Source organism: Centropristis striata, chromosome 18 (genome assembly GCF_030273125.1).
Source record: "Centropristis striata isolate RG_2023a ecotype Rhode Island chromosome 18, C.striata_1.0, whole genome shotgun sequence".
Taxonomy (NCBI): domain Eukaryota; kingdom Metazoa; phylum Chordata; class Actinopteri; order Perciformes; family Serranidae; genus Centropristis; species Centropristis striata.
In genome coordinates, this window is record NC_081534.1 from 3,785,563 (window position 1) to 3,928,030 (window position 142,468).

The following is a 142,468-nucleotide window of genomic DNA, read 5'->3' on the forward strand; positions in this document are numbered from 1 at the left end:
GCTATAGTATGTCTGTTTTTGTCAAAAATTGTCAAGTTTTAAAATACCTAAAAATTCTAAGAAGCACTTTATTGTAGTCTGTTGATATATATTAGAGCACAGTTTGTCCATTAATCACAGAAAAATACCATATTATGGAATGTCCAAAAATTAGAAAAAATAAAAGTCAAACTATATAGTATGTTGATTTTTGTCAGAAATGGTTAAATTTTAAAATGTCTCAAAATGCTGATCATGACTTCTTTATGGTCTGTTGATAGATATTAGTTGTATAGTGTGTCTATAAATGACAGAGAAAACACTATATTATAGAATGTCCAATAATTGGACCAAAATAAAAGTCATGCTATATAGAATATTGATTTTTGTCAAAAATGGTCAAATTTTAAATGATTAAAATATGCTAAAAATTACTTTATTATAGCCTGTTGATACATATTACTTGTATAGTCTGTCCATAAATTACAGACCAATACCATATTATGGGACGTCCAAAAATGTGAAAAAATAAAAGTCATACTATAGTCTGTTGATTTTTGTTGAAAATTGTCAAATTTTAAAATGTCTAAAATTGCTTAAAATGACTTTATATTAGTCTGTTGATAGATTAGTTGTTTCCTGTGTCTATAAACAGACAGAAAACACCATGGGATGTCCAATAATTGGACAAAAAGTCATACTATACTATGTTAATTTTTGTCAAAAATTGTCAAATTTTAAAATGCCTCAAAATGCTAAAAGTGACTTTATTATGTATAATCTGTTGGTAGGTATTAGTTGTACAGTTTGTCTATAAATGACAGAAAAATACCATATTATGGGATGTCCAAGAATTAGAGAAAATAAAAGTCATGTCGATTTTTGTCAAAAATGGTCAAATTTTAAAATGCCTAAAAATTACATTTATAGTGTGTTGATACACATTAGTTGTAAAGTTTGTCCACAAATTCTAGACAAATACCTTATTATGGGTTGTCCAAAAATTGGACAAAAATAAAGTCATACTATGTTGATTTTTGTCAAACATGGTCAAGTTAAAAAAATGGCTGAAATGCTGAAATTACTTTCTTAGATTGTATTGATAGATATTTGTTGTATAGTGTGTCTATAAATGACAGAAAAACACCATATTATTGGATGTCCAATAATTGGACAAAAAAATGTCCCTTTAACAGGGGAAAATGGGAGAAAATGGGAGAGCAAAAGAGGAGGTTCCCCTTCCCAGGATGGACAGATGTTATTTGTAGAAAACCAATCAACATAGTAAATTACAATAGACAGAATGTGAGTGGGGAGAGGGAGGGTGGATAGAGAGGGCTGGTTAAGAGAGAGAGAGAGAGAGATACAAAGGTTAGTAATGGCAGCAATAAGAGACTAAAATTATAATGATGTCTGTGACTAATGATAATGGTTATGGTGCTGGTCAACAGGATCAAATAACAATAACAAAAATAACATCAGTGGTAGCAGTAATAGCAGCAGCAATATAACATGATAGCAGAAGTGCCTGTAGGAGTTGTGATGACAATAAGAAATTTGACTAATACTGATGCAGGACCACAGCAGGACCATAGTATGTATTAATAAAGGATGTAGTCATTGGTGGACTGCCCGTTTGAGGCACCGAGTTCAGAGTGACACTCGTCGCCATCTTGTGTCGCCATTTTGTTTCCGATACGGGGTGCAGACCATATTTGGACTGTGGAGGAGCGAGAGGGATCTGATCACTGACTACAGCCTCTCTACACCTCAACCCTAATTCATGCTAGCATTAACTGGGATGTTTGTTTTGGCTAGCAAAAAACAAAATGTTCGTTACTGACCTCAGAAAACTAAACAGCGACTCCTTGGAGTGTCTGTTAGTCCAACCAAACGCTGAACAAGACATTTTTACTGGACAAAACGTTCAAATAAACTGTCATTAAGTGAAAATACAGTGAAAGGGTCAAAGTTATGAGACCAAACCGCTAAACGTCCTTTTTTATATGTATATAACGTTATATATAACTTTATTGACACGTTGCCGTGGATACGCATTGTTCTGCTTCTCTCCTGATGACGGCTTGCCTTGTTAGTGACCTGTCAATCAAAGGTAGCCCCGCCCCAAATCATACGATTCTTTATCTTCTATTTTCTTCTAAACGGGGCCATTATTTACACTACTAACATCAAATTGTCTTGAAGAAGATTTTTTACTAGCGATTGAGACTATGATGTTGCACTAAAAAAAAATTCTGAGGTAATAAATCAAGTGAGAAGTTTTCTCATTTTGCACTGAAATTAATGGACAGAACTTTTTTGCAGCCAAACTTAGCGCTGCCTGCTGGAAATTTCGGTAGAATGCAGCTTAAGGCACTTCCTGGTTAGCCTCCCTCCTTAGACCCGGAGGTTGCCGCCTGGTCCGGACCCAACCACGATCCACTTTATCGATGATAGTATTAATAGTGGTAAGACAGGGTCTTGTGTGACCACATCGGCCAACAGGGACCACAGCCCCATGATGTATTCAAACCTGAAACAAGAAAGCATAGACATACTATATTATTGTATTTATTTATTTTACATTTTCAGATATACCATACTATTGCAGTCATCAACATAAAATGCCAAGGCTTTTTTTTTTGCCTTTTTGGACATACTACAATATGATCTTATTTTTTAAAAGATTTTTCAACATACTATACTGTGGTCTTTTTATGGTTTATTTCAACAAACAAGACAATCACCAGTCTTTGACTTTTTAATTTCGGCATACTATATTTTGGCATTTTTACAGAGTATACTATGCTATTTTTTGTAGTATTGGACATATTACACATGAATACAGGACAGTCCATGGCATAGAGGTTGGGAATAGGACTTGTAACCGGAGGGTCGCAGGTTTGAATCCTTAGGACTGACAGATCAAGGATCAAGGACTTAGGTGCCCTTGAGCAAGGCCCCCCCACTGCTCCCCGGGCACAGATATGTGCTGCCCACTGCTCCTAGGCATGGTGTGTTCACTGGTGTGTACAAAGGATGGGTTGAATGCAGAGGACAAATTCACTGCTCACTGCTCGCTGTGTGTGTGTGTGTGTGTGTGTGTGTTTGTGTGTGTGTGTGTGTGTGTGTGTGCAAAGCTGTGAGCTCTTTTTACATTTTTGGACATACTGTACCATAACATTCATCAACATACCATAACATATTTTTTGCCATACTACAGTATGACTTTTTAAATTTCCATATATACTGTTTTTTATTTTTATTTTTGGACATACTAAATTGTTGTTTATTTTACACATCTTTGGACATACTATACCTTCACCCATCAACATACCTACTGTGGCTTTCTTTTTATTGCTGTCTGGACAATACTTTGCCATTTTTTCAATCCACAATCATAATCCTAGTCAAGTTTAATGAAACCTATGTGGTAATAATCATGTTTTGTTGAATATATATATAGTTTCCAAATAGCAGCTCCTACTGTATTGGTCCAATAACTCATTTAAGGGGTAAAATATTTGTAAAGACGGGGCTTTGAATGCTGTACATACTATCTGGTGCTGATTTGCAGGGAGAAAAAACGTTGCTCGCACATTGCAAGTACTGAGTGAAAGTGAGCGCATGCATGCAGGGCGGGTGGACGCTGCTCTCTGTGCGCGCACTGCGAAGCGTATCGGACTCTCCTCCTCTCTCCAACCGCGCCTGCCTCTCTGAACCTCCCCGCGCCAGGATCCATCTCTCTCCCTCTCCCACAGAAGGGGTTTTAACTTTCCGACATTCCAGTCGGCTCTCAAGGTAAACGCTTTATTGGAAAGGGAGACCTTCATCTCACTAGAGGAAAGAAATAGAGAGAGAGAGCGATAACGAGACTGTGACGGCGGCGTTTTTTTTGCCGAGCGGAGACCTGTTCAGCCCAGAAATGATTGGCTATTTCTTTCAAATGAGAAAGTCTGAGAAATGTCTTTTTCCTTGGGCGACACCGTCAGCACCCCAGCCATAATGTACAGGCGGAAACAAGCGAGTGTTTGCATCCTCCAAACAATATTTGGATTGTCAAGAACTCAAAGGTAAGGACATTAATTCATCAAAACTGGTCAGATTTTTTAGTTTGCTTTAAATAGCACACGTTATGATCTGTTTCAAAGCCAAAAAACGTGTCATTATATTTGTCTAATGCTGGTGAGTAAATTGTCTTTACGCAAATTATGGTTTCACATTTACGCACATGTTCTTCTGTCAGTGTTTTTATTAGAAATAAGTGTCGCAGCGCAGTGTGTGTTGTGATGGAAGATGTTGATAAAGAACTCTGCACACACTTTCCACCTGCGCCTGCTGGAGCATAAATACCATCATCTTGTCTTTGGATGTGTTATGATATGAGATATGCTTTTGGCATGAAGTCATCAAGTCACTCTGTGGCTCTGTACTGTAATAAAGCCTCGTGTGGAGATTAGTGAGAGTTCTTGGTCAGAGAGTGCGTTTAAGAATATTCTCACCCTGTAAACAAAGACAGCCAAGAAAAAAAAGCCAAGAGTGTGAAAAGGAGTGGTTCAGTGTGTACATGCAGGATGATATTATTATTATTTCCCTGTAATATTTTTTTATTATTATCATCTTCATGTTATGCATGCAGTAAGTTGTTGTGTAAGGTGATAAAAGGGATAAATGTTGCAGCCAAGATTTAGCAGCTTGGGCAAAAATAAAGAGGCACGCAGCAAGGAGCTTATGCCCTTTCTCTATCTCTAACACACACACACACACACACACACACACAGAGCTATCAATTCCGAACCTTCTCCCTCTGATCTACCCCTGGTGTCTGCAACAATTGGGACGGCAAAGGCGATGTCAGGTCTGATCACTGCTTGAACTGCAGTCCTAACCGATTGTAAAGCCTGAGCCAGAAAGTAACTGGTTTTCTACTAATGGCTTCAGCTTTTCTTTTCTTTCAGACTCAATCGACTACTCATTCATTTTGTCCGACAGCATAATATGTAACCTTTCTGCATTAAAATGTCTAAAATTGATCAGACCTATCATACATTTTGTTGAGTTGTGTACTTAAATTATCCCAATGTCCCCAACAATGTTCAGGTCTGTAATTGGAATCAAGGACATGATCTGTCATGCGTCATTATTTTAATTGTCTGCCGGAAGCTGTCAGAAATTGACTTTCAATCCAGTTCAAAGCCACACTTTAATGACACACTTGGTAATTTTTAACAATATAATTTAAACAGATGAATGATTTCAGTCATCGGATGATTGGATGTTAAATTATCAGAGAAACAAGCTGAGCAAACGTTAGTGGCAGCTTGGCCTGCAGTCCCTCTGCAGGTTTACCAAAGAGACTGGTAGAAACACAGATTTTTAAGGTGAAACTGCTTTTTTGAGCGTTTTTACCAAGTTTAATCACTTGGTCAGTTTGTCTTGGAGAGGAAGAGACCCCTGCTGATAGTTTGGCTCCAGGTAAAAACATCCTGAACTAGATCTTGAGGTATCAGAGAAAAAGCTGAGAAAACATTGGCAGGCCATCTGCTGATGTGTCAAATAGCATCAGAGAAACATAGATTTTTAACATGAAACTGCTTTATTCAGTGTTTAACCCCACCTGGTCAGTTTTTTACCAAGTTTAATCACCTGGTCAGTTTGTTTTGGAGAGAGAACTCCGCTGATAATTGGGCTCCTGCTAAAAAACCTCCAAAAACAATGAAAAGTGAAGGAATTCAAACATCTATCCATCTATCCATCCATCCATCCATCCATCTATCTATCTATCTATCTATCTATCTATCTATCTATCTATCTATCTATCTATCTATCTATCTATCTATCTATCTATCTATCTATCTATCTATCTATCTATCTATCTATCTATCTATCTATCTGTCTATCTATCTCTCTGTCTATCTGTCTGTCTCTGTCTGTCTGTCTGTCTGTCACAAATAATCCACTTTATAGCTAGTCTACATACAAAACAATAACCACATTTTGCGAAATAATGGGAATAATGTGCAAGTATTTTCCTAGCATTATGGAAAGCATAATCTATAACCAAATGTAGATTTATTTACCATTATACATTACACACTGTGCAGCATATTGGTGGTTTGGATGCTAAATTTGACAGCATTAAGTTAAGTTTTGAATTGAGCTCTATCTATCTATCTATCTCCATCCATCCATCCATCATCCATCCGTCCGTCCATCCATCCATCTATAAACAGAAACAGAAATAGAAACAACTTGCTCGTCCTCCATCAGCTCATGGAGAACATGATCAATAGGCAACGAAGACAACCTATCAGAGCCTGCATCTCACTAACAACAAACCACTGGAGCAACAGTGTACGTGGCTGCTATTGACTGCAAAAGTCCCATTTAATTATTCAAACACATGTGGCTGAGATTTTCAAAGGAGGATTTACACATCAAGGAACGCTTTTAATCATCTGATGGAGGTGTGTAAAAAAACACTAAGCCAAGTGATAAGAGTGTGGCGGTGCACAACAGGAGACAAGGGTCCAGAGGAGTCCTCTGTAGAGGGTTCCTTGCTAAGGGTTTAATGTTTTATCAGCTCTGCAGATAGATGTGTAGACGGAGGGGACAGACTATCAGCAGTGGCTGCTGACACAGGAATAGGATTCAGATTAATTTCAAGTGGATTATGACATTTTACACAGTCTCCTTTGATGATAATAGTTCGTAAAAGGATCAGTCAACACGGTTATAAGCCCATTACTCACTTCATCCCTTTCTGTTGCTTAATCTGTCGGTTGGACTTTCATGTGCTGAGGCCAGAGAGTAAGGTTCACTGATGAATGTGCTCTGGGATGTATTTTCCGCAATGAGCTCTCCCGATGTGCGATCATCAATAACTACCTGGCGTTACCTTATTATGCACATTATACGCCAGCCACAGCTTCCAAAATGAAATTACAGAAAGATGAAGTTGTTGTTGTCGAGTGCAGTGAGCAGATCTCAACATGCGGTATCCAGGAAAAAAGCTGTTAGAGACACAGGCTGGATGGAATGGCTTGGTAAACATGGCCGGCAGATAAGACACATTGGTATTCAGCTGCATCTCGCCACGCTGGCCTCCAGGCCCGTCTGATAAAACCCACTCCCCGCTTCAGGGTCAGAGGTCTGGGGTTGATTGGCAACGGGGCTGACACAGGGAAATAAAGTGTGCTGACTGGAGTCTAATGGGGTTGAAGCGCAGCGGACGTATCAGCGTGGCTGGCATGTTAGCAATGCCACGGTCTCATTCACCTGGATGCTTACAGGTTGTTCTCTAATCTATTAGCCCCTTGTCAGACACCTCTGGGCTCGCTCACACACAGCAGCACTGCAGCACACAGGCCCGTGCCTGTGCCATCTCTGTCATGCTGGATTGTTTTCCTCGCACACAGCGTTTGCTCTGCCTCATTCGCTTTCAGCTGTACCTCCCAGCTCTTTATACCCCCCAGCTGCTGCTGTCTACCAACATTCCCAAAAGCACTCAGCCAGAGAATCGCATATAAGTATGATCTCTCTCTTCTCTCTCTGTCTCTTTTGTTTCTCTCTCAAACACCTCCACCCACTCGTACGCACGTATATTTACTCACAGCCGTCCATGCACAAAACACAAACGCCCACAAACAAAATGTGCGCGCACATAAACACGCAGATTATTTCTATGACTCTCCACTGATTCGGAGGTGTCCTACATTGCTCACTAAAATAGCTTATTCACACTTAAATTCCCATTTGCTCAAGCCCCTCTCTGCACTAACAACGCGGCAGTATTTGGAAGCATGGCAACACCAAAAAAGATTTCTCAGAGCACCCCTAAGTAATGACACGAGAAGTAATCCGCTGTCAGCTTGTAGTCTTTGTGCAGAGCAGAAGTGTTACAGTGGCAGAAACTGGGAAGTACTTGGAAGAACACTTATTATGGCTCTATGCATGACAGCCATTGGATCTGGTTCCACGTCAGAGAGAGTGAGTTCATTAGCATTGATCTGTTTGTGATGCCCTTCACTTGCTGGAGAGAAAACAAAATGGTCATTTTTGTCTCTGCCGTCTGCCATTGTGAAGAACTCTGAAATATTTATCCGTTTTTTGGAAGAGCAACATCCTGTTTTGTGCTGCTGAGGCAATATGTCTGAGCTGCAAAATCCCACCATCAACACTAAACCGTGTGGAAGTAGCTTGTCCTCTCGCAGGCTGTCTCATTTCATTATAGTAATCGCAGCGGAGCCTCAGTATTAATGCTGTAGTGTTTTATTGATGTTAAAACGCTATTTGTAGCCCCTTCAACTAAAGTGGCTATCCTCTGATTTGAAAAATATGCTTTCTGACATCCTAAAAACTCACAAGGGTGTGTTATATAAAAGCTGCCTTTGACACAGAGTTGGAACCAATGAGTAGAAAGCAGTACAAATTAAAAATGTGGTTCAGTTTTGATTATTCGTAAAGCCCAACCAGGGCTGTGGTCAAAGGGAGGTTGAGTGAAATGACCCGGAAGTATCTAAGTGACAGCTGGTCGAATTCTCTAAATGGTAAGCAAATGTGCTTCATTGCTTCCTGTCATATCTCCTTTAGCGTAGTGTACAATGGGCCATTCTTTTCCAAAGGAAAGGAGATAATGCAACAATTTATTGCATCAGCAACATTTAAAGTTACGCACCATTGACTTGCATATTTTGCATACATTTGACATTTATCAGGGCTGCCAAATGTTTTAGTTAATTTGGAATTGGCTTTATCAGTGAAGTTGGTGCATTTTTTCAATCAGGCTATTACTATTATCTGAAGGCAGCAGTAACTGGAGTGATGTTGCGCACTATGAAGCAACATACAGCAGATCCACTGGTTACATTTTGTGCAACTAGCACCAGAATGTGGTAAAATCAACAACAGATCAGTGCTAAAATACACATTAAACATGTTGGTTTGATTAATTTTTCTACACAGTTTCTTACACACATCAACAGGTGTGTTGCAGACACTTTGACATATTGAGTCAAAATAACCTAAAGTAAGTTTGGCATGTTCCAGATATACTTAAATAGATTCACCTGACTGCAATCTTCCTGCATCACTGGGTTCATATAAATAGAGCACAATGTGTCCTGTTGTGGGCCACAGACTGTATAAAGAATGGACGAAGCATCACCATAACATCCCACTGTATGAAAGTGAAGTCAAAATATTGCAGATTCAGAGTTGCCATCATGCACATTTGGAGTCTCTGCAGTTGTAGTAGAGCTGCAGTGTCGAGATCCCGCCCATTCAACCGCCCAACACATTGTAAACCAATTACACCTGTCAATCATGATGTTACACTCTCATTTTATAGCATCAAATAAGTAATTAAAAGCAAAATCATCCAACAAATACAAAAACAACTGTAACCATTGTTGGGATGAATACATTATTACATTTACAGTTTTTAACCTGTCTCATGTGGCATCTGTCTGTACTGCAGCCAGCCACCAGGGGGCGATCCAGATGTATTGGCTTCACTTTTAGGAAGCTGTCATGCTTTGAGGTCAAGAAAAATAATTAGGAAAATACATAGGACATTACCAGCCAACTCAGCCAATACAGCAGCATATCATGGGTAATTTAAGGACACATTAACAAGGCAGATGCCACCACGGGGCGTGAACCTGCATGCAGAGTATGCAACCTCAGCAAATGCTCATCTTTAATTTTTTTATGAGAACTTCTTCATAACATTCATACAGTACACGTACTTTCACTCAACTGACTCAAGAACTGCATGAGTGTGCGATCCCTGGAGCTATATGTGGACCAAAGGGCGCACTGGTGTGGAACAACAATGTCAGCACATTCAGACGCAGGAGGTCCAACAGGGAGGAACCATGAAAACTTTGTCGGTTGTCCGGTGCTTACTGAGCTTCAGGAAGCCTGGGAGCATGGGGCTTGTGTTTTATTCATGGGGCAGAAAACATGAAAAGTACACCAAACAAAAAAACCTGACGTTTGGGGAAATGTGGGGGCGAAAGAGAGATTTAGAGAGAATAAAAGAACTGCAACATAAATCTGAAATGCAATCTAAGAAGAGGTGATGATTACACTGTAAGTGATAGATTAAAAGAGGGTTAATCTTTGTATGACAGACAGTGCTGCATACAAAAAAAGAGTGGGATTGAAACACATTGCAGGTTATCGCAGTCAGTATCTTTCATCTGCCTGCTGGGAGGCTATACAAGGGTACAGTTCCATTACATCCCATAATATGAAGCATAATAAGTTGAAATAAGGAGGACAGATCTTGATATTTTCATTACTTGTCCCAACCCTCTTGTGGAAAACCACATATATTGGTTGTCGGTTCTTTTTAAATTAATATATGACACAGAATGTAAAGGTTAAACAAAATAAAGATGAATATTTTGTTCGCTGAATATAAATCAGCAGAGGTTTCAGACCATGATTAACCAAAAGGATAAAGGAAATATATGATCGTCCACGAAACGATTAATGTATAAGTTATTAACCTGTGCACCAACAAGCTATTATCCATATCCACAATGCTATTTGGCATTATGTGTAATCTTGTTGTGTTCAATTGGAAATACCCTCTCTTTAAGCATTTAGAAATAGTGCAGTGAGCCAGAAATGCTCGATTGGGGTCAGGACCCCAAGAAATAATCTGCTTTTGGCATTTCTATTTTAAACGCAGATTAATCAGACAAAGGTTAAGGGTGACAGCTGAGAAGCAGAGAACTCTGGGTTATTTTTTTGCAGCGTGGAAAAAAAGCAGGGAGGGGAATATAATTTACTTTTTATACTTGTGATAGTTAAATATAGAAATACATTGTTTTAGAGCTGATTTAAGGCTATTAATAAGGTGGCAAGCACCACAGGGTGTCCTCTGTGGCCCAGACACCCAGAGCAAACATTAGCATTCTGCTGTATAGTTGGCATTAGTATTAAAAAGATCAGTGGTGGCTTACTTATGAACTCTGAAAGGGTGTCAACATCTTTTTGTAATGTTCTGACATTATATTGAAACATTTAAGACCCTGAGCTCATCAGCTTAGTGGTTAACAGACAAAATTTTTTATTGATAATTTAATCTTAGCAAGGCGATGTATCAGAGTGGGAATGTATGGAAGCAAATAACCGCCAGAAAGATGTTAATCCTATCAGCAACAGAAAATTAATCACTACTGCTGTGGAAAACTTTTGGATAATCTCCACTGTACTATACACTATAGTATAATTTTTCAATAATTTAATGTAATTTTGGAACATAGCAGTCCAGTAGAGACCTGCGTTTGAGCTTCAGAAATTTAAACTAAAGACGTTTAGTTAAACTAGCAGAAATAAAGATCACGTCGATGTTCCTTTTCGTTTTCTTTATTATTAGACATCAATTTGCCTAGATTCAGCGGGGAGAACACTTGTCCAATCTTAAGGGCTGCTGAAAAAAGGTGTCCCGTCTCCAATAAAGCCCTGTGTCCGCTCTGAGTTTTTCTCTCTGTGTCAGGGCGTATTTAACTATTCTGTAAATCAGAATTGTGACAGCCCACAGTTAACATATGGGGCACGCTTTCCGTGCATGCGCACTCTGCTACTACTCATACTGTTTAAATTATGCTCCCAAACACCTCTAATATCTGACAAATCCCAGAGCCTTATAGCACGTTATTCCTGGTTTAAACTGGACAGGAGGTCAGACTGGAGCCTTTAACTAAAGCAGAAGAATTACGTTAAAAGTAACAATAGAATATACCACTTGTAACATAAAATATACTACACAACACTACTTATCATCATGCAAAACAAGTTGGATTTAGCGCCATGACACAGTCGGCACAGGTTGCTAATGTAGGCTTCTTTGTTTTTCGCCATAATGTGTCATAATGACAAAAGCGAGTTTGCATTGATTGAGAGACCACTAGCAGCAGAACGTACTCACTGTGCATTTAAAGTAACATCATATTTATTCAGCTTATACACTATGTCCCAACATCACATAGAATCTGTAACCCTTGGGCTGAATTATTCACCGTGGGAGTCAAGAACATCATCAAGGTCCTCATTTCATCTGAACCTACAGACACCCGGAGCTTTCTTACATAAAGCATGCCTAGTGTGCTAAAATGTTTAAGTGTTAAAGTTAAGTGTTAAAATACCAATCTGTGACAATGCAGTGCAATCATTTTCTACCACAACTACTGAATACTGAAGGTTGACAATAATTTGAGTTGATGGACCTGAAAAATTTTACTTTGAAAACCATTTATCTCAACTACTGTGGTCTGGATTTCCCTCACTGAAATTTCCAATAGTTGAGCTCAAACTCAATAACTTTCAAGTGGAAAAAATGATTTTGCTCAGTCTCACTTGGTGAAATTCAGACACTAGAATTGACCCAGTAATGAGTCAGTTTCACAGTTGTGTGTTTAGCTGCTGAAAAGATTCACATCTGTACGGCCATTAGGGATTTTTCCCTAAAAAACTGGCCATCTTACTGCCAACTGTGTTTTTGATGCTTTTGATTTTCAACCTTTTTCTTGACTTTTATCATCTTTATAAATTTGCAACCAATGCCAAACTAATTGCAGCAAAATGTTAGCCATAGATTTATACAAATGTGGAAGATTACATTATGCTGAGCGTTCGAGTAAAGGAAGGCTTCAACTGATTCACATCAGAAAGTGAGGCTGATGACACCTAATAGGGCCCAAACAATGGTGCGATAACAATCAAATTATACTATATTAGATGGCAACACTTTGATGTCTCGCGGTTGTACTCTGGTATGTGTATGTGTGTGTGAGTTTATGTGTCTGGAGCTAGGGAGCAAATTAAACTTAATTGAATCATCTGCAGGGTGCTGCGTTTGACAGGCGGGATGCTGTAAAAGTTGTTGCTGCTGAAGGAATGACAGCTAAACTTTGATCTAATGTGAGCAAGTGTTTGGTAAAGTGTTACTTGCTGCTGGATGTCAAATAAAATTGTCCTTCCAGTTTTTATTTTGCATCTAAAAAATCTCCCTGTCGCTGTTTGTTTCCTTTCTAGATCGCAGATTGCTGAATGTTGAATGCCATTTACACCTTTGCTGACATCAACCCACGCTATTGAGGAGCGTCTTATTTCACCTGTTACTTTCCAATCTCCTTGCAAGAGCTAACGTCACTGAGAAACTCCACCTGATCAACTTTCACCCGTCGCCATGGAGAATCTGAGTGAGCTCCAGAACCCGCTGTTGGACAAAAACAGTAAGCACATGGTCAACGGTTATGGCGGCGACTTCCCTAACAACCAGTATCAGGAAAACATTATCAATTACTTTGCTGGAGGAGGAGGTGGAGGAGAGGGAGGAGGAGGAGGAAAGGTGAATAACGGCAACGTAGTGAGCGGAGGTAGTTATAATACCAACGGGAAGATGAAATCTCAGCAGCTTTTGGACGCCACCTCGCTGCATCTGGCGGTAGAGGCCTTCTACAGACCCAACTTCATCCTGTACAAGGAGGACAGCGGCAGCATCAAGGCTAAGGAATACAAAAGCGAGTGCTGTGAGACCACGTTCACAGAGAAGAAGGCCAAGGAGGCGTCCAACACGACGGGGACGGAGACGCCCGGCACCGAGGACCCCCAGGCAAAGCTGCTGGAAGACGGCGAGCACATCAAGATCCAAACGGTTTCCTATGAGGTGGAGGAGGAGGAGTATGTGGAGTATGAGGTAAGAGAGAACATGCATGAGTGAAATAAAAGAGGAAAGCACAGATATAGAATAGGACTACACTGTAAAAAATAATCTGTTAAATTAACGGTAAATTACCGGCAGCTGTGGTTGCCAGAACTTCACCGTGAAAAATACAGTGAGTGAGTTTTCTACTGTAAATTTAAATGTGAATATCAGCAAAAACTGTAATTTAGACTGAATATTCTCGTTATTTTTAGGGTAGTTGTGACATTGTGACATCATGGCATTTCTCCATTAACTTTACATGAAACTGTTACATTTTTACAGCAAAACTGTGTGGTTCCTACAGTTCATGACAGTAAAAGTAAAAATTGTGCTATTCCTTGATTTACGGTAATTAAAAGTGTCTACTACAGTGATACACAATTCTTAATTTTACGCCCCATTTCTGATGCAATTTTACAGTGTTTTACTGTCATTTCTACAAACATTTTTTACAGTGTAGAGTGGATAAGTGTTTTGACAGCTTTGAAGAGGGACTGCTGGCTAGTTAGCTAGCTCGCGCTGTCATCCACCAGAATAACGGTTAGACCAAGTAATGCTGCTGGCCACCAGTGACAGAAGTGTGCATGGATTGATCCAGAGACGTAACTGTCTGTGGATTGGTAGTACAAGGAAAATGAAGCACCAGCAACCATTTTTTGAAAAGCTGATGGCCGTGTAAACCAGTAGTTCTCAACCTTTTTGAGTCGCGACCCCCAATTAAACATGCCCGACCCCCGCTCACTGAACAGAATCTCACACGCACAGTTCAGATCATACAAACTCAGTTGATACGACGAATTCTGGACAAATAATAAAGCAGACAACAACTAAAACATCTATCTGACCAAAATGACCAAAAAATGACATCAAATTAAGCAAAAAGGGACTCAAATTGACCACAAGATGATAAAAAATGACCACAAAAAGACACAAATTGACACAAAAAAGACACAAAATGGCCCTAAAAGGAAACAAAATGACCAAAAAAAAGACACAAAATGACCAAAAAAAGGAAACAAAATGACCAAAAAAACACACAAAATGACCCCCAGAAATCATCTCGCGACCCCAATTGGGGTCGGGACCCCAAGGTTGAGAATAGCTGGTGTAAACAATTGAACCAATGGGCAGACAGTGAAATCCAGCCTTTACTGAGCACATAACTTTAACATTTATAACTTTTATTTTAGAAATAATTCAAACCTGTTCATGAGAATATGTTATGATTTAAATGGAAATGCCAGTGCTATTTTTATTCTATTGCTGTGGAAGAAATTAACAAAGTTTGGATTTTTTTTTTAAAACAAAACGTTTTTTATAGCTAGTTTTGTAATATTCAGTGTCAAATTTGATCATTTTAATGTCAAAAACTTGTGTGTAGCACCTAACCTAGAGTTTTGTTTCGCTATAAAAGTTAAAAGGTCTGCACTTTTATAGTCTTTGTGACCACTCAAAATGCTTTACATTACAGAAGGCGTTCATTCATCCATTCATACACATGTTCATACACTTCGACACGAAGGGACCAAACCGACAACCTTCCGACCAATGGGTGACCGCTTTACAAACTGATCACCTAAACAAAACAGTACATACACCATCAAGGACGCTAAAACTCTCCAAAGAGATCCATACAGATGAATGATATTGCAGTTTAGAAAGAGATTTTAAGGCAGCTAAGGTAGAAATTTGTATTATCTCAGTGTTTTTAATGAAAAGCCCATTTCTGGCTCATGTGTCCTTCTACCTGTAGACCTGTGTGTGTTTGTGCTGAATGAGAGAAAGAGCGAGCACGCTTGTGTCCCTGTGGTATTTGTACACTTGTATCATCACATGATTGGGCTCCACGCCTGAATCAGACTGACATTTTACTAACCACAAATCCCATTTGATCCACTGACCTTGGCCTCAATTCCCAACTCTAGTAAAATTTCAGCGTCAGATAATAATAAATCACCAATGCCTGGCTCACCAAGGGATATTAGGTACTACAGTACTACAGCATTAGCCACAGTATTTTCACTCTCAACTGGTGCTGCCAATGGCACAAAGCACTCTAAAGGATTTAGGGGATTGGACAGGCGAAAGAGGGTGTTGAGTTCGACCAGTGTCTTGCAAGAGCTAATAGACTGAATGGACTGACTGCCACACACCCATAAGTCTGCTAGAATTAACCTGGATTGCTGTGATAAACATGTAGCTGCTGAAATGCAACGTGACATGGGTACATATAGCCCCGGAGGCTCTGCAGAGAGAGTGCATTTCACATCATGAATAAAGAAAAAAAAACAGTTCCTCACTAACTTCACTCACAAACAGAGATAAGGATTGATATGCAGATGACAAAGAGGAAATAGCCTAAATAAATTATTACTTCTATCACAGAGGCTATGTGTTCAGTGTGGTTTGTCCGTTTTTTGTCCGTCTGTCAGCAGGATTATAAAAAAACTACTGGTCCAATTTTCATTACATTTGTTAGAGGGTTGTAGCATAGGCCAAGGAAGAACATATTACATTTTGGAATGTACACAATAAACTGCCCTTAGAGTGCGTAACTACACTGTAAAAAAGGTTTGTAGAAATAACAGTAAAACTCTGTCAAATACATCAGAAATAGGGCATAAAATGAAAAATTGTATATCACCATATTAGACACTTTTAATTACCGTAAATCAAAGAATAGCGCAAAACTTTTACTTTTTTCTGTCATAAACTGGAAGAAACACACAGGTTTTAGGTAAAATATAACATTTGCATGCAAAATTTATGGAGGAATACCATGATGTGTGAATGAATGACACAATTACCCTAAAAATAACAGGATTATTCAGACTAAATTACAGTTTTTGCTGATATTTACATTTAAATTTAGAATAGAAAATCCACTCACTGTCATTTTTACGGTGAAGTTCTGGCAACCACAGCTGCCGGTATTTTACTGTAAATTAAACAGATTATTTTTTACAGTGTAGGCAAAGCTAGACAGATTAGATTGAAACACTTATTAACATACTCCTATGAGAGGACAGAACACACAAATTGTTTTTCATGGGTGTTTGTGCTGCATTCATGTGATCTCATGTGAAAATTTGTTTCTCGATTATATATCATGGCTCACCTACACATTGTTTAAACATTCATTCATTTATTCATGCATTCATTATCCTTAACCGATTATCTGCGCTCCGATCCCAGCCGACACTGGGTGAGAGGCGGGGTTCACCCTGGACAGGTCTCCAGACTATCACAGGGCTGACACATAGAGACAGACAACCATTCACGATCTCATTCACACCTACGGGCAATTAAAAGTCACCAATTAAACCTAAGCTGCATGTCTTTGGACTGTGGGAGGAAGACAGAGTACCCGCTGACGTGCAGAGAACATGCAAACTCCACAGAAGAGCCGCAGGCCGGAGTCGACCCTCTAGCTGTGAGGCATGAATTTCACATCTACTCAGGTCTTGGATTGACTTTATATGTACTAGGGCCATATGAAAAATTCACTTTGTGTCTCGTGTGAACACGTCATTAAAGTTCATGAACACACTGATGTTGAAAGTACAACTTTGCAACTTGGGAAATGATGCATGATGAAAATGCACCCTTGCCCTTGGCGGAGGTCTGTGCTCTCTGAGTGCAATTCTAATGAAATCATCAGCTGGAAGAAGCCCTTGTGGATAGCGGTTAACTTAGAGTTTTATGCTACAAAACAGTGTATACAAGGACGCTAAAACATTCCTATCGAAAAATTGAATGGGTTTTTCCTTGGCCTATGCTACACCCTTCCACCAAGTTTAATGAAAATTGTGCCAGTATTTTTTCCCATAATCCTGCTGACAAACAAACAAAAGATTACATCTCTCCAAAAACATAAAGTCCTTGGTAAAGGTAAATACTTTTTTTGATACGATAAAGTTCTTCCTGCTCACATTAGTGAATGTAGGTGGATTCGCACAGAAAGAGACCAGATAAGTTAGATACAATGTTATGCAGCAACTGGAGGCTCCTCTTAGCTGTTCAAAGGTTAAGTGAACACATTACCATATTGTTCATATGTTTCCACATGCTTCCTGGTCACAAATGAACAAGCACATAAAAAAAGCATAATCAGCCCCCTCAGCTAGAGTGGAGATACAGAGAGGAAAATTCACAGTGGGACTTATTATGTAGCCTCCCAGCAGTAGACCATTGACACCACAAAGAGCAGGGTGTCTCCACCATCCTGCCCACAGTTTGACACAATGCAAAGACCTCAGCAGAAGAAAGCCCCTCAGCTGACATGTTGCCGTTCTTCCTGTTCAACACTTAACAAGACATTTCTGCAAATCTGAATTGCATGTTAGCAAATGCAGAACAATTCACCTTCCCATCGTTTTGTTATTCAAACATCACGTTTCTCTCCTGAGAGGTTGCACTTAACACACTGAGGGCAGAATATAGTTTTGTGGGTTTGTTTGGTAATAATATTAATCAGCTCAAAGACACCCTGTGGAGTTTTCTTGTAAACAAACAAAGGTTATGTGTACAAATGCATTGTGTTTATCCTTGAGCCCAAACAAACGTGTTGTATGCTTTTCCTCCTTCATAAAACATGAGGCATGAGTATCTTCATTTGTGTAATATTTAGATACATATTTGCTTGCTTGCAGCGTTTTTACTGCCTATGCTTTGCACATTTCTGTCAATAACTGCTTATTAGCAAAATAGCGTGAAACCCATATCAGGAATATGGATTGTGTTGCGCACAAAAACCAACAGAATCGGGCTTGTAGCCGGTCTGACAGCTCAAGGACTGATATGCTGATATATATAAACTGAATCTTAAAAAAGTTGACTTTTTATTTTTATTTTAAGGCAGTTTTTTTTTTTACAGAATGCTACAAATCAACAGGACTGTACTTTATAATAGAGTTACAAATTTGCAGGAGCATCTGGTTCTGGAAGTAAAAGTCCCACACAGACAATGTTATGTGACTATAGAAAAAGAATAACAATATAATTAAGATTCCCAGTCAAATCAACATAGCAGGACAGTCAGGGCAGCGGCCATTTTTATGTGTAATGTTGCTATGGTAAAGAACTTTTGTTCTTTTAACCCTTTGATGCACAACATGGGTCTAAAGTGACCCGACTAAGTTTTTATATTCTATATCTTTGCAATAAATTAATTTAATCATTCAGTATTCCAGGTTTTCCTCAATTAACTTGTTTTTGATCATCATACGTCCTAATTTTTTGTTTTAATTTCTTACTTTTTGAATAAAAACTCTTTTGTGTTACTACACTTCTAATGCACAAGGTCATTTTAATATTTTTTAATAATAGAAATCTATTTTTCTTCATAAAGTATGAAAGGAAAAATGGATATAATGATCTGTTGTAATAAAAAAAAAGATATTCAAACACCCAGCCAGCATGAAATAACATGGGAAATGAATGAGGGTCATTTTTGACTCATGTTGTGCATTAGAAGGTGTTTATATGTTGAGCATCAAAGGGTTAAAGCGAGCTAACTCATACTATTTCTATGGACAATGCAGTGCTAAAACCCATTCTGTTAAAGAAATGTCTATATCTTGTCATAGGCACTCTCCTCAATTCAGAGTGACCTCTGACCTATTTAGAACTATTGGACACTGACTCAACCTTTAGTAGCTCTAATCTTTTCAGTTTATCAGACAATAACAGCCAGCCTCCAGGGTCGACCTGTTGCATTCGTCTCTTCCCATCTGTGTTCTGTGCAGACAGATCGGAGCTTCTTGGTTTATGCAAAGCCAACGTACGCATAGATTTAGGAGCCATATTTGGCAATATTTTGATGAATCTGACCCCCAACAAAAGCATAATATTAAACCATATCTACCACGGCTGAGGGACTGGGGGTCTGGCAGGACTGGCTCTCACTGTACTGTGATACTCAGTTGATTATTAATGTAATTTCTTCTTCTTTTCACCTTTCACCACAGCAAACAGTTCAATGCCCGCTCTACTCTCATTCTGCAGCTTATTCTATAGCCTTATTATAACTCTATACTAGCCTCATTCTAAAGCTTGGATGGGCATGAAACTCTCAAGGTTAAATCATCAAAAAGAATAAGAACTGTGTTACAAAACACATGTTTTTTTGATTAAAGGTCAAGTCAAGTTTATTTAAATAGCAATTTTCATACGACGGGCGTAAACTCAATGTGCTTTAACAAAAAATCATACATGACAGAAATATACAACACATACACTAAACATTGCATTAACATTATATATAAAACAGATTAAATAACTCATAAAATAATGTGACATAAATATAAAACATAAAAACATAAAATACAGAATAAAAAACGAGGGTAGAGTAGGGTAAGAGGTAGTGGTATTATCATTGTTGCAGAAACAACAATAGTACTGCTTTTAAAATAGTCTTTTACCCTTTACCTAACTAAAAGCTTGAGAAAAAAGATGTTTTTAGTCTGCTTTTAAAGGAAGACACTGTTGTAACAGACCTGAGTTCATGTGGTAAAGAATTCCAGAGAGTAGGACCAGAATGACTGAAGGCACCATGAGCTGCATTAGTGTAATGTAAAACCATGATCAACACCATAACATCAAGGAACATTTAGGCAACATTTTAGATAGATTAGATAGACAGATAACATTTTTAGATAGATTATGGTGTTGAGAAAACAAAAAAATCACAATGTAGAGACTTAATCACTTCATTTTTTAATTCTGATCCCACTATGGCACTATTTATGACAGTATTTTTTTCTCAACTGTAATGCCAAAGTGTTTTGAATTCAACACATACACTGTAAAAAATGTTTGTAGAAATAACAGTAAAACACTGTCAAATACACCAGAAATAGGGCGTAAAATTAAAAATTGTATATCACCGTATTAGACACTTTTAATTACCGTAAATCAAAGAATAGCACAAAACTTTTACTTTTTTCTGTAATAAAGTGAAAGAAACACACAGTTTTGCTGTAAAAATATATCATTTTCATGCAAAAATTATGGAGAAATACCATGATGTGTGAATGAATGACACAATTACCCTAAAAATAACGGGAATATTCAGTCTAAATTACAGTTTTTGCTGATATTTACATTTAAATTTAGAATAGAAAATCCACTCGCTGTAATTTTTACGGTGAAGTTCTGGCAACCACAGCTGCTGGTATTTTACCGTTAATTAAACAGATTTTTTTTTTACAGTGTACTCATACCTAAATGACAGAATAGCTAATTTGCCATCACTCACAAAATGACATATATGACCATTGTCTTTAACGTTGTGAAACAGTTGCACAGTTGTAGTTTTGAATGCCTGGTTAACATTGTAAAATCTTTGGAGTATGTTCCAAAACTACTTGGTTTGTTGTAGACAACGAACATGGTTTGGTTTAAATGTGTAGACAGTTAAATTACCTAGTGACCTGCTGTTGTTTTTTGTTGGTCCATTTGAATTCAACATACAGTACAGGCCAAAAGTTTGGACAAACCTTCTCATTCAATGTTTTTCCTTTATTTTCATGACTATTGACATTGTAAATTCATCAAAACTATTAATGAACACATGTGGAATTATGTACTTAACAAAAAAGTGTGAAATAACTGAAAACATGTCTTATATTCTAGTAAGCAAAGGGTGGTTACTTTGAGGAATCTAAAATACAAGACATGTTTTCAGTTATTTCACACTTTTTTTGTTAAGTACATAATTCCATATGTGTTTATTCATAGTTTTGATGCCTTCAGTGAGAATCTACAATGTAAATAGTCATGAAAATAAAGAAAAACGCATTGAATGAGAAGGTGTGTCCAAACTTTTGGCCTGTACTGTAGCTCCAAATTGCCTCTTCTCCATATCAGTCATGAGCGAGGCTCATGGGTATTATTATTATTATAGCTCAACTTTTGTCCAATTTGATTTGATTGAATTTACCTCCAGCAGTTCAGTATATGCCCGGTGTAATGTGGGTGAGTATGTGCGTTTGTTTCCAACCGTATATTCCCCATTTTAGTTCAAGTGCAGTGTTTCAGATAAATGACAGCAGAACACTGAGTTCACCTTCTAAAAATCTTCACTTGAAAACTCTTCTATTGCAGTTTAGTTGTTCTTCAATCTCTTTTTCTCTTCACGAAGGAGGTACAAAGAAAAACAAGTGTTTAGGAGTGTAGGCTTCGTCTGAGGAGGGTAGGATTGTCACACACTGCTTTTATTTCCAGGCAATTCAGCTATAATCTAAACTGTTCAGTTCTTCATAGTTACACAGCAGTTTTACGTGTCTGCATCGATGGATGGGGGAATTTTAGGAAGCTTTCTCTTTGAGGAAAAGATGGTGTTGCACAGCATGATTTTTATTTTGATTATGGGTGCCATGTGACAGTGGGGGGCCTGGTGCAGCAGCACTGTCAGCTCAGGAGCAATGAGACATGAGAAGGCAACATTTGCTCTTATTGTAGGTGTGATGGCAGTAAAAAAGAACAAAATGTCTTTTGAAGGTGTTGCTGATTATTACGTCCTTCGACAGTGCTTATGTTTTAGGTGGGTTTCTCCTCAGCTGAAGTATGACCTGCCACGCAAAAATGATGTGATTTACAGACATTAGGTTATGAAACAAGAGGCATTTGTCTTTTTTGGTCAATTTGTGTCTTTTTTTGATCATTTTGTGGTCCATTTGTGACTTTTTTGGTCATTTTGTTTCTTTTTTGTGTCATTTTGTGTCATTTTGTGTCTTTTTTATCATTTTGTGGTCCATTTGTGACTTTTTGGTCATTTTGTTTCCTTTTTTTAGGTCATTTTGTTTCTTTTTTGGAAGATCTGAACTGTGCATGTGAGATTCTGTTCAGTGAGTGGGGGTCGCGGACAACATGCATGTTAAATTGGGGGTCGCGTCTCAAAAAGGTTGAGAACTAGTCTACAGATTTGTCATGTTTCCACTGCTTTACTCAACTCACCAGGTCCTTTAATGCCAGTTTTGTTGGCTGCCATTTTTTTTTTTTAATTTGGGGCAAGTGAATAATATAAAAAATCACTATTAACTGTAGCTTGGCCATTTAAAATGGCTTTGTCACAACCAACAATTAACCAGTGTCTGATATCAACACGCAAGGCACCTTTTAACAACGCCCATCCGGGTCTCAACTAACATAATATAAATCTATCTGCATCAATATGAGACGCTCTGGTGACATAATGTAGTATAGTGCTGGTGGCACGTTATGTGTGAAAATTACGGAAGACTTTCACCCAGAATAACAGGGTTCGTGTCCCATGTGAGAACAAAAGTAACAAAATATAAAGCGCAAGGACAGGGTGGTTGGATGTGTCAAATATAACTTTTAGTCAGGAAAATCACTGTTCATGACTACTGAACTCATAAAGGTTAACTTCATTTATGTAACAAACTTAGTTATTTTAAAGCAAAAACCAAACCATGATATTTTTTCTAAACTTAACCAATAATTTTGTTGAATTTACGACCTAAACCACAAGTTCCAGAGATTTAAACACTGTAATGGAGCCTCACATTTGTATGCCTGGACACCCTGTACATTGAAAAGTGACACCAAGGGAAGCTGACCAAGAATCCATATGTGACGAGTTGGGAATGAGAACTGATTTTGTACTTTGCTGAGAGAGTAGTCTTAGAGGATTGGATGGTAAGGTTTTTGATAGTAGAATAGTGTGAGGGATTAACATGAAAAAGTAGGTGATGATCGTAAGAAATTATTTTAAAAAATGAACTCAAGCCATTATAAAATCAAAGTTTGGTTGAAATCCAAATAATGATCTTTTCCTAAACTTTACCAAGTTATTGTTTTGCCTAAACATACCTAAATGTTTAATTCACAACTTTCATGTCATATTGTATGTGTGTTTTATACGTTTTGGACGGGTTGATGGCTAATTTCGTTTAACTAGTACTTGTTACTCTGTGCAATGACAATAAAGGTTTCTGATGATTCTGATGGTTTGAATATTTTGGATGTTAGTAGTTAGTATGTTTTTGTCCCTTTAATACAAACAAGTAATTGCATGCTTAATGACATAATTAACCCCTCATCCGTCATTCGGGCGTCTCATGGATCAAATAGGATTCTATTAAATATCTCAGTCTCCACTGAGGAGGTTTTTTACACGTCAAGCTTATTTTGGGGGGTTATTCCTGCACAGACAGCTGTTTAAATCACATAGACATCCCACTGTCTATGTGTTTTAAACATATTTACCACTGCCACCACAATGAGTGAGAAGATACTCACAGACAGACCGGGAGCCTTGATTAATCAACTAACATTGTAGAACTTTCCAGCAGGTGTCTCACTTTTTGGTTTTGGTTTCATTTACTTACTAGTCAGGACTGGTACGCCTTGCCAGTACCATTAGCATGGTTGATGTTTAAGTATCATATGAATGAGTGTATAATTTCATTCATTAATTCTGGGTTTTGTGTTTATGTTTGCATTACAGGTTTACAACCTAATCAACGCCACTGTTTACTTTTCTAATTAACGTCGCCACTAATAAGCTAACTAGCGGTAGGCTATCATAGTGTAACAGCTACCCAGTGTGTGGATGCTTATTGTGTATGTTGAGATAATAAAAATCATAAAAGTGACCGGAGTTGTATCCGCCGTACCTGTCCCGATAACCCTTCCAGAGGGGAGTCTATTAAACTATAGGAGATAGATTAGTAAAAATCTGGACAAACATGTGGTTAATAAGTTCAAAACACATATAGAGCAGAATATTTGTGTGATTTAAACAGCTATGTCTATGCAGAGAAGAAGAGCCATGCAGTATTATGCAGTGAAAGTGCGGCTGTAGATAAAAATATATACCACTTTTGAATAAACTTTGTGAAGTGATTTGCTAACTCAACAGTTTTTGGTGTGACCAGGCCTATAGGGACATCTGTCAGGGAACTGCTGCTACTTTTTCACACTCCACATCTCAACTGTGACTTTAAAGTTTTTAAATCCCTCTTCATCTTGTCTGTGTCTCTTTATATGCAACTCCTCCTTAGTGAGCTGTATTGATTTAATAAAGGAATCACTAAGGTGTAATGGCTTTTGCCTGATTCAGCTGAAAAGCATTCAGCAAGAAAGTTTGTGTCCCTAAAAATTATGTTTTTCACCAATCATGTAGCTTAACTGAATCGGCTTCTTATACGATGCCTAATCCATAATCATCATAATCCTCTGATGTGGACTGATACAGCCATTACAAATGCATATTACACAATATCTGAAATGCTTTTGTCAGCAGTTTTTAACTAGATGGGACAAAAATAGTGACAATGCCAGAAAGTTGATTTATAGCTTCTTAAAGATTAGCAAACTTCCCTTACTGCAAACCAAAACACCTTCTTCAAATAGTGATATGGCAGCAAATTTGTCAAATAAAGTTCAATATTTAACCTGCTTTATTAGAAGGATTATGGTGATTAGAGTTATTATTGTCAACTGCAGCTAAGAATTGTGGGAAGACTTGGCTTTAGGAAGTGACAGAAGGATTTTAAGGAGGTGCTGGCTGTTATGGAAGAAAGCCACTGCTCACCAGGTGTTGCACACAATATGGGAAACAGTGTAAAATAATAAGCTCTAAATCCTCACCAATTTATAAAAGGTCATTAACTCCAGGCAGTACAAGATGTGCTTGTTCTCTCCCTTTAACTTGAACATATTAAGAGGCTGCTGTTTTTAGAATACCATCATCATAAAATAAAAAAACTACTGCAGTGGAACTCAGCATTCTATTTTTTTGAACAGATTTCTTTAACACAGCACAAACTCTCCAATTACCAAAGTACACTAGTCAATTACAGATAGCCCCTGAGGAGGATCAGTACAATAGAAGAGAAATTTCATCAAGGTGATTTAAACTTCATCTCACTACCTGTCAAACCTGAAATGCACTTAGAAAATCTAGTGGGAGCTTTTAATTGTATCACTTGAGAAATATGCAGTGTGCCTCCTGTGATTTGAACCTCTTGTTCTTACTTTAGAGTTCAGTAATAGCTTGCAGAGGGCCAACCTTTTATTCCAGCACAAAAAACAGCCAATTATCAATTCAAGATTTCCTGAAAGTGCTTCTACAAAGTGTATCGTCTTTGTTTAGAACCTTGCCAAGTCTTACATCTCTGAATAACAATTCTTTTCATTACTTTTAAATCATCCGGAGACATATCTGTTTGTATATCCTCAAGTGACACCACTATGTCTTCTACCTTTTTTAATATTAACAATGCAATTTTTCAGGTGCAATATCAGAAAACAACAGTGCATTTGGTAAACAGAGGGTCCGTGATAATAAGTACTGGCCCTGCTGGTGCCCCTTTGCAAGGGGCTGGATCCCTCACAGCTGCAAGGTCACAGTCATGCACTCCATGTTGAAGATTAAAGCTAAGAGAATTTTGCCCTCAGAGGCCGATAACCCTAACACAGAGCTGAAGTCCCTCCGTGTTAGAGGCCTCTGTGCCGGACAACCAAGACAATCTCATCTGTCTTCTTTATCAGCTGCTGCTTTAACAAGTGTACAGTAAGCTCTGCCATACGGACCCCCGCTCCGTCTCTGCGTCCCTCTTTAGGCTGATACATACTCCACAAAAACTGAGAAGTTTGTTCTCTCTCCCAGGGCTGCAAGAACAGAATGATGTCATTTTGTTCTTGCAGCCCTGGAAGAGAGAACAGATTTCTCTGTTCTTGACACATCAACTTTGTTCTTGTGTGGTGTCCAAGAACTAGTGGTCTACAGCAGCTATTCTCAACCTTGGGGTCGGGAGATGATTTCTGGGGGTCGCCAAATCATTTTGGAAGTCAGCTCTGTCTCCACTGTGTTAAAGTGTTCATGTGTTAATGTGTTTTAGTCTTTTTGGCCATTTTATGTGTTTTTTTTGTCGTTTTGTGTCTTTTTTGGTCATTTTGTGTCTTTTTTGATCATTTTGTGGTCAATTTGTGTCTTTTTTGGTCATTTTGTGTCTTTTTTGATCATTTTGTGGTCCATTTGTGACTTTTTTAGTCATTTTGTGTCTTTTTTTGGGGTTATTTTGTTTCTTTTTTGGGTCATTTTGTGTCTTTTTTTGTCATTTTGTGTCTTTTTTATCCTTTTGTGGTCAATTTGTGTCTTTTTGGTCATTTTGTTTCCTTTTTTGGGATTGGGGGGTCGCGACTCAAAAAGGTTGAGAACTACTGGTCTACAGATACAGGTTTTTTAAGGCCGATGCCGATAACGATTATTTTGACATCAGTCTAACTGGGGACTTCCACCGGACGCCGAACAGCAGCGTAGCGAGCCAGCCGTCTACACGCGAGATAATGAGAACACGCGATAATCCTGAACGCGCGGGAGACCGCGAGATCCCGCGAGATCCCGCGATAAACTGTGTGTATAAAGTAAACAACAACCAAAAGCTTACTTTGCTTCTCTGAAGTAGGAAGAACTGTTGGTCTGACCATCTATCCTTATAAAAAGAATATGTTGTGTCATAAATGATTGTATGATGTTCCACTTCAACAATCAGTCTCTTGTCGTTCGTGTCTACAATAAACACTTTATCAGTCAAGAATAAATCACAGGTAAAAAATATTTTATTCCAACTTCATCAGCCACCATGTACGTTCATTGAACTTGAAAAAGCTGAAAAATAAATTTCAAATGTTTTTTAAAAATTAATAAAATAAAATAAATTAAATATAAACATGTATATTAATTTTAAAAATATGTTTATACAAATAAAATAAAAAAATAAATGTATTTATTTATTACTCACTCAATTAGAGTAAATATGTTAAAGGTGCAACACAAAACAAAGCATCATTGTGTAACAGTACAATAATAATTTCATCTCAATTATCTTGTTTTCAAATTCCTCGGAAGCCAGAATTGTATTGAAAATAAAAAATAAAATAAATTAGCCAGCCCTAAAGCAAACCTGTATCCATGTTTATTCTGTCAGATTTTCCAAGCATGAAACAATCATTTTATCAATGCTGTCAGTGCTGCAGTGCCTAAATTATTACAGGTAGCGTTCATGAGTTATGGGCAGACTGCTTCATTTCATGTTGTCTAGCAACAGAATCAGAAAACTGTCGAAGACAACAACTAAATAATGTGTATTGATATAAAATTAAAGTGGCCATCGGGAGGAGGAGGAGGTGGAAGAACTGAGATTTTGTTTGTCAAAAAGCATCAATGTGTCAGATAGCTGACCTGAAGAAGCTGGTCTTGCTGTGTTTTATATTTTTCTGACATTGTGAGATGCAGTGACAGTCCAGGCTGACAGAAGACAGAATACTGCTGCTCTTGGTAAACAATAATAAGCTGAGAGGCTCGTCACTGTGAGTTGTGTCAGGTAGATCTTCTTTATTCTATATCTGGACACTCCTGGCAAGGTTAGAACATCTAACAGCAGAGTATAGTTCCAGGAAGAAGGAGGTGGTTCAACAAGACAGGCCAAGGTCCAGGCATCAGTCTCAAGCCCTCAGCCCTGTGAACGCTGCTGCTAGCCTCTGATCGAGGAGCTGACTGGAGTTAATGAACCAGCAGGAATTGATCGATTTAAGATCCCATTGCCGCACGTCTTCCTCAGGAGTGTCTGGGTTTGCAGACCGCAACTTCTTCAGTATCATGCATTTTTAAGTTATAATCCTTAGGATTACATTTCTAACTGATTTGGCCACCTGTTGAACACCTGTGATTACTGTTGGTAAATCTGACAACATAATTGATAATACGAGACCCAGAGCATCTGAGATGATATGTCTATTCATCATTTGGTGCAGGAAACATGCTTGTTAATATTAATACCGATGCAAATGCATTTATAATTCGCAGATAACCCACACTGTAAAAAAAATCTGTTTAATTTATGGTAAAATACCGGCAGCTGTGGTTGCCAGAATTTCACCGTAAAAAATACAGGGAGTTTTCTACTGTAAATTTAAATGTAAAAATCAGCAAAAACTGTAATTTAGACTGAGTAGTGCCTTTATTTTTAGGGTGATTGTGTCCTTGTAACATTATGGTATTTCTCCATTCATTTTACATGAAAAGACTGTGTTTTCTACAGTCAAAAAGTTTTGCATTATTCGTTGATTTACTGTAATTACAAGCATCTACTACGGTGATATTACATTTTTAATTTTACGCCCTATTTCTGATGCAATTTGACAGTGTTTTACTGTAATTTTTACAAACATTTTTTACAGTGCACGTTACCAGTAGGCTTTTTAAAACCATGTAGAACCTGATAATGTAATAAATTCTCGATAATGTAATAAAAATCTGCACTTGAGTCCAGTGAAAATGTAATAAAACCTGATAATGTAATAACTTCCCGATAATGTAATAAAGTGCATTTCCCAATTATGTAATACACTTTTTACCAATAATGTAATAAAGTATAACACAAAGCACCTTTAGATTTCAAGAAGCTGTTGAATGCATTCGTGTTGTCATGGATACCTCGTTTGTGAAAAACGGATGAACGGGTTAAAAGTTAATAAACATTCAACTTTGACCTGTTGGTGGCGCTAGAGCTCTTGAGCTAGAGTTGATACACAGTATCACCACTTGAACCCAAGTAATGGGTGGTCTGTTGTTAAATTATTACAATATTGGGGAATTATTACATCATCAGGACTTGCGGAATGAAGGCTAACCTGATAATGTAATAACCTCCCATTAATGTTATACTTTATTACATTATTGGTAAAAAAAAAAAAAAAAAGTATATCATTATTGGGAAATGCACTTTATTACATTATCGGGAAGTTATTACATTATCAGGTTTTATTACATTTTTAATGGACTCAAGTGCAGATTTTTATTACATTATTGGGGTTATTACATTATCAGGTTCTACAAACCCGTATTGACATTTGGTGTCAGACAGCAGTAGTGGCTGTAGTAATCATGACGGGAGCAAAGGAGGAAGTCAGACGACATAGTATGAAGAGTGAGAAAGTCCGCAAAAAAAGAAAGTTGGGTAAATGGACTGATCAAACAACACATTTTAGGTCAACTTCCGAACATAATGTTATGTTACATGCTATGTCACCTTTATAAATGCATCCAGTAGTCACAACAGAAGTAGTGACTGTTTTACAATGTTAAATAGAAGTGTCATACTTGTAAGATATTATGCGAATCGTTGAGCATGGATGGATTAATGGGCCGACTGAGGGACCCTCTGGCCTTCACCTACAAAATGTCACACATACCAGCCTCGGAAAATGACCACAAAGAAGGATACAATTACTACAAAGACACACAAACAGACGACAAAGAGACTAAAGATGCTACAAAAAGAACAAAACACCAACAAAAAGAGGCTATAAATTTGGTGTTTCTTGCTCCTAGCTAGTAGAAGTCTGTGCCTAGGGGCCTATTTTCTCATAATCCGCCCATGGCATAATGCATAAGCTTTTGTATGAGTCACTCAAGATGTTTACACGCCTGAATGTGCTTCTTTAAAATGACAGGATTTTACATTACTGGAATGGCGGACTCCGCCACGGACAATACAAGCTAAGATATATAGAGGTAACTAATGAGTGGAAATACATTTAATGGCTGTGGTGAAATAAATACCTTCTAAAATCGCATCAAAAGTTGTAAGGAGTGCACCTTTAATGGTAATGCACCCCATCTGAGGTGATCCTGGATATCTTTGATCTTGCAGTCATGCATTCAGTGCATTAAAATGGAAAAATGTATTTTCACCTGCATAAGAAATAGCACTTGAGCAAGGGATGAAACTCGCCATTTCTATTTGTCTGCCATCTGTTACACTGTCTCTAGTGCATGAAATTTGCATTTATCAGTCCATTTCATATTCACAAAATAATCTGAACATGTGGTAGTCTTGCCCCTGTGCAACATTTCAATAAAAATTGCCTCCACTCAGCAGCTCTGATTGAACATTTTTTTTCCAGCAAAGGCATTGAAGCACTAAAATCATGGGTGTGGGTGTGAAATCAATAGTTAGTTAGTTTTTAAAATAAATATATTTCTACCTGCCCTCAGCCTCCCCTCTGCCTCATTTTAAATAGGTTTGATTAGAGGGGTTATCAGTTTTTCCTAAATCTGAAGGGACATGAGCGCTAACGCCTTCATTAAATCTAAAATGTAGTCATGCTGCAGTTCAGTGCACACATATTGTTCCTTTCCTGAAGGGTCCAGCACCCAATATGAGCCAGTGTCATGTATTCTATAGTGAAATCTTTGAGATATCCCATTTCTCATTTAGCAGTAAATGACAAACCAATCTCTTGGATCATTTCAATTCAGCAGCAGGCGAGTCTGTCTATTGGATTTTAAAGCTTTCTCTCTTCTGCACACTGGAGATATTTATCCCATGGTTTGGTGCCTCTTTCTGAGCTATAGCAATCGTAAGCAGATAAAGTATTGTGACGCGGCAAAAGAGTAAAACTTAATCACTGAATTACATCGATGAACGTAAGAAAAATATCCCTTATTCTCATCACCAGATTCCATAAATTACAGGATTAACATGGGCTGATTAAAAAATAAAGTAGTGTTGCAAAACAGTGTTTTGTCCAATTCTGTTGAAGCTGAATAGTCAGCCATCCAGTCAGACATATCAAGCATTTCAAAAAGTCTTTTGAAAGAAACTCTTAGATGATCATTCAAAGGAGAAACCTTGATGAGAATTCCACATTAAATTACTTTTTATTCTCATTTGCATCAAAAGTTAAATAACAATTTTTAAAAGTCTCTCCTCCTGAAACTGTCTTTTCACATAGACAGATGTCCAATCTCATGGTTCAAATAATCACATTTTAAAAACTGATGCTTATAGAAAGAGTAGAGAAATTAGAATTACTCAGACACCCAAAGAAATAGTCATCAATCAAGATGGTGTTTTTTCACGAAGAAGGTACTGTTTGATTTTTAATTATTACTTACACTTACTGTGCTCTAGGCATTGTGCAAATGATGAAAGCGCACAATGACCAGCACTTTCTCCTATATAATAATAAAATAAATAATAAATAATTCTGACATGTGTCACGATTTCCAATCCAAATTGAAAATCCATAAAAATGACCTCTTGATTCTGACCTTCGAAATCAGGGGCAGGATTGGCAATTTTCCCAGTACATTTCTCTCTCCACCCCCAGCTCAGTTCCCGCATTTGAAGGAGAATACAAAAAACACTTTAAAAGCGATGCACTGTAGCCGACTGGCAGTCTACAGCTGTACTTTTTGAACCACAGTGGCCACTGCTGGAGTCAGAGATGATGGAGAAGCAACAGAATGGGAGAATCCTCCTGAGGCCTGTTCCATAAAGTACCCCAAAAAACGGAAAAAATGAGTCATATGAACCAAAATAAGCATGACTCATTTGGTAATCTCAATTTAAGGAACAGGTCCCTGCTTCTCCAACGTCACTGGTGTGGCAACACTTTGTCTTCCCCGTTTATTATGTATTTATTTATTTTATTTTTTATTATATTTATTATGTAAACAACAAACACGTCATGGACAGAGAAACTACAGCTTGTAGGCTAAGCAACATACAGGTTCATATGGAAGCGAGCAGCTCTTCTTTTTTCAGTTTGTTCCCAATGGACTTGTAAAATAATGTATTATTATTATTAAACATGTATAAAAGATATTGCTTATATCTCAATTGCCACCATGTAGGCTATCTTTACAAATACAAATCTGAAAAGCTAAATGACAGTTGTCAGAACATAAATCCATGATCTGTTGACTCAATAGTCTAACGATGCCATTGCCACCAGAAGTGAAACTTTTAAATGAATATCGAATGAAATCATAGGTTTAAAATCAAAATTCAAATCAAATGGGATCTGAAGAATCTTGACGCCCCTAGTATATACTGTATGCACTACAATTTTGTTGGAAAGAAGCCCTGGCCTAGCACTGCAGAGATCTTGAATTAAACACCAGCAGCAGTTGTTAAACTGTGGACCGTAGGGCTGGGCGAGATGGCCAATATATTCCTGAATCTCAACAACCATATATCACAATATTGCTTGTTTTTCTGCTAATTGAAAAAATAAATTGTGTATATGAAATTGCTCCATAGAAAAGCCTATATTTGTATACTTAGCAAACAGCACCTCTATGGTTCGCTCCAGATTCATTCCTATGTGAAAGGGTCAGTATGAAAGTATTATCCAAAAGACAAATATTGCTGTAACGCAGTTCGGCTGCTGGTTTTATGACATTGTGGTTAAAAAAAATCCACAAAAAAAGATGCAATCAACATTTTAATACATAATTTCAACAAAATATTCTGTCATATTGCCCAGCCCTAGTGGAACACAGTTGGCAACGTTTCCAGGTGGGAAACAGGTGAGAAGTTTGTTTCACAAATACAGTGACTGGTGCAAGATGATTGGTTATCAACAATTAACAAAGGGGGAGTTAGCGGCACAAAAATCTGGGCCCCGTACATAATGTGCAGCCTCAGTCGTTCCCCCATTAATACATTAATACATTGTAACACCTGTACAAATTACAGAACAAACAAATAAAGACTTGTGTGTGTAATGAGGTGTTTCTAACTCATTTAATAAAGTCTGCACAATCTGAAATCTCAGCACAATTCTCCTCAATTCTCGAAATACTGTACAACATTACAGAACTTTATTTTTGTTATAGATTTTATGTCGTAATTATATCCTGACTATAAGCCAACTAACACTGGTCTTTGCAATAATAAATAATTACTGTAATATGTCATAAAAAAATAACTGCATAAAGACTGGAGTGTGTTTCATAGTTGTCCTGAATAGCCAACCATCAAAGAGAGTAGGAAGCTGTGATATTGTCTAAATATGAGGAATATTAGGGCACATTTTCAAACTTTGTAGGAAAATATTCATAATGTAGCACTTGATTGTTCACATTAAAAAGTGACAATGAAAAAAACGAGGTAAAGAGAGGAGTTCAAACTCATCAGTATTCTTTTAGCCATAAGTAAACACTCGCTTTAAGTTTAAAAATGTGAAATTGAATGTCTAAATGGATGGTCTGAATTACTTAGCACACAGTTCAAGCAAAAGCAATATGTGAGTCCTGTGGTTATAACAATTAATTCCTAAATAAGAAAGAAATGATTGTCCTCATTCTTGGTCTTCAATTAAGTTCCTGAAAAAGAACTAAAGCAGCACAGCAATGTCTTTCTTTGCCAAACTTCACTGGAGCTTCCTTAATCCTCGCCTGAACGGCAGCTCAGAGTATTAAAAAGTAAATAATGAGAGATGCTTCTGCAATGCATGAGTTTTGAGTAATATCAGCCCTTCAGGGATGATTACATGTTACAAATCTGAGCAGTTTTTTGGGATGACAGTCATGTAATGATTGTGCATCAGTCTGTTGGATTTAGATGGATTTAGATTTGTTTTTATTCCAGGCAGATAAGACTCTTTTTGAGATGTAATTGGTGAACATACCTTGCTTTTCAGCCCTTATATCCACTCTGCTGCTCTCCATTACTCTGGCAGGTCACCTTCTCATTGGGTGTGAAGATGTAATACAGCCTTTTCATATGCCATATTAAACGGCTATATGCACAGGGTAATCGATTACCCTCTGCATTATGGATGCTGGCTGCTTCACTGTAATGCAGCACGCTCAGTCAGAGAAGCACTCGTCTCAACATGCAGGAAGCTGCTGGTTTGGGTTGTGCTGTAGCTGAAATCTTTGGGGTCTGGATCTGGTTTTTGTTGTGTGATATGATGAGTGCATGTGCATATAGTCCAAAAGCTGATATTTAGATTGTTATATCCAGTCCCATCTGCTGCTTTTGGTTCAAATTGTAGGAAATGACTCATATTTATTCAAAACAGGCACATATTGTGCTTCTGCTTGTTGAAACCCTATCGTTGTTCATATACTGACATGCATCTCCCTGCTTTTTTTTTATTTTTTTAGCTGTGTTTGTATGTGATCTCTAAGTTGACCTATGGGTTACAACATTTTAACCCTTCATTTTGTCTACAAAATACTGTGGCTCCATTTGGTAGGGCAGTAGCCTACTGATCTGAAGGTTGGTGGTTCGATCCCCGACCATGGCAGCCTACATGTCGAAGTATCCTTGAGCAAGATACTGAACCCCAGATTGCTCTCGATGCTGTGTTCATCATTGTGTGAATTAATTCCCAATGGTGGCAGGTGGCACCAGTGTGCTCTGGCCACCAGTATGAATGTGTGTGTGAATGGGTGAATGAGCGTAGTGTGTAGTGTAAAGCATTTTGGATAAAAAAAGCACAATATAAGTGCACTCCATTTGCTTTTTGAGTTAAAATGGTTTCAGAGCATTTTTATGCTGATAAAAGATACACAGAAGGTTTGGGAGTGACACTAAATCCAGGCCAGTTCATGAACTAACATTTTTCAAGATTTCTGCAAGAAACTGCTTAGAAACCCTCTTACTGTCGTTATATACCTAGGATCTTAAAGGGATTGGGAGTTTTTTGAGGTGGTGTTGTCCATAAAACGACTCCCCAATCCTCTATCCAACAACGATATCATCACCCATTGTGATGTTTCACTGTGGACATCATCATATACCAACTCAGCAGACATCGCCCCAATTCAATTTTGGTGAATCTGAAGTTTTAGAACAGTTCCGAAACACCAAAGTCACACAAAAACAATAACTAGCGGATCGAGACAGTGGTAGACCAGCAACTCCTGTATTCTGTGAGGTAAAATGACTGTTTGTCAATGGAGTCTGGTGGCTTTGAAGAGAGTGTAGATTAATATAACAGCTCCAGTTTCCTGTTGGAAAGGGTTATCTTATGACAAGGTAAATGTTCTCAATAGCACACTCTTAAACTGATTTTGATACTTTAAGATAAATTTTACTGTTGCCCTTATCCACAGCAGTAAATTGCTTAGCTTCCACTCCTGCCTGCTTCTTCAAACTGGGGGTGCACCAGTTAATACACTGTCTATGGATAAGTACCTCATACAACCCCACTTCAATAAATCCAAACTATCCTTTAAAACCCCAAGGCCACAAGGCGCCTTAACAAATGTTTTTGTAACGAACATGAAATAAACAAGAGGTATTCTAGTTTCTTAGGACAAGCGTCTCTTATTTTTGTCAGATCTAATCTCTGAATTCTTCCCAACACAGTTTTGCTCTTGCATTTTAACCTGTTTGCAGAGCACAATGTGAATACCAAGCTTGATGCGCAGTGTTTCCCTGTTGTAGTCTCATTAAACCATCCTAAATTGCGCACCTGTCAACAAGGGGCCACGGGGCAATGGAGAGAGAGAAATAACAAATATTGTGTTTGTTAATTCACCGCAGGTACTACAACCTGCCTCCTCCAGATGACTGTAATACATGTTTGAGAGGGCAGCATCATGACGAGGCTCTGATCATTGTGATCACACACTGTGACTGAGTGTCCCTCTGAGGTTCCTGAGTGTGGTGGACCTCACAGGGCTGCTGAGACCAAGCACTCTATAAATCACAAGGTCTTATTAATGACGCTGTAAAAGCTTGTATTTCTTTTTACCAGCCGGCCCCCTTTAGTAGCACTCATTCACATTGCATGATAAATTAGAAACCCTTAAGAGAACACCCTGGTCACATCTCAGGGCATGGGCTCCCACGCTGGAATAACTTAACATGATCATGTGGAACATGTTGCTCTGATGCTGCATTAGGATGCAAAGGGTGCGACAGACTAGCGTTTCGGCTACAGACAGGGAGGACGGATGACCTGCAGATGATCTTATGCACAATCTTTTCTAATTTAAATGACAGGGGACTCTTCTTGTGCCTTTTCAAATAGTGCATTTTGTTGCAATCGTAGGACGACATCATACATAGTTTTTGTGATTGTAAATGTGCTGAAAATGTCATTTTGCCATATTGCATCTTTAATGGCATTCGCTCATTAACTTAGCTTATGCATTCAGCCAAGTAATTGAAATCCCTTTGGTTGTGGAGTAGTTTCTTTCTCCATCTCTCTCTCTATACCTCTACCTTTGTGCTGCTGCACAGTAAAGCAATTAATTCATGTAATCTCACCCGCTGGTTTTTGCTTCATAAAATGGTTCAAAAGGCAATATTAATTTCTTCGGGTGCTTTAATTTGAGTCAGTGTGTTCAGTAATTTGTTTATGTGATGTGTAGTTTCTTTTTTTTCTCTTATAAGTTCAGAGAAGCTAGCTGCTTTGTTCAGAGCCAAAAGATGTATTTTTTCAGCATACGACCTTTAGTTGTATGGTTGCTATGGATTCACTGGATATGTGGGATTAATTGTATAGCACGGTGAAAGGAAATTATATATATATATATATATATATATATGTTTTCCCTATGGAGGCCATCAAACTTAACCCTGTACCATCCTTCTCCTCCCCCTTTGATTGAAGTATGGGAGTGGGTCACAGAGGATGTTCGGGGGTTCAGTAGGTCAATAGCAGATGTTACATACAATTATCGTACATCATCTGAAAGCTGGGAACTGAAAATGAATTACACGGGCAGCTGAGAATGGTGTCTTGTTGTTCTGGCCATAAATATCCGTGTTTCCTTTAGGGGGAAGAGCGGCCACCAGGAAAGTCTCAGGCCACGCCCTCTCAAAAGTCCGTTCACTCTGCCTGTCTCCACTACAAAAAGACCCCCAGAGGGATTTAGAGACTCTGGAGGTGAGGTATGGTTTTGATCGTTGCGACGGATTAAACACGGGAGACGCAACTGTTGCCGCCGTCGCTAACTGTGCACAAAGTCAGCAGCTGATCATAAACAAAGCAGCATGGCTAATTATGCACAGCGTTTCCGCTGATCATAAACATAGTGAACGTGAATTAACCGGCATCGCTAACTGTGTACAGAGTGTCCGGTGCTTGAAGCACATACACACTGTACTGCTACAGAGCTAACTGTTAGCCGGCTCTGTGACTGCAGCTGGGAGAGACTGCTGCAGGAGGAATGGACCGATTCGACTCGTTCTTACTCCTCTTAACGAGCAGCCGACCCCCCTGCAGCTCGTTAAGAAGAGCTGAAAAGTTGCTAATTATAGCATCAAAGTTGCTAAATTGGCTTTTACAAATGCCGTGTGTTGTTGTGGCGTCGAGTACTACGTCACATCCTGCTTGGAGATCTATCCAATCAGGCTCCAAACCAGGCTTTTTCAGGGGGGAAAAAAGACCCTGCTCTTCAACAGAGACGAAAAAAGTCCCGACAAAAGTTCGCTCCGGGCTGCTCGTATTCAAATTAGGACCGTTTCAGCGAGTGAGACCCGCCTCATTCAGGGTATTGCCCGGTAGTGGAAACAGCCCTAATTAAGAATAAAAATATATGCTTTAAGATAAAGTGTGAAAGTGTATAAGGGTTTGAAACATTATCATAAGAGCATTTTAAGGTGATGCTATATTTGGATTGATACTATTTGTTAAACAGATTTTTAGTCCAGAATTTATTTTAACAAAATGGTTGAGAATTCCACAATAAGACACCAAGACCCTGAGGAAGACTATAGAAAAAATGCTGTAAAAACTGCAAGAACTGCATGTTTTCTGCGTTTGGATGGTGAGCACTTCTATTCTGGAAACTGCTGAGAAACCCTCTTACTGTCATTCTACCTAGAAGAAGCCATCCGTCCTCTGAATGCTCTAGGTCTCTAGTTTGAGGTTGTAAAATTTAATGAGGCTGTGATTATCCTAGAGGTCACAGCAGCTCATTTTATACAGTGAGGTCAAGTTTAAAAAATGCTCTCACTACAGTGACGCTATCGGGACTAACATCTTCACACAATTTATGCAATTCCAAGAGTGTTTCGGGACATCACTATGCAGAAATATGCATAAAATCTGAACTTGAAGTGTTCAACTTGATTTTGGGGAGGAAAATGAATAATTTGGAGTGATTGACTAATCAAAATAATAGTGAATAGATTAATCGATATACAAATAAAAAAATTCACAGTTAAATATGGCAGTAAAAAAGATTAAAAAACAAAAATATGCATGTGTATAACAAAAAAAATAAAATTCAATTTTGAATTCAAATAATCTCAGATGAGGAAAACTGTTTGACTTTGATATATTTCAAGATTGATCTATTTAAATAGCAAAAAAACAAGGCAACAAATGAACAATAACAGTGCTTCAGGTGCTCCAGCCAGATTCACTGTGTGTCATTTTGCAGTCGCAACATGTAGACTGTGCACAAAGCATCCATTTATTTATTTATTTTACTGTCATGAGTAAATCATGAACAGGGATCATCGCTGTCGTGCTCAGTTTGAATCTGTAAACACGCGAATGCATCACAAATAAAAATAAAATAAAATGAATGTGACATCCTGTGAGACATTTGGTACACAGTGGAGAGGTTCAATTCAAAGTTGCATTAAAATTCATGGTGGCCCTCATGCCATCTTCACATGATTACCTGTCTCCCTCACTGCAGCTATGCTACAGGACATTCACTTGACATCGGGACAAAGGAATAAAAGGTACACAGACAAATCTCCAGGAGGATGGAGAGCAGGGGGTGAAAAAAAGAGTGGACAGAGACACATTTCCTGTATTTTGTGGAGGCAATTTGGCAACAAATAAATTACACAAGCCCTCCTCTTGGTTATGCTGTCACGGCAGAGTGGTGAAACCATCCATTAGTTCTTCATTACCTGTCAGCCTGTTGCCACATGTTGACAGGATTTACGCCCCACAAGACATATCTGAGCGCAGCCAGCAGCACCGGCATGCATAGTCATTAGGACTTTCTGGTATAGGGGAGGAGGAGAAGGGATGTCAACACACACACACACACACGCTCATTAAAAGTCAGGTAGGATATTGGTAAACAAAATTCTGTTTACTTTAAATCAAACAGCGTCTCGGTAAATCCAAAGCCTGACAGCGTGACCTGAAACTTGTGCTTTGCACAGGTTCTTCAGAGTGGGATTTGAATTCATAGATGACATGAATTTGAGGAAAAATAAAAGATAATGGTGTGAATGATCCATGACACAGTTGGTGGTGAGATTTGTCAATGCTCCATCTTAATTTGCATGGTTCTGTTTTCTTTTGATACTATGTTCGTTGACAGTTTGACATTTTCTCACTGGTAGAGTACCACTAAAGGTTGAGTCCTTGTCACAGCAGACCCAGGTTTGAATCCGGCCTGAAGTCCCTTTGTCGCAAGACTCCCCCTGTCTCGTGCTTCCATTCCCACCGTCACTAGGGCCGCAGTCAGACTGCCAGCCAAAATCAGATTTTTAGCCCATCCAGATTGGAACTGGATGGCTCTTTTGAAGTCTGAACAGTCGCAAATCACATGAAATCTGATTTTTGCAAACCGGATCAAACCACCTTCGGGAGGTAGTTTCAGATCGCATTTGGACAGATGCGTCTCAGTCTGAACCTCCAAACACTCAGATCGGTTTGGACTGTCCGTGACGTCACTCTACGCGGTGTAGCGCGGGCATCGCTGAGACGAGGTGTCGACCAGCAGCCGCGCCCGACTCATGCGGCCCGACGGGGCGTCCATCCGCCCGGTTTCTCCCCTGGTGCGTCTGAGATGTTCTGCACCTCTACTGGACAGTGATGAGGCCAATATACTGAGGTGACCTGCCTCCATCATGTTTGTTGTTGTTGTTCTTTCAGAGGCTCTGACGCTGTTACTACAGCAACCTGTCAGATCAGTCAATAATGTGGCCCAGTCTGAACAGAGACGTATCCGATTTGGACACTTGCTAAAAACAGTGTGGACAGTCAGCTCTAAAAATCGAATTCGAGTAGGAATCTGATTTGAATCAGATTCGCCTGCAGTCTGAACGCGGCCTATGTAGTATATTTTATGGCACAAATGGCACAATACATGTTACATGTGATATAGGAGATTTGCTTCTGTAAGAGGGGCCTCACCCTGACCCTTGGGGCCACACCCCGACCCTTGGGGCCAAACCCTGACCCTTGGTCAGAACAGAGTCTCCAGTCTATTCGGGGGCTCTGGGGACAGGTGCATATCTGACAGAAGAGATGTTGGAATGTGGACAAAAACAAGGCTATATATCAGATAGGTAATGTCGACCTAAATAAGGTTAAAAAGTAAATTTAGTCGTGTATCTGTGCCCAGGATGACACGCCCATGCGTGGCATATGGGCTTAAATGCCCTCACACATAGAAAGAAATTTCAGGGAGAACAAGGACTACATTGGGCATGGGACACCTTTCATTCAGCAGCCTTGAAATTGACAACGTTCTCCTCCGCTGTGTATTTTTGATGAGTGATAATAAAGAAAACTAAAAGGAACTTCAACTTGGTCTTCAATCTATTTTTCTCACTCAGAGAGGTAGTAAAATTTATTCTACAACTATCTAATAAAAGCTGAAAATGATAAATGGACTGCACTTGTATAGGTCTTTTCTCGTCTTCGTGGCCACTCAAAGAACTTCAACACTAAAGATGGCGCTCATTCATTCACACATTCATACTGGTGGTCCGGGCTACCCTATATATGGTGCTACCCGCTACCATCAGGAATTAATTCATATTCCGATGAGCAATTTGGGGTTCAGTATCTTGCCCAAGGATCTTGACCAAGACTTCTTAAATGTTAGTACACATATTAAGTATTTAACACATAGTAAGAGATTTGCAGTGATTGTTTCTTGGATACCGGAGACCAGAGAATGTACGTGATATGATAATGTAGTTATTTTAATTTTTTTTAAATGCTTCAACTTGATCTGTCATTTCAAAATCGTTGATGTCCAGAATCGTTTTTCAGACCAGACGGGCACAATTTGCAAAACATTTTTAAGATTTAACAACGATGTTAACTGGTGACTTTGAGCCAATGTCTGCTTGTAATAACTCACATTAATTATAATTTATTATAATAACTATAAATGAATATATATTTACAGTTGATAAAAGTAAATTAATTTACATGGACACTAATACAGTCGTGGAAAAAAAATATTTGACCACCCTTTTTTCTTCAATTTCTTGTTAATTCTAATGCCTGGTACAACTAAAGGTACCAGGCACTAAAGGTACCATGATTTTGGTAACAACCAAAATCATTATCAAGAAAACCATGGAAAATGTCTAGATACCAGCTCTTAAATTTAACTCTTATGAGCTATTTCTGTTGTTATCATCATATTTGTCCAAACTATTCTGTAGTCATTTCATTTTACTTAATATATTTGATAAAATGTATTAAATATAAATGTGTCCTTGATTTTGAGGCAGTTGTTTAAGTAACTTTAATATAAAAATGTTTGATATAGAATCTACTTATTTTGATCACATTAAATATAATCTTTATGTGTATGTAATTCTAAATCAAGAGAATTTTGAATGAATCCAACACAATAGAATTAATCCGTTATTAATTGATAGGCACTTCCTGTTAAGTTGTTATTAACTCAACTTGTAATGTAGTTTTAAGTAATAATATTGCGTGCAATCTGTTGCCTCAATTTTATTGAGTAGCTATTGTTGATCTTTTTTTACAGTGTACCTTTAGTTGTACCAGGCATTAAAATGAACAAGAAATTGAAGAAAACAAAAGTGGTCATATATTTATTTCCTGTTTGTGTTTTCAACATCTGCAGTAACCACGAGCAGGCGTGACACATTTTGCTGAATCAGCAGTTAACACAGTCACTCGTTACACCAGGCATCATTTTAACTGGAGAAAACTATAGCAGGGAAACTCTATTCAACTGGGGGGAACAAACTTCCACACTGCACTGGCATGCTGGGTGCTGTCAATCCAACATGATCTCACAGAAATCCGTGAAATAGCCACGGATTTCGCTTAACTCCAAATCCGTGGAATAGTCACGGAATCGCTCAAATTTCCGTGAAACTGACACGGATTTTGCTACAATGCAAGTTAATGACATAGTCATATCCCGTGGCTATTCCAACATACAAAGTGATTATGTACATTCACTGAGTGAATATTTAGAAAATAAAACATATATTTCTCGCTAGAAATGTGATCAAAATCCATTTTTATGCAGAAACTAAGTCAAAATATTGATTTTTCACTAAAAATGAGAGAACTGTCCGCCATGTTTTTTTGTTCTGAGCGCTGGGACCTTGAAAGTCACGTGACTTGGAACAAACCAATAGCCACGGGATATGACTGTCATTAACTTGCATTGTAGCGAAATCCGTGTCAGTTTCATGGAAATTTGAGCGATTCCGTGGCTATTCCACGGATTTTGAGTTAAGCAAAATCCGTGGCTATTTCACGGATTTCTGTGAGACCAGGTTGTGTCAATCACAGTGTGGCTGTTGTTGACCTTTGCTCACGTTCACTGTTTAAAAAACGATGCGTTCAGTTCACTGTTGACTAAAGATTTGCACCTTCATGCACAGCACTTCATATCTTGAAACCAAAATCTGGTTACAATCCTAGCGGGCTGTTTTTCATCTGCTCTGGATCTCCTGCGACCATTTTGAGAGCTTCATGATGAACGACCTCCCCGTTCATGCAGACGCGTAGCTTCCTGTGCAGCACACACACAGTCCTGTCTGCAGGTCTGCACTGACTCCTGCTGACCTCATTGTTCTCATGCTTGACTGACTCCCTCTGCTTCTTTAACTTCTCTCTCCATCTTCCCTGGTAGCCTAAGCCAACCAAACAGCTAGCATCTCTGGATGATGTATGTGTTCATTCTCCAAACAGCCAGGAGGCTGTGCAGATATTGTCAGTGAGCTCTGAGGCACACGGGGCAGAGCAGGGCTGGCTCTGCAGAGATTGTGCTATAGCGCTTGCTTAAGGCCATGAAAGCAGAATGACATTATGCAGAATGCTGGCTGCATTATGCTCATGTATTATGACCTTTTTTCCCCTCTGTATTGCATTAAGAAAAATATGAATATATATCGATGATGTCTGCAGGGGTCTCAGCTTTTAACTGAATCAGAAGCTTGACAACACGGAGTGGCAGTGTCTGAGGCTACCGAGACACATTAGGAAGCTTTTGCTTGCTCAGTCACTTTTGGAGTTTAATATACTTGTTTTGTCCTCCAGGATTTCTAATTTCGGATTAAATGAGTGTGTGTGTTTTCCCTACCATTAGTGGGCACATTTTAACCACCCACCCATTTAATCCCCACCATCAATCAGGAAACATGACTATAAGGGCTGCATGTTATTAAAACTAATTGAAAACTGTTTCACACCTCAAAGCAAATTAATTCCCCCAACTCCCACCCAGTTATAGTAATTTAACTTTTAATACAAGCAAACAGCACCACACTCAAGTCCTGTGTATTGATATGAAATGCTCTCACTGTACACAGCATAATTACATAAGTTTGAAAGAGTGGTGCCCTTGTTCATTCAAATTATTCATAGACAAAAAGGCACCTTTGTATAAAGCTGTGCTGATTTTTAATGTTGTTTTTGTCAGATAAAAAATCTGAGAAAAACAACATTAAATTTGTAGGTTTTTTTTAAGATAAAAGTGTCACTCAAAATTCAGTACACAGGGGGTGCCCTTGTGGTTGAGTTCTCTTTTGTTTTCTTAAACCTTTTTTAAAATTTGGTTTGTAATAAAGGAATAAAAAACAGAACAAACATCAGACTTTCACCCAGGAGAATGCGATTCGTGTCCAATGTGAAAACAAAAGTAACAATGTTTTGTGCATCATGTTTTTACGTTAATATGTCACTTCCGGTAGTCACGTCGTCCACGTAACTACTACTTCACATCTGGCATTTACATACAATTATTTACGGTTTAAACTGTCTTTTTTAACGCCTAACAAGGACGTTTTTTTCCCCTAAACCTAGATCTGTTGTTTGTAGCCTAAAATTCAACAAAACGGAAGCCTTTTTTTGTTTGTATAATGACATATGATGGCTATTTTAAAAACTCTCCGCTCTGTACCGCAAACCACGAAACACTCAGTTGGGTTGTTATGGGAGTCTATATAGTCTATTTTCATGACTTGCTTCTAATAGTTGATGCTAATAAGATAACAATTAATTTTACATTTTCATATTTTAAAAGGAAATATCATTGGTATATCTTATCTGTGTTTGGATCCGCTTCAAAATGTAATGTTGTACTCTTCAGCCCATGCTGCACCCTTCCACCAAGTTTCATGAAAATATAGCCTGTAGTTTTTCCATAACCCTGCTGACAAACAAACAAGCAAACCTTCTCAGCGGAGGTAACAATTCCTATGCCCTGTGCTGTTTGGAGCCAGTTAACCCAGAGAGGCCTGATGCAGCTCAGGATTACAGTGTGATTTTTAGAGCAACACCACCAGACTCAGAAAAACCAACAACTCTGTCCAACATTGACACAGGCAACCCCGGCTCAGGCCTGAGGCTGAAACAACACATCAGAATAGGCCGAAGACTCGAAATCCTGTACACAGTGCCTTCTATGGTCAAATTTCAATCTGTGGAATCAACATGTAATCTAAAAAAATTCATTAGGTGCACCACAACCAGAAAAACACATGCAGGGATTAAGAAAATACTTACAAAAATTGGGATTACATAGCAACAAGATGTGAGATTGCTCAATGAAAACAAAGGAAAAGCATTTCCCTCATCAGATTGCTGTCTTAAATGCGATGATTGGACTTTTGATAACGTCCCCATGGTTCGACCTGATCCCCTCCCATCTCTGATTGAAATATTCTGTGTCATATTGAACTCAATTTTTTTTGACATAGCAGCGTATTGTTAGCTTTGATTTCTTTTCATTTATTTCCCATGTCCCACCCTCACTCAGGATCATCCTTCAAACAGGATGATGTGTGAAGGATGCAGCTTAATGGCTCATATAGAAACCGTGGCCTCAATCTGCGATTCCTTTTCATTACAGGCACTGTGGAAAATAAGCCTCCATTCTTAGCGTTGCCATTGTTGTGAGGGGAAAATGCACTTTATGTTTACGTTAAAGCTTGTATGGCAAAATGTGGTCATAAAAAACTAACTTTGAAATTGTAATACACTGATATCTGCTGCTGTGGATAAGGATCGAGAGCCTCTAAACAGTATGCAGATGTGTGAGCGTATTCTTTTTTGCTGAAGGCATTTCAGTTTGATGTGAGGAATGTTGCATGGAGCGTGAAATAGTTTCATAAAGCTTTAGGGAGGAGGTGTGTTTGATTCATAACTATTTCACATTTGAAATGAAGTGTACTTTCAACCGTAGCTCTTTTTTTAAGCCATCTGTTGTTTAGATGCCAAAATGTAGGAATCTGCATATCTCAAAACTAATGAGAAACTAATGGCCCATCACAAAAAGTCCATGAATACGAGCTGTGACATTACGTGGAAGGAAATGATCCGGCATGCAGTGACTCGTCTATGTTTTGTTTCCCATTACACAAATGGCTTTTTACTTTTCCAATGAATGCAAATTCTTTCTCTTCCCAGTCGACTTAGAAATCACCTCTACCTGTACACAGAGAGAAGAAACTTTTTCTTTCATTGGGTTCAGTGAAATCTGCTTCAAACCACCCGTCTGTCTGCACTTCACCACTGATCAAACCAGTCGAAAGAGGGCGCTACAACTTTATTTTACTTATTTGTATTGACCCAAAAGAGTGGTGCAAATATTTGTGGGGATATGACATGTTAGGGATGGAGAGAAAATTAAAATTGCCAAACTATGTGTGTATTATGTGTGTAGTTATAAAACGTTCACTATATATCAGTAGATAATTCTACATTTGATTGTAGGCTGATTCATTTTCTTGCCAAGACCTAAATGTGAAAATTGATAGCACTGTTTGTATGCTAAATATGAAGCTTCAGTTATTGAAAATCTGTAAAGAAGAGAAAACATCTGACCTGGCTCTGTTCTGTTCGTGTTTGTTTCATCCAGAAAAAACAAGAGTAAAAACGGCAAGTCATGTTTTTACAGGGGATTATGTCGGACTATTTCCAGTAACATGGCGTGACTTTTCACTCGGGGCCCTTTAGAAGAGATAGCTATGTGTATTTTGAACATTTCTGTATTTTTAGCATCAATATTTTGAAAGTATTTCTCATGTCACAGAAACCACTGAGTGGTATTTTGTGTTATCAGATCGTCGCATTTTGGGTGTTTTCGTTTGACACGTGCCCTTTCGCTTTCTAAGCTCTTTTCTAGCTACTGCAGTGTTGCCAGGTTGGTTCAAAAACGTAATCATTAGCCAGAAAAGAAGATGAATATTGGAGGCAAACAAAATAAGAAAATCATCGCCACTATGACAAAGCAGACCAAAACTGTGTCAAACCACCCAAGGTCATTTTTACCTTATAATCCATTCTAAAGCTGCACAATGTAGAAAACTGGAATTGCAGCAGGGGCAACACCCCAGGGAAAACTTTCTTGGCTGTGAGGTTGCCACTGCTGCACATAAGTTTCCCTGCAACCCGGTCTCACAGAAATCCGTGAAATAGCCACGGATTTCGCTTAACTCAAAATCCGTGGAATAGCCACGGAATCGCTCAAATTTCCGTGAAACTGACACGGATTTCGCTACAATGCAAGTTAATGACAGTCATATCCCGTGGCTATTCCAACATACAAAGTGATTATGTACATTCATTGAGTGAATATTTAGAAAATAAAACATATATTTCTCGCTAGAAATGTGATCAAAATCCATTTTTATGCAGAAACTCAAGTCAAAATATAGATTTTTCACTAAAAATGAGAGAACTGTCCGCCATGTTTTTTGTTCTGACCGATGGGACCTTGAAAGTCACGTGACTTTGAACAAACCAATAGCCACGGGATATGACTGTCATTAACTTGCATTGTAGCGAAATCCGTGTCAGTTTCACGGAAATTTGAGCGATTCCGTGGCTATTCCACGGATTTTGAGTTCAGCGAAATCCGTGGCTATTTCACGGATTTCTGTGAGACCAGGTTGTTTCCCTGTTAAGGCACAACTTGTCATTTTCACACTCTTGTAAAGAAAAAACAAAAAGAAGAAACACATCAATATATAATCCTACTTAGTAAACTGTAAAGGTGCTGAAAGGTTTTGTTACCTTTGGACAGAGCTAGCTAGGCTAGCTGATACCCTGTTTACAGTCTGTATGCTAAGCTAGGTTAAGCTAACTGGCTTCTGGCTTAAGCCTTAAATTTCCCATACAAACATATTGGACCCGCCTGTTTGTTAACTGCTTCATCCATGAACTGTAACATATGTGTGTGTTGACCTGAGCTGCTGTTCTCTGTGCTCTCAGACGGACTGCTCCAGCGACAGCGAGAGTGAGGACAACTTCATTGTCGTCCCTCCACGAGACCACCTGGGCCTGGCCATCTTCTCCATGCTCTGCTGCTTCTGGCCTCTGGGGATCGCAGCATTTTACTTCTCACAGGGGGTGAGGACACACACATATACACATATATATATATACACATGTGCAGTACTGTGCAAATGTCTGAGGCAGGTGTGAAAAAATGCCTAGACGAATGGATGCTGGTTTGAAGACAGAGGTTATCACACCAACTATTTACTACACTGTAAAAAATGTTTGTAGAAATTACAGTAAAACACTGTCAATTTGCATCAGAAATAGGTTGTAAAATTAAACATTGTACATCACTACATTACATTACATTACATGTAATTTAGCAGACGCTTTTGTCCAAAGCGACTTACAATAAGGGCATCACCGTAGCAGATACTTTTAATTACTGTCAATCAAAGAATAGTAAAAAACTTTCAATTCTACCGCCATAAACTGTAGAAAACACACAGTTTTGCTGTAAAAATATACATTTTTCATGTAAAGTTAATGGAGAAATACCACGATGATACAATTATCCTAAAAGTAATGGGATTATTCAGTATAAATTACAGTTTTTGCTGATATTTACATTTACATACGCTCACTGTATTTTTTTACGGTGATGTTCTGGCAACCACAGCTGCCGGAATTTTACCGTAAATTAAACAGATTCTTTTTACACTGTAGATTTACACTGTAAAATATTTCTGTAGATTTTATGGTGAAAAACTGATAACCACGACAGTAAAATAAGAAATGGGTTAATTCAGTTTCAGTAACAATGAAACACTGTAAATGTATAGCCAAAACTGTATTTTTTACAGTTTAAAAAAAAAATACATTACTCCACTGTAAAATAACAAAAATATACTGTTTTATATATATACAAGCCATCCCTGTCATTTTAGCATTTATTTTTTGTAAAAATTCTTTTTCTCACTGTTAAATGTACTAAACACCATATCTCTAACAAAAATATACTTTAATATTTAATGGTAAAATCTTTAATTTATGCAGCATTTATGAAGTATTTTCTTGTCAATTACATGGCAGAACAGCATTTCTTTTGACTGAAAAACTTTTTATTTTTTATGGTAAAATATGGAATAAAATGGCAATTTTAAACGTCAAATCAACAGTGCCAATATCTTTTTACCGTAATATTAAAAAAAGGTTCTACCGTATTTATAACGGTAAAGTTCTGGCAACCACAGCTGCCGTTTTTACCGTATAAACAAAATAAACAATTTTTCTTCTGATCACTCACTTTCATTTTGTTAATTGATAAAAATAAACTATTTAATTTCTATTTTTGAAAGCATTATTAATTTTACAGCATTTTATGTCAACGTGGACAACTCACACATCAAGCATCTGCTTTTCGAGGTCTAACATAAAACAGGTGCATCCTCCCACACACAAGTCCTCATGAATTCATAGACAAGCAAGCACGTAAATACACATGCGCATACTCAGGCCTATGTATGACTCACCAGCAGAAGATGAAGGCCTATCACACATAAAACAGGACTGACAGCTGACTCTCTTACTGCCAATGCAAGGCCACTTTTCCTTTCTTTTTTTTTTACTGGGCAACTCATCAATAACTCAAGGCCAATCTGTAATGGCTGCTTGATGCTCTGTAAACAGGCTGAAAGACGCCTTTAGGAAGAGTATATAAATCTCTTTCAAGGCTCCATCTGCAAACTCGAAAAAAAGGAGTTGATGAAAAAACTGAGATGAGGGACAGACTTTGAACTAGTGGCGTTTTCAAGAGGATTGGAGATGAACCCAATTAAAGGAGTGCCAACAGATTAAAGGTGATGTTCTCTCAGACACATTAAACCGCTTGTTAGAGCGGTTGGAAGGAAAGCAGTGTTTGTGGGAAGAAATGCATGAAAACACACTAAAAACATAGCAGGGAGTGACAGAGGAACACATTTATTTTTTTACTTGTGCCCACAGTTTGTCCTTATTTTGTGAGCACCCACATATTTTGGTAAGAGAAAGTTATATGACTTGTCTTGAGCACTCTTATGAAAAGATTTTTTAAAAAACATCTCGTTTTCACAATCCACAAAATGTTAAAGTAACCAGGACTGCTTGAGTATCGCAAAAATCAGACTTGATTAGTTTGGTCAGTATTGAGATCACCATTATTTGCAACGATTACTCATTGACTTTGGTAATATTTTCTTAAAATTTTCATAAAATCTTTAAACCTTCTTGAACTTTTGCTACAGTTAAACAAACAAAAAAAATAATTCAAAATTATAAATATAAAGAAATAAATATAATAAAAAGTAAAATAAAATATGTTCTTAATTATATATCAAATATTCAATAAATAAATATAATAAACATTTTATAAACATATATACATTTTTAAATAAATAATGTAAAAATAACACATGCAAATCAATTTGATCGACTACGTAATAAAACTTCAACAAACTACTAGAAAACTACTAATATAATATACTATATATAAATTAGATCAAATTTGTCACCTAGTGAAAACTACAATATATGTATATATATATATATAAATACAGAAAATATAATGAAAATAGTCTAGTTAGCATCAGTAGCCATGTTTCCATCAACAAATTTCGATGCATATTTTATAGATTCACATGAGAAAAGCTTGATGGAAACTCCCAGTTTTGAAAAAAAAATCAGATGGAAAAGTTGGAAATGCATTTTGCAAATAAGTTCTGATAAGTTCTAACTCACATGATTGATCAGTTGTTTCCGCTCTGCTGGTCAAGACGAGCTGACATGAAAGAACAATTATAAGTTGCCCAATTGAACCTAGTTCCTGAAGACATATTTTCTCTCGTGGGTGGCCAAAGTTGTCCAATTGTCTCTCTTGCTCAGCCTCTTCTTCTAATTTTAAATCTATCTGACGAATTAGCCTACAGCAACACATTACACTGCCATATTTTGACCAAAGTACGTTTATGCAGCTTTGTTTATTCAAACTGAACCAGTTGATGGAAAGATCTAGCCTGGGTATACTCTCGCTGCCTTTTGTTTCAAACTGCAAGGCAGCATGGTGTCCATGGCCCATTCTTAGCCCTGCTTTTGGTATCCAATCACAGAACGGGGAGGACGATGACGCGTACTACTGGACAGACAGAAGGAAGCTTGTAGTTTTCTTACGGATCCAACATGGCTGCAGCAGACGTGAAGCTCTCTTTGGATCTAGCTGTAGACAGTGTTCTAGATAGTTTAGAAAGTTTATTTTAATAGACGAAACAACGTTTGGCTTTACAATCCTTTATCACCACCAAAAAGGATGTTTTAGCCTTGCACCCAACAGGATTTGGCAAAAGCCTAATCTACCAACTAGCCTCGTTAGTGGCTAAGCTAATGGGGTTTAGCGAGAACCCGGTCGTTGTGGTCGCCTCATACGTCATCTGGTATAATTGATACGATTGGCTAAGAGCTACGTACAGACGCTGATGATAGACATTCGTATCGCCCAATAAACGCCTCTGGACAATCGTAAGCCACGCCTCCTCTACAGAAAAATGAATAGGTGGTCTCCAGACTAGATCTCATTTGTGATATAGTCTGGCGTTAGCCAGGCTAGGAAAGATCCCTAATTCGAATTTTTGAAGCGAAATTTTGAAATGTCAAATGTTCGATAAGACTTCAATAGAAGCACGGCTAGTGTTTTATATTTTCACTTTCTTACTAAATTCATGCTTTTTTTATTTGCCTATACCAGTGTCAACAGACTCCTGAAAAACATGGTAAATCTAGAATGATAACCAGATACTTAACCACGGAGGCAGTTCACTGAGGAGTGATGGTTAGAAACTGTGATTACGTAATTGTAAATACGCCAGAACGCATTTTGTTCTCCTCACGTTTCTGAATTCATTAAGTGATTATTCTGTGGGTTGGGGACCACCAGTTGATCTCTACTTTACATCTTCCTGTCTTTCATGCACAAATATGTGCGTGGATGTTAACTGGAATCAAACCAAAGGCATGCTTTTACAGTTAAAATATCAGGACCATAAACAGAGCTTGGGTGTTAAATACCTTAATGGATCAAATAATATAGCCTTGGCAGATAGATTTACTTTGATGGAGAGATAAAGCCACATTAATATGAACTGTAGAGCCGGCAGTTATTTCCAAAGAGAACAAGCGCTTGTGATTTTAGAGTACAATCTGTCACAACATGAGGCAACGCTGCTCATTTAAAAGCTTAGCCCTGACATCGACAAACTGCACATAATAGTTGTCTAATGGATCTGAACTGGACTTTCTCCTTTTTTACAGCTCTGCAGGAAACAACTCCAACGCTTGTGTCAGTCAAACAAAGAGCAGAAAGATCACTTCTTGTCTTGTCACAAATCAATTATGTCTCTCCTACGTACCACGACAACATGAAAACCACCATGTGTTTAAAAGCCGCCACACACATGCAGCGTATGTTTAAAGGCACATGTAAACACACACACACACACTGTACACACACACAAGAGACGGCTGAGCTTTTCAGTAAATTGCTCTGCCTTTGACTATAATTCTTATCAAAAGCTTGAGCATTTAGTGGACTTAATCTGCGGGGGCGAGTAGTCCGAGGCAGATGAAGGCAGTCAGTGAATTATCTTGTCAGGAGCTAATTTGATTCTTCCTGGGTAATTATGGGGAAGTGATGGCTGTGTTTAGGGATGGATGGCTTTTCTGCCAATCTGCCTCCTTTCTAAGGTGCCGTCCAGAAGAGCTGTCAGGAAAAGATATGGTGGGAGTCTGGGATCGCTTCATTTTATAGCTCAATAACCCACTTCACTGGTCTTCATTTCATTCAATCGTTCAGGGAGCCCCCCCGACTAAATGAATTAATTCTGTAGGATTTAGAGCGAGGATATTTTAAGTTCTTGATTTGTAGAGAGAAGTGTAAAGATCTGTATTGACAAAGTGCAAAAACTGCTTTTTTCCTAATTATTTTTACACTAACACATTCTGAAAGTGCTAGAATTATTAAAATAATTTATTTTAAAAAACTGGTGGTGCACAAGACTTCACCACACAACTGACTGGGGGTTGTTGCTGCTGCTGCAGTGCTCGTTTGTTGTAGTAAATCAAAGAAGCCTTTATGTGATTGGCTGTGAGAAAAAACAAACGACTTGTCATTTGTTTTCTAGAGCTGGGTAGAAAAAGGATCAAATGCAACTATCATTTGAGTGGAGAAGTTTTTATACTTGGTACTGGGTTATTTTGAGGCAACTTAAAGCAGTTTCAGGGTGTTTTTTTGCTCCTGTCACATTTTACTCACTGTTGCTTTGATTTTCAAGTCTTGCACTTCCACTCTATGCAAGTGGCACAATCATTGCTAGAAGTAGGGGGAAATGTTTTTTGAGCAGAATAACACACTTCGAATGCCATGAATACAACATTTTTTTGCTGATTTATTTTACAGAAAAATAGAAAATGTGCAGTACATATTTAACTATTTCCACTTTTACAACATCTCGTCCTCTCCTCTCTGGTCTGTGTTAACAGCCTGCACCTAAGTTGAACTTTCATTGAATTTTTTTCAAGTGACATGAAAAAATCAGTTGGTCAGTTTATTGTTTTTTTTTACAGGATCTGGTTAGTGCAAACAGTTTATTTTTTGGTAAAATTCTTCACATAGAATAAAACAATTTGGGTGAAATGTCACTACTTTAAGCTTCAATCTGGTTCATTTTTCTAATGTAAACCTTAATTTGTAATTCATTCAAGGCCCATTAGATATTTGAATACTTGTTGATATATACACATATATATCCATAAATATATATACATTAAATATGCCGGTGGGTTGTGGGGTTCAGAGGGTTAAAGGTATCGAGCACTGATAACCAGCTGTAGTGACAATGATTTTTAGAGGGTAAATAAAAAATCTAACTAGCTCATAAACATCAAACCTTGTTTTTCTCATCTTTAATGATTTTTATAAGCAGATGCATTATGGGATTAGATGAGGGCAGCAGAACGAGCCGAGGCGAAAAGTTTAAAATTGATAGCACATCAGCTGCGTCACTTACTCCGAGGACATTTTACAAACAAACAGCTTAGCGACTGTAATAGAGTCTGTGGATGGCGGATCAATAATGTTTTTGTCCCAATAGAAGGTCAGACCTTGTCAGACAGACAGCTGCTGCATGGCTTCCCAAGGAGACGGGTTTGACTGAGGGCATCACTGAACAGAAGTGCTAATTTAAAGACGCTCATATCCTCTTTGCTAAGGACTACATCTTTAATTCTGTGTAACGTCTTTATGGTGCTTTCCTGTTTTAGGATTCAGCGTTAACTCCCACACAAACACACACAGCTGATAATGACTAAAATACCATGGATATCTGGGGAGAATTAGCTCGGAGCATTTGATTGGGAAGCCGAATTGAGTTTCAATTATTGCCGCTAATAGGGTGAGTGTTTTTGTTTGGAGATGCTGATAAATGTTCCTCTCTGCTCTGTGACATCTGTGCTGGAGAGCTCAGAGTTGAGGAGCCGCAGCGATTCCTTCCCTCGATTATGCAAATAAGACTCCCCTGAAGTTATCCTACAGCATACAAGTCATCATAATGGATGGAAATGAATGAGCTAATTATTGCAAAACACTTTATGTGTTTGCGTGTGTCTGTGCGGTGGGAGGTCGAGAGACAGACACAGAGAGCAGGAGAGAGAGAGAGAGAGAGAGGGAGATTTGTTGGCTTTATGTGTTGTTTATTTAGAGAAAACCGGTTAAGGGTGCTGAATTGACTCCCGAGAGCCCAACGCTATATGAGTCTCCATGCTGCTAAGTCTGAGATGTTATCTTTTTTTCTATGACACCACATTTCAATCATTTTGTCAAGGTTGTGGAGATAAAGCCTTAATGCTTCTAACCATTTCCCTCTCAAGGGGATTCAAGGAAAAATCCTCCTCAATGACATATACGGTACATTATACAGAGCTGATGCTAACGGAGAAAAGAGAATAGGCACATGCACTTTTAACCTACTGTACGCATTAGTATATGTCGTCTTTTACGAGGCATGTCCCTCAGGAAGAGCCACAACATGTTTGTATTTTATTATTTATCTGAGGGGGAGGAAAAGATTGATAAATCAATTACAGTGTTTGAAAAATGCTTTTACTGGCGAATGAAATAACAACAATGTGCCCTTCAACTGTGTTTCCTGTGTGATGCGGACAATTAAACTGTCCACTTTCACAATGCGTCTCTCGCTGTGGGGGGCGTGAAACATATAGTCAAAGGCAGAATGTGCTCTGTCTCATTTGGAAGGCACACTCTGACCTTATTTCGATAAAGCCTCATAACGGTGCTTTTGTTTCAATGATTACTGTATTGACAATTGAGAAGCTAAAGGCTCGGCCTCGACACGTCCTTTGTCTACATTTACTTCCTGACCTTTCCAGGCGCTTGTCTAAAGAGTCTTTCTCTCCAGCTCTCTTCTGGCTGTCTTTGTCTCGGACTATTAGGCTTTGCCCTCTTAAACCTTTTTGGCACTAATGATGCATTTTGTGCACAGTAGGAAAGACCACATGTGTAGTGTTTTTCAAAAGTAACATCAACATCACTGAAGAATGGCAATATTACTATTTTATGCAGCGGAAACCACTTCAAATTGATCACAATAAGCTGATGATTAGTGTACCGGGAATGTTTTTCTTTATTTGTTATGCAGATTACCATCTAAATTATATTTGTATATTTATTTCATGAAGTAATGAAAGAGGCAGCATCCCTATTGACTGGCTCGCTGGTCCGGGTGCCATAGTATAATTCCTTTTTCTGTCCAAACGAAAATAGGAAAAAACGAAAACAGTGCCCCCTTTTCCTTTTTTCGTTTTAAACCAAAAACGGAAAAACGGATTTTGCTATCAGCATCAAAAAACGAAATAACTAAAAAAACAAACTGAAACAACGGCCGTTATTTGTTTTTTGCAAATTCATTTTTTAGTTTCTCATTTGTTGATATGACGTCGGACACACCCGAATTAATAAGTACTTATTATCGAGCATAAAAAAGAAAAAAAAAAAGGATCATCATACACTAGTAGGCTATATGCTACTGTTCTCTGAACCATGCATGGTTCACATTTATCAACATAATTATTATTGATTATTAATTATAATCATAACTAATGCCTTTGGGAAGCCTATATGACCACATGTTATACAGCCCGGTCGCCAGTGCTGCTGGTCGCTTCTGAAGTAAGCTACTTTTACGTTGTTTATCTCATCACCATGGCAACGCAGCAGCTGCATCATAATAAATCCCTGGAATATGGGGGATGATTACATGACAGGGCATTATTAATCCACCTGACGAGGGCGGCGTCACCCAAAGGCGCTTTCCATGTTGTTTAAGTGCACTACATGAGGTATTGAAGGAACACTGAGGGAAACTTCTAGGAGCTTCTAAGAGACTGAGAGAGTTTTTCACTGAGTCATGATTTCAATGTGCACGCAGCACCAGCCTCCAGACTGCACACAGGTTACTGCAAGGCAAAGTATTAGGGGAGTAAAGAAATAAACAAATATAATTACTGTATTTGTATGTTTTTGCCGACACATTTTGTTATGAAAAGACCCCAAATTAACACTATAAGTGGACTATTTAAACAGTGTTCGTATAGAAGTTATTCTGTTCCAAGGATTTGATCCATATAAGCAGTTGATCACTACGGTGATCAATAGCAGCAATTTCCACTATTTTTTAATTAATTAATTTATTATTCTGCTGTGCTATAAGATGCTGTGAGATACAAAGCTGGCTGCTTCCTTCATGTAGAAATACATATTGGTCCTATAACCAAGATGTTCTTGTTGTCGTGATACAATCTGTTTTATGGTTCATGTTCTGTTCTTTGTCATCTACTGGCTGGAACTTTGCAAGTTGATTTTGTGAAGCACGGCGAAGAAAGTGACACAAAGCAGGGCTCAATTCAACAATGTTCTAAAGTTAGATGGAACAGTAGAACAGATGGAAGAGCGTATATTGCCAGTAACATAATAAGACTGATAAGAAAGATGCACTGGAGGAAAGGATTGGTTCTCTCAGATAAATTGGGCCAGTGAGTCAAACAGATGCTACAAATACTAAGAAGACAAGGTCTGATGACAAAGGTTACGTTCAGAGTTTTAACAGAATGGAACCGATTCACAACAGGTCTTAATCACTGTTGTACTTGTATCTGCAAACATGATGCACTATTTTTATATAAATAAAGTGATCATGAGCCAAGAGGTGCAGCTTATTATGACATATACCGACCTATTCCATAGTTATTATGATGGGAAAAAAGGAGGAAGTGAAGTGATGTAGTATAAAGAGCGAGAAAGACCTTGAAGGGAGGGAAAAACATAGTTTTTCTCTAGTTAACTGACGTACATAACTACATCACATTCTGCGTCACTTTCTATGTCACCTATGTGACTGGTAATATTATGTAGGTGAGTTATTTTAAACCCAAACGTGATCTTTGTTCTGAACTTAACCAAGTTTTTTTCTTTTGTGCCAAAACCAAGTAGTTCCGTTTCACAACATTAACCATGTGCTTAGAAAAAGTATTGTTTCACTCATTGATGAAGTACAGAACTGGATACATTACTGAAAAATAAAACTGTAGACATGTCTCCTCGAACTGCAAACAAGCTCAATTATGACTCTTTCTATTATGAATTTTTGATCCATTAAGATTTTCTATTTGTCAAGAAAAAACGATTTAAAAACCTGTTAGGTCATCACAATGTAATGTAAAGTCAAGCAGCTAATAATTTCACTGTAACTGCGTGTGGCAAATATCGCTGCTCTTTGTGAATTGAACTGACTCATTTGCATAGAAAGGGGAAAATTGTGCACAAATGTATGCACATTACTTCATTTAAATATGTGCAAATGGCACAGGAACACCATAGTCAAGCAGCCATCTGGTCCTGCAGCCATTTGAGGCGCTGTCACAGACCTGCTTGTCTCACTGGGGGTACGAAGCGTCCAAGGCGTGGGTTGGGTTGGTGGGTAGGGGGGATGTATGCATATCTGTATATGTGGGAGTTCGAGTGTGTAAGCCTGACCGCCTTCACCCAGTACCTTATCAGTCCTGTCTCAAATAGCACAGGAACACAGAGACGCTATTTGCTTGGCAATTGCTTGAGAATTAGATTGTTCCTTTTTGTCATATTTGCACACATTTAGCAGTGGCAAAAGTTGCCCCACAATGTGATATATTGCCAACTACTAGTCCAACTAGTAGTCCCCCATAAAACAGGCCTTCGTCTTCAGCTGTTGTATGAGGAAACATTTTAGGTTTTAGTTTTATTTATTTGCACAGTTAGAATGACATAAAATGACAAAGATAACATATAATGTAAAGTGCAGGGAGAGGCAGAAAACCCAGATGGGCTTATTTAAAGCCTCCACCTAAAATTCCGTAGTTATTAGAAAGTAATAAACTGATAATAGAAAAAACACATGTATAACATCAACAAGTTATAATGACAATAACAAAAACAATTAAAAACAAAAATGAACATGTGAACATTGCTTTAACAGTGCAAGCAGTCTGTGCCTGGGCTGCCTAAAGAGTCAATTGCTTATTTCTGTTGTCCATATAATTGTTAGCCTGGCTAACACCAGACTAATAACAAATGAGATTAGTCTGGAAACCAGCCATTCATTTCTCCGTAGAGGAGGCGTGGTTTACGATCCTCCAGAGCCGTTTATTGGGCGAAAAGAATGTCTATCAAAAGTGTCTGTAGGTAGCTCTTAGCCAATCGTATCAGTTAAACCAGATGACGTATGTAGAGCGACAGAAACTGATGTTTACATAGCCAGACTAGCCCATCTCTACTTTGAGACTAAAATGCTCAATTCTGCTTCTGCAGCGTTTTTCTGCAGCATGTTGTGACTCTGACTGCTCACAGTCTACCGACAGTGTTGGTGTGTGTGTGTGTGTGTGTGTGTGTGAGAGAGAGTGTTGCTTGCTGCTTTGCTTCTCCAGTTCTCACTTTCTGCAAGATTCTTTATTTTTACGCCTTATCCCCCCTCATGTCATTCAGCCACACACATCCACAAATTTTATGCCCAATAGAGGTCTCTGGGTGGCTCCGCTGTCCCCCGGCTCGTAGCAGATCTCCAGTGTTACAGCAGCGAGCGGTAGCGGGGCTAGTAGCGGGGCTAGTTGGTAGATTAGGCTTTGGCCAAATCCTGTCGGAAGCAAGGCTAAAACATCCTTTTTGGTGGTGAAATAGGAGTTTAAAGTCAAACGTTGTTCTTCTTTTAAACTCAACTTTCGCTCTAAACTATTTAAAACGGCGTCTACAGCTAGATCGAAAGAGAGTTTCGCGTCTGCTGCAGCCATGTTGGATCCGTAAGAAAACTACAAAACTACAAGCTTCCATCTGTCGAGTAGTACGTGTCATCGTCTTGCCGTCCCTCCCCCTCTGTGATTGGATCCCTAAAACCCGGCTAAGAAACGACCGTAGTTTCCAGACCCTTTCGCAGTTCGAAATGAAATCAAGCATGCAAGGCAGTATGGGTATACCCAGGCTATATAACTGTAGGATTAAGTTTAAACATGTTGACATGCAACGTTACAATCAAGAACTCCCAACTCATTCTACTAGAGCAAACAAAACAAACCACTTGAAATGAGTGAGCAGCCATTATACAGTAGGAGAGATCTCTCTGCATGTGCCACTTAGCAGTATAATGCAGTCATGTACAGTATATGTCATTTCTGTCTGATTCTAGTACTAGAGACTAAACCCAAGCTTAACACATCACATTTTGTGTCAAAAATAATTTGCTTCTGTCTCACTGAATATACTAGCTACAGAATTGCAGACACAAAGATCCAGAATGGGAAATAGTAAAGTCTAGATTGGAGTTCGCTGTCTGGGGCGGCTGCTCTGGTTCTGTATGCATGACTGTAGTGCAAATGGGCAGAGGCAATAAATAATACAGTATTTTTTAAATAATTCTAGGTACAATGTACAGATGAAAAGGCATCAGTAAGTATTAAATATTCATACTAAGCAAAAAACCACATCTTTTTAGTTAAGAAAAAACTGGCACATAAAAAGAATTTGGACATGTAGCCTTTGTGGGCTGTTTGTTATTACCTTTTTTAAATTGGTTTGAATAATTGAAGATTGATTTTTTTTTTTGTTTAGTTCTTAAAAGGTTTACTCCCTTACCGCGGGCTCTACCTTCAGTTAGCCATGCTGAGCATACCTAAAAATAAAAAGAAGCACAGGGTCAGGTACCTGAACCAGCTGGCTCCACTAAATGAGGAAAAGCAGTGGCTCTATTCCAAAGCCCTCCCAGATTTCTGAGCTTCTCATTCTGTTCTGATGAGCAAGGTTATGCATCCTGTAAAAAAAACCTCATTTAAGCCACTTCTATCTGCAGTCTGAGAGCTTGTGAGCTAAATCGAAGGTCAAAACAAAGATTTTTTTTTATAGAACCTCGCTTTGGTGTTTATTTTTCCCTTCACTGCCAGATACAAAATCAACATCACCGCAGACTCTTCATCTAACTGGCAGTCTGAGTCCCTCTTAACCTCAGGAGTGAATAAGAAACAGAACCTTGTGTACCTGGAGCTCCACTTCCGAAATGAATAGGGACAGATTTTTTAAAGAGATGACTGTGGCCTCGGAGTCGGAGGTCTGGTGCCAGATTCATCACATTCCCTCTCCACACACACACACACACACACACACACACAGGCTCCATTATCATTAGAAAGAATTCAATAGAAGAATGGAGGTCACACATTATTATTTCAAACTGTTCTGGCATACATTCAGCGCAATAGAGGGACCAATTTCTCGTGTTATAGGTGCAATAAATTACGCTTCTGTATTGGCTCCAGTGAAAAAACTGTATTAGATTAATATGTGATGGCATTTGCAGCAAAATAGAACATAAATTAGTTTAGGGAATGACAATGGAAATGGAAAAATATAACAAAGTCCAAACAAAGCCACCGCAACAGTTTCCAATCCATCAGTTTGTGTAATTTAGCTCCACTGCTGACCTCTGTTCAATTATATGAACGAAAGGAACAAATCAAAACTCAAAATTCTCTTTTCTCCATTTCCTCTGGCAAGCGAATTCATTCAGATAGTAAGATAGCTAGAGAATAGCTATCATAAGCAGCAACAATAGGCAGGAAGTGCACTGTTCACTGTTTATTTTTTTAAGCAAAGTATTCATATTCAGATCGTAACAAATGATATATGAAGCAAGAAGCATTTCAGTTACATAGCCAATGTTTCCTATGTGGCTAATTAGGTGGGCTCAGTAGGACTTGTCTCACTCATTAACAGACTCCCAGTGCTGCTTTTTGACTGGTTTAATAGTATTAAATGCTAGAAAAAAGAGACTGTTAACATAAATACTCCCTAACAGGGCACCTTTACATTTTAACATAAGACAGAAATTGTTTAAATCTGCTGTAATTAATGTTTTTTTGTGTGCAATGAATCAAAAGATTGTGAATGGGGACCCTGAACTCAGAGAGAACCATCACTGCACTAATATATTTCAGTTGTTTAATACTGCAGTTACTTGGAGTTACTTGGAGTAAGTATGCTGTTATTTATGCAAAATGGCGAACACAACACCACACAGAGGACCCATATGTGCCTATAGTGGGTTGTAAAAATGCACTATAACCTTAAATACTTGGTAACTGGGTAATGCTGACAGGGACGGTTATCTGGGAAAATAAAAAACCCACAAGCAACAAATCTCATGAGGAACCTGGTTTTTAAAGGGGACCTTTTATGCTCATTTTCAAATTTTCACCTGTATTTTGGGGTTCTATTAGAACATGTTTATAATGTTTAAGGTAAACACACAAAAAAAACATTATTTTCTCATAAAGCCCAGAGCACCTGCACCTCTTTCCACCCTCTGTCTCAAACACTTGGTTTATCCCTTTAACACTCCCACTCGTGTCGTGTTTACATCTGTGCTCTGTCGTAAAAAAAAAAAAAAAATCACCAACAAAAGCTTTTAAACCAAAAAGTACACAATTGAACAATAAGACAAGCAAGAATCAGATCCGAAATTGGGGGGAAATTAACATCTGCAGCCAAGATTACAGGTTTGATGTTAGCATCTAGCTACATGTAGCATGTAGACTGTAAAAGTATGAGACAGAAAGTAAGGAAAGGAGTAATAGGTCCACTTTCATAACTTGTTTCAATAGACATTACAACGTTTAGCTTTCACCTTTCAGTGTTATTTTCAGAATGTTTTCAACCAAACAATAGTGGAGCTGTACTCTTCATATTTTTGGTTTGTCTGTAAGATGTTGTCTCAGCTTAATCTCTGCTGCTACTTGTCAAGGGTTTTTTCCACTGATGAGAAATTATGATAAATCTGCTTTCCTTATATGTCATTTATCATTCAGTGCTAGCAGCCGATATGACCATATCCTCCAGTCCTTGACATTTTCACACTAATTGCCATTTTTTAGTCCTGCCATGCATGATGAGCTCTCCTGGGTGACGCCGAGCTGCTCATTCAATGGGCCAATCCACCAATTGCATTTTTTCTTCACACCGCCACAGAAATAACAGACAGTTTCTGTAATTACGGCTCTTTTGAAAAATGGGTCACCCTTTCTCTTGAGGTACCTCCAAACCGTGTCTGACTTTCTTCTTCTCTTATATATTCTTCTTTCCAGACCACCAAGGCAGTGAATAAAGGTGACTTCCCACTGGCCAACATCGCCTCCAGACGCGCTTTGTTCCTCGCTGCCCTCTCCATCACTATAGGCACCGGTGTGTATGTGGGGGTGGTGGTAGCTCTCATTGCCTACCTTTCTAAACCAGGACACATATAGCAGGCGCACCTTCCCTCCAACACACCTCCGGGGAGCCCAGGAAGAGAACAACCCCCCTCATGGGAACGACATTGCTCCTGCAGACTTCGAGGAAAAGTTTTTCGGGGATGTACAGTTTTTTCCCTCCGCCTTCCTTTCTTTCCAGCTTTCTCTCCCTACAGGCCCTCTGTCAGCCAAGATTAGCCACAGTGACTGGAGAGAGGTCAAGCTGGAGGGTGAGAAGAGGGGGAATTGGGGATAGACAGTTTTTTTTCTTTTGTTTTTTGAGACAGGGTTTGAGTAATGGAAGTATTCCATGTTGGAGTCCAGTTTGCATCCCATTGACTTAAACCCCTCGTCTTCATCCTCTTTTGGCTGGTTTTTAACTTCTGAGAACCCTACAGACACATTAAGGAGACAATAATGTTGTGCACTTAAACAATTGTTAAAGGAGGGTTAGAAATCAACACAAAATAACTCTTAAACCAACTCGATGTTGTTGTTATTTGAGCTGCTTTTAAAATCGGATCGTCTCTGTGGAAGTCCCATCTCCTGTCATCTCAGTTCTCCACCCTGAACTGTCTAATAGACCGTGAGCTGCCCTCATCGACTCAAAACTACCAAGACTGCATTTGTCTCTGGGCTGATTGCCTCAAGGCAGATGACCATGCTCACGCTTTTTGTTTTTTTTCAATCATGACAAAGGAGGGGCTTTTATTTCCGGATAAACTTCAGAAAAAAAAAACCAGAACTACTGATTGTTATTTCAATCAAAGAAGAAGAAAGCTCTGAGCGTGAGGGAGAGAAGAAAAAAAAACAGATCAAACACGATCAGAGGCTGTTTGTGAACAATATGCACTGGCATGAATTACAAGAATCTCAATGGAGCCTCAGGCCTGTATTTTACCTTTGGGAAGGTGTCCATCCATCAAAGATATGCCCTAAAATGTAACTAAATCTGTTCACGCCAGATATGTTTTTTGCCTACGTACATGCAAATGTGCTTTGTTTTTATGTTTGTCTTTTTTGTGTTCCCTGCTGTCTGGAAGGCACCTTGATTAATCTCGCTTTAAGGAATGTTCATTTATAGCCTTTGAAGTAAAGCACACATGCGAGGCGGCCAGATGGTCAGAAATTCAGGGGAAACGGTGCACAGTGTCTCCCCCAAAAACGCTGCATCTGCTACGGCAACACCAGCCATTCACAATGGGCGAGGAGGTTGTAAATCAGGTAGATAATATCATTAAAAGGCAGGCTTAACTTCTCCTCCAGGGCTGCAAAAACAAACAAAGAGTCGCAATCTGGCAGCGTTGAATTTAACTGTGATCAATTATTTGTTGCATGACCTTAGGTATGCCAGCAGTGTACTGCTACGCATGATTGATTGGATTTAGAACTTGTTTTTGTCGGATCATAAAAAAAGCTCAAATTAAAATTGATCAGACTGCAATGGAGCTCGTATTTTGTGCAATGCTTAAACCAACATTCCCCAATTCCATTAAAACAGAGGACATTTCATAGTAATAAAGCACTGAGACAAGTTCAAAGACAGACGCTCGACAGACAAATTCACTGATTCTCGATCTACGAAGGGCTTATTAATTACAGACATTTCACTTTGTGTTTTTATGTTGTAGATGCAGGCAGATGGTAGTTGGAGCCTCGAGAGGTGACATTATACACTTAGTTTCCCTGCACAGGTCCTGCATTAGTCATACCTGACATTTATGGTGCACAATTAGCTCCATGTAATGGCTTTTTCTGAAGGAATGTGTACTCTCTGGAGCACAGGCCTAAAATAGCACAACCACATTAATTTCACTAATAAGCCACTTTTGGCGTCGCTGGTTGCTGTCAAACCCTGCAAGTAAACAATCCATTTACACATCCTCAGCTCTGTGAACATTTTAAAATAACCATGTAAGTCAGTTCTGCTGTGTTAATGAAGAGTGAAAATTGCCCATATTCTCTGCGAGGGGAGGTTTTCAATGTGCTTTGCTTAAATAAAAACTGCAGCTAAGACTCAAAGCTTTTTATTTTTGGCTGAATGAATGAATCGGAGGATGATAAGACGAATGCTGATTGTTTGGGGCTGTAAGATTCACCTCATTGAGTTTTCTGGTGATCTGAAACGCTGGTCATTAAACTGTATATGTTTGGCCTTATAACCCCTTCGGACCACTTGTTCCAGTGGTAACTCATGAGCTGCTGATTCCACGTCAGTGCACGCACACATCATGACCATCACTGTAACTATACTGAAAGACTCTGTACGTCTGCTTTCATCTCTTGGAGAAAGTTTTATTGCTGATAATGATGAACATGCTTTGTGTTATGTAGCGTGTCATTCAAGATGATGTGTTTTTATCTGGCTTCTTTGGCAACCTGGTATTGTGCAATGTGTTACAACAGTACGTGGGTTTCAGTGCTGTTGTTATTTCCTCCTCATCGTGATGAGTTACTGTACACATCCATGCAACTAAGACCTTTGCAGAATGCATTCTTCAATGCCAGGGTGATAGTGCTCTCTTCGTGTCGTGCTCTTAAGCCGAATTAAGATGACATTTTTTTTTTATTATTATGTTCTGGGGATTTTTTTTCCTATCTTGTGTGAAGGCAACATGTACATAGTGCAAATAAAGACATGTTCAAATGTAATGACAAATAAACCAGAAAGGAAGGATGTCCTTTCTTAAAAGCAAATCACTGTTTTTTTTTTACTGTGGTTTATATAACTCCGTGGTCGGATTCATATCCGAAAAAACCCTTTCACGACCTGAGAGTACTGGCCCAGTAATTGAGATGCTCGAGTTGTCCTTAAAGCAAAATCAAACACAGACTGAGTCATGGAGTGTAGGTGGTTTTGCCAGAAAGAGACGGAGGAGCAGCTGTGAAATTTGTAGCTGCAGTGTTCTCATAGCTGCGTGCGGGAAAGTACACCTTTCTTTGTGCTGTCACCAGAACGGTTATTGAACATAAATGCAGAGCTACGCTCGTCTCAAAATTTCACACACTGAACAATACAGGTACAGGACGAACTGACATTTCACACTGGGCTTTTATTTTATTTTGATAGTCGCATTCATGCAGTCTGGCAGAGCTTGGTGGGTGGAGGTTTTCAGGTATGTGCGGTGTTTTCTACAACAGTGGTGGTATCAGATATGTTTATGAGAACCTGGTCTCACAGGAATCCGTGAATTAGCCACAGATTCGCTTAACTCAAAATCCGTGGAATAGCCACGGAATCACTGAAACTGACACGGATTTCGCTACAATGCAAGTTAATGACAGTCATATCCCGTGGCTATTGGTTTGTTCCAAGTCACGTGACTTTCAAGGTCCCGGCGGTCAGAACAAATAACATGGCGGACAGTTCTCTCATTTTTTGTGAAAAAAATCAATATTTTGACTTAGTTTCTGCATAAAAATGGATTTTGATCACATTTCTAGCAAGAAATAAATGTTTTATTTTATAAATATTCACTCAGTGAATGTACATAATCACTTCGTATGTTGGAATAGCCACGGGATATGAACATTATGATATGAGGGATATGTCATTAACTTGCATTGTAGCGAAATCCGTGTCAGTTTCACGGAAATTTGAGTGATTCCGTGGCTATTCCACGGATTTGGAGTTAAGCAAATCCGTGGCTATTTCACGGATTCCTGTGAGACCATGTTGGTTTATGAATGCATGTAGATGAACTATTTAAACACGTTCTCATAACTTAATGACAGAACAGCTTGATTGCCACTGACGAGAACAAACGGTGGACTTTCAACCAGGAGAATTGGGTTACCAAAGTAAATGACTTTTTATGCAACTTAGGTTTTTTTACGTAACTTTCGTGGCTCAAGGTTTGCGAATCAATTGTTTTTTTTACATACTTCACTTCCAGCATTTTACTGTTAAAACTGTCTTTTATAACACCTAACCTGGAGTTTTTTTCCCCTAGTGGATTTGTAACATAAATTCAACGAAACTGCAGCCATTTTAATACAACCACGAACTGTATGTGTATTTATGATGACATGTGCGCTGTTTTTAGAACGCTCCTCTCTACCATGAGCCACAAAAAACCTGCTCATTTTGAACGCTAATATGTCATGTTAGGGTGGTACTGACAAACGGTCTATTCTGTCGTTTAGGTTGGAGATCTTGTTGGTTTTACACAGGACACAAATGGAGTCCTACATGGACTTTATACGTTGCTTCACTTCCTCCTTTGCTCCTGTCATAATTACCACAGCCACTAGAGGCCACCGCAAAATATATGTCAAAATAAAGTGTTTACACAGACTAGATGCAACCTTTTTTGGGTCAGGTCTGGTCTATTACAGTCTGGATTAATATTACTTTTAACAAACTATTTCAAAACTGTATCCATACTTATTACTTCAACCCATTGCTTTTTGCTGTTTTAACCATTTATCCATTACTTGTAGCTGACTATTTGACGATTTATTTTTACTTTAATACTTATATTTAAAAAAAAATTCATGATTTTTTAGTACTATTTCAACAGTGTTATGGATTAGCCTTCTTTTAACTATTTCAACGTTTTTTTATTGCTTAACATATATCGAACTAATTCAACAGCTTATCCGTTACTTTTAGCTAATACAACAGTTCAGCCGTTAGCGTTTGTTCATTACTTTAAGCCAACCATTTCAACAAATTCTCAATTAGTTTTAGCTATTTTAGTTTCTTCATTATTTTTAGCAAACTATTTCAACTTTTCTGCTCACAGATAACGTTCACATGTTACAGTTCAAACTGATGTGCAACTTATTGGTTATTCTAAATCTAATAGAGTTCATTTTTTTTTGTCCTATTAACTGGTATTTGTCTCTGTTACACAAATATGCAGATATACTTTTCTAATCACATCTTAGTTTCTACTTTGTAGCTGAGTTAGCTTAGAGTTTGCTATCCCCTGGGGTACAATACCCTGTACAATACGTTAAATAACTCATCCCATGTAGGTAGGAACTAAACTGTACATGCTGCTGAATGGTTCTATCGGAGCTGATTGTGAGGTGTTTCAGGTCTTACATAGCACACCGGTGTAAATGCAACAACAGTGGGTGTGACTGCAGCACCAGCTGGGGAAGAGCTCTCGTTACAGGAGTGAGTAAGGAGTGAGTCACAAGCTGATGTCTTTGTCAGAGAACACGCTGCAGCACAATAGACGATGTTGAGATGCTTGCCTAGTCATAAGGGGTAAAAAATGTTCATATAAAACAAAACAAAAAAGCATGCTCCACTTTTTTTCCTCTCTTCACTGGGATATGCTAAACAGACTATGCTGAACACCAGACACACAGGCAGATTGAATTAATAAGCACTATAGATCAAAAGAAGACTGTTGTGTTTCCCAGCGTTCAGTGACTCTGGCTCAGCAAACAAGAGCGAGCAGGAAAATATTTTGCTTGTCCTCCGGTGTTCCGTCTGATTTGTGCAAGAGGGATTTCACATGTTCGCTTTAAAAATAATTTGTGAAGTTTGAAGTTTTTCAGGAAATGGGCCTGTTATTATAGAGCTACAAATAGAATCATCACAAGCTCTCAATCATTATTGAATAGATTTGGCAAAAAAAAAAAGGCAGCGCTGGGCGTCTGACTCCCCCAGTTCCTTTCCGATGTGGATGAGTCAGTTTTCATCATTTCAACAGCTTCTTGCTCATGTTAGTGGATCACGCCGAAGATTATCGTGGGAGAGAAATGAGCCTGGTTTTATTTGTTCTTCTCGTGTTTCTAACTGGAAGCTACAACGTTAAACTGCAGTCTTTTTCTGCGAGTGCAGTTCTTGAGATTGGTTATTGTATTTCACTCAAGGATGGTGCAATACCCTGGAAACCTCCACTTTATGAGCTCTCACACTTGCCCACACATGACAAGGAGTCAGTGGAGTTTCACAGCTTTTCCACTTACGATGTTCACAGGTGGATTAGGCAAGAAGAGTCTTGGAAGAGCTTCCACACTTTAATTACAGTTCGCATGGCACATGTCCCTCACTCAGTCTTTTCTTACCTAGCGTTGTTTTTCTTGCAGTAAACACATTTTTTTCCCTACAGAGGTGGAGTTGACAGCCTTTGTAAACCAGAAGACGGGAATGGAACGAGCTGGATGTGATTGCAAACGTTATAGTCTTCTTTTTTTTAAGCTATCATATTGTTTTCCCATCCTGCCAGACGGCTGGGGTGTAATACACAGTAATCCTGAGGTTCCAAACTTCTCTTAAATCTTTTTGAGGTTTGTTTGGAGAGATAAAGCACCTTCAAGGCTCACCTATAAGGATTTAAAGCGACAAGGAAGCTGAGGAAAATGGAAAAAAAGAAAAGCAAGTCTACAGTCGCCTCCCCTCACTGAGGTCATAATTCCCTCATACAGCTGTATAGAAAGGAAATAATGCAAATCATTTTTCAGATATCAGTACTTGTTTAATCTATTGAATTTGGGGTGGTTCACCTCTATTGGATTTGGGGTGGTTGGGGTTGCTGCTGCCTGTTTTTCATTGACTCGATAAAAAAAAAATAGAAAAGATATGCTAATTTTAGTTTTTTAATGGAATTGCTTTGGGCATTAAAAGGGTTTTTGGACAGATTGCAACCTCAGATAAAGAGGCTCATTTAGCTTATGCGACTCAGGCACGTTATAAAAATAGCAGAATGAACAGGTGCAGGTTTTGAACACACCTTATGAATTTGTAATGTGAGACTATTTAGGAAAAAAGCAGTTTAGAGGACTGCGCATCGCCTTTTCTGCTGAGGGGAAACTGAATGTCTCAAAAGCCCCAAACCATACAAAACAAAAAGACACGCAGATGTTGCGTTCTCTAAATGTTCTCATCTTGGATGACAGGAGTAGCCGGGCCTCAGGCTGCTTCAGCTTCATTTCCATAGCAATCCCTAAGGCTACGGCTATAGATCACAAAAGCATTCTGGTCATGTAAAAACCCTTTGGTACAAACTTATTCCTATTTCCAAACTGAACGCTGCTGTAGAGCTCTTCCTATCCTTCCATATCCAGTCTCTATATTTAGACTGGATATTCTTTGTGGATATATTTGCTTTTACTTATCTCTTTCAATAAGGAAGCCTCGGTGGAGAGAAGAAAATTGTGTCCCTGCTGAATAACACTGATTAGAAGACTGTGCTGTATTTGTCAGTTATTCATGAGAAATAGTTCGAAATATCTACACTACACTGAGAGATGTGCATCAGAATCCTCGCTATTTAGTTTAGAAGCATAGAAGCAAATACGGATTTAGGGCTGCTTTTTGTTCTTTGTTTTCTGTCAGCCAACGCTAAGACACTGCACACACACACAAAGACAAGTTAAATCACTGGAAGAAAAAGAATAAAAAAATGTGGCAAAAGTGCCCTCTTAGATGCCTCTATGCTAGATAAAACATGATAGAGTGCCCCTTGTAGTACCCTGTCAATGCACAACACATGCTGAGGTGCCCTCTTTGGTTTTCTTAGCTGGATAACATATGATAACGTGCACTATAGGGAGCCCTAAAATGGAGAAAACATGATAAAGTGCCCATCACAGTGTCTTTAAATGGAGAAAACCTGATAAAGTGCCCTCCGCAGTGTCTTTAAATGGAGAAAACATAATAAAAAGCCCTCTTGGGTATCCTTAAATGGAGAAAATATTTTTTAAAGTGCTCTCTTGGGTGTCCTTAAATGGAGAAAACATCACAAAGTGCTCTACATGGGGTCCCTAAATGGAGAAAACATAATAAAGTGCCCACTTGGGTGTCTTTAAATTTAAAAAGCATGTTAAAGTGCCCTAAGGGATGCCCTTAAATGGAGAAAACGTGATAAAGTGCTCTCCACAGTGTCCTTAAATGGAGAAAACATAATGAAAAGCCCTCTTGGGTATCCTTAAATGGAGAAAACATAAAAAGGTGCTCTCTTGGGTATCCTTAAATGGAGAAAACATCACAAAGTGCTCTACATGGGGTCCCTAAATGGAGAAAACATAATAAAGTGCCCACTTGGGTGTCTTTAAATTTAAAAAGCATGTTAAAGTGCCCTAAGGGATGCCCTTAAATGGAGAAAACATGATAAAGTGCTCTCCACAGTGTCCTTAAATGGAGAAAACATAATAAAAAGCCCTCTTGGGTATCCTTAAATGGAGAAAACATAAAAATGTGCTCTCTTGGGTGTCCTTAAATGGAGAAAACATCACAAAGTGCTCTACATGGGGTCCCTAAATGGAGAAAACATAATAAAGTGTCCACTTGTGTGTCCTTAAATGAAAAAGCATCATAAAGTGACCTATAGAGTGCCTTTAAATGGAAAAAGCATGTTAAAGCGCCCTAAGGGATGTCATTAAATGGAGAAAACGTGATAAAGTGCCCTCCACAGTGTCCTTAAATGGAGAAAACATAATGAAAAGCCCTCTTGGGTATCCTTAAATGGAGAAAACGTAAAAAGGTGGTCTCTTGGGTGTCCTTAAATGGAGAAAACATCACAAAGTGATCTATATGGTGTCCCTAAATGAAGAAAACATAATAAAGTGCCCACGTATGTGTCCTTAAATGAAAAAGCATCATAAAGTGACCTATAGAGTGCCTTTAAATGGAAAAAGCATGTTAAAGCGCCCTAAGGGATGTCATTAAATGGAGAAAACGTGATAAAGTGCCCTCCACAGTGTCCTTAAATGGAGAAAACATAATAAAAAGCCCTCTTGGCTAACCTTAAATAGAGAAAACATTAAAAGGTGATCTCTTGGGTGACTTTAAATCGAAAAAGCATCATAAAGTGACCTATAGGATCCCTTTAAATGGAAAAAGCATGATAAAGTGCCTCTGGGATGCCCTTAAATGGAGAAAAAAATAAATAAAGTGCCCAATGGGGAATAATAAATGGAACAAAACATTATAGTGTGCCGTCTATGTTGTCCTACAAATGAAGAAGACCTGATGCAGCACCCTGCAGCCTGCCCTAAATGCTAGAAAACTTTTCTGCGCACTGGTTTCTCACTGCACACAGCTGTTGGCCTCTATTATTTTTTCATCCCTCGTCCCTCAGACGACCTGAGTGATCCACTGAATCTAGTTATGATTGGAGTAATAAAACCATACATTGCACCTATACATTTGATTTCAGGCATCATAAGCAATAATGTGGAAGCAAGTTTATTGTGAGGGTTTTCTATTACAGCATGTCTGCGCAGTAATGAACTTTGAGTCAAGGGGACATGCATGAAAGAGCTCTTGAATTAAATTGTGCAGTTATTTGCACATGTATAGTGTCTTTGTCTCAGTACACATGAGGATCATTGTTTTCCGTGCAGCAGCAGTTTCTGTCTGCGTGCACATGCCCAGGCTGTTACTGCTGCTGAAGAGCGAGTGAATAATGCAGGTCTGCCTGAGAACCTCTTATACAGAGAAAAAACACTCTCTCTCATCCATGACTCTGCACACCTCTCAGAGTATAGGCTGCGAGTTTCCAGGAAAGCCCATTCAAATGCAATGAAAGCGTTTTCACATAATAATGTTTTCACATAACTCCGGCTTTTATCTTGCTTCCGCACTTGTCAGTTTGTCTGTAAGCAAGGGGAAAGAAGGGGGTGAGATGGAACTAATTTTATGGATTTTGAAGCCCTCAGGAGAGAGCCAGATACCTCTGTAAAGATTTATTTATCAACTCAAACGTTAGCAGAGGAAAGCGGAGTCAGAGAGGGGGAAACATGAGATTGTGCATAGAAATCTATGTATGTACAGCTATTCAAAGTCGGTCAGAGGGAGCAGCTGGGCGGCTGAGGAGAACATATCCTTTTTTTGAAGATAAGATTAAGTAAAAAGCCGACAAAGCAGTTATCAATGTGGATAACAGATTCATACTAGGAGTTATATTATTCAGCTCTACAGGCCTGTGGACTGTTAGAGTGAAACACTTGTGAATCCTTTGCTTCGCTTAGGTACAGTTTAATATTTTTGGAAAATATGCTTATTCTAAATGAAGCTACTGCAAGCAGCTACTTCAGTTTAGTCTTTTTGTAGTCTATCTCTGGTTTTGTGTGGTCATTTTGTGTCAAATCAAATCAAATCAAATCAAACTTTATTTATATAGCGCTTTTCATACATAAAAATGCAACACAAAGTGCTTTACAAAAAAAAAAAAGAATAAAAACAAACAATAAAAATGACAAAACCCACCCCTCCCTCCCCCACATACACATTTGTAAGTATACATACACAAACATGCACATGCACGCACACAAACACACACTCAGACTCACACACAGCACATATTGATTGACAGTGTAGAGACATGACAAGGCACCGAGGATCCAGATGAGATCTGCATCTTATATGTCTGCATCTTATCGGATAATTATCCAACATTTACAGTGTAAGACTTCTTATGTGCAGATGTAATGAATCAGTACATCGTTGCTAAAACATTTATGCCAGCAGTCATGTCTCTTTTCCCTTAAAATGAATACATCTGCAATTATTGCTTATCACCAAGAGTGCTGACAAACAGAGACAGAGATCTATGAAATTGTACCATAAAAAAAATTAAATACGTGTTAATTAGTGAGCTTTAGAGCTGCTGGCCTGCTAATTTTGTTAGCTTCGGCTAGCCTTTTGCTCCGTTTCCAGTTGCACTTGTACTAAGCTTGGATAACCTGCTGCTAACTGTTGCTTTTATGAGACATGAAAGTTGAATTGATCTTCTCCTCAAACTCTCAACAAGGAATCGAAACATTTTAAACTATTCCCTTTGGCGTTCCAATGAGAGCATTTCTAGAAACTTGTATAAAATGAGCTGCTGTGTCCTCTAGGATAATCACAGTCTCATCAAACTTTACAGCCACAAACTAGAGACCTAGAGCATTCAGAAGATGTATAGCTCTCCTTGCTATATTTACAATAAGGGGGTTTCTTAGCAGAAGGCCAAAAATTCTGCATAATGTTCTGAAACCTTATACACCTTAAAAGGGTTAATTCAATTATAAATTAAGTCATTTCTATTAGAGACTTATGACCAGAACAATTTGACACATGGTGCTGAGCTTCATCCTAAATTAATCTTAAAATTCCCAGCATCCAGATGATGTCCCTCACTTCTATGTGACATTCATTGTTGACCTTCTATCTCCCCCTAAAAATCCACTGCCCACAACCCTCAGTTCTGGGGACAGAATGATAAAAGGGAATTAATTCAGACATGAAGGGAATTAATAAACCAGTAATAAACACATTTATCAATCAGCATCACTAACAATAAGCCTAAACATGCTACAAGATATAGTTAAGACTTGGTAATTTATGACTCAAATACAACTGATCAGCGGTCTGACACCACCGTGCAGACACATTGCCAAAAAAAACCACACAATGCCATTTAAATCTTTTGCCCGTGGCTAAAGCACATCATTTCATGTTTTAGCTGAAGTGAAAACTAATCTGTTTTTCCCTCCATATTGGCTTTTGTGTCGTTCAGGTTCGCCTGCCTCATAAACATTTCCAAGCAGTCACGACTGTCTATGAAATTTAAAAGCTATTTTCCTCAGGACAAAGAGGAGCAGGGCGCGGATGAAACGTAATAAAATGGACAACTCAAAGCGACCTGCTCAGAGTAGTGCTGCGGGTGTCTGGTGACAGATGCCGGTCCTGAGGAAGTCCCTTCAAAAGCATCCATTTTTCTCCCACTTTGGTGATAAAAAGGACACAATGTAGACTCTTCCCTCTGTTCACAAAATTAATGCTTTTCATGCCAGCGCAGGAGACAGACGGACCAGTCTCCATGTGTCACATATTGGATTAAAATGCTATTTCATTAACCGAAACATTAAAAAGGAATCAGCACAGCAGTTAGAGGGGCTGAGACCTTTCACATCGGCAGAGGCATGCCAGAGTTGCTGCTAATCAAAACCAGCGGTTTGCCTCAAGCAGTGATACACTGCAGGGGAAATATGGGCATCCATTGCTTTTACGACTGTATAGTGCCAATTTCCACGTGTTAATTGAGAGCAATGGAATGTCTACAAGGCAAAACTGACTTTCGAATGTCAAGGTTGCAAGAATACCACTACCAAATGGGGAAAGACAAGTCAATTATTTAGTCCCTTTTCTTTTTCTCACATGACTTTCGCAGATATATGTAGTCATTAAATGCCACCGTGGTGTGTGTGAGCCAATTAGATAAGTGATCGTACTAGATAGACTCATCTCTGCAATAAAGTAGTCATAAAATGTCACTAAATGATAAGAATGATGATACGCAAAGCTCCCAAGTAATAAATCTGTCCACTTCCTTTAACTTCTTCAACTCAGTGGGGACGCCACAGTCCTCGGCTCTAGCGGGCTCAATTAAATGCTATAATGAAGAGTGGTACTGGTATCATAGGGAACTAAAAGATTTGAGGAATCTAAGGATCTGGTACCAACAGTGTCATGATATCTTGTTGGAAAGGGGGTGAAATAATGGAAAACATGACAGGGTTTCTTGACCTCTGACCTCAAAAAAGCTTAAGAAAAAAGGGCTTTATGTTTACCCGAAGTCTTATCTTTACAGCCACTTTATACTAATCCCAAAAAGTTTGTGGCAAACACTGACATTTTATTGTGTTATTTCCACATATTGAATTTGAGGTTTTCTGCATACTGGGGCCTCTAAACAGTCTTAGAATTGCATAAATTGACTGGAGAGTTGAGACTCTTGTGGTTTTAAGGAGACCTATTTTATTCACTTCTGATGACGTTAGTCCCCATAGTAGCCAGTTCTTTAAGCATTCAGATGATGTATTTTCCTGGTATGTTGACAATAAGGGGTTCTTTACAATTTCCTCAACAAAAGTCTTTGCCATCCAATCATCCTGCAATTCTTACAGAAATCTCCAAATGTCAAAGGAGGGATTTTTGATCATTTTGGCCAAAAATTTCAACATGTCAACATCTGAATAAGTGTCAAACCCAAACTCCAGAACCCAACGTTCTAAGCTGCATCTCTTCAGGTTCCCAGCTTTCTGATGATGTACACAACCTCTATGTGGCATCTACTGTTGACCTTCTATCTCCCCCTAAAAAAAACCCTCCCCCTCCCCAAAGAAGACAAAGGCAGCTGGTTGGAAAGTGTAGAATGGGATATCATGTTAAACAGACTTTTATCTTTAATATGATAGTGATAAAATGTCACTTCATGATAAGAATTACGACACTCAAAGCTCTCAAGTAATAAATATGTCCACTTTCTTTAACTCCAGCCAGACAAATGTCACATTAATGATTCCTAAAAGATTACAGCGATTCAAATGACATCTGGACCTCCTCGTCTTCAAGTGTGCTCATGCTTGATTGAGTTAACAGCATCTCAGTGGGAGGTTTACTACAGTTTCTCTCTGCAGACTAGACGAGAACTACAGTGGCATGCAGCTATAGGCAACACGAAATGGAACCAGTAACGCTTTGAATAATGGATCAGCCACCCACACAAACACACTCTGTCATTATCTTTAACAATACATCCAGCTTTGTGGAAACACCCCCTGCAGCCACCACTCGCATCTTCTCCCGTCCCCTCTGCACTCGACTCATAATGTCTGCTTTCAAACTCAGATCTCCCTGTAGTGCTGGCAAGTTTCAGATAGCCGACTCCATTATCTCAGCCTCAGCTGGTGAACAAACACACAGTCAAGTTCCTTCAGATTAGTTTCAGGTGATGTTTTTATTCTTTATTAATATGGAAGCACGCTTGTCGTTCTCCCAGCTTATAGCTCAAGAAACGAGAGATTGTTTGCAGGAGGCTGCACTCAACACCCTCAATTTTTCCAGCTGGAATCAACAGTCTTATTATGAGCCTGGCTAATTGCTTCAGCGCTGGAGCCTCTTTGATTAGCAGCAGTGCTCCGTTTTAAACAAATTAGGACCCAAACGAGACACAAAATTGAAGAATTTGCTTCCTCGTGCGCAAAAACAAACTTAATATCTGGGAGACATACTGTACTGTATGTTTGTTCCAGCTGAAGCACATAAACTGGTCTATTTGAATAGCTCTTAAACTTATTGACTGCTTCACTGCACTGGGTTTGTGCTTGTAAGCACGGACAAAAACAAACAACTCAATAGAGCTTACCAGGATAAATGGAGCTTCAGTGCCACAAGCATACATGTCAGAATGACGACACAAAGGGGGTCGGCTTCATACATGAGTAAATGTGTGTAACCTGGGGGACGTTACTGAGACTCTTTGGCCTTTAAGCAAAGGAAGACGTCAGTGGCAACAATCAGCTGGTGGCAGTGGGAGACCTTTAAAATTGGGACCACTCACTCAGTTGTCTTGACACGGCAAATGGAGCGATCACTCCTCAGAAAAGGTCGCGAGGACATATTAAAATGGTGCTGTAGGTACTGTAAATATCACCAGGAGAAGCAGCAGGAGACAATATGGGAGGGACACTTTAGAGACAACCACGTGTAAGAGAGGAATAGAGATGGAGAGTGAAGGGAATAAAGACGAGACCGGGGCAGCCGGGGCCGCCTGACAGACAGGTAGTGATTTACTGCCTTCCTGCTGACTCTCACGTTGTTGTCTCTGTCCCTAATTGACAGTCAATTATCTCCCGATGACAGCACCATCCAATGGTGAGCTGGTGTGTTTGTTGACATCCCGGGGTAGGGCCAAGTTTACGAGGCTCGACTCCGGTGACAAATCAATCCTGTTTGTAGACATTTTTCCTTTTTTCCCTGGAGAATCAGGAGAAAGGCCAATTGTAGACGTGTTTGAGTGATGGAAGGGGACAAACCTACACCGCAGGAAATGAAATAGGTGCTTTGAAATTTTTAAAAGAGGCTGATTGCAGGGTGGGTGATTGAGCATTATTATTATGTTTCAAAAGAATGGATAATTATAATAAGCAGCAGAATGGATTCGCTCTTTGAAGAAAATGTCAGGTCATGACATGTTTGGAGGCGGACCATCGAGCGGTGCTGCGTGGGACTCCAGGATGGACGTTATGGATGTGGATCCAACTGTAGCATCTCTAAATAAGACACATGAGTATTCATTCAACATATAGATACATCATATATTTTGTATGTTTTTGCTTTGTTTTTGGTCATATCTTACTACAATGCGCTATTAAGACAAATGGGTCATACCTGCATTATTCTGACTCCTAATGGCCAAAATAATTCCCATTGGACTGAATTCCAATTAGTCCAATAGCTGGTTATTCAGAGAACAAAACCCCATTTCTCCGAAGGACCAATAGTCCAAAAAATACACACTTGAGTTGTTGATGTGCAGTGACTGCTAACTTTGATAGGCTATATTCCAACATATTTCTCACTTTAACAGAAAAAATACATAGCTCTACATTCTACACAGACATTGACTTGGTTAGGTTAGGTTAGGTTAAGTTAGGCACAAAGACCACATGATTAGGGTTAGCGTAAGATCAAGGTTTGGGTTGAAATTATCACTTCACTTATACCTCCAAATGCACTAATATATTAAGGATGCATGTGATTATTTGGAGCATTTGGTTTTTGATTTTTGGATAACTGGCCATTCAGTAGGATATCAAAGCAATGGCCTTTATTTCTACTCTGTCACTTCTGCCTTGGCAACCTTCAGAATTACTACACTCACTAATGGGCGCCTCGAACTAAAAATATGAACCGTAATAAGCTGCTGTGCAAATGACCCATGGGCTCGTTGTTTGCTGTTGGAGGACAGTCATTAAATTTAAGTTTCCTCCAGTAAGCAGTGGTGCTGTGTACTTGTCCAGGGCTTTTATTGTGAAAGGTAAGAGAATAGAAGCTGCTGCTGTGGTGTTGGGAGACAATAAGTTTGTAATATAAGTTTGTGTTTTTATTTAAGCCTACGTTATTATTTATTAACCTTTATAAGTACAGTATTTTTGTGTGTGAGAAATCTATATTTTCATGCAAGTGCTTGAATATGGATATGCCTGAAATAAAAGACTCTCTAGGCCCTGAAAGCTAAAACTGACCAAAAATACAGATGGATATCTGCTGAAAGCTTCCAGGCCTGTGGTATTGAACATGATGCATTAGCAGTCAGACTCTAATCAATTCCTAATTATGCTCTGGGCAGAGGAATCCAGCTGTTAGGGTTATTGTAAAAAAAAAAAAAAACTCTTATCCCAGGTCAAAGGCTGCTTGTGACGCATAGTGGCAGCAGAATCAATGTATCGATGGTGTTGCAGCAGCAGGATCACAGCACTGTAAAGCACGGAAAGGCACACTAACACATGTAAATATTAGATAAGGACATTTGGTAACACTTTACAATAACCATCATTTATAAATGGTGAACAGATAGTTTATTAATGTTTAATCAGCATTTATAAACCGTATATAGACTATTTACAATGGTAAATACATAATTTATTAATGTTTACTAACTAACTACATCATTCATAAATGACAAATAGATGGTATATTAATGTAAGTTTATAGTTACGATAACACTTTACAATAACCAACTAAATGATGTTTATAGATGGTTTATAGACCAATTATTAACCATTTACAAAGTGCTATACATATTTAATCTTTAAATGTTTTCAACCAATTTCTTAAAGGTATATGAATCATTTCAAAATCATTAACATACTTAATATGGTGTTAAAAATGTTAAAATGAGTGCAACTAAAACTATTGATGGTTTGTTAATGGTAAAGTAACTATAAACTTACATTAATATACCATGTATTTGTCATTTATGAATGATGTAGTTAGTTAAACATTAATAAATTGTGTATTTACCATTCTAAATGGCCTATATATGGTTTATAAATGCTGATTAAACATGAATAAACTATCTGTTTACCATTTATAAATGATGGTTATTGTAAAGTGTTACCGGAAATTTTCGTCAAGCTTTCCTGTGTGTGTGTTGATGTGCTGCGTGTCTTTTTTTGGTCCTTGAGACGAAGCTCAGGTCCCAAGATTCCCTTAAATCCCAGCTGTTGTCGTAGATGGCTTTTTTATGCGAGGTCTCATCTCCCATCATCGATGAGAACAGCTTGATACAGGTGTGTACTTGGCTTGATAATGAAAAGACGTGCTGCGTGCTGCCAGGCAAAGGGAGCGCTTGCAAACACCCCCCAACACCTGTCCAATCAGGCAACAACACCCAGCCCTTAAAGGTTTTCCATCAGTGCTGCTGGTGTTCAGGAGCTCTGAGCTCACAGGGAAACACAAGTAATTGGCTTCTGTTTGTTCCTGGCCTTATCAGTGTATTACTTTCATGGATAACTTGGAACTAATTAATCAGGGTATGGAGGGAAGGATGGGATTTGCCTTTCACTCTTCACTCTCTTTCATTTTCTTTTCATTTTCTTTCAAACACCAACTCTTCTCACAGTGTTCTGGAAGCTCCTTTAGAACATTTGGACTAAAGATACAGGCTCGGAGAAGTGGTAGAGATAAACGCGCTGAGTATTTCCCAATTTAAGAGGCTTTGTTTTTTTTTACACGCCTAATCCTATGTTTTGTCTCACACTGCCACCGCTGTTTTGTTTGAATGTTTACAATGTGTGTCTGCCGGCTGCCCCGCAGCATCGCGCACTCATTTGAATGCAAAATAACTTGATTTCATTTTTTTTAAAGCCACACTGTGTTCAAATAATTGCTTTGATACAATCTAGGAATTTCATCTATAACTGCCTGAGGAAGTTTTTTTTAATGGAAACTGACTGAGTGTTGTTAAATAATGATGCTGGAATCAGCTTAGAATCACATTGTTACACGCATCTGATAAAGAGCATGAAAAATATACAAAGCACATCCTTGAAACCAGGGAGATATTCCCCTAGCAGGAACATTTTGCAGACTTTTTCCTTACACAGACTGCAGTGGGCTCAATTTTAAAGCTACAGCTAAGAAACTGGTCTTATAAGAAACTAGAAGAAGATCTCCAGAAACCATTGGCCATATTCTAGTAGTCCCTTTTCCTCTGACCTCAAAATATCTGAATGAAAATAGGTTCTATGGGTAAAATCATCAACAACTACTTTTCTAAGCAGACACTGTATTGGCCAGTCTTTCAAATTTTAATATTTTTTTTATTTAGCCCTCATTATTTTTATATTTTTATTAGCCTATTTTAGTGTAAAATGACTCCTAAAAAAGATGGAATATCAATAATGATAACTAAATATTTAACTAGAAAATCCTCTCAGACCTTCAGCTCACTGAGTAATGATTGTTAAAATCTGTTACTATGATTGCCGGGAAATATGAATCAGCTTTAATCAGTTTCGTCACTGCTCTGCAATTCTATAAACTGTGCTGAAATATAATCTGTGACAGAGTGGATCCAATGCAGGTTGAATTCATATCAGCAGGTCCATGTTGTGTATGTTGTCACTTTTTTGCATTTTTGCAAACAAATCTAGTGAAATCTATCCCCAGCGTCCAGACACCGTGGACATCTCCTTGCAGTTATCGTACTCATAGAACTGAGGTTACATCCAGTAACATTGAATACTAATGGCAGGATGCAGCAGAAATACTCTTGATGTTTATTACAACGTTTTCTGAACGTATTAATATTCAGAAGGCTGGACACCAGTGAACGATCACTGCTCCACAGGCTTGAGCACTGCAGAAATGTGTACTTGCTGTATGCTTCAGTCTCAACGGGAAAAACTTTTCTGTATTTCATAGGAAGCAATATGCAACAATATCCATCAGGTATACAGTACCATACTTCACCCCCAGCTATTTGCAGTAAACTAGGGGTAATCCATCATCTTAAAAATATCCAACTAATGTGTTCAGTGCCTTAACTCATCATTGACTCTCGTAAGCATCCATTCAATTCCAACACATAGTAAGAGATTACAGAGCAAGACCATGACGCTGCCACACAGATGTCTACTATCACTTCTGCATTGAACACAGCCCCTAAAGATGCCATACTGTTGGCAGAGAGCCCTCCCTCCTGGCTGTGGAAAGCCTTCACATAGCCAGCATACGAGCTGTTGTTTGTATAGTATCTTGCCCACAAGCTCCTTCACCATAAAAGACAAACAGCTGCTGTGAGCTTCTCTGGGATGCTGTAAGTTATGCATTAAATGCCAAAGTAAACACAAAAAGACAAAAGTGCTGCATTTCCTCCAGCACGGGTTGGAGAGAAAAAGCAATCGAGGAGCACAACCAGACAAGAACGTCCAGATTGGAGAATTCTGAAGGACTCTGGCATACGTTCAAGTTTTTCTAATTCTTACTTTCTACATGATCAAAGAATGGCTGCTAAAGTATAGAGGTGGTACTGTTCACTCTCCACTACTTGCAGTCTCCGGACTATGGTTTGTTCTAAAAACACACTCAAAAAGTGTTCCAAAAATGGATCCTCGTTCTCCAAGTTCACTGTGCTGATTTGCAATAGAATAGAATTTGCAATAAGAAAAGAAGAAGAAGTTTAGGGGGTGTCATTCTAAAATTGTACTGTTTCGTATTTGCTTTAGGTGTACAGGAGTCATGTTAGTGCTGATGAAAACCCAATATTTGCATATTTAGCTGCTTCATAATAAAAGATTTTAAATAACAAAGTAATAGGGACCTTTAATGTGAAGTTTATAGTAAATTAAATGTGTTCAGTCAGTGTTTTACAGCTGTTCCTTCGACCATTAGTCAGTTAAAGATGCACCTTCATGCAGGTAGCACTGTTATAATGGTCAATGCGTATAGAAAAGGGACTATTGTCAGCTTGATGACCTAAGTCCAGGGGTTCCTGGTGGTAGCAAAGAATGCAGAAAAGAAAAAGCACATACTGTGTATATTGCTGGAGTGTTGAACTGGTTTCTGCGCTGCAGGGAAGATCATAGATGATCCATTAACTGGAGGAAACAGGGAGTTTCATTAAGCATGAAAAACATGTGACCAGACTTCCAATATGTAATATGAATGTAAATTCAGCTTACTGGCACTTCATCTGCATATGGATTCATACTGTGGTGATGTTGTGCCGTGCTGTCATCCTCATTTTTCCATTTTGTGTGTCATTTTCATCATACGCCTCCATGCTTGATGCACCTAAAGGTGTGAGACAAGGGATGCCACTGAGAAGACAACTACAGACTACCAATCAAACCAAAAAGATATTAGCAGGAGGTGATTTAATGCAGTAAACTTGCAGGAGATAAAAAACTGCAGATTGTAGAATATGTCGAGGAATGAAAAGGCTAAATACAGTGGTGCTGGATACAATTTTTCTGTTTCTACTAGTGACTGTAAATCTAGTGCCATTTTCAAATAATTGCATTTGAGTATTCGTTCATGCTTCATCATCAAAAGGGACTTGAAGCCTTACGGAGGTCTTCTATTATTTAAGACACAGCAGGGATTATATTTTGGGTATAAAACACTTTGACACATATCTTTGGTGATGAAATGTATCCATGCTTCTGCCTAGCATGAAGTGCTTTCACTACAAATCTATCATTTGAGTAACAGCCCATGGGAGTTCCGCCTTGTCATTTCCCCCCTTCTCCTCTCTCCTCAGCCTCAGAGTGTGGGAGGAGTGCAGAAAGGCCTCGCATTAATGCCTCGCACTTTCAAATGGAAGCCCATCGACTGGGGATGTGTGTTCATTTCATATGCTTGATATCTAACTCGGAAGGAGGGATGGGAAGTGTGAGGATTAGCAGGCAGACAGACACACAGCATGGAGGTCTGTCTGGCTCTGTTGACTCTGTGGGATCCCAATAGACTCTGTGCACACATATAGAGGGGCCAGAGGGTAGCGACGAGGCGGCTGTTGATGTTTGAAAACACACATGCCGATGTGCGGATGCGTAGGATCCACACACACACCTGCACACGGATAAATGTTAATACGCACTTGTGTATATTAATGCCCGTATGAGCACATTTCATTTGGATATACTGCTGTTATAATAGCTCCCCTTAATTTTAGAAGTAGATCAATGTCACATTTTTCATGCCCTCCCTGATGTTAAATGGATTGGTAGCTAGAGAAAAGCAGATTGACTCCCACCTACATAAAGCTCGGGAAAAACTCTCAGCACAGACTGTGTGTCAGAATTAAACACACATTATCACAGCATTTGTGCGACAGGAGGAAAGCAGTCTATATATATCTACTTTTAATTGCTTGTTTATATATGAAGTATGCTTTTTTATTCATCAGTGTTCATCAGTCCTATCTGCACTTGCCTTCGTGTTATTGCAATTAAAGTTTAAACTAGTACTTTTTTAATGATTTGGTTGACATACAGAAAATTTATCTGCAGCAGTTTTGGCAGCCAAGTCATTTTTCAAGCAAAAATGCCAAATATGATATAGTATGAGCTTCTTGAATGTGGGGATCAGCTGCTTTTCCTCATCTCTGCTAGTAGAGAAGTGATTTGTCCCAGTGCTGCTAACCTGTACCTTATAATGCTGCATCCACATGCTCCTCAGATGGTCCCATGTCCAGAGTTGGAAAATAGTTATTTCACCTTGGTGTGTTCATGAGCTTTATATTGTAATGTGGAAACAACATAGACGCTAAAAACAATGTGTTGTATTTTATTGCTCAGAGCATTTAAACAAGACTGACAAGGTGTCATTGTGGACTCTTTCCTTGAAATCTCACATCAAATCTGACACAAAACAGCTTTCTTTCACCTCAAGTACACCTCTAGACTCCAGCCCTCACTTCCTGACTCTGTAGCATTTACATTTAGTCATTTAGCAGACGCTTTTATCCAAAGCGACTTACAGGAAAAAAGGGGAACAATGAAGGTATAGTGCAATAAGAGCTGTTGGTGCAGCAATAAGTGCTAGTGACGATTCTTTAAGGAGTAGAATTGTTGTGTGGTGCTAGGAGAGAAGATGCTCTCTGAAGGTCTTCAGGAGGTTTTAAAGGTAGAGAGGGACGCTCCTGCTCTGGATGAACTGGTAGTGCGTTCCACCAACGGGGGAACAAGAAATGCAAAGAGACTCAATCATGCCTTCATCACCTCTAGCCTGTACTACTGCAATAGTCCTGTAAGGGGTTCCAAGCAAATCCGTGAGTAGGCTCCAGTATATTCAGAACTCTGCCACTAGAGTTCTCACCCAGTGAACATGGTCTCACAGGAATCCGTGAAATAGCCACGGATTTCGCTTAACTCAAAATCCGTGGAATAGCCACGGAATTGCTCAAATTTCCGTGAAACTGACACGGATTTCGCTACAATGCAAGTTAAAGACCATTGATATTTTTTCCTATTGGTTTGTTCCAAGTCACGTGACTTTCAAGGTTCCGGCGGTCAGAACAAAAAACATGGCGGACAGTTCTCTCATTTTTAGTGAAAAAATTAATATTTTGACTTTGTTTCTGCATAAAAATGGATTTTGATCACATTTCTAGCGAGAAATATATGTTTTATTTTCTAAATATTCACTCAGTGAATGTACATAATCACTTTGTGGTGAAGATCTCGCCAGAAAAATATGACATTAACTTGCATTGAAGCGAAATCCGTGTCAGTTTCACAGAAATTTGAGCGATTCCGTGGCTATTCCACGGATTTTGAGTTAAGCGAAATCTGTGGCTATTTCACAGATTTCTGTGAGACCATGTTGCACCCAGTCCAGACCCTGGCAGCACATCACCCCCACCCTCATCCACCTCCACTGGCTCCCAATCAAGTCACTTATCATCTACAAACTCCTCCTCCTGACCTACAAATCCCTCCATGCCCTTCCCCACTACACCTCACTGATCTCCTCCACCCTTACACACCGTCCCGGTAGCTGCGGCCCTCTGATGCAGCTCTGCTCTCCATCATCCCGTACCAAACTGAAAACTTTTGGAGCCCGTGCTTCAGCGCCGCAGCCCCCACCCTCTAGAACTCTCTCCCGGACGATATCCGCAATGCTGCATCTCTGGACATTTTCAAAAAGCTCCTCAAGCACCATCTGTTCACCAAGGCCTTTGGCCTCAGTTAACACTCTCCACCCTGTCAGCAGTGCCCACATTTGCAGTTCTGTCTCATGTAAAGCTTCCTTGGGTTTCTTGAAAAGTGCTTTATGTAAATAATCTGGCTTGTTATAAGAGATAATGCTTATAAATAACGTTTCGTAATAATCTTAGGAACAAATAATGGCACCATAATAATAAATCCTATAACATATTACAGGTGAGTAAAAACACAAATGAATATAAAGAGACCCAACATTTACTTTACTTGTCCACCATGTTGCTGCATAATATCACGTCAACTCAACTTGAGTAAGTAGTTTAAGTGTTTAAAATAATAATCCTCGATAGGAATTACATTTTCCGATTCTAGTTGAGTTCCTGGATAGTTGAAACTACTTCTAGGCTGCAAAAATGCTGGAACATGACTTGCTGTGTTGATGGAGAAACAATGCAGAAACAATAGCAGACAAAAGTAAATGTGTTGATGCAAGAAATATTTTATTAATTCATGTTTTGCATATCAAATTTTTTGCTCACATGTTATCTGCAAAATTATTTTAGGCTATAAACTTTAGTCGCTGTCTCGGGAGAGTAATCTAGAAAAGTTGTGGATTAGCATAACCGTCATAAAAAGTCAGTTGAAGCAATATTTCAGTGGCTTTAGGGAATGAACATGTTTAAACTCTCTGATACGACAGAAGTTGGAGTCAAGTTGTGTAGCCCAGACCTCTGTGGTTAGCTAGAGTTTTCCTATCATAATAAGCACATGAGGGTAGATAAAGCATAAGTCATTTCTTGTAATTCCAGTATGCATACTTTTATTTTCCACATTCTTAATGAATTAACCACTTGATTGATGTATAATTATTCCAGTTAAATGAATCTATTGGTCAAATGTAACAACTGCATGAATTCCTGTCCATCTTACCTGCTGGTCATGGGTTCAACTGCCAAACAGGAAGTGGAGGATTTCAATTGGCATTATGGTAGAGGGAACCTGGACTGTACCATTATGAGTATAATATAGGGGGGGTTTCATGGTTTCAGTTAATAGACTTTTCCAGGTACCCTAAACAATCTACATTGTTTATGTGTCTGTGTTGGACCAAATAGGAAAAAAATATTTAAATTGTTTTGTGTTTTGGAACAAAGGTTTTTTCCATGTCTATTTTTTTTATGGATTTTAAATGTTAGAGTGGAAGCTGTTATGCATTTCTCTATGAATTTGCATTACATTTACTGTAAGTAACCAGTGCGTTACTGCAATAAAAATGCAGAAAACAGAAAAACATGTGCATGCATATATGTCAACATGAGCTTATGCATAAACATATAGCATGTTCTGAAGCGTTTGAGTGGCTCATTTAAAAGCCATGCAGAGGAAGAATGAGCTGGAATGTAATTTCATCGCTGGTCGCCCTTTCACAGCATACCTCAATTTACATAAATGTGTGTGTTGGGTTAGGAGTGCAGTCATGTGTGAGTTTTGCACGTGTCGGCTCGTGTGTGCAATGAGTGCAGCTGTGATGCTGTGTGATCCATGCGGGTGCAGGTGGCCCATATTGGCCAGCTTTGTGTGTGTGTGTGTGTGTGTGTGTGTGTGAGAGAGAGAGAGAGAGCCTGTGATCCTGTGCACAGCTGTGATATGGCAATATACTCAGCATCAAGTTCAGCTCAGGCTATTCATACATCATCCCCACAGTTGGAAGATCCTACAGTCATTTGTGGGACGCACTCTAGTAACCAGCTCCATCTTCAGAGCTACTTGTCATCCATGCACTCAGGAACACTGAAATTATGTTTCTGGGGTCTTGAGAATGAAAAGTTTAGCAATTTTTTTGGTAACACTTTACAATAACCAACTAAATAATGTTTATAGATGGTTTATAAACCAATAATTAACATTTACAAAGTGCTATACATATTTAATCTTAAAAAAATGTTCAACCAATTTCTCAAAGGTATACGAATCATTTCAAAAAGCATTAACATACTTAATATGGTGTTAAAATGTTAAAATGAGTGCAACTAAAACTATTAATAAACTATTAATTATAATTTAATTGTTTGTTAATGGTAAAGTAACTATAAACTTAGATTAATATACCATCTAGTTGTAATTTATAAATGATTTAGTTAGTTAAACATTAATAAATTATGTATTTATCATTCTAAATGGCCTATATACGGTTTATAAATGATGATTAAACATTAATAGACTATCTGTTTACCATTTATAAATGTTGGTTATTGTAAAGTGTTACCATTTTTTTCACAATGCCATACCACAAAATATTTTTCAATCCACATGCATTCTTGTATTGTTCATTTTATTAAAAGTTTACACAATATCCCTTCATGTCAGCGTGTCTGCATATGCCTGATTGTATTGTTTGATGCTGTGTATTTAAGCATGTGCGATTGTGTGGGTGGTTGTGTTTTTCAGAGCTAAGATGAAAAGCTTTGAGATGAGAAGAACAAGCCTTTATTATTTTCTCACAGAGATTTATGTGCAATCTTCCACTGTGGCTCAGCAGGGCCAGATATCGGAAGCCAGTAATCTCAGCCATGGATTTAGTGCCAGAGTCAAAGGGGTCAACAACCTCTCCATCCACACAGAACTCTCAACGTGTGATGGACAACCTAAGCCACCACAATATTAAACCATATTGTTTCCATCCGTCATTATGTTATGTGTCAGTTTTAGACATATGGTGGCATCACAGCTGCCAACTAGTTGGCACTTTATCTGAGCTTGCATGTTCTTTCCTCCACTTATCAAAAGACAGGTTTGTCTACCAACGCAAAATTTAACTGAAAGCTATTGTAAGGATTTGTAAAGGTATGAAACCACTACCTGTAACGATCTAACTTTAACAATGAGTGATGACAAAAAAAGGTTGTTTCAGAATGTGCGTGTGTCTCACATAATTATTGGTCTGAATCAGTTTTTGGCTGATGAGTACTCATTTCAGGTACCAACTATGTGAAGCAATTTACATGTATTATCGCTTTGTGTTGCCAATGTGTGAACGTACTGTAATGTAACTTCAAAAACAAGACTTCCCTCAACTTCCTCTGTTGCTAATAACACCCTGTGGGCTGATGTCGATGTGAAGGCTTGGGAACAATTTTGCCAGGAAAATCCACAGGAGTTTATGCACACTTGGCATTTGATTAATAAAGGGACTTCCTTTAGTTTTGGGGATCAAACAAACCAGCTTTCTTCCTGTCGTTAGAAAACTTAGCTTCCTTTTTTTGCCTGGTTTTCTTAGCTTGCTTGCATGCTTACATTACAGCTAGCAAAATACTACCTGAGTTGATATGAAAGTTGGGGGAGTGTGTCTATGTTCCCCGGGGCCTATGTTCCCTTCTTTGTATGAAACTGGGGAACATAGGACCCCGCTTTTCCCAAAAAGGGTCCTATGTTCCCCGGTCTGTTACTTTTTCCATCTTTACTTCCAAATTCCATGGCAAATAGGCCTATAGTAGGCCTACAGGCTTTTTGACGTGCATATGCAAATAACCTAACCCTAAAAGGAAAAAGCTAAGCCTCGATGCCAGGCACTATGATTAGGTGTGGGAATATACAAAATGAGTAATCCTAGATTTAAAAAGCAAAAACATGAACTGCAAAGTGACCAGAAAGTAGCTGCTGTGCAAATTTAAGTTTTGGGCTGCTTGAGCTAAGGTGGGCCATGCAACGGTAGGCCTGCTGGCCATGCTGAGAGTCTACCGTAAAGATTGATATATTGCAGGGTACATAAGGCCCTTTTTCTGAAAACATGACCATGGAAAACATGGAACATGACCCCTTTCACAAGCTAACATGATAGGAACTTATATGTTGTGAAAAATGTGTTGATTTTTGCCAACAGTAAAGGATGTGATGGTATAAAACAAAGGGTAACACTTTACAATAACCAACTAAGTTGTGTTTATAGATGGTTTATAAACCAATTATTAACCATTTACTACATATTTAATCTTTATATGTTTTCAACCAATTTCTTAAATGTATATGAATCTTTTCTAAATCATTAACATGCTTAATATGGTGTTAAAAATGTTATAATGAGTGCAACTTAAACCTTTAATAAACTAAAAATTATAATTTAATTGTTTCTTAATGGAAAAGTAACTATAAACTTACATTAATATACGATCTATTTGCCATTTATAAATTATTTAGTTAGTTAAACATTAATAAATTATCTCTTTACCATTCTAAATGGTCTACAAATGGTTTATAAATGATGATTAAACATTAATAAACTATCTGTTTACCATTTATAAATGATGGTTATTGTAAAGTGTTACCAAACAAAGTTGTTTAAATAAATTACATTCTATGAACCAAGAGCAAAGCAAGGCAAATGTAGCAACTTTAAGCTAAGCTAAGGTTAGCCGGCTAGCTGTAACTTAGCTAAGCGGTACAGATCTGGTGTTGGTTTCCCTGCATCCTTAGCTGTTAAAGTAATATGGGAACAGCAAGCTAGATAGTATCATGGATCAACATTAGCATTAATGTCATTAATGAATAGCGATTCTTTCAATTCACATTCAGTCTCATGTATGTCACATCAATGTTTTGGTCAATTCCCAAGATGCCCGCGAATGGCTACGAAGTGTAACAACAAGCAACAGGATGTTTTTTTTTATAACAGACAACATCACACTTGTGGTCTAATCTGAACCAAATATGCCACCTACACCATTGTGAGAGCTCCTTTCAAACTGATTAAAGAGGGTTGTTTTATTGATGATAATATAAAACTACCCCTACAATCATCTGCTGTAAATAACTTTCTGTATTCAATATCTTCGCTCACACATCCTAGTTCTGATTATTCAGCACAGCTCTCCCATCTCTCTGTACACTCTTTCAGCCATATACTTTGAAAGCCCCTGGGACAATTACTGAGACACATTGACACGAAAATGTAATTATAATGTCATTAAATGATAATCAAAAACGCAGCCATCATAATCCCAGCGGGTCCACTACCTCCACATAGCCAGCTCAGTGATCTACTGGGCCTGTGAGACACATGCAGCCATTGAGAACTGTTGGCAGCAACAGCATCATTTCTGAGGAAGTCACATCCTTCACACGATCCAAAAAACACTTCTACACACAAACACACACATCCAACACTGCAGTTAACTGCTGTCACAGGTGTTCACATACACATAAACAAATCACACTTTGCAGATATTTGTTGAATGAAGTCACCACATTTCTGTTAATTAAGTGTCCACAATAATATTAAAATTTAAAGTACTTTATTTGCATGAAAGTAACAAACACAGATCTGCATCAGCAATTTAAAACAGTGATCCTGGCAGAGCATGAAGTGAAACACGCATTCAAATGCACATAAGAGATTTGTCTGTCTATCACTGGTCTGGAGTCAGTTTGTCTCAGTTGGGTTGTTGAAATTCATGTTTGTTAAGGCTAAAAGTTGCATCCAGCATCTATAACAGGGTCACAGCCATCCGGGAATCAGCCTGCAGAAAAGAAACTATAAGCCAATCTTTAATAAAGAACACCATGTTCACAATTTCTGTAAAAGCCCCACAGAGCTGCAGTGATAGATCCTGTTTGTTGACCCCATCATCACCCTGTGTACATTGCATTGTTGTTGAGTTCTTTTTCTCCTTAGCTTTCTGCTCTTTTCTTCCACCAGAATGATGTCACAGCTGCTAATTTCCATTTAATTTCAAGGATTGTCAAGCATTTGTTTTTCTTGTCACTGAAGCAGGAATCTGGATCAAATCCTGTAATTAATATGTCTTGCAGCTTTAAGCCTCATCTATTTTGTTTTTCCCTATCGTATTTCTACAATAGTTTTACTCTCTGTATGATGCAGGATCAATAATGCAAAAAAAAGCCAAAATGATCATTTGAACTCTACATCTGGCACATCAGGAGGATGAAGCAGCCACAGAGGTGGAGCTTGAACTTCCTCACTAAGGTAAGCTGTTCTGTTTTGAATGCACTATTTAGCCCAGGGTTTGCCTTAATTGGTTTCATGCAGAATAAGAACAGGCTTCCAATCAGTGGCGGTTCTACACAGGGGCCTCCAGGGGCCACTGCCCCTGTGAAGAAGCCCTTGGCCCCTGCTGTGGCCCCTGTGTCAAATTAATAATAAAATGATCAATTTAAAACGATGAATGACGGAACAATTCTTACCTATTTTTTCTTAAAACAATATCGCATTGTACACAAAAGGAACCCAAAATGTGTACATTGAGTAGTTAAATAAAAGCAATAAAAGCTTGTGTATATTAAAAAAAACGACCATTCTCACTGTAATGCACTTTCAAAACAAATAAAAAGTAATTGTGCACAAAGATGAGAAATACCATTGTTGTACAAAAATAACTGTTCATGTTGGTAAGTCTCATTGTTTCAATCAATGTATTTGTATCTTCCAAATATACTTAAATTAGATTTTTAAATAAGGTAAAATAAAGGTTTTGAATGCTTACATATCATCTTTGCAGTTTTTAAATGTGCCCCTCTGATAAAACACTGGCCCCTCCTTGGCCCCCACAGTAAAACTGGTCTAGAACCGCCACTGCTTCCAATCGTGCAGTCTTTTAATTTAATTTTGTAATGGCTGGCAATTACAAATGGGACATATAGTCACATACATCCTTCAACTCATCATAAAGCCCAATATGAGTAGATTTGTAGCCATGACAAGAATCAGCCTATTTATTGTCATTGTTATCATTGGTATGACTTAAGTACAAAATGTTCCACGAAATACGATTACTTTGAGCCTCCGATACGATAGTCTTACATTTCCCATCTGGCAACACTGAACAGGCTGTACACTGCAGCAGACAGTTATCCTGCTCTAAAGACCAAGCCCTTTGTCCAAACACTGCTATACCCTGTGCTAGAAGACTTTTTATGTGCAGTGGATTGCTGTAGAAGTCAAACCTTAGATGTGTTACTTCTTTGATGAAGATGAGAGAAAACCAATTCAGCCAGGGAGGAGGCAATTCTCTCTCAATGCCTCTCTCACAGCGATTCTCCAGCAGCAGTTTGAAAGCTTGCCCAACAACACGGTTGGCAGAGGTGTGGAGGCGCAGAGCAATGGAGAGAAAGTAAATGAAACACCAAACAATTCAATACAAGGAACGAGTTGTTCCCGGCTTGTATGACTCATTTCTCAGGCAGATTGGCCCAAACATTGGCTGATAATGCAGAAAACAATGAGTAAACAGAGGAATATGCTTTTTTTTTTTCAATCATATGAAAGCCGCTCATAGGTACTGTGTTAAAAATCCCTCATTGTTGTGTTTCCCAGCTACACACTTTACTGATATCTCCAAAGACATATTTACCAAACAAATAAACCAAGCCAAAAGCTACAAGCTATGTGTCTCATTACTGTATGAAGTTTCACAACAGAGATATTCAGGACCAACCATTCTGTCTCCTTGGCTAAATTATGGCCTCCTTTTGGACTATGCAGGATAATGTGTTGACAGCCAGGCTTTGAGTTATTGTAGAGAGTAATCCTTTCTACTCAGTTGTGAGCACATTTTTATCTGGGTAATTGCCATAAGAGTGATATGGGCACATACTCGGTGAGGACAGAGCTGTTTAGAGGATATTGGGCATTGTGTAGCTCAGCTGGGATTGTGCGAAGCTTGTGCCACAACATCAAGTCACTGCCACTTACCTGCTCTATTGACTGTTAAACAACACACCACAATAACAGTGGACCTTGGAATGGGGAGCAGCTCCTGGTCTGCCCATTCGGTAATAAACCGTATCTGGCTCATTTCACACTCTGGAGATCGTTCTCTTGGCTCCTATAGCCGCTAGAAACAGAAGACAACATTTAGTCACAAAAAACAACACATATTCAGACATTGTTATGAGCGATGACTTGAAAAACTGGGACTGCAACTGAATTTTCAATGACATAAAGCAGAGAAAAGTAACAAATCCTCAGAACTGAGGAGCAACAAACATATGGCATTTTGCTCGATATATGATTAAAGAATCATAGAATTTGTTTTTTAATAATTGTGTAAAGAACTAAATAAGGAATTGTGCCACCGGGGGGCAGCAGAAACTAGCTATCCACAAAAAAACTAGTATATTCAATTGCTTTTTTACACATTCAGTAGATCTAAAGCACGTTAATTTGATCTTTGTCTGTGGAAACTTGATGGATTTAAGTCCATTATTCACTTGCCCTGTTATCTCCACTTTGGTCTCCACCACCTACTTAAAGAAGTGTCTCGCTCTGTAGCGGCTGAATGCTGCACTATGTTCACCAGCTAGCTGCTAAAAGTTCCTTTCGTTTGATGGAAAGCAGTTAGCAATCTTGGAATTCATCAGCTATCAGTATGACAATGATTTAGCCTCTGCTGAAATGATGCTATGTCAACAGCTAATGCTAGCGATAGCGAGCTAGCTTGGTTATCAGGGGGCAGTTGTTTTTCAAAATGAACAGCTGATTGCTTAAAGTGTCCAAGACATTTTTAAGTTACTAAAATGTTACATTTAACATTATAAACTGAAAAAACACTGTAAAACGGTTCCCAGACTAAAACACTCACACTGTAGTCGTTTCATTTTTGCATTTGGTAGAGTTATTTATGTTTTCTGGTATTTTTATCATTTTTCATGGTCATCCTCAAGTTCCGTTGGTTTTGTTGTACAGAAATCCAATAATCAACCTGTGTGCCTATGCTTGCACATCACTATGAAAAGTGTGTCCTTCAGACTATATTAATAAACACTGGCCTGAAGTCTGAGCACATTGCAGTTACCTTGGCCAACTCGGATATATTGTGAACCATGGCACAGCCTGTAGTACAGATTTATCTACAATGCAAACTCAGTTCATTCTGGATTTGAAAGTACAATAGTACATCTTGAAATACAATACATTTCTGTATACGATTATTTGGTTTTCGGGACCTGGTAACTCTGACACAAACACACACACACACACTCAGAAATGCATAATAATGTATGGATGACTCAAAGTTTATTCTCCTCTTTTTCTATCTCATAAAACACATTATTTTCTACGGTGTCAGTATCTGGAATTCCTCACCTCTACAAGTGGCTGCAGAGACATGAACTCTCGTGCTCTCACGAACATGATGGATGTGTGGAAGAATAACTCAGGCAAATGAAAAAGTAAACAGCCGCGGGTAGTGAGAGTATTAGAGGAGATTATACAGGTGGCGGGCTGCGGGGCTGCCCCATTAGCATCAATACCGTCCTGGCTTTAGAGCAGAGGTGGCATGCTGCTCCTAAGCCCTGCTTCTGGGGCCCCTCACTCCACTCCAGGTGTGTGGTTCCGCTGAGCTTGCCTTCATCCACCGAGGGGTGATAGAGGCTTAGCGTCCCACTTTTAATGCTGGAGATGGGGGGTCGTGTGTGTGGCAGCAAGATCATAAAATTAAAGATGTGTGTTTATCTCACATTTCATCATGTGTCCCTGGTGGGAAATACACATCCACTGTTGAGGCTTTTAAAGTATTCGGCTTTAAAGTTTCAGGCAACTAAACTTCCAGTGGCCTCTCCTCAGACATGTGCTTGACTTCTTGTATAACATTGCGGCATCAGATGAAACACAAGTATCACATTCTTTTGATGTGGCTGACAAAGTGCACTGTATTATGGACGGATTATAAGACCATTGGCCCAAAAACATCAAGAACAAGAGATGCAAAACATCTCTTTCAAAGCGTCTCTTCTCTAGTTTTGCATCTTTTTTCTAGTTTTCTAAGCCAGTAGTCATTTTGTGTCTGTCATTATTTTTTGTCTCTTATCAGTCATTTTGTGTTTGTTTGTGGTCATTTTGTGTCTATTTATAGATATTTTGTGTCTTTCAATTCATTCCATTTCTCTTTGTAGTCATTTGTGTCAGTTTGTAGTCATTTTGTTTTTCTTTTATAGTGATTTTGTCTCTTTGTAGTGATTTTATGTTTCTTTTATAGTCTAATTGTGTCTCTTTGTAGTCATCATGTGTCTATGTGGTAAATTTGTGTTTCCTTGTAATAAATCTGTGTCTCTTTGTCGTCATGGTATGTCTCATTTTAGTAAATGTGTGTCTCTTTGTAGTCATTGTGTGTCTCTTTGTAGAAAAAAATAGTGTCTCTCTGTACTAAATATGTGTCTATTTGAAGTCATTTTGTGTCTCTGTAGTCATTTTTTGTCTCTTTGTAGTAAATGTGTCTCTTTGTAGTCATTGTGTGTCCATTTGTAGTAAATTAATCTCTCTTTGTGGTAATTTTTGTGTCTCGTAGCTATTTTGTTTTCTTTATAATTTTGTTTGTGTCCCTTTTTTGTCGATTTTAGTCACTTTGCGGTTGCTTCATTGACTTTCTTAAAAGTCACTGCAAACAAAAGCTTTGGTCAAAGAGTCACGGCGCCTCTGGACCTGTGCCCATTAGGTCCGTTCACTAATCCTTCTGTGATTGGTATACCTCAGAGCGGCATGTTATATTGACTTGTTTATGTTGAAACACTGCAACTCTAATTATTTAATATGAGTCAGTTTTGATAACGTCCTCATTGCTTTTGCAGCGCCTCTATTTTACAAATACAATCATATGGAGGAGGAAGGAAAGGATGGTGTTCGATTTCCAAGATTCCATTGTGTGTAGATTGATTGCCAATTAGACAGGCAGACAGCACTCTCCTGGTCCAGGTTTAGGGACAGGTATTGACGCCCCGGGCCCTCTCGCTGTGCCTCTGTCTGGGATTTTTTGATAGGGTGCATTTGTGTTACCATGGGGGCATAGAAATGAACCGTTCTCCTATTTGCACTCCTCTGTTCTCTTAGAGAGAGCTGCTTTTTGAATGCTAAACAGTGATGCTATATCTTCAAACGGCGACATTGAATTGATCCCCCAGAGCAACAGAGGACTTTTCCATCAAATGTGGGATCAATTTACCTCCGTGCTCCACCCTGCTTCCACCATCTGAGAGTGAAAATGCAGGCCTAATGTTAGATCAGGATCCAGACTCTTGGGTTTTTTACTTTTGTCCGGTTCTTAAGAGGCCAGAGACTGTCTATTCAGAACATATGAAGGAAAGATTACTCAACTAAGCCACCACAACAGCAGAACGTTTAAAAAAAAAAGTACAGGACAGGACAGTCTCTGATTGTCATGTTGATTAGAAACTTGCAACATTCACATTTTACAAGTGTTTCATATTGAGATTCCAAGTTTAATTCAACACTGGTGCTCCCTTGCAGTAAAAGGCTGGACTGACATTATTGCTATTTAACTCTATTAAAAGTGTTTCCAGCTGTTGGCAATCTGCACTAAACAAATTGCTTCATCACATCTTTAAGTGCTCCACAGCTGGAGTTTAAACAGTTAAGGGAAAAGGTGCTGTAGCTAGCGAATGCCAGTCAGTTTTTACTGACTGGACAAATTGAGGAGGGCTGAGTATTCAAGTGTCTCTTGAATTTGGAGCCTTGCAACTCTCTCAGAGGTTGATGAACTACGTTTTCTAAAGGTCCATCAGGGGAGTGGGCCTCAAGTGGGTTTTTCAGGGGTCATGGTGTCAAATAGTTTTCATGTAGCACATACCAAACTTCTGGAGAGGGATGCATTTAGCTTTTTGTTCGTGTTAATTGTTGCACAGTCTAAAGGGTGTGTAGACATTGCTTTACAATGTGCAAGCTTTTACTCCATGTTTACCCATTGTTTACTGTGTGCTTCGAAAATGGGTACATGCATGAATGAATGAATCAAGTGTTGCCAATTTGGAAAGAAATCCCTTCTTGAATCAGCTCCCTAAATGCTCAAGGATTTACAAGAATGTTGTAGTGATTGTTTGTATTGTACAGCCTTCATTGTATTCTACATCATGCATAATGGTAATTACAGCCTTTTGTACATCGAATACTTAACTGAGTGTCGTCCGTATAAGTACCCATACTTGTTCACCTATGAGGTAATTGGAAAAGGATGATTATCATATGTATGTGGCAGGACTTGTACACAAACCTGCAATTACCATATGTTTAGCCTTGTATCGTGGCCCATAGATTAAATATACAAATGTACAATACAATTATCGTGCAAAACCCACAGTGAACACTAGTGGGCATCAGAAACAGGACCCATTTGTTGCAAGGCAAATTAACTGATATCGTATTTTGCTGAAAAATGTTGTGTTATACTGTACTGTAATGCATCCTATTATTTTGATCAGATTATGATGCATCATAATGTATTGTATCATGTTTTATCATAATGCATATGTTGTAGGCTATTGTATCATAATGTATCAAATTATGATCATTGTATTGTTTGTATTGTAACATATATATTTTATTGCATAATGTATCATATCATATTAATATGTATCATAATACATTGTATATAACATAACAACATATTCTCATGAAATTTGTGAACAACAGTTCATATGATATCTTACAAAATATGAAGGCTCTATTTAGATCTCTGAAATAGTCACACAATTGCTCATAGTTAATATTATGAAACAGAACTACTTAGTTAGGTTTAGGCAGCAAAACAACTTGGTTAAGGTTAGGAAAACTACTGGACACAGTTAGCTGGTGACATAGAAAATTATGTAGAATGTGACATATCTACACTACCGGTCAAAAGTTTTAGAACACCCCATTTTTTCCAGTTTTTTATTGAAATTCAAGCAGTTCAAGTCAAATGAACAGCTTGAAAGGGTACAAAGGTAAGTGGTGAACTGCCAGAGGTAAATAAAAAAGGTAAGCTTAACCAAAACTGAAAAATAATGTACATTTCAGAATTATACAAGTAGGGCTTTTTCAGGGAACAAGAAATGGATTAACAACTTAACTCCATGGAGTCTTGGGCTATTTTGTCCATTTTTGAATTCTTTTCATGTCTTTTTTTGTCCTTTTGTGTCTTTTTTTGGGTCATTTTGTGTCTTTTTTTAGTCCTTTAGTTCAACATAAAATGTGATTTTGAATCTTTTTTTTACTTTCAAAACACTATCATGCTCAATGAAGAATTTTAAATGTTGCAAATGTGCATTAATTTCAGAGTACACTGAGACATTAAACTGCATCATTTTCAATTAAATTCTGGAAAAGTTGGTGTGTTCTAAAACTTTTGACCAGTAGTGTACATCCAGGAGTTAATTTACAGGTTAGCTCTAAGTAACAGCATTGATTTTCTCCTGTGTTTGTTGAACCCATCCACCATCCCTCTGCCTCGCCTAAACACACATTCACTTTCAGCTCACTTTCACTTCTTTTCATCCTGTCATAATTGCTAAGGGCACTAGGTATTGCAGCCAACAACACTACTTTGGATCGTAAAAAAAAGCGATTAGGAATCAGGTTTATAGCCAGAGGGTGTTGAGAAATACATCGAGGAAACCTTTAAAAATTAAATTATCTGACTCCAACACAAAATCCTCTCACCTATTTCTCTGCGCTGATCGTTTGATCGGGAAAGGATGAGCAGGAGACGTCCAAGTTCTCAGTTTAACTTCACTTTATTACAATACGTCAAGAATTGTGCAGTTACAGAATCTCTGGGTTCAAACTACACTTCCCTGATTACACATAGGCTGGTCAGTTCATTAAGTCTGGTCCCACCTACTTTACCTGAACCTTTTTTATAACCTAACAGGGGTTTACTAAAAAATGTAGGTTGAACTCTCCAGAAGGTGCCTCCTTTCAATCTGCTGATTTGTCAGTTTATTCAATACGTGGACACCAAGCAGACACGTCAGATATCTCTCTGCCTAGCACATCATGTCTGTGACCTGATCTGCAACAAACTTTCAAAACACAAACTCCTGCCTTGATAGGACTTGCAGAGATATTATTGGAGACACAGATTTTCACAGAAGTAGGGCAGAGAAAGTTTAAGCAGATGGAGTAAATATTACAGTATTTAGAGTAAATGTATTTAGTTTAATCATAGTTTTAAAACAATATTAGCACATGAACATTGTAGCAAAGCATTTTGCATGATTAATCTATAAATGCACAGAGAGAGAGGATGAATTACACATGCATAGATATTGACGTACGTCCACAGAGACAGACAACAGAGACAGATTATTCTAATGAGGGTTGTCGGTTTGAATCCCAGGACTGACAGGTCAAGTGCTGCCCATTGCTCCCAAGCATGGTGTGTGTAAAAAAGGATGGGTTAAATGCAGAGTTTGAATTTCCCCATTGTGGTACTAATAGGGGATTCTTAATCATAAATTCTAGTGCCTTACTTTCATAGGTATAACTATAAACATTGAATTAGAAAAGCCTTACCAAAATGTAATATATTGATAAATATCACAATATATGCTATTATTTCAGATTTTGTTGTATTATTTAATTCAATTCAATTCAATTCAACTTCATTTATAGAGCGCATTTCATGCACAAGGCAGACTCAATGTGCTTCACAATGTATATACATAATTACAGTTAAAAAACAAAACAGAACACAGAAAAACAAACAAACAATTAAAAAGAAATAAAAAATCGGTAACACTTTACAATAACCATCATTTATAAATGGTTAACAGATAGTTTTAGTTGCACTCATTATAACATTTTAACACAATATTAAGTATGTTAATGATTTTAAAATTATTCATATACCTTTATAGCCTGGCTAACACCAGACCAAATCTCATTGGAGATTAGGTCTGGACACCTTCAATGCTTTTCTCCGTAGAGGAGGTGTGGTTTACAATCCTCCGGAGCCGTTTATTGGACGCTTAGAATGTCTATCAAAGCGTCTGTAGGTAGCTCTTAGCCAATCAGATCAGTTATACCAGATGACGTAGTAGAGCAACAGAGATGGATGTTTGTTGTGTGTGTGTCTGAGAGAGAGTGTTGCTGCTGCTTTGCTTCTCCAGTTCTCGCTTTCTGCAAGATTATTTATTTTCACGCTTTATTCCCCCTCATGTCATTCTGCCACACACATCCACTGATTTTATGGGCAATAAACAAGCTGCTGCGGGTCTCTGGGGGCTCCGCTGTCCCCCGATTCGGAGCGAGATCACCGGCGGTGACCGGCGGTCTCACCGGCTCGGCGCAACGAGCCGCAGAAACCGCCCGTGCGGCGCTAATAGCCCCGCTACCGGTGATCTGGCTACCAGCCGGGGGACAGCGGAGCTGCCGAGCGACCTTTCGCCTTTCAACTTTCGCTCTAAACTATTTAAAACACCATCTACAGCTAAAGAGAGTTTCGCGTCTGCAGCAGCCATGTTGGATCCGGAAAGCTTCCAAGTGCCGAGTAGTACGCGTCATCGTCTCACCGTCCCTCCCCGCTCTGTGATTGGATCCCTAAAACAGGGCTAGGAAAATCGCTTAGTTTCTAGACCGCCTGGAGGTTCGAAATCAAATTCGAGCGCGCAAGGCAGTCTGGGTATACCCAGGCTAATACCTTTAAGAAATTGGTTGAAAACATTTAATGGTTAAATATGTAGTACATGGTTAATTATTGGTCTATAAACCATCTATAAACATTACTTAGTTGGTTATTGTAAAGTGTTACCAAAAAATCAATTACAAATTAATTGAAGAGTGCAGGTAGACCAGCTATGCCATATTCACCACATATACACTTACATACTCACACATGTGCACCCACTCCCACAACCACACACGCACACACACAGTTCAACCGAATGCTGTAGAGAAAAGTAGTTTTTAATCTGTTTTTAAAAATGGCTGCTGATGTGGCATGTTTAACTGTGTCAGGCAGGGCGTTCCACTTTCGCAGGGCATAAACACTAAAAGCTGCTTCTCCTTCTTTGGTAGTAATTATATGTATCACAATGTATTGTAAAGGTTCATATTTTATCATATCATAGCATATCTCATTATTTTGTGTTCACATATTCCCCTTTTTGCCATTAGAGGGTTAAGTAAGTGTGTGTGGGGTGAATGAGGAAGGGATCCTCCTGCTTATCTTTTACAAACGCTCCCATTCTTTCCAGTTGTTTAGTTGACTTATGAGGAAGCATTGTGATGGCCTGTATAGTAGCTCAGATCGTAACAATCCTTTATCATTCCAGTGCTCGTCTTTGCATCAGTGCAGCTTTGTATGTATGTCTCTGCTCCCCCTCCTTAGTGACATTAGGAGGATGCTATTCACAGAGACTTTGCATCTTGTCGTACAGAGACACTGGAATCTGATAGTTCTTTGAAGTTCAGACTGCGGGACAATAAAAAAAATATTTTAAGACTCATTTGACAGCCAAAGTAATTACTGTTTTTCCTTTTTGATTTGTGTGTATCTCAAGCCATTTCTTTGTTGTTCCTCGCTGTTGTTTGGAAGATGACGATGCCTTGTGGATATGCAGCTCAAATAAATCATACTTTCTCAGTATAAACAGAGGCACTAGATAGGCATAGTCATGAGACAGAAAACAAAGTGGATGAAAGAAAACTTTACCCTGTTTTTATGTTTGAAATTCCTGAGAGCGCTTCATGGCACACTTCCCAGACTTTGACTGTTTATTCAGTTCAACAGGTAAAAGACGAGACAAGATAAATGTTCAATGATTTCTGTTGGGAAATCAGGTTATAAATACAGGCAACAGATGTATTATATCTCATTAAGGATCAGATTCTAAATTTGTAGTGTCTTTATTAAAAGATGAAAAAGGGGATCCTGGGAAAGACTTTTGAAAGGCAGAGAAAACTTTACAATACAGTCCTGAATTTAAATACTACTCTTACTTCGATTCCCAGGGAGGCTGGAAATAAAGCTTTTGCTAACTACAGACGCTGCCACATACAATGAAGCTTTGTTGAAGCGATAGCGATAGTTTGATATTGTTGGCCATACACTCATTTACATTGATGTTGAGAGTTAAGGTTGACACCACCTCATGTTTGTACTTGTAGGGCCACAGCTTAGCCCTAGCCTGGCTAACACCAGACTAATCTCAAATGAGATTTGGTCTGGAAACCAGCCGTTCATTTCTCCGTAGAGGAGGTGTGGTTTACGATCCTCCGGAGCCGTTTATTGGGCGCTTAGAATGTCTATCAAAGCGTCTGTAGGTAGCTCTTAGCCAATCATATCAGTTATACCAGATGACGTAGTAGAGCAACAGAAATGGATGTTTGTTGTGTGTGTGTCTGTGAGAGAGTGTTGCTTGCTGCGTTTCTTTTCCAGTTCTCGCTTTCTGCAAGATTTATTTTCACGCTTTATTCCCCCTCATGTCATTCAGCCACACATCCACTGATTTTATGGGCAATAAACAAGCTGCTGCGGGTCTCTCGCTAGCGGCGCTAATAGCCCCGCTACCGGTGATCTCGCTACGAGCCGGGGGACAGCGGAGCCGCCGAGAGACCTTTCGCCTTTCAACTTTCGCTCTAAACTATTTAAAACACCATCTACAGCTAAAGAGCGTTTCGCGTCTGCAGCAACCATGTTGGATCCGTAAGAAAACTACAAGCTTCCAAGTGCCGAGTAGTACGCGTCATTGTCTTGCCGTCCCTCCCCGCTCTGTGATTGGATCCCTAAAACAGGGCTAAGAAACGGCCCTGGTTGCCAGACTGGATGGAGGTTCGAAATTAAATTCGAGCGCGCAAGGCAGTATGGGTATACCCAGGCTAGCTTAGCCCAGCATTAAGACTGGAAATAGGGACAAATGGTAACCATGTGAATCCTCACGCATTCTTAAAATAAACAAATATTTTTTTTACAAGGTTTTGATTAAGTTTTCACTGTAATGCTGTTCAGGATGACCCTTACTATATCCATGTCAAATCTATAATAATTTTATTATCTCAAGTTGGCAACCTTGGGTTCTGGCAGGCAACCTTTGCTACCATTTGTCAGGTTGGTGAGATAAGGAACACAATTGCAGACTCTGGGATCTTAAAGTTGTTCCAGAAGGGATAAGCACAAAAATCGGTTGGATGGGATAGGGGGGGAATATCTAAAGGCAATCTGAAAAGAAATAACAAGCTCCTTTAAATAAAAGGCTTGGATAAGGGGGAAACTAAATCACCGCTGCCGAACAGCTGACTCAAAAAACAAACTCAGGGAGCACAAGATAGCCCCTATAAACAAAAACACAAAAATTGGCTGTCAAGGAAGCCTTAAAATAAGTGCTGGGTTTAAGAACGAGCCAGGGCAAATAACCAACACACTAGAAGACACGAGGAACTATCACTAAAGGCATGAAACATAAGAGGAGATGCTCTCACTGCCTCTGAAGGTGACACGATGAGTCAGCACGGAGCACTGGAACCAGCTGCTGATATAGGCCTCCCACACCTGGTCTGATCACGGGCAATCAGACACACACACACACACACACACACACACCTAACGCTGCACTGAGCTGATCACTGATCCACACTGATGAGTGCCAAGTGTGAGTGCCCCTCACACCTTTGTTAAAAATGAAGCCAACGCGGAAATGCCTGAGGCCGGCTCCAAAAGTGAGTCGATCCCCAAAGACCCCCCATGTCAAAATGCGCTGCTTTCCAGCAAAAATAAACATAATTACAGCTGGTTTGAAACAAAATGTTTAGGTCTCTATAGTTATTTTCCTGTTCATGACACTTGTGTGAGGGGTGAATTATCAACATGGTCTCACAGGAATCCGTGAAATAGCCACGGATTTGCTTAACTCAAAATCCGTGGAATAGCCACGGAATCACTCAAATTTCCGTGAAACTGACACTGATTTCGCTACAATGCAAGTTAATGACAGTCATATCCCGTGGCTATTCCAACATACAAAGTGATTATGTACATTCACTGAGTGAATATTTAGAAAATAAAACATATATTTCTTGCTAGAAATGTGATCAAAATCCATTTTTATGCAGAAACTAAGTCAAAATATTGATTTTTTCACTAAAAATGAGAGAACTGTCCGCCATGTTTTTTGTTCTGACCGCCGGGACCTTGAAAGTCATGTGACTTGGAACAAACCAATAGGAACAAATATCCATGGAATAGCCACGGGATATGACTGTCATTAACTTGCAGTGTAGCAAAAATCCGTGTCAGTTTCACAGAAATTTTAGTGATTCCGTGGCTATTCCACGGATTTTGAGTTAAGCGAATCCATGGCTATTTCACGGATTTCTGTGAGACCAGGTTCTGAATTACATATCTCACTGTTGAAATTATAACTCACTGATAAAATTATGCATATTTTTAGGGTGTGGCCACTTGTGAGTGACAGTGTGGCACAGGGATGGGCAACTGGAGGCCCGGGGGCCGCATATGGCCTGCACCCTCACTTGAAGTGGCCCTCAGTACAAAATCTTAAAAGTGCAGTGTAAAAATGCACAAAATTACTTCTTGCAATTAATGTTGATCTGCTGTTCTTGCACTGAAAAGAAAAAGAAATCACAGTAAGTGGTTATTTTTTATTGGCTTCAAACCTTTTGTATTATTTATACTGTTAAACATGCATTTGAGCAAGAAATATGTTAAGTTACTGCACTGTAAACAGATTTAAAATTGCAGTTTCATCATATCTGGTTAAGTGCTCAGTTCTATATGTGGCCCTGTGGTAGTGTTGGTGAAAAAGTGTGACCCCTCCAGCATTTAAGTTGCCCATCCCTGGTTTGGCACTATCACAGGTGGCGTGTTTCAGCAACCAGGCTTCATCAAGCCCACCTCGGCTCACCGACACTCTTCGCCTATTTTTGGATTAGCCAAGAGTTGGGAGGAGTCAGGCACTGCCAAACAGCGACATCCGGAGCCACCCACAATAAGCGTCTTCATAATCTATGGGTGATGCTGTGGAGAGCCAGGCTAGCAAACTTAATCTGTTTTCAGTCTTTATGCTAAGCTAACTACTGGCTTCAGCTTACAGTTAGCATGCATACATGAAAAAAAGGTATCGACCTTCTCATCTAACTTTTGACAAAAAAGAGAATAAGTGTATTTCCCAAAATGTCAAACTATTTCTTTAAGGTTGTCTTTCCTCAAAACGGAGTTACCTCCCGAACCGTCAATACAAAACCCATTTCTAACTGTTAAAGTATATTGCATGCAGACTTGATTCAAGTGTTTATTATTTTTCTTCCCTAGAGTCATCCATATTGGAATCGAGTGATAACTTGGTTTCTGAGTGCTCTAAAGTTGATGTCCTCATCTTGTTTTCTCTCACCTTCCGCCTCTAGAATAGCAGTGAGCAGCGGCGGGAAGAGTTGATTAAAAAGCTATAAAGCTACAGAGGGGAGAGTAAGACAGAGAGAAATTACTTAAGACGAGAAAGAAAGACAGAGAGAGATGTATGATTGCACCGGGATCATCTCTCGTGGCCAGACATCCTCTTGAGGATTGCTTTTGATAGCTGCCTTCATTGAGTGTGAGTTTACTAGCAGAGACACTCTTGGCTGATAATGAGTAATGCAGTCAATATTCTTCTGACAGATAAGACCCGTTCGGATTGGACACACAGCAGCGCAGCGCCGCTACAGCCGCTAGCTTGAAATGAAGGACCTGGCCCAGGGGATCGGTTGGTCATCTGTTGCATGGCTCCCAGAGTTTGTTTCCAAAGCTAATAAATCAGGACAGATTGAAGCTCCAGCCTGCAGGGGAAATGCCATTTAATTTACAGTTAATGAAAACAAAGCGATGCTCCCCTCTTCAATGTTCTCTCCTTCACTCCAGCAGCTATAGTGACTGTATTTATACAGAAAACAAGTAATTGATTTTCAGCCCACAGAAAGGCAGATTGGATTGCTTTGGATGGAGCTGGAGATGCAGGTGCACTGTAGATCACTAAACTACAATTGTAGATGTAGATTCAATAAGTCAAATATAACATTCTTCTTGTAAAGAGCAAAGTAAACCTGAAAGAAAAATCCTCAATTGAAAGAAATGTATCCATGCTCTGGTTTTTACTTTATATACTTCTGGACTCAAATATGAGGCGGCCATCTTTGTGTACAAAAGCCAACATCAGCAGAAAAAGAAACCGAGGAATCATCGACTCTGACCTACTTGGTTGCTTCAGCTTATTTTAAAGTCTATTTCAAGATCAATCCAACGAGTCTATTTGCCCGTCCCGCCCTTTGAGTTGTGCAATCATTCTGCATCCTGCATTAAATCCATCTCACTGTGTATGTTTGTATGGGCACACAGTCTGTGTGGCAGTTGGGAGGGAAATGACTGTCCATAACAAGGCCAGATTTCTCCTCGAGAGGAGCAGATCCAACAAACAGGTGCAACAATATCACAGAAACATGCTGACTCCATTGTGAACACTCTGCAAACAGAACTGTGTGGTTTTATCTCTGTACTACACTGCTATCAGGTTTTACCATCAAATGTAGGCTTTCAAAACCACAAACCTATTTCCAACCTGTGAAAATAGCGAGTGAGGACGCTTCAGTGGACGCAGTTAAAACAATAAATGTCAACCTATACACTGTAAAAAATGTTTGTAGAAATTACAGTCAAACACTGTCAAATTACATCAGAAATAGGGCGTGAAATTAAAAATTCTATATCACCGTAGTCGACACTTTTAATTACCGTAAATCAAATAATCGCACAACACTTTTACTTTTTTCTGTCATAAACTGTAGGAAACACACCGTTTTACTGTAAAAATATAACATTTTCATGTAAAATTAATGGAGATATACCATGATGTGTGAATGAATAACACATTAGCCTAAAAAAAACAGGATTATTCAGTCTAAATTTCAGCTTTTGCTGATATTTACATTTAAATTTACAGTAGAAAACCCACTCACTGTATATTTTACGGTGAAGTTCTGGCAACCACAGCTGCCTGTATTTTACTCTAAATTAAACTGATTATTTTTTTACAGTGCACTGTAGTTGCATAGAAGCCAGAATGGGATAATTTATCAGTCTTAATTAAATTACTGCAGATACACTGATATCTGCAGTTGATTATCACTGGCTGATCTACCGAGCTTCTGGTATGTTCATTACTGCCGTGTGCAATTAGAGATAACACTACCAAGTATTAAGTACAAATTGTACACAGTGTACAACATGGAAGTGTACTAACAGAAGTATTAGACACAGCAACTGTCTTTAATATGTGGCTGATTTGTTTCAAGACAAAAACCTTTTCAACAGATACTAAATATACACTGCCGGTCAAAAGTTTTAGAACACCCTAATTTTTCCAGTTTTTTATTGAAATTCAAGCAGTTCAAGTCAAATGAACAGCTTGAAAGGGTACAAAGGTAAGTGGTGAACTGCCAGAGGTAAATAAAAAAAGGTAAGCTTAACCAAAACTGAAAAATAATGTACATTTCAGAATTATACAAGTAGGCCTTTTTCAGGGAACAAGAAATGGGTTAACAACTTAACTCTATGGAGTCTTGGGCTATTTTGTCCATTTTTGAATTCTTTTCATGTCTTTGTAAGTCATTTTGTGTCTTTTTTTGGTCATTTTGTGTCTTTTTTTGTCATTTTGTGTCTTTTTTTAGTCCTTAAGTCCAACATAAAATGTGATTTTGAATCTTTTTTTTTTACTTTGAAAACACTATGCTCATGCTCAATAAAGAATTTTAAATGTTGCAAATGTGCATTAATTTCAGAGTACACTGAGACACTAAACTGCATAATTTTCAATTAAATTCTGGAAAAGTTGGTGTGTTCTAAAACTTTTGACCAGTAGTGTACATTTGATGGCTACATAGCCAGCATAAGACCGTGCTAAAAGGCCAAGACTAAAACTATATGTCAGTTATAAAATAGGAAAAACTATGATTATGGTCCTTGAAAGTAAGTTCGTACTTTGCTCTGGTATTATTGGTTTTGGAAAGGCTAAAATAGAGCATCCTGTGCTCTCTTATGAGACAACATGAGCACTTCCTCATTCTGCAGCATCTTGTAGCAGAAGTAGTTTGAAACATGAGCCTTAGTGGAAAAGGAGAATATCAACAGTTTTTAGTTAAGTTACAGAAAGTCAATAGAACTCTGCACTGATACTGATGCAGCAAACTGGGGGCCGTCTTTATCAGCTTCATACACCATGTTTTCTTTCTCTTACTCTCGCTCTTTGCACACATTAAAATACCAAGATGAATTCACATCACCTTGATCTCTGTATAGCCCAGACCCTTATGTGCACAGCAGGCATCCTAACCACCAGGAATCCTGACTTTTATCTTTTATTATGTAGAGTTGCAAAGGCCTGCATGCAGTGAGCTCTCCATTCCAAAGCACATTTTTAATTCATCAGAAGCATCAGATGATAGCATCCTAAGGGTGGTATTTTATCCATATCTACCTGCACTACATAAAAAAAACTTTAAGTCTTGTTTCCTCCTTAGTGATTTGAGAACCCATATGGTCCAATTCTCCAGATAAAATCAAAGAGTTCTGCTTTTAGAGCAGGCAGATGAACAAATGCACTCAGACAGAGAGATTTGGGACTCCTCTGCTTTCGTGTGAAATATTACAGACCTGATTGGAAGTGACACAGCATAGTGAGAGGGACCAGCCTCTGCACCAGCACGCTCATACTGACACATGCACGCACACACACAAAGACCACACGGGTGCTGGAAGGTACAGCTAATTTTCTCACATTTTCATCAGTATATCGTTATGCTTATTAGAACTGCAGAATCACACCATCCATTATTCTGCAGCCTGCTGGCATGGTGACAGTGCGGGGTAATAAGTGCTGATGTCCAGCTAATGTTTTAGACAAACAAAAGCACACAGTGATGTTTCCATAGATGCTCACACAAGGCTCAGTGCTGAATGAAAAAGACCTATTTAGAGGAAAACAGTCTAGACATAGAGGGGAGGATTGTGTTTTAGCTGTATATTTACTTCTGTAATTCAACCCTTCTTGGTTAGATTACATAGTCTAATATCGGTTTTGCAGGCAAACACTATAGAAGAAGTTGATGTAGCCAAGGTAACCTGGACTACCGTTCTAAAGCCTCAAGTTTGACATTTTGGCCATGTCCATCTTGCTATTTTGGAGCCAGAAGTGGCCATATTTGTGCAAGAGGGAGGTGCTAAGTTAACAGCCCTCACCCATAGACTGTATAAATACCTGATAGCTGTAGCCAGTTCGCAAGGTGAAAAAACAACAAACTTATTTAAACCATTTGTCACCATTGCTATGCAAATCGTGTGCATAACAGAAAATTCACATGCAAATTTTCCAACTAGGCATACTGAGCCCAGAGCAATTTATCCCCAGTGCCATGTTCCAAATGAAGATGCTAATGTAGCTGCTATGCACTTTGTTATGTGTTGGAATGGGGCTAGTCACAACAGCTAGCATAAACATCAAACTTGCGGTCTTATTAGTTGGTTTATTTAGTTAGGTTGACACATATTGTCTTTTATTTAGTTGTTCAGATAGTTGTTGCAGTGTTTGTCACAGGCGGCGACCTCTGTGTCTAAGGAGGTCGGCAAACCAGGTGGTGCCTTAAGCTGCATTCTACCGAAAATTGCTGCAAAAAAATTCGTCCATTCATTCCAGTGCAAAATGAGAAAACTTCTCACTTGATTTATTATATAACACTATGGTCTCAATCACTAGTAAAAAATCTTCTTCAAGACAATTTGATAACTAATAGTTCCAATAATGGCCCCATAAAGAAGAAAATAGAAGATAAAGAATTGTTTGATTTGGGGCGGGGCTTCCTTTGATTGACAGGTGGCTAACAAGTGGAGCTGTCATCAGGAGAGAAGCAGAACAATGCGTATCCACGGCAACGTGTCAATAAAGTTATATATAACAATATATTGATATAAAAAACGACGTTTACCGATTTGGTCTCATAACTTTGACCCTTTCACTGTATTTTCACTTAATGACAGTTCATTTGAAAATTTTGTCCATTAATAATGTCTTGTTCAGTGTTTGGTTGGACTAACAGACACTCCAAGGAGTCGCTGGTCAGTTTTCTGAGGTCAGTAATGTACATTTTGTTTTTGTTTCTTTGCTAGCCAAAACTAACATCCCGGTTAATGCTCCAGTTAATGCTAACATGAATTAGCAGCAGCTTCTCTCAGTCAGGTTGAGGTGTAGAGAGGCTGTAGTCAATGATCAGATCCCTCTCCTCCTCCATAGTCCAAATATGGTCTGCTTCCCGGAAACAAGATGGCGACACAAAATGGCGACGAGTGTAACGCTGAACTCTATGCTTCCAACGGGCAGTCCACAAACCAATGGGTGCCATCCATATCATAGTCCATTATTTATACACAGTCTATGGTTTGTCACATGCTACACCCAGATGTATGACAGCAGTTGGAACAAAGGATGCCATTGGTCGAACCCATATTGAAAATAATGCTGTATTTGAGAAGGCCATTAGGTCATAAGGTAAAATATTTACCAGGTGACAAATCAAGTGAGAAGTATGTTAATTTTCTCACAAACTTTCATACAACCAGACTTCTTTTTGCTACCAGTGCAGTCACCCCCTGCTGGCCATTAGCAACAATACAGGCTTTAGGTACTTCTGCATTGGCTTAACTTTTCATGCAAGGAGTTTGCTGTTTAGCTGCAGTGCTCAAATCCTACAAATTATAAATCTAAGTCCCTTAACCTCAATGGGGAATTTAACTAATTAAGTAGATGCACCTATTAATAAGTAACGATTTTAGATTAAGCTAGAACGTCCTAATTAAAAAGGATTTAACTCCATGCTCAGAAATGAGTCATGGGGACAATATATGCCTTTTTGATGGGATCAGTGTACTTTGCAAGTTGTTTATTAGTCGTATATCACATCAGCAAAGCAGAAATAGACTTTGACTTACTAGTAATGTTCTAACCTCCCAGGATATATTACATAATAAAACAAAGCAGTGATTTCTTGGTTATAGATTATGTTGCAAGGAATATGAAATAGTAATTTTTTGTAAGTATAAATAATCCATGACCTTGTATTGTGTGCAAACAAGACACAGCCTCGCACACTTCTCTTTATGAATAAAGCTCCCACAAGGGCAGTTGTGTAGGTGAAATGCTTTTCCCCAAGCATGCATCTAAGCACTTCTTAGTTGTGTCATTTTTTTTAATTATTATGACCCTGGAGCTGCCTAACTGAAGCCTGAGGTGTTGTATGAGTAAAACAGCTGCAATATTTCAACCTAATACACCCAGCAAAGGACTTAAGTCGACACAAGGGACAATTAGATTTAGCCGACTCAAGTCGGATTTACAGAGTGGTTTCTTATGTCTAAAATGCTGCTGCACAATTTAAGTGCAGTCACTGTTAAAGTTTTTAATTCCTGCTGCTTTCTGGTGGAATAGACTGCTCAGATTGCTATTGATTACCTGAAAACATCTGTCCTTGTCACAGGACTCTTCGCTCTAAACACTCCCAAAGAACAATGTAGTCCTCTTTGTAGGTGGAACCTTCAAGAGGCAATGCTGGGTCATTTGAAAAAATAATAATAATGTGTCTGCTGAACCTTTTACCTAGGTCATATCTATTGTTGCTGTCCGACTGTGGAGAGAACGAGGAGACTGTCATTGGCACGTCCTTTCCTGTCTTAGAGAAAAAGAAATCTGAATTATTCTGGGTTATTTCACTTCTTCTACATTCCATTAAAGGACACAAGATAATTAATACTAACAAGTATGAGGTTGTGTGGACACTGGCTATCAAAACGCTGCTGTCACTAATGCAAAAGCTCCTATTTAAAGTGTTCTCGTGCAGTTAGACAGCCAGTTATTACCCAAACTCTAATTTCCTGTCCTTACTTCATAGTTCTTCCTCAGTACGTCGTGCTTCTTTTCTTGTGCTGAAACAAAATCTAGCAATTAGCTCTTATCTTCTCGTTCTGCAGACAATAGCTGGAGCTGAAATGAGTTCATGGTTCATGGTTGCGGTGCTTTTAATCACAACCCCGGACATTAGCCATTAGGGGAACCAACAGCTGTGCTTACACCCACCCAGCTCACAATAGAGCCCACATGGTCATTATGGGAGGTTCATTGAAGTTACTAATAAGGCTTTTATTAACATGGGGAATCAAAAGAGCGCATTAGTAGTGGATATGGAGGAGAGTTCTCCCGTCATTTTGACTCACAGTGGCTTCCAGCCTTAACTCAGGAGGACGGTAACACTGAGCCCTGTAGGAAGCCGAGGGCATGTAATATGATGATGGTGTTTACTCCGGCTGTTTTACAAAATCTAACCATGAAATACAATACTCAGGTAAGAGTAAAGGCCTCACTAGAAGTTAAAGCTCAGCTAAAGTTAAAGCAGTAGTTTGATATTTTAATATAGAAATATGTTTATTTTCTTCCGTGGCAACAGCTGTGAAAATATCACACTTATGTCTGTATCTAAATATGAAGCTACATCCAGGAGATGGTTAGCTTAGCTTATCATAAAGACCAGAAACAGGAGGAAACAGTCTAGTTCTGTACAAAGACAACAAAACTCAGGCAGCACGTCTAAAGCCTATTAATCATGAGGGATGTCACGATTTCAGTGTTAAATTGAGTATCAATAAAAATGGCTTTCAATTTAAATGATTAAAATAAAAAGCAGGTTTGGAGAAATTGGCAATTTGGCAGCCTCAGTATGCCACTGAGTGAGTAGATTGTTTTTAGTTTTTCTATGTAGTTATTCTTAATGTCTGCCACCAGGTCCCATTCCAACTCCTTCAGCTCCAGGTGGTCCTACCACAGCAAGCAGCCTGCACCAGATAGGTCCAGATCTGTTGACATGGAATTCAGCCTGCAGATGGCATCGCCTGAAGAGAAGGTGGTGGTCAGGAAGACCTTCCACATGATCCAGGACTACCCATACATGGGAATCCGGCCAGATGTTTTATTACGCCTTTTTGACCAGTGCAAAAAATAAAGTTATTTTGCTCCAGAGCCGGTTCTTTGGCAGTCAAGAAGCAAGAAACTGGTTTTCAGGCACCGAGTCCAAACAAGCCATGGAACTGCCTTGGTTGAAAAGGGGAGTATGTGTACCAGTGGCCGGTCATTGGAGATAAGGTCCCTCTGCTGCTGCAGGACTTCAGTTGTAGGGAAGGGAGGCATGGGAGAACCAGGACCAGGTCTCAACAGGGCAGAGTGCTGCAGCAAAATGAGAGGTTTTCTAACGGGAGCCTGGCAGCTGCAGATCTTTACAACAAAAGGCAGTGGTGCTTATGGGAAAACTTCTGCTTTTGTCCACAATGTGTGCTGAAATCAACACGAGATGCAAGTCTCGTGCTGCAACGTTAAGGTTTGAATGTATTGATTGAAAGTATGTTTAACCAGGTGAGGTTTTACTGAAAACACATACAATAGAAGTAAAACCTTAACAACCACGTAAATAAAAGTGTATTGCTAGAGGTAGTTTTTCAGCAAAAAATAGTTTACAACATATAGCAGTTAATAATCTCCCTTTTGCCCGACTGGGTTTTCCCAAAAGCTCCCAGAGTAAGACTCGAGATGGATGGATGAACAGATGGATAACTTTCCCTCCGCCTCCTTATCTTGAGATCTAACTTTATTGAACTTCGCAGTCCGGCTGTGCTCTCTGACTCACAGTTTGGATGTTGCATTGAGGGTTTAAGTCTCAGGCTTGCACTGGCTTGTGTTGAATCAAAATTGAACAGGTGGTGGAACTGTACAAGATCACAAAACAAACATACACAAAGGATTATGTGACCGTAAACATGGATTAGCCATCAAGGCCTTTATTTACCTGACCTTTAGCCCTGATTATCATCTGTCGACATGCAGTCTGGTGCTTTAGCAGCAACTGGGATCAGAGCTGCAATAACTGCTGTTGTTAATACACTGTCAATCCCTCATCTCTCTCTCTCTCTCTCACACACACACACACACACACACACACACACACATACCCAGACACACACAAACAAACTCACTTCTCAGTCTCTCCATTCATCAGCAAAAAAGAATCACAGAATTATTGATTCAGTGCAAACAAAGAGTGAAACAATTGATGCAGGAAAAACAAGTCAGGGGTTGTCACTCATTGATTTACTTGTCAGTGCAGGTCTCTGATCAGCAACTGTAGTATGAGTATGTTTGATGAAATGGGAGGCATTGGACTCAACAACAACAACAACAACAACAACAACAGTAAATCACTTCAGAATTAACGCTAGAGGAAATTGATCGGCGCGATATGAGGCAGCAGTGAGTAAATATTAGTTTCTTTTTGAATTAAGTAATGCTTTCCTCCTCAGGTTTGCATTATCAAAATGCCTCCAAGGTCTGGGCATGCTCAGAGGCACAACATCATGCATAATTAAGCATAACAATTGCACATTACTCATGGAAAATTCACAAAAAGCTTCTTCTTCTCTCCTCGACTGACATGAACAATTCAGAAGCATATTTCACAAGGCATACACCTTGAGAGGAATAAATTCACATCCTCCTCATTTTTAAGTCAAATATAGTCACACTGTCTCTTCGTGACAGAAAAAAATGTGCATCTGCTTATGCAAACAAAACCCGAGATGCACTGTGCTGTTTTTGCCACCTAATGTGACACAATGCTGAATCACATTAAACTGTGCCAGCTGGTAATCTGGTGAAATTGTGGATATTATTTGCGAGGATTGAAACTCATGGTTTTCTTTGGAAAGTGGAAGTCACACAAAAGGACAGAACCATCGAAGTTCAACAAGTAAAACTAATGTACAATGAGAAACAAAACTGTACGTGTGTCATTACATGGGTGGACCTGCTCCTCAAACATTATGTCCACTGTGCTACAAAAATGTATGTAGATACAAATCCTAGTTACCTCCACCACAGAGGTTGTGTTTTTGGTTTGGTTTGGTTGTTTGTCTGTCAGCAGGATTAAAGAAAGACTACAAGCCCTGATGTTTGTTTGTTTTTGTTTTTTTTTTAGCTCTGATGCTTTTTTTTGGAGTGGATTCAAATCTTCGGGTAGATACAAAAATTATCTTCTAACTTTTAGATAGATAGATAGATAGATAGATAGATAGATAGATAGATAGATAGATAGATAGATAGACAGATAGACAGATAGATAGATAGATAGATAGATAGATAGATAGATAGATAGATTTATCCATTGTTTTAATTTTGTCTATTTTTCTCGACCTATTTATCATTATTCATACATGTGCAGCATTTTATATCTGAAAATAAAAGCTTATTTTCAGATATAAAATGATAGATAGATAGATGATAGATAGATAGATAGATAGATAGATAGATAGATAGATAGATAGATAGATAGATAGATAGATAGATAGATAGATAGAAATTACAGTGTAGCAGCAACAGTAAAAATGTCTAAAGGACTATGGATTCTAGTGCATAATAAAATATAAATATACAGTATAAAAATATAGGTGCCATGAAACAAATAAGGTGCAGTGAACAGTGTGCATAAAAAACAAATAAAGTGCATAGCAACTGTATGTTATGAACATACGTTTAGCTGTTAGTGTACAGTGTGATGGCATGTGGCAGGAATGATTTTCTATATATAAATTATTTGACTCCAACAGTAAATCCTCTTACCAATTCTCTGCGCAGATCGTTTGATGGGGAATGATGAGCAGGAGATGTCCAAGTTCTCAGTTTAACATAATTTTATTACAATACGTCAAGAAATGTGCAGTTACAGAGCCTCTGGGTTCAAACTACATAGACAGAAGACTGGTTTAGTTCATGAAGTCTGGACCAGTCTAATTTCCCTTGAACCCTTTTTTATATTCTGACAGATTTTGCTAAAAAATGAAGGTAGATTTCTTCCAGGAAGTGCCACCCTCTTCATCCGTTGATTCATCAGTTTTAATCAAAAATAGGGACACGTCATGTCACCAGGCAGTAATCTTCTCTGCCCAGTACACCATGTCCATGTCCTGTTAACAAAACTTGTTAAAACAAACTTCCTGCCTTGTTATGACTTACAGAGATATAATTGGAGACACAGATTTTGCAATGTCCACATGAAATCTAAAATCTAAAATATGAAACATAAAATATATAGATATTTAATATATAGAATCTTAATCAGTTTAATCAAATAGAATATATGTAATTAAAGTAATCACAGTTTCTAAACCAATATTAACACAGGATCATAATCATTGTATCAAAAGCATATTGCATGATTAATCCATAATTGCAGGGCACACACAAAGTTAGTGAATTACGCATGCATACACAGAGACAGACAACAGGGACAGAAAAAGAGACAGAATAACAGATTATCTTAACACATTACATTTGCAAAGAAGATAAAATTATCAGCTTTCTATAGTGCTAGCTAACTAGCTTATTTAACCTGTCAATATCACTAATAAATGCCAAATAGCAGAAATGTATGTGTATATAATCTGTATAGAATGAATGCATATGTCTTAATTTTTATATTCCTGTCTATATCTATGTGTCTGTTTCTTGAGCTGCTGATAAATAAAGTCATATCTTATCTTATCTTATCTTATTAACACCCGTACACTGATTGATCATCTGTTCTACTCTTAATGGGATCATCAATCTAAAAAAAATTCACATCATGCTATAAAAGAGGACTTGAAACAAGCGACATAAAAACTCAAATCAGAAGTAGGGTCATTTTCTCATAGACTTCAGGACAATTGGACTTCATTTTGCAGCCAGTAGAGTCGCCCCCTGCTGGCCATTACAAAAAAGCAGGTTTAAGTCATTTCTGTTGGCTAGCTTTACCTTTCAATAACAGTTGCTGCTTTGGTGAAGGTATGCATTCTCTGATTGCACTTCTAGTTTATGTTATAAGTCAAAAATCAATATATTAAGAGCGAGTTGAATGATTTGGAATAAGCATTGGGTTTAGTTCTCAACTGTTTCAGGTAATAAAAATGTACTGAGTTGATTCTTGACATAATTTAAGGGTAAAATAGAAAAGCTAACTATTGCTGGGCTTACAGCAAACGATTTCCCCAGTCCCAGACTAAAAACTGAAAGTCTTCAGTAAATCTAGGAGTTTTACTAGAGTTACGGCGCTCCCGTCATCTCCATTGTTAAGTTTAAGGTAGTAATCTGCACTGTTTCATATCAGTCTTTTCCTAGTCTTGGGTTTGGATCATATCAAACGTGTTTGATATTATCTCAATTCGCAGTGACGTAACGCAATCACCAACCAATAGATGAGCGGGGGAAAGGTCCCCAGTTCCAGACCGGCCAGTAAAACCACTTCCACAGGAAAAAATAACATCACAATAATGCTAGTAAGCTCAGTCCTCAATAAAAAATATAGTGATGTCATATATTTAGATTTTTGGGGGCGCTGTTTCTTAGTAAAGAGAACAGTAAGGAGACCCAGTTAAAATGTATAAATAAATGTAGACCTATAAATAAATTAGTAATAAATAATCGATGATTAAAGTATGATTAACTAAATGAAAGTTGATAAGTTGAAAGTTGATAGAGCTACTTATTAAATTAAATAAATTATAATTAAATAGGATGTAAATGTATATCACAAATTCATTTCTAAATGTTCCTTTCCTTTATTCTTCCTTATATATATTTTTACTGTAAAATAGTCAACTTTTCATGTCAGAAAAACAGAAAGCCTTTTTAAGCTTTGTGAGGGGCATTTTGTGGCGTCTTCTCTTTTAATATTTTTTTTTTTCAACACAAACCACTGCACACACTGGAGCAGCTGGAGCCAAAAGCTGCTTCTCCTCCATTTAGTCAGTTTTTACTAAGAACATGACGGAGGAAAATTGCATGGTAGGAAAAACTGCTAAAATAATCTAGTTGTTGTCTTGTAAATAGTTTCCCTGCAAGATTGACAGTCTGTCTTAAATCTCAGTGTGAGACTAGAAACTCTAAACACTTGTCTTTAGATGTGAGCAGGTGTGATATGATAGTCTTCCAGGAGTCTTTTCCAAATCTTTTCAAAGTCTTCTGATGTAAAGGTAGCATAAGGTGGTGTCCATGAGAAAGGCAGCTGGTGCACATCATACATCTACATCCCTGTGTAATCCTGGCATTTGATGATCATTTTTAATTTAGCTTTGAGTTATCTTCATTTAATATCCTTAAGATAAAAAATACAAGCAAATAGTTCTGGGACAACATAATCCCAGACTACATTTAATGCATGTCTCTTCTTTTTTTCTTCTTCGTCTCCTTCCTGTACTCATTTATCCATCATTAAACAATTTGTCCCCCCAACATTATCTGGTTTATGCATTACTGACTGTGATGCTGGATTATGTTTATTAATGGAGTTATCACTAAAGAAATCTGCACTGCACACCCTGAGCCACGCAGTGACACATTGATTTTCTGTCCAGACGGGAGTGTGTGTGGCTGAAGTGAGCCTGTTTTATAAAGGCAACCAAACTGTCTTATGTAGCAAACCACTGCCATCTAGTGGACAAACTGTCTCCAAGGCTGGTTCTACTGTTGGTATGTGTGTTTTTGAAACAAAGAAACTTACTGAGGCAATGAAACATATGTGGGATTGGTACTTTTTTTGCTAACGTGAAAGATTTGGAGCTGTGGTCATTATGAGTGCATTTATAGTCAGATATGGATTTGCATCATTACTTTTCTCCTTCCTCACTTTACTTTAGGTCAACTTTTAGAGTCCATACCAATGCTCCTATCAGAGGGTAATTGGCAGCAAACCACAGGCCGAAAGAATCCCGCAGGTCTGTTTTGTTGACTGAGAAAACTTGGCATCCTTGAGATGCCTCTCTGCTTTATTGCTCTGTCTTTCTGAACCAACTGCAGTATGCTAATCCTTGAAGACTTCCGCTCCCACCTGCCAACCCTCATTATTTTCATGCTATTTTTGAGATAAACAATGTAGAGTAGCTCAGTGCCAGTGAGACTTCCTCCCACCATACAATAATGAAGATGGATATGGCAAGAAAACAGACAGAAAAGACTTCATCAAATATTTACTTATGCCAAGGTCGGTTAGCTCGCTGACAATGACCAAAAAACAACTTGAAAAAAGTTTGAAATGTCGTTTATTAGTCAATGCTTCATGTTTGTTTGAGTTAAATAACAGATACTGTATTGTCTTCAGTTAACCTACACTGTAATAAATTATTCTGTAGTTATTTAATTACTAAATATTGTTAAAGTAAGTATTAAATATACTTAATATATTTGATAAAATGTATTAAATATAAATGCATCCTTGATTTTGAGGCAGTTGTTTAAGTAACTGTAATATAAAAATGTTTGAGACAGAATCTACTTATTTTGATCACATTAAATATAATCTTTATGTGTACGTAATTCTAAATCAAGAGAATTTTGAATGAATCCAACAGAATAAATTAGTCCGTTTTTAATTGACAGGCACTTCCTGTTAAGTTGTTATTAACTCAACTTGTAATGTAGTTAGATTTAGTTAATAATATTGTGTACCATCTGTTGCCTCAACTTTATTGAGTTGGTATTGTTTATCTTTTTTTACAGTGTTATTAAGTTATGAAGATTCAAAGTAATGCATACTTCATATAAAATATTTCTTATATGTTAGCTCTTAGCTTCACCAGAGCTTTTAAAGTACAGGTTAAATGTTTCAAGTCTGTCTTAAGACAATTCCCAGAGCTATCTTTCTACTCTTTATCTTATGATGATTTAAATTAATGACAAAATATGTTTAACTCTCTAGAGTTGGCAAGTCAGAAGTCTTTCAGAATCAGCTGAGGATTTCAGTACCATGGATTTATAACTGGATTATATTTCATGTTTTACCTTAACCTGAAGTAACAAACACCTAGTAATGCTCCTCACTTTGAACAAAAATGGGCCCCAAGTTTCAGCTGAAGCTAATATGATGCTCAGCAGTCTGAGGGCTTAATATGCTGACTTTGTTTTTAAATTTGCGTGTGCATGATGGCTGCCTCACATATCCTGCATCCATTTAGAGGACTAGTTGTACATATGATCAGAAATTAATGCTATGTTTCTGTAAGATGCCATACACACATGAAGATAGGGGAAGTGTGGGAGTATAACTCACCATTGTCATGATGTGCTTGATCTAAGGTCCTTATAATCTACAATGACATGATCTCAGGATTAACAATAAAGTCATATATATATATATATATATATATATATATATATATATAACACTCGATGGCTCACGCACGCTGTTAGCCAATGGAGACTGATGTCTTCGTATGGCGGCCATCTTGCCCCAGACAGCTCACCCACTCATAACATCAAGGTCTAAAGTGCATGTAGCATTTAAATAACCACAGATGCTTGATTTTAAACCAATTTTCAAACGCTTTGGTTTGTTATAAACCTCAGAATTGTAGTTATGTCCCTGCATACTCAAGAATAATTTTAACCATGGACTTTCATAAACATTAAGCAGATAGGTAGAGCAATAGCTTTCGGCCTACACACACAAGGTAGTTATATTAAATTATTTCCATATAAAACATTTAATCATTCCATGTATGTTATATGAGTAATATTTCTATTATGACAACAATAATAACCCATAATATTAACATATATGTAATTATTTTCAATATAAATATCTGTCTCATGTTGCCTTACATACATATATACACACACACACACACACACACACACACACACACACACACATATAATATATATATATATATATATATATATATATATATATATATATATATATATACATATATATATATATATATATATATAAAGTTATATATATAGTCATAGTTATAGTTATATAAAGTTACCCCCTGGAGCACTGCCATGTTGGGTACTTAAATCCTGCAAATCTAGTAGTTTTGTACAGTCTGACTTTTGTAGAGGGCCCTCTAGTGGAGTCCTCCAGTAATATATGAGTATGTCCATTAAATCAAAATAGGAAAAAATACTTAGTAGAGGGAGCTGATAAAATTCCAGTTAAGGTCAGTGCAGGTTAGACTCAATTGCCTGTTAAAAAGAAAAATACTCAAGTGTAGAGTTAATAGTTGTTAAGATTTCAAACATGCTCCAAAATTCTCTTTGATAGGCCAATGTCACGACCAAGTCAAAGAGGTCTCACCTATTCAGTGAGATAGTGATTCATTATTAAAGAAATGCAATTAAATGATCAAGCAGCTCCAAGCACTTGTTGCAATACCCAAGGACTTCTTAAATCTCAAACACCATGCATTAAAAGTCAAGTTTTTTCATGGATTTCCAGCACCTGTAAGAACCCTGCTATTCAAACACAGTAATAATGTAGTCACTGGTATCACCTGATCAGAATGAAGGCCCCCCCTCCGTCTCTCTACACCTCTTGCCCTCCCCCTCAACTCTTGGATGTTCTTGGCCTTATCTCAAACACCTCTATCCCCATGCATACAATTAACCCTCCCCCCGTCCCTGCACTCCATCCCACCTACTCTTGACCATTACCTTCATTAGCATGAGCACAATGGCTAAATAGAGAAGAGGCAGTGAGCAAAAACCACAAAACCAGTCTCAAAGCTCATTTCTATTCTTTAGCCGCTGGCTCGTTTTGACCTCCTTGTTTGCACATTTGGTTGTGGTTACACACAGTGGTTTTTCGTCCTTTTTTCCCCTTTATCTTTTCTACAGCACACTGGCTGTCAACATGAATTAACTTGGCAAGGCCTCGGCCTGTCTTTTGGGTCATAACGTAGTGCAGACCTCTGCCACTGATGTGCGATGTGTTAAACTGTCCAATTTATCCCACCAGAGAATCACATCAAGATGCAGCCGATGGGGCATAAGATTAGAAGTGCTTATTGGTATCACTTCAGCCAGAACAAGAGCTCACTGACTTGGAAGCAAGACCAATTGATTCTGAGAAAATTACAGAGACGTTTTACAGTTCCCTGATTTATTGCAACGACTGCTTTTAGATATTGTGGAGCATAAAACAAGTGGTGGCTTTAACAATTTGTCAGGCTCGGCCTGTGTTAATGAACTGACATGATGATACAGCATTAAATGCCTTTGAGAACTTTTCAAGCAAAATGGAAGCAAAGGGTTGATGCTGGTCGATGGTTTATTGATATACAGCCTAACAGAAAAGATTTCCCTTACTACTGCTTGACTATAAAGCAGGCCGCTAGTATCAACCATACCAATTTCAGACATGTAATGAAAAATAAATACACAAGTACATGCTGGAATCCATTATTTAGTGTTGTTACAAAAATCTGTGTGGAGAGAAGTAGGACTTCATTTAGCAGAAAAACAGCAGACAAATGTAGCTTATAAAGGCAAATACTCCACATTATATAACAAGGAAATAGGTAGTTCTTGGAATGAAGGATCGTACAAAAAAATTAAATATCTTCATTTATATTCAAGTAAAGGTACCATGTAAACCATTTTCAAATGTGGAACAGTTAGGAAATTCAAACTCAACCAATGGGTGCATGATGGTCAAGGCAATACAATCATTAGTGTCATGGGAACTACTTTAGTGCAAATACAGTGTGACAAAACGCACAGCTATTAATAATGCTCATCACCTGAAGTAAAAGAGGCATTTTAAAAAGTAGGTTTTAAAAAAATGCCAAAACGTTGAAACAACCATGTAAACCTTCGGTGCAAAAGATGTGTGGACATTCAATAATCAAAAGTAGAAAAATGAAAAAGAGGAGGATGTTTGAAAAACAAGGACTTAATTCAGGTCTAACAACAAATACTGGCTGCTCTTTGTATATATAAAAAAATACCACCAGGATTGTCCCGGATCAACATCACAAGCATCAACAAAAAAAAAGCATACATTTAAGCATTAACAATCTTACTACAATTAAAAACTGAAAAAATAAAAAGGACCCTGAGTACAATGTTAGCAAGGATTAAAAGACAACAGAGGTGAAATGGCTTCAAACAAGACACCACTCGCTTTGAACTGCCTTTTGCCTGAAGGGACTGACCCACAACTCAGTCTCTTTTCACACATGTGCAAATGTCCAGGAGAGAGGAATGGGCTGTGGTGGTGGTGGGGCAGAGGAAGGACTCAATGCTTTTAAATGCTAAACCAGTGTACTTAACAGTCTTTTAGAACATGAATGTGTAGGTAGTATGTTCACAGTGAAATCCATGTGAGGTTTTCCTGGGCTGCGAAGTTCTTCAAGAGCTTTGTCGCCCCTGAAAGCCCATTTTTGTGTATACGTTTACCCATGAACCAGTGACACGCCATGATGCAGAGCCCGCTTCCACATGTAGTATGTGGAGCGTGGGGTGAAGGGGAAGTAGGACCGGAATTCTTTAAATGTGGGGAAGGATTTCTCCTCAAAGCGTTGCTGCAGGAACAGCTTGGCCTTGGCCTTGAAGTTAGCCAGAGCAACAACATCCATGGCAAAGATCTGGTCATCTATGGGTGCCTTGGTGTGAAGGGTGTGCTTTGAATGTGGGGTGTCAAAGGAGGGCATGGGGAAGGTTTCGAGATATTTAGGACTCTCAACAAACGGGAGCACGTGCTCATGAGTATCCATCCTCTGTTCTGTGATCTTGTGTTCTGTAGCAGTGTTCTCCAGACTGTCTGGAAGGTTGGTCTCTGTCTTCTGCTGGACCATCTTCTTCTTGCGATTCTGCCTGCTACGCCACAGCCAGTAGAAACAAGGGGACATGGATGGGAACTTGAGCTTGAACTTTGTTAGTGGCCATTTGGACTTCTGGACATGCAGCTTAGCCGCATCCCGGAGCTGCTTTTTACTCAGGTACGCCAGCATGAAACTTCTGTGTTTTCGTCTGCAGATTCTGGTTCTGGGCACAAAAGGCTGGTTGGTGTTCAGGAGTACTGGCGAAAGACTTTTTGGACTTTGGCTCTTGTCAACATCTGAGCTGTCCTCACTGCTGCCAGCACTGCCTTTGTAGCCACCGTTGAACAGCATGGCTTCTCTCCTCCAGTTGTAGTAGGTGGATCTGGAGATTCCTGGGAAATTTCTTTTGAAGATCCTGAAGGGGAGGGAGGTGTTCATGGCAATGCAATTTTGCAGACAGCGCTTAGCTTCCTGCATGTGCGCCACATTCTGGGCCCTCTCCATGTCCAGCTTGCCGAGGCCGAGGCCAAACATACTGGCCACGCTGTCATGGTGGTCCGGCTCATCCTGCTTCGCTTCAGGGGAAGACCAGGCCTCCTGTTCCGTGCTCTCTCCAGGACTAATCTCTCCGGTGGATGATGAGGTGGAGAAGGTCCCTCCAGATTTCAGAAGCTCATGTTTCCAGTTGTAGTAGGACGATCTTGAGATCTCAGGGAAAAACTCCTTAAACTGGTGCAGAGGGATAAGCTTGCCTTCCATGTAGCAGGCTTGCAGGAAATACTTTGCTTCATACCTGGCTGCTGACTTTTTGCAATGCTCCGCAGTCTGCCTCCAGCGGAAGTAGGTCCTCTTGGTGATGTTGTACTTGTTCTTCAGACCAAGGTAGGAAAGCTGCGAGTCCTGGTTCAGCAGCTCCTCGCTCTTGGTTGGTGACGCAGTCTGCTCGCTGTCAAGGCTTCCAGATGAGAGGTCACTTGTCTGGACTAGTGCCACAAAGTGGTTTGGTCGAAACAACGAGTCATGCAGCTCGCCAGACCACATGATGTGGAGGGTTAGTGGCTCACGGTCATTGGGCCAAGTCCTTGGACGTATGATGCGGTTGAAATAGGGCCGGATCTTGAGGTTGAACATGGGGTAGATGGAGTAGATGTTAAACTGTAGGACTGATGACAGAGCATACACATGCCACATGTTGGCGTAGGAGCCGGGGAAGCAGGAAGCTTTGACATCTGCATCAAAGATGGCCTCCAAGACAGTTACAGGCAGGTTGAGCATGTCCTCAGACTCTTCAGCACAGAGACTAAAGCGAACGGCCTGAAGCATCATTTTTGAATCGATCATTCCAGAAAGGTAGTATCTCTTCCACAGCACCATTTCCAAAACTGTCCGCACCTGTGGGGGGTCAATATTAATGCATTTAATTACAAAGTTCACATTTCACTTGCAGGCAAAAAGGTGCAACAGTTCATATTTATACCAAACAGGCAGTGATTATAAACTTCTACTTCACCTGTAGCTCCAGACTGAGTCCAGTGTTGCCCACTAACAGCATGCTAACTGCATCAAACAGCAGGTTGCCCTCTCCCTTGCAGTTTAGAGGCAGGAGGCCCGTGGGTGCATCGGCAGGGTACAGGCCATGAGCTGTGTTATCCACCCCTTCCCACTCAGGGAAATCCTGACAGGGGGTGTCGGGGAGCTTGAAGGGAGCAAGGACCTGGTCCACCTCCAGGGCCACTCTGGTCAGAGCATCCAGGCCGGAGCTCTCCGTGGCCTCCTGGAGCTCCCCCAGAACGGAACACACAACCTCCTTCCTCTGGATCATACCTGGGGATGTGATGAGAGCTGGAGGGAGGAAGAAGGAGGAGGAGATGGTTAACAGAGATAATATAGGAGGAGAAGAGGGAAGTTCAAATGACGCTGAGAACTTTAGTGATTTAATACATAAGGGAATGTGCTCATGAAGTTACCAGTAGAATAGATTATGTAGATTACTCTAGTCTATCCACTCTCAAACAACAGCTGCAGCTTTAATCAAAGTGCTGCTGCTGCTGCTGCAGTTTTGTCTCAGAACAAAATAAACACATCACACATGTTCCCAGTTTACTGCACTAGATTCATTCCTGCATGACAAATAAGGCTGATCTATGAAAATGTACTGAAAGGGACTGTTCACCCCAAAAACAAAATATTTATTTTCTCTTTTATCAATCTAGATTGTTTTGGACATGTTGTCACATGTTGGAAAAATCATCCATAGAGATGCCTGCCTTCTTTCTAATATAAAAAGGGCTATATGGTTATTTGGTTCTAGAGCTCAAAGCACACAAAAAAAACAGTTGTAAGAAAAAAAGGTAATCCACAGACCTTTTGTGAGCAGTTTCATGTAGGAACAATACAAGAAGGTAAACAGTTCCTACATTAAACTGCTCATTATAAGGTCTGTGAATCCTCTTGAGTAACCAGGTCATGGTTTCTGGAAAGAGACATTACTGTTTGAAAGTGTATTTTTAGATGCTTTGGGCACTGCTAGCCATGTGCCATCTAGTTCCATTATATTCAAAAGAGGGTAGACATCTCTACGGACAATATCTCCAACACACTGTAACACACCAAAACAATCTAGGTTGATGAAAAGCAATACAAATAAGAAAAACAATATGTTTTTTGTTTTGTTTTTTTTACCTTGGGCTGAACCATCCCATACATTTTCTTGTTGACCCAAGCCTTTGGCCTTACATACAAGTGAGTTTCTACAACTGAAATTCTAGCAAAATTCAATTTCGTGTTGTTGTTTTTTTAAATTAAATTAGCTAAAAAAAACTAAACGACTCAGATCAATTTCAAAGTCATTACCTACAAGGCCTACTTTGTGCTGCGCCATGATGTTGTGTTGTTTATAGACGCTTGGTGATTGATCTGCCTGCCACTTTAATTTCAAACACCTAACTGAAGTCACGAAGTTTAAACCAGCTGTGCTTAAACACAATACAAACACCTATTTCTGATTAAGTTATACCTCATTAATCGCAAGGTAACATGTTTCATATAATACATATTAAATACATTATTTTCCTACCTGGAATTCCAGATATTTTAAAGTTTTGTCAAAGGGAAGCCAGCGGAGGGATACACAGCTGATATTGTTGATCTCTCTCGTGGGGTTTTAGTCCATTGTGCGCGTGCAGCTCCGGTGTTGTGTCCTCCGGTGAGCAGGGGAGATTTTGGGGAGTGATAAGCAGCACCTCCCTTCAGGAAATTGTTCATCGTCGATTCGTTTTTTTGTCTCTGCGTCTAGAGACACCTCCTTCCGTCCCTCCCCCTCCTCCTCCACCTCCTCCTCCACCTCCACCAGACTCCAGCCAGGGTCAATTTCAATGTGAAGTGTTAACAAAAGCCAATGTGTCAATGTGTGGCTATCAGAACACAGAGGCAGCCTGTATTTTAACAGGTATCGGTGCTTTTAGCTGTTACCAACACGTTTTGGCTTTTTCTTTGTCAAAGCCAACTACAGATGTCAACAGTTCACTTTCAAGTTTATTTGTCAAATGCATCAAAAGACAATTACACTGCAAAAAGGTGTGTCTAAAAACAAGATAAAAACTAAGTCTGAGGGAAATTATCTTGCTTCATGGACAGATCATTTCACTTGACAAGATTTCTTAAATTAAGATTGGTAAATCTAGAAATAAGCATGTTGAACGCTTAAAATAAGAATTAACTCTTAAAACAAGATAAATTATCCAACACTTCTAAATCTTAAGTTATTTTTTTTATCTTGGTAAGAAACAAATAATTGTCAGGTCACTCTGCTCGGGCCAGTTCATCGCTGCTTGCAGCTTTAACTTATCTTGTTTTAAGAGTTAATTTCTTATTTTAAGTGTTCAACATGCTTATTTCTAGATTTAACTATCTTAATTTAGGAAATCTTGTCAAGTGAAATTATCTGCCCATGAAGCAAGATCATTTCCCTCAGATTTAGTGTTTTTATCTTGTTTTTTAGACACACCTTTTTTGCAGTGTAGGGTTCTTTTTTTGCCTTATAAATAAACAGCAAAATATGTAGAATATCCAGCAGCAAATACATTTCTCTTTCTTGTACAGTTACCATGTTTCTTAAGTGTGCCCTAGAGACAGTGTTTGTGGATTAGAGTGGATATGTGCAGACAGACGGGGTGTGGACATGAGCTTTATGAGAGGAGAGAGAGAGAGGAGAGGAGAGGAGGGTTCCTGTCCTGAGCTCCAGGTCTGCTTGTTTCTCTACTGTATCACTTTTAACACCTCCTGTCCTGCCTTTTGCAGGATTTCAGTAATCAAGGCCTTTTGTTCCACACACGCACAACAATCCCAGTGACTGTCCCCAACCCCCCGCTCCTCCCTTATACTGTAGACCCATACACACACACACACACACACACACTCACACCGGGGGCCAGCAGCATTTGGCCCCCACTGATGTGTCCACTCCAAGCACTTGGCAGACAAGCTGGTGCCTGAGTTCACTGGGGTTCAAGGCTCTGACCTGAAGCTTATCAGCTACTTGGACAATGTGTGAGTGTGAGTGGGGGAGAGTTACTTTGGTTTGTATTTCTAACATTGCAAGCTGAGATAATGCATATAGACACCCACTTGCTAAAAGGTATGGTAATATATGTGTGTGAATAAAAACTCCTCTCTTGATAAAGAGCTTCCTTCACTTGTTGTCTTCCACCTGAAATGTTTTTGGAAGTCACAGCGTGTTGAAATACAAGCAGCAAGATTACCTTCAATTTGCTGTAAGTTCTGAAGTGAACATGACGACATGCTTGCTAAGGAAAGGTTAAGCAAAGGTCACAGTGAACACATCTGTAAACCTTAAAACACACTTTTTATATAGATTTCTTTAGAGCTAACAAGAAGAGGACATCCAGTAGCAATGACTCAATAGAAGTGCCCCAGTGCTTATACAGTAGTATCAGTATTGTACAAACAATGGTGGAGTGTAACTAAGTACATCTGCATAAGTGATGGGTGCTGAAAATCCTTGAAAAAATTTGATTTTTTTTTCACCACACATAGTAGATGTGAAATAAAATATGAAAGTGAAATAATCAATATAAGATTTATAAGAATCAATAAGATTTTTTCATACAAAACACACAAAGAGTTAAAAAAAAATTAAACCACCAAACTGTACAAACCAGTACATTTGAAACAATATGTATACCGTATAAATCAATTAGCTGATTTACAAAAATAATAATTTGCAGCTATTTTGGTGGGTCTAATGATTCCTGCTTAACAAATGTGACAATTCTGCACTTCTGATTTATTTTCATAATAAAATAATAATAATAGTAGTAAAGTACCTCTCACTATTTATTCATTGACTAATAATCAGAATAGCAGAATAATCCATAATGAAAGAATAGTTTCATATCAATACAAATAGTTGGACCTGAGTTTTTGGGCGAGTTTAATAATCCATGCGTGACTTTTACTTAAGAAACATTTTCAATGCAGGCTTTTGCTTGCTAAAGAATATATCTTAAGTGTGGCATTGGTACTTTTACTTAACTAAAGAATCTGAATACTTCATCCAACACTGTGGTAAAGTATAGTGAATATGCCACATTGTCCCCAGACTGCTTTGAGTATGATTTCAGGGACATCTTATGTACTTTGATATCCTTGAAAGCATTTCAAATCTAACTTAAATCTGTTTACTGACTTACATTCCCTCTTTGCCTTCATCATCTAGTCACTTTAGTGCCCTAAACAATTTTTCAGAAAACACAGCCTGACTACTTCCTAGCTGTTTTTGGAGGATGAAATCAAAAAACAAACATATTCTGAATTTAGCATGTCAGTTTTCATTTCATGTGATCCGTAACAAGGGCCTGTAATCTCTCCACTTTATTCATCTCCCCTCTTTCTTGTCAATGTTTGTGTCTTCAACATCTTTTCAACCCCCTCAGACTGTTGGCGGCAGCCAATCACACACCTTAGGTGTGTAGATTAGCTGTGCTGCACTGCACTGTGAACACAGTAGTGGGCTGGCTGCAAGCATTTAAAATGCAAATAGGGCAACGCTGGGACCGGCTCCGGCAGTCTCTCACCTGCTGTGGCTGTGTGTGTCTGCGTGTATGTGTGTGTGTGCAGGTGTGATTGTGTGTGTACCGGCAGGGGACAGTAGAAAGAGCTGAAGACTGAAGCCAGCTCCACATTAAATTTAATTCATCAAACTGGCAGAATAACAGGTTTGTGCCCAAAATGTTCAAAATTGTGCTTCATTTGGCTGTGCAGCATTCACAAATACTCTGCGGCTGGTTGAGATTTTACGCAACAATAATAACATTTCCAACAGCCAACATTAGATTTTGTGCAGTTACTGCTGGCCTGAATGTATTTAAAGGGAAATATTCACACAACGCAGGGAAATAACATAAACGGCAAAACAGATTATCTTTAAATGTGACATAGCAAAATTAGTTTAATGAAATAGATTTGATCTACTTGGACTGTAAGGTTTTGTTTTATAAAATAACTGCAGACCTAATAGACAAGTTTGTCATGTTTTGATTTATTATAGTCCAGAACACAGGGAAATAAAATGAATGCTGATTTCAGTGAAGCCTTCCCTAACAGCCATATGTAAAAAGGAACCTGGTCTCACAGAAATCCGTGAAATAGCCACAGATTTCGCTTAACTCAAAATCCGTGGAATAGCCACGCAATCGCTCAAATTTCCGTGAAACTGACACGGATTTCGCTACAATGCAAGTTAATGACAGTCATATCCCGTGGCTATTGGTTTGTTCCAAGTCACGTGACTTTCAAGGTCCCAGCGGTCAGAACAAAAAACATGGCGGACAGTTCTCTCATTTTTAGTGAAAAATCAATATTTTGACTTAGTTTCTGCATAAAAATGGATTTTGATCACATTTCTAACGAGAAATATATGTTTTATTTTCTAAATCTCCACTCAGTGAATGTACATAATCACTTTGTATGTTGGAATAGCCACGGGATATGACTGTCATTAACTTGCATTGTAGCGAAATCCGTGTCAGTTTCACGGAAATTTGAGCGATTACGTGGCTATTCCACGGATTTTGAGTTAAGCGAAATCCGTGGCTATTTCACGGATTTCTGTGAGACCATGTTATGGTAAACATATTGAGGTAGAATATTTTAGTTCATTTCACATTTTTCTAAAGTCAAAGGGCAAAATAAAACACATTTCATGAGCACAGTTGCAGCACCCAAACAAAGAAGAGATCCCACACAGCAGGCTATTGGTATCGGACACAGGCGTATTCACAGGTCTCACACTCAGGGAGCCACACTTGGTTGTCACGGCCAACTGGTAGAATAATGTCAGCGTAGATCACATCATCTGTGTCCAGAACCTAGAGACATGCACAGACACACAAGCTCACTAGCTATCAAAAATGGCCATAAGCACAAAGATTCAGCTTTTTTTGGGGTAACACTTTACAATAACCATCTATGTGATGTTTATAGATGGTTTATAAACCAATTATTATTAACCATTTACAAAATTCTATACATATTTAATCTTTAAATGTTTTCAAGCAATTTCTTAAAGGCATAAGAATCATTTTGAAATCATTTACATACTTAATATGGTGTTAAAAATGTTATAACGAGTGTAAAGCTATTAATAAACTAATAATTATGTTTGTTTATGGTAAAGTAATCTATTTGGCATTTATAAATTATAGTTCAACATTATTACATTTTCTATTCACCATTCTAAATGGCCTATATACGGTTTATAAATGATGATTAAACATTAACAAACTATCTATTTACCATCTATAAATGATGGTTATTGTAAAGTGTTACCTTTTTTTGTTTTTAAAAAAAGGTGACTTACATTGACGGTACTGATTGTGAAACCTGATTCATCCGGTAGCTGGTTGCCTAAAATAGAGAAGAGCAAAAATTTACTACAGTTGTGCTCACAAAACCACTAAATGTTCAGTTCTCCACTATTGCAAAGTAAGTTCCATCATGTTTGGGACAGTGAAAACAGAACTTGTGGAGCATTTCTAGTACGTCTCACGTGAATGATTGCCTCAAAGACCACAAAGTACAGTTGTGCAAGTAGGCCTGTGTGCATGTGGACACATGTGTAGAAGTGATTGTGTATATGTTTCGGCTAGTCTATGCACAGGTATGACACCGTTTTCCATTTCAACAGACATTTTCTATAGGTTCAGGAAGTTTAGGAGAACTTACTTGTTCTTCTTCTGTTCACAACATACAATGCAACCAGCGCTGTCAACACCACACAGCCCACCACCCCCACGGTGGCGCCAATCGCTTCCTGGTTACCACCTGAAAATGGTCATGTAAATCATTTATCAAATCAAATCAAATCAAATAGTCTTTATTGTCATTATATAGTTCACTATACAACGAAATTGAAAGTGCCACTGCATAAGGTGCATAGTTATGACAATCATAACACAAAACAACATTAGTAAAAACATTTAAAAAATGCCGAGCTAAACAAGGACAAAAACAAGAACAAGGACATGTGATGTAATAAATAACTATAAAAGTAAATAAAAGCTACTTAAAATGCTATAATTTATACATGAGGTAAATTGAGTGTTTTGCACATATCAATTGTATTGCACATGTCCATTTTATTGCACCTTTTAATTAATTTATCCTATGTGGGTGTGGAGAGTTCTGAGTGTTAAGAGTTAAGACATCAAATAATGTTTTTTTTTAAGAAATATTCCATCTTATCTTGAAGTAATAATTAAATGTGAAGATTGAGACCACTTTTATGTCTGTACGCTAAGTATGAAGCTAAAGGCAGCAGCCAGTTAAATAGCTAAACCTATAAACAGTGCATATGGGAGAAGTTGGCCTTCAGAAATGTTGTTATTATGACATTAGTTAGGTTTTCTTAAATCTAACTAAGAAGAAGGCTAATTTCTCCCAACAGCATAAATAAGTGGAAACACATGAGTTAGCTGTGTTCTGTCAACAGGTGACATCACCACTTCTAAAGCTCGGGAACTGTACACTGCAAAAAAAGGTGTGTCTAAAAACAAGATAAAAACACTAAATCTGAGGGAAATGATCTTGCTGCATGGACAGATAATTTCACTTGACAAGATTTATCGAATTAAGATGATTAAATCTAGAAATAAGAAATTAACTCTTAAAACAAGATAAATTAAAGCTGCAAGCAGTGATGAACTGGCCCGAGCAGAGTGACCTGATGATTATTTGTTTCTTACCAAGATAAAAAAAAAACTTTCAGTCCAGAACTCTGTAGGAAACTATTCAGTGCCTGTTAGTATTTTGGCTTTATTTACTATGCAAACCATGTCATGCCTTCAGTAATGTCAGTAATGTAGTTTAAAAAAGATTGAACTGAAATATTATTAAAATCTGCCTTTTTGCTGTTTTGGTCTCTTTTTGTTTTGTTATTGAGCATTTTTACAAAAAAAAATTGTTTATCAATGACAAAGCTGGTAAAAAAAAAATAATACCATACCTTGATTTTCAGGTTCCAGTTCTATGCCCAATCCTCTTCCCCTTCCTTTAAGAGCTACAATGAAAATAGACGTATTAGGTTATTGTTAGCTCTATGCATTCAGAACCTTGTAATCTACTGGTCAGGACCAGTCACACAGACCTGGGACTCGGACCCGCATCTCCACCGAAGTCCGGACTCGCTGACCCACAGTCGCCCGGCACCTAAACGTCTTGTTTCCAGGACTTTGAAGGGTGACAGTCAGAGTAGCAGAACAAGAATGGTCCTTTTTTATCTGATACTGTGAGTCCTCTTGTACCTCAATGCCGGCTTCATCCACCCAGGTCAGGTGGACCCGAAGGCCCTGTGTAAAGCAACTTATTCTCTCCACGAAGGTGAGGAGAACACACTGCAGGGACACTGTTTTGCCAGGCATGACTGTTAACTCTGGGGAAGCTGAAATTAAATGGAAACATTTTTTGTTTTGGGTGTGTTTACAGCACATATTTCTCTTTTTTCAGCTATGAATTCTGCATCAATCCACATCACATTGCAAAAAAAAAGGTGTTTAGTCTAAAAACAAGATAAAACACTAAATCTGAGGGAAATGATCTTGCTGCATGGACAGATAATCTCACTTGACAAGATTTCTTACATTAAGATTGTTAAATCTAGAAATAAGCATGTTGAAAACTTAAAATAAGAAATTAACTCTTAAAACAAGATAAATTAAAGCTGCAAGCAGCGATGAACTGGCCCGAGCAGAGTGACCTGGAAATTATTTGTTTCTTACCAATTTAAAAAAAAAACTTTAGATTTAGAAGTGCTTGATATTTTTTTTATTTTAAGTGTTCAACATGCTTATTTCTAGAATCAACAATCTTGATTTAGGATATCTTCCATCCATCTACACTTAAAATAAGAAATTAACTCTTAAAACAAGATAAATTATCCAACACTTCTAAATCTAAAGTTTTTTTTATCTTGGTAAGAAACAAATAATTGTCAGGTCACTCTGCTCGGGCCAGTTCATCACTGCTTTTAGCTTTAATTTATCTTGTTTTAAGAGTTAATTTCTTATTCTAAGCATTCAACATGCTTATTTCTAGATTTAATCATCTTAATTAAAGACATATTGTCAAGTTAAATGATCTGTCCATGCAGCAAGATCATTTCCCTCAGATTTAATGTTTTATCTTGTTTTTAGACACACCTTTTTGTAGTGCAGTTACACTTTACTCACTATTTTGGGGATAAAAGTCATCTGGTTTTTGTCGGCAATGGTGACGTCCAACATCTTCCACTGTGAGATCGTTGATTTGCAGAGTGCATTTTGAATCCTGGTCCTCTGATGTAGCTGTCTGGATCTCTCCATTACTGACTATGGCCACATAATCACTTCTTCCTCTTCTGAGCTGCCATATACGAAAGCAGACTAAATTCTCCTCACATGGATATGCGATATCATAAGCTCCTTCAGTAAATATCAGACCATCTTCTCCCATTACACCTGATGAAAGATGATAAGCAGGGTCAGATTTTCTTCCCCAGATGTTTGAGATAAGATTATAAGACTATCATGAGATCAGATTGTGTTAATGTCTCACTTACCTGCTGTGATAGAAGATAGCAGCAGCAGCAGCAGTCTCATCATAACGTGAACACTTCTGGCCATCCTGTGTGCAAATGAGTTGGAACACTTGAGGTTCACTGACGTTACCCTGAACATTAGTCAACAGAAATGTCACTTCCTGCATTTGTCAACATCCTCAACCTGCTGATGTGGAAAATCTGAATTATGCTGTATTATGTCAGGGGGTTAGTTTACACTGGTAAAAATGAGTTAACAGTAAAGAGGAACAGGGAATATGATATTTTATTTTGCTTGGCATTTCCAAAAACTATTCTATAATTCCACCTAAGATTTTTTTTTTTTTGGGTTTTTATTATATTCTAAACAGAGGCCACATTTTCAAAGGAAACTTCTGAAGGCTGCGATGTCCAGCAGCCTTTGTAACGTTACAAATGAAAGCATTGATTGTGCAGTTCAGAGTGAAAATGGTTTCAGTTGATGAAATAGCTGTAAAACAATTTTTTTAGAACATATCTAACATATCACAGCACTGCACTGCAAAAAAGGTGTGTCTAAAAACAAGATAAAAACAGTAAATCTGAGGGAAATGATCTTGCTGCATGGACAGATGATTTCACTTGACAAGATTTCTTAAATTTAGATGATTAAATCTAGAAATAAGCATGTTGAACGCTTAAAATAAGAAATTAACTCTTAAAACAAGAAAATTAAAGCTGCAAGCAGCGATGAACTGGCCCGAGCAGAGTGACCTGACAATTACTTGTTTCTTACCAATTTTTTAAAAAACTTTAGATTTAGAAGTGTTTGATATTTTTTTACTTTAAGTGTTCAACATGCTTAATTCTACATTTAACAATCTTAATTTAAGAAATCTTCCATCCATCCACCCATTTTCCTCCGTTTATCTGGGGCCGGGGAATAGATTTTTTTTCCAGATTGGAAAGGGCCAGGAAATTATGTTTTGAGTGATTTTTTTTTGTGACGCAAAATGGCAAAGCTCTTTCCTTTGGAAAAGTCTGCAAAGTAGGGTCAATATGGCCTCCTGGAGGTCATGTGACAAATTAAAGCATTGCTATTGGTTCCCTATACTCTTCTGTATTTTTTCGCATCACTCAAAAACATGCATTGTAGAAATTTGACAGGCTAAAAATGGGTGTGTTCCCTGAGGGCAACACCATGCCATAGAGGGTTCATTTGGATGATCTGACCATTTGAGATGCGGTTGCAGTTACTGCTGCCTGTCAGCAGAGGGCGCCCATGTTGAAACTACAGTGACTGCTCCTTTGGTGACAATATTTTCCAGTGCCTTTTTTCTGGAAAAGTGATGTGTCCTTTTGCAGCTCTCTGTGATTCTGTCTTTCTCATTTAAACTAGAGACTCTACTGTAGTATCTTGAAAAGCTGTTCAAACACATCTAACCGTTTAAGCAGGTGTATTATTGGTGTGAAATTCTGTTTTGCGCTGACAAACTGAATTGCAACCAGCTCTGATTATTACACCCAAGAATACTGTAAACTCTGTACTAATCCCAAATGTAAAAGGACCGAATTTTCCCTCAAGAATCCCACAAATTCTAAATGATTCCTCTCGACATTTTGTTTTTGTGCTACATTCCCACACATCAGTTTCCTCTTCTCAAATGACACATTTTCCTGATCCAGTTAAAGCCTCTCTGGTGTCTCCAGCTGATTGAAGCATTCACCCATGATGATACAAGTTGACTCACACACACATACAATTTATAATACAATATTTTAATCTGTCTGTTGTTCACTCAACAGAAGTACATCTTAACTTACATTCTTTAGAAGAAATCGGTGGCGTTCTGCAGATGTGCAATTTCAGAGTTTCTATGTAATATAATATAATATATGCAGTATAGTGGTGCTCCTTTATACAGTAGCCTAAGTAAAAGTCCTGAATTCAAAATACAAGTAAAGTACATAGCTATTATAACCAATAAGTGGCCTACTTAATGTATCTCATTATGCAGAACGATTCCTCAACACAGACAGACTTTCCACACACACAGTGTGTGAGGAACACAGGTTAACCCTCTGAAATCTTCAGCTATTTTGTCCATTAAAAATCTGTTAAAAGATCTTTACCATGCCATGTTGGTATCAGTTTTTTCAGTGCAACCTCACCTATATGTCCTGATAATTATTTTTTTTATTTTTCACTTACAAAAGAAACAAAGGAAAACATAAAATCTGATCTTGAAAATTATGTTTCACAAACAGAGAAATATACATGTTGCAAATATGAAAATATATGCAAATATAACATATAACAGGTAAAATGAGGATAATATCTAGTTCTATATTTTTATACTAAATAATTTGACATTATCTAGAAGTAATGTGCAGGCGCTTTCGTGGACTCCAGAGGGTTTAAAGGGCCCAGCAGCTTATTTTTAGTCCTGGAGGCCCCTGAAAAATTAATCTGGCCTCCATAATCTTCAGGAATAGAAACTGGTCATTAATGGTGGTGAAGAAAAATGACATCTTTTAGGGAAACCTTGAGTTTTTTGTTAAAAACTCGGAAATAAAATGTACTTTATTTAATGCCTTCCCACTAGGCTGAACTCAAGGTAGTGCTGATGAGTCTGATGTAGAGCAGTATGATGAATGAGTTCTGGTTCTGTTCTGAATGTTCTTTACAATAAAGGTCTATGGGATTATTTAAACAGATTTGGTAATACATGGATATTTAACATAACAGTCTTGTTTGTGTTTTCTTCAGGCCCTATCTTCCCAGACTTCCCCACCAGGAGCTGATGGATCGACGTGCACCAGACATGCTTCTCCTCCTCCACACCCTCTGCCTTCACCACCACCTCCTGCTCCTCTCCCAAACACAGACCTCCCCTCCCGGTCTCAAATAATCTCCCTGTCTCAGCTTCAAGTCAGCTTTATATATTAATGTGTGCTTCTAAATGTTGCATAATAAAGTCCATTAATCTATGCACTGTAAAAAAACAACTGTTGTTTTTACGGTAAAAAAACGGCAGCTGTGGTTGCCAGAACTTTACCGTAATAAATACGGTGCAACTTTTTCTAACATTACGGTAAAATTATATTACCACTTTTGATTTCACGTTTAAGATTGCCATTTTACTCCATATCTTTCCGTAAAAAATAAAAAGATTTTCCATCGAAAAAAACTTTGTTATATATTTTTGTTAGAGATATGGTGTTTAGTACATTTAACAGTGAGAAAAAGTATTTTTACAAAAAATAAATGCAAAAATTACAGTGATGCTTGTATATATATTAGAGCATTTTTTGGTTACAAACACGGTGCCAATGTATTTTACAGTAGAGTAATTTCCCCACCCCAAAAAAAGTTTTAAAAAATCACTGTTTTGGCTGATATATATACATTTACATTGTTTTTTATTGTTACTGAAATTGAATTAACACATTTATCAATTTACGGTCTTTTACTGTCATGGTTTAGCAGTTTTTCACTGTAAAATCTACAGATATTTTTTACAGTGTGCAGTCAACAGATTAGTAATCTGAACAACAATGATCATTAAAAAAAATACAATAATCCTATACAGGTGTATGAATACATTGTGCTGGATATGGTGAGCACAATATATGACACATTCAAACATTATTTCAAGATGACCTGCCTTTTCTTACAAGAGCACCAAGCTGGTCCACCATCCCAGCGAAAGGAGAGAGACGATGTGGTGAGAGGAGAGATATCATCCATCTTGGTTATCTCCTCCACAGAGACTGTTTTCCAAAACACACAAGCCCAGTTATCCTGTGTGTGTGTGTGTGTGTGTGTGTGTGTGTGTGTGTTTGTGTGTGTGTGTAAGAAATATGTCTCACAGTTGCAAAGAAACAAATAGTATTTGACACTTTTTGCCTCCACTTTGACTGCTGAGTCAAATTGACCCGAAAAAGTATCTATATGTAATAGAAATATGCAGGGGGGTGTTGCAAATATGTGAAATTAAACATTTTCATTTTATATGTTGATTTACACTTAATAAGCCAAGCAGAAGAAGTTTCTTCTTCTTTGATATGGGTCAATTTGACCCACAACATACATTAGTGTTCAAAATAATAGCAGTCCAATGTGACTAACAAGATTAATTCAGGTTTTTAGTATATTTTTTATTGCTACATGGCAAACAAGGTACAAGTAGGTTCTTAGAAATTCTTAGAAAACCAACAAGACCCAGCATTCGTGATATGCAGCTGTTAAGGCTGTGCAATTGGTTAATTAGTTGAAAGGGGTGTGTTAAAAAAAAAAAATAGCAGTGTCTGCCGTTGACTTTACAAACTGAAAATTATTTTGTACAAACTTTTTTGTTTTTAGGTTTTAGCAATCCTGTGAATCACTAAACTAATATTTAGTTGTATGACCACAGTTTTTTTATAACTGCTTCATATCTGTGTGGCACCTTTCAGCTGTTATTCCACTCCAAGATTCTTTAACAACATTCCACAATTCATTTACATTTCTTTCTCAACTGGATTAAGGTCCACTCCGTAACATCAATGTTGTTGGTTTGAACCAAGATTTTGCTGGTTTACTAGTGTATTTGGGGTCATTGTCTTGTTGAAACATCCATTTCAAGGGCATGTCCTCTCCAGCATAAGACAACATGACCTCTTCAAGTATTTTGACATATGCAAACTGATCCATGATATACTTGTACCTTGTTTGCCATGTAGCAATAGAAAATATACTAAAATCCTGGATTAATCTGGATAGTCACATTGGACTGCTATTATATTTAACATTACTGTAGGAGGAGGGTTAAGTAAAAGAAGAAATAACACAGAGTAGAAGTGCTCTATTGTACAGTAAAAAAAGTGCTGAATTCAAAATATAAGTCAAGTAAAAGTAGCTACATGACATGGTACATTGTCAATGATAATGTAGCCATAAGCTGGCAGCACTGAAGTACATTAAACCAGAGCAGTGAGTGTCTATGGCACCTAAAATTCTGCGTGAGGCACCCAATCTGTTTATTAATAAATCTGTGTCGAAGGAAAATATGACATATGTGATCACAAGTTTTCACGAGTTAAGCCTCACACACCCACATCACACTTGTCTGACTGTGACAACAGCAAAAACAGGAGCTTAAAGGGATAGTTCAGATATTTAAGTGCTGTATGAGGTAGTCAACAATGGTCAGTGATTGGTTAGTTTGTGCCAAAATTACTGTTCTGTGGAGTAAATAACTGTCTTTTCCAATGGAGTCTGGTGGATTAAAAGGAAGCACAAATAATATCCAAACGCAACTTTTTTCCCCTTAATATCTGACATTATATTTCTATATATATGTATAGCCGAAGTGCAATGTATTGCCTTATAATACACGGTTGCCCATAAAGTTGTAATAACTTTTTTTTTCAGATACAATCCTCTGTTAATTGTGGTTTCATTTTCATTGTGATGTTTGGAAGCGATTTATTAATAACGTTTTGAGAAGATATCCACTTTATCTGTCAAGAATAAATCACAGTCACAATCATTTCAGGGAAAAGGGTTAAAAAATATTTTATTCCATCTTTATTGCCACTTAACGGTGCACTAGTCCCATATGTAGCAGTAAATGATGAAACGATTGTTAATTATAGGACCTATTATCATAACCAAAAAGATGTGGTGAATGTGGGATCCTGATTTATGGATCTAAGTGTAGAGAGGGTTGGATTAAATACACAGCACAAACAAAAAGCTGCTGAATCATTTTTATTTAGCCATTTGTACAGATCCTCAGTGTCAAATCTAGACAAATAGGTTATGTATGATTATGTTACAAAAATAGCATGTCTCAGTTTTTCAGTTAAAATCTCTTCAGTGTAACGGCAAAATCAAACTGATCAAATAAGAGACTTTAAAAACTGCTTAAACTCAGACATTCAGGGAACCACACAACTATTTAGACTGAAAAATATATGTTATATATGTATGTATATATATATATATATATATTTACATCACCACTTCAACACAATCTCACATTAATACAGTTACATCTTGTACATATTGCATCTTTCACATCAGCTGGATTACATGTTAGCTGTGAAATGGAATCACCAAAGGTTCCAGATGTTTTCTACCTTACAGCCAGAGATAACAGCCACTGATTAAACACCAGTAACTTCAACAGACATACCAAATATCCCTTTGCACTTTCCCCACTTTTACTTCTCATCATCACCCACCATCAAACCGTCAAACAGCCTTGGATTTTCACATCTCTCAGCAGCTTTGAACATTTAAAATTAAACATCAGGATTCCAAGAAATCTTTTATGTTTCAGTCTGAACACCTGTGTGTGAATACAGATGTGTTACATTCAACGTACTGAAGGTTTTAGTGCATCTGTTACTTCTTGCTCTCCAACAGCCTTTCATAGAGTCTTCATACACAAATGACAGCAGTAGTTTGATTCGTCGCTTAGTTTACAACTTCAGACAGCTCAGAAAAGCATTCTGGGAACACGTTATCGGTAGTGCAGATTATTTACTGCTTTGATGGGAACAGAGTAACTTTGATTGCTTTGCAGCAAAATATTCAACATTCAGGCATAAAATATATATTAAAAAAACATCTGATACTGACCACACACATGCAGAAAGCAGACACGCATTAACAATACCTGTACATTATTTCGCTAATATAGAAACTTAGAAAATAAATAGGTTAAATAAAAGGCCCAATCCAGACAAGGTACAGTATATCAACTTCAAGGAAACAATATCTTCAAATGTAGGTGGTTCTGATCAATACAGAAACCAAAGTTAGAAATTACTATTCAGAGGGAATTTTTTTGCCAGAGGAAATGTTTTTGATTTTGTTAAAGATATTGTTAGTTTTGTTGTTGCTGAAGTAGGCAATTAAAAAGCTCAAGTGCTTCCGGGTACAATTGTTGTTGTTGTTGGATCAATTTCATTAAATTTCTCCCCCAGGAGTGCACTTGAAACATTCAGAATGAGACAAATAACTGCTACAGTGGTCCCAAATACTCATTAATATTCAACAAGAAGTTAAACAGTACCAGCTTTTTCAAAATCTTTCAGAGGACCACCCATTATGAATGTGTGACCCTCCATTCACAGTGCTTATAAATCTAATTTCAAGCACTTTTCAAGCGATTCCAAAGTACTTTAACCAAAAGTGTCAAGACTCTTGAAGACTTTAAATTGTCACCATAAAAG

The 142,468-nt window shown here is 38.4% G+C and overlaps 2 protein-coding genes across 2 annotated transcripts; one reads left to right on the top strand and one right to left on the bottom strand.

Moving 5' to 3' along the window:
• Window positions 1–3,648: 3,648 nt before the first annotated feature.
• syndig1l (synapse differentiation inducing 1-like) lies at window positions 3,649–65,245 on the top strand. Its single transcript, XM_059356828.1, has 4 exons — window positions 3,649–4,052; window positions 13,030–13,693; window positions 47,915–48,052; window positions 62,681–65,245. The coding sequence occupies exons 2-4, from the start codon at window positions 13,184–13,186 to the stop codon at window positions 62,837–62,839; spliced, it is 807 nt and encodes a 268-aa protein (XP_059212811.1). The 5' UTR covers window positions 3,649–4,052; window positions 13,030–13,183; the 3' UTR covers window positions 62,840–65,245.
• Window positions 65,246–122,619: 57,374 nt separating this feature from the next.
• On the bottom strand, window positions 122,620–127,467 carry vrtn (vertebrae development associated). The gene is made up of 3 exons (XM_059356417.1): window positions 127,247–127,467; window positions 125,681–126,012; window positions 122,620–125,562 (listed from the first exon to the last, which is right to left on the bottom strand). Exons 2-3 carry the CDS (start codon window positions 125,990–125,992, stop codon window positions 123,802–123,804), a joined length of 2,073 nt encoding a protein of 690 aa, XP_059212400.1. The 5' UTR covers window positions 125,993–126,012; window positions 127,247–127,467; the 3' UTR covers window positions 122,620–123,801.
• Window positions 127,468–142,468: the final 15,001 nt, after the last annotated feature.

Bases quoted from the DNA above. Each gene is read 5' to 3' on its own strand.
- syndig1l (XM_059356828.1), top strand. From the start codon at position 13,184: ATGGAGAATCTGAGTGAGCTCCAGAACCCGCTGTTGGACAAAAACAGT. The intron at 13,694-47,914 runs GTAAGAGAGAAC...CTGTGCTCTCAG, and splicing joins AGGAGTATGTGGAGTATGAG to ACGGACTGCTCCAGCGACAG. The intron at 48,053-62,680 runs GTGAGGACACAC...TCTTCTTTCCAG, and splicing joins CATTTTACTTCTCACAGGGG to ACCACCAAGGCAGTGAATAA.
- vrtn (XM_059356417.1), bottom strand. From the start codon at position 125,992: ATGATCCAGAGGAAGGAGGTTGTGTGTTCCGTTCTGGGGGAGCTCCAG. The intron at 125,563-125,680 runs GTGAAGTAGAAG...GACCCCCCACAG, and splicing joins GACTCAGTCTGGAGCTACAG to GTGCGGACAGTTTTGGAAAT.